Source organism: Canis lupus, chromosome 17, assembly GCF_011100685.1.
Source record: "Canis lupus familiaris isolate Mischka breed German Shepherd chromosome 17, alternate assembly UU_Cfam_GSD_1.0, whole genome shotgun sequence".
In the NCBI taxonomy this organism is placed as follows: domain Eukaryota; kingdom Metazoa; phylum Chordata; class Mammalia; order Carnivora; family Canidae; genus Canis; species Canis lupus.
The window spans coordinates 11,836,690-11,980,322 of NC_049238.1; the positions used below are offsets into that span (position 1 = coordinate 11,836,690).

At 48.5% G+C, this 143,633-nt stretch overlaps 3 long non-coding RNA genes across 3 annotated transcripts; 2 read left to right on the top strand and 1 right to left on the bottom strand.

Moving 5' to 3' along the window:
- Positions 1-21,594: 21,594 nt before the first annotated feature.
- LOC111090504 lies at positions 21,595-36,402 on the bottom strand. The gene is made up of 3 exons (XR_005371816.1): positions 36,310-36,402; positions 35,431-35,567; positions 21,595-21,897 (listed from the first exon to the last, which is right to left on the bottom strand). It is a non-coding gene; the product is annotated as an uncharacterized LOC111090504 (long non-coding RNA).
- A 299-nt stretch (positions 36,403-36,701) lies between these two features.
- Positions 36,702-76,191, top strand: LOC102157214. The gene is made up of 11 exons (XR_005372122.1): positions 36,702-36,910; positions 37,291-37,831; positions 44,288-45,719; positions 46,658-46,796; positions 47,052-51,401; positions 52,609-52,756; positions 54,207-55,764; positions 58,145-58,432; positions 62,480-62,694; positions 67,432-67,734; positions 74,894-76,191. It is a non-coding gene; the product is annotated as an uncharacterized LOC102157214 (long non-coding RNA).
- A 27,399-nt stretch (positions 76,192-103,590) lies between these two features.
- On the top strand, positions 103,591-111,716 carry LOC119869785. The gene is made up of 3 exons (XR_005371817.1): positions 103,591-103,937; positions 104,090-104,256; positions 109,565-111,716. It is a non-coding gene; the product is annotated as an uncharacterized LOC119869785 (long non-coding RNA).
- The last annotated feature ends 31,917 nt before the right edge of the window (positions 111,717-143,633 follow it).

Below are 143,633 nucleotides of genomic sequence, written 5' to 3' on the forward strand. Positions count from 1 at the left end.
TGAGCATCCACCGAGAGGAGAGGGTTCATTTGCAGTCTCCCAGACCACAGGCTTCGGTTTCCGGAAAATGCAGATCAGGACGGCAGATGAAATAAAGCCATCACCGGCCCACGGGACAGTCTCAAGAGGAGTGACGGTCCCAGTCCTCCGCAGTTGTTGCCGGGGAGCAATTTGCCCTTGAATCCAATACACCACCCCGATCCTGACAATTTCATTTCCCTCCGGCCCACCCCCTGCCCCGAAGATCTGCTGAAACCGCGACTTCCATCTCAAGAGGCGGCAGGATAATAGGTGAGTCCCGTCCGTCCATCAGCGATAATAGTCACCGACACTCATGACGCCTTTTGTCTGCTGGCTTCCCTGAGGATGCAGGCTGGGGACCTGGGTATTTACACTGCCTTTGTGTGTGTGTGTGTGTGTGTGTGTGTGTGTGTGTGCGCGTGTGTGCTTTTAACAGCAGCCTTCTTGTTTACTTTCCTGCCTTCACCCAGGCTGTTTACTACCTTTGCAGGGGCCCAGCCACTAAGTCAACACGCATTAAGACCCAACATCAAAATGTCATAATGCGAATGAGCAGAATTCAGAAAGGCCAGGGACATTGGCTGCTCTGTTGGGTCCTGTTTAGTCTGAGGGTAATGAAGAGCTCACAGATGACCTGATTTCATTAAACTAGGTCAGATTCGGCTGAAAAGCGGCTACGACTCTCACCCAGTTATCCAGCAGGCTCTCCCTGCACCCCCCACCATCCCCCCCGCCCCCCCAGGGCTTGAATGCTTTCTGGGAATTAACGCTGAGTTTTATCAATACGGTCGCTAAATCTCCATGGAATAATTGGACCTTTCCCTTTGGCTTCTGTTTGTGCAGTGGGGAGGCCAGGCATGGGAGAGAAGGGGGGGGTAGAAGGATGGAGAAATCTGAAATTGCCTTTTTGGAGGACGTTAGCGCAGGACGTACGATTCAGTGGTAGCTGATTTTTCTGGAGCCAGCCCTTCTGAGTTGCAGCATCTTATCTGAGGGCTGTATTGACGGAAGCCGCTGAGCCACTCAGAGAGAAGTTTCCATGCAAACAAGGCCCGCAGTGTGCGCAGTCTCCCCAGGAACACACGGGCCCTCTGCAGCTTCAAAAATCTGACTGTGGGGAGCAGGGAAGGGCCCAGGCTGAGGGCAGAGGCAGGAAGCAGTGGCGTCTGCTTGAATGTTGGGGGCCTCGGGGTTGTCCTTCTTCTGGGAGCCCCGGAGGCAAGGGCAAGGACAGCGGTGGGCATTCCGGGCAGACAGGACTCAGCTCATCCACATAGAAGAGAGCCTTTCTAACCATTCGAACAGAACCAAGGTCGGATGGGCTGTCAGACGAGATCATTTAAATGTTAGACTTGATCAAGCATCTACTGTGACTCGGCCCTGACGTTGGGCACTTTGCCTACCTTTTCTCTGAGCTGAACACCATCTCAGTGGAAGACGAGAGTTGAAGAAACCGAGGTTTAGACATAGTAAGGGATGTATTTAGGGACCAGTGGGGCTATGGGACCCCAATAATCAAGTTTTGAACCCTTGATTATTGGTTCAAGACCCAATAATCAAGTCTTGAACCCAGATTTTTCAGTGCTCATGCCCTGTCCATGTCCCCCGGCCTCCTGCCTCTTGTTCAAGAGAACAGGAGAGTAGAGCATTGCTGGGCTTTGGCAGAGGGGGTCTCAGGCATTGCTTGGAGGCTGGACCAGATGCTTTCTTCACTAGACTTTCTCAGGGAGACTTGTAGGCCTTGAGGTTTGAAAAGCTCAGATTTCTTGTTCCTAAAGAACCCAAGAAGATCCTTGGGAGAAAACAGCGATTGTGGAGCATGATCTCCCTCACCCTTCTACTTCTCCAAGCCCTCCCAACCTTCCAATGCCATTTCTTTTGGGCAGCCTCTCCAGCCACCTCAGGCCTGAGGAGTCTCTTGTCCAGAGTGCCCACAGGGCCCACTGGTTGGGCTTCTTCTGGGTACTGAGCTTGCTGGGCACTGGGTGCTGGGCACCATATTCTGGGCTGAGGGTCTGGTCTTATAGGGACGGGCCTAGATGCAGGACCTCCCTGAGTCTGATGTAGCAGCAGGAAAAGGCTGTGGACATACGGCTAGTTTCTGAGGACAAAGCGGGTGTCTCCTCCCCACTTCTATAGAGCAGGAGGAAGAAATGTCTCTGAAACAGAGCTTGGTGTTTGGAGACAGAGGACAGTTTCTAGTTCTGATTTAGCATCTGCTTCTGCCTGTGAACCTTGCTCGTGTTGCTGTCTCTGGACCTCTGTTTCTTCTTCCCAGTGATGGGGGTAATGACATACATCTTACAGAGTTCTGGTCAGGATCGTATGAGATCATCCATATAAAGAGGCTCAGTGGGCTGGAAAGTGCTGGGTAGACGTGAAAAATACCCTGAGGCTGCAGAAACCAACCTGAGCAAATGTAAGCAAAACAGGGGGAATTTATTTTTAAAGAAATGGCTTGGTGGTTGCTCTCTGGAGCCTCAGGAAGGACTGGGTTCTAGAATGGCAAGTCCTTCCGAGACCCCGGGGGCCTACTTTCTCTTTCCTTCACCTCTACTTTTCCCCTGTGTGTCTAGTTCTTTCTTTTTCTCTGCTTGTCACTCTATGTGGCGTGCAAGATGGCTCCCCCCAAGTTCCTGAAGTTATTCGTTAGGAGACCCAGTCGGTTCCACATTCCTGAGACGGGACTTGGGTCGGCCCAGTTTGGTGAGGTTGTTGCTCCTCACCTAATCCTCTGTGGCCAGAAGTGTAGGGGGTGTCCTCCCTACACTTATGTGGCTGGGGTGAATGTATATGGAGAGAGTTCTAGAGAAGAGCGTGGGGAAGCCAATAGTTCTTGGGCTGGAGAGGTGTCTCATAAATATCTGTCATACTTACATGGGTTGTCTAATGCTGCATGACAAGGTGCCCAAAATTTCACAGGCTTAAAACAACCATTTATTGTGCTCACTCAACTCTGGGTCAGGAATTCTATTAGGGCACAGAGGGGATGGCTTGTTTTTGCTCTATGGTCTCTATGCTCTATGATGTCTAGGGTCTTAGCTACCAGACTCAAAGGTTGGGGCTGGAATCATCTGAAGGCTTGTTTGATCAAGACTTGAATAAGTAGGGGGCAGTTGATGCTTGCTGTTGTCCAGTGGCAGTCTCAGTTTCCATGTGGGCTTCTTCCTGTGGACTTGACACGTGGGCTATTTGGACTCCCTCATAGCATGGTGGGTGGGTTCCCAGGGTGAGCATCTGGAAAGAGAGGCAGGCTGAAGCCACACCACCTTTTTGACCTGGTCATAAGAGTGACACAGGGCTTCTGCACATTGTACTCCGTAGCATTTGTTAGAGGGGAGTCATTAAACCTGACTCATGTTCAAAAGAGAAGCGAGATTAATCTCAACCTTTTAATGAGAGGAGAGGCAAGGTTCTTAAAAAAATCAGAATGGGACTGGAAATATTCCTGTAGGCTTTTGGGGGGAAAATAGGACCTATCACAATATTTATAATCCTTTCCATTATATTTTTATATTGTTTTATTAGTAAAAAGCTGAATGGCCATCTCTAAGTTTGTACGCTAGATTGTGGGTCTCCTAAACTGTGTTGGCTCCTGGTGGCACTAGACCAAAAGAAATACCTAATAGTTCTGTTCATTAAGTAGTTATATCCAACAACTTAATAATTATTTATCTCTTACTGTATTAGTAGCCATTTAATAATAGTAACAATACCCATAAATTGAAAGAAAAAGAATCATCTTTATTTCATTTATTTTTAAAGATTTTATTTGCCTGAGAAAAAGAGAGAGAGAGAAACACGAGTGAGCACAGGAGGAGGGGCAGAGAGAGGGAGAGAGAATCCTCAAGTAGATTTGCTGCTGAGCGCAGAGTCCAATGTGGAGCTCAATCCCAGGACCCTGAGATCATGAACCAAAGTCTGATGCTTAACTGACTGAACCACCCAAGCACCCCTGTTTCATCCTTAAATAGATATTGCTAACAGGATGTGTGAGCCCTGTGAACCTGTTGGGTGCTACACAGTTTCTTAGATCCTGGCATTTGACTGGACACCACCCTCTTCATTTCCTGTTTCACACTGATTTTCACACTTCATATGCTTGGTATCACTGAACCCCCAAAACCCACTTGGCAAGGAAGGATATGATGTCGTGGAAAGGAATGTAACACAGTCTAATGCTGCAAGAAGGGACAACCACGAGGTCATGGTTTATGTGATGTTTAATGGTTGTCAGGTATTGCTCCAGACTACAAGATATTCTTCAGTGCTCCCACGACTTTGCCGTGGGCCTCAGGGTACCTCAGCACACAGTTTGGGAATCATGGGCTTACCCATAGTAGACTTAGAATTAGGGTTCTACAGCTGAAGATGCAGATTCTTAATAAATACCCAACTTCCTAACAAGGGCATTCCGATTTCAAATTTTTAGGATGCTCTGAACTTGGATAATTTGGAGCCTGTGTAGTTAAGCTGAAATGTTGAAACTGATGAGTTTTAAAGAACCACTCTGCTTTCTTTCATATGTAACAGATGAGAAACAAGGATCTCCTCCCCTCCCTCCTCGGAGACGATGAGCTATGAGTTACCTCTTGTCTTTAAGACGTTGATGGTTGCCCTGGAAGATGTCATAGTTCGAGACTGAGGGGATGACATAGTACGCCGGGAACACATTTACATGGTAAGAGTTGCCCACACCACGCTGGTTAAGAAAGGCAGAGTATAGTTTCATTCCAAGTTTAAGGCAGTCTTCTACTACCCTATATAGTGTTGCTCAATATGAGGTGAAATATTACATGAATCATAAAAACTTAAGATAGGCCCCATCACCAAACCAGAATACTTTTTGGAACCCCTGGAGCTAAATGAACCTGGAATATTGACATAGTCTCCAAAGCAACTCCCTGTTTAGTTTAGGACTTTATATATGGCCCCGACAAGATCGTTTGATAGCTCTTCATTTCTTTAAATAGAGCACCGACCTCGTAAGAAGGCATTATTTTTCTCTAAAGTTACTTAACCAAATTGCAAATGAAAGAGAAAATACACATGCAACTAGAGGGTTTATCACCTTGCTGAACTAAAAAATATGGCCCAATTTCTCTTCCTCCTCTCTCTGTTTCTCATAATTCTCAGCCAAGACAATGGGAGTCATGTGATGTGACCGAGAAATTGGGCCAGTTAAAAATAGAAGGCGCACTCCACCAAGTTCATTAGAAAGTTGAAGTCTTATTGTTGATTGCCATTAATTTATCTCTGCCTGCCACATGTGTGAGGGAGCCGGGCGACAGACAATTGCCGACTCTGAGAGCTGCCAGCCCCTGGCCCCTGAACCCTTCCCCTCCTGCCCTGGCCAAGCAGCATCACCCACGACAGCTCATCTGGGCCCTGATAATACCCTCCACCAGCCCCAGAGGCCTTTTTCCTCTGGGAGCAGGTATAGCTGTGAAACAGTTCTGGTTGGCTTCTCCTCTCTCTTGAAGGGAATGTTCAATATCAGCTTTTCTAAATGGAGAATGCGGGCCCCAGCTTCACTTACCGGGCCTAGCTCTTTTCCCTTTGCACCTGCGAAATCCTAAAGACTTCTCAGCAAGCTATGTCTGTGCAGGTGTGACAGCAGTGTGGCCTCGGCGACACCTACTAGTTTTGTAAGTAGGACCAAGTGCTCCCCTTACACCTCCCTCTCACGAATGTACACGCACCCACTGTGTGTCAGGCGAGGCATCTGTCCCTGGATGCAGAAAGGCCAAGGGTGCACACTTCTGGGCCATGAGGGTTCACGGTGGAGGGAGATAAGCTCTCAGGTAAGACTCCCTCCAATGGTGGCAAATACTCTTCACATTATGATTTGCGGTCATTTCGTTGAAAAGGCTTTTCTTACCCTTGGTTTACAGACGAGCAGATTGAGGCCCTGAGAGATAAAGAGGTGGGGCTGGACCTGGACCCCTCTCTTTCTAGGTTGGATAATTTGTCATTTGGGTCCACGGTGTGAGTCGTAGACCTGTGCTGTCCTGGTGGCCAGTACTGAAGTTGGGGATGAGGTCTGTTAGGGTTGTTTGCCATTCTTCCTGGTGTGGTGAAGATGTAATAGTGGGGTTCAAATGGTGGGGCTCACACCCGTTCCTTTCCCTCTGAGTTGGGCCAACTGAGAAACAACCTCAGGAGTGGGCCTACCGGGGTACAAGTCTTAGCCTTACTATTGCTGAGGTTGGCTTGGGGGGCATGGCTTGGCACTCTGGCTATGGCCTGGCTTTCTAACATCCCTCCCCCACCCCATCGCCCCAAGTTTATACTTCAAAACCTGGGGAAGAGCGAGAAGCTCTGAAGTGTTCCTGTTTGCTGCCTCATCGCATCAAACCTGTTTGTGCTGGGGTTTCAGCTCTGGCCAGACCCCGACCTTGAGCATTCAGTGTCACGGTTCAGGATACCCCACAGAGCCTGGGGGATCACACCAGCCGGCCGGGCTGGCCCAGAGAAGGGCTGAAAGGGAATCCTCTTCATCCTTTCAGGAGGCATGAGGGTAGGGGAAGGAGGGCCCAAGTGTCTTACTACCTCTTCGTTGCCTTTTCAGAGACGGTGCACAAGTTTCCCTAATGGTCACAGGGTGGGGGCTCTATGCTATGAAGCCTCCTTTCACGTGCCTTCCAGCCAGGTTCCCCACCAGCCTGCCGCACACGGGGTGCACCTACAGTGTGGTTCGGTTGACCTGCCGGGCTGAATTGAGCTCTGGAGTCCCCAGTCATGAATGACACACAAAAAGCTGAGTCCTTTTTTTTTTTTTTTTTAAGAATTTAAAAAATAATTTATTTATTCCTGAGAGATCCAGAGAGAGAGGCAGAGACATAGGCAGAGGGAGAAGCAGGCTCCCCATGGGGAGCCCAATGTGGGGCTGGGTCCTGGACCCTGGGATCACGCCCTGTGCGGAAGGCAGATGCTCAACCACTGAGCCCCCCAGGTGCCCCAGCAGCCTCAACTTTTCCCCTGCACCTGCCACTTCCCCAAAGCAGGGTTCTCAGCATCAACTGGGGCTGCAGAAGGCTGAGGTGCCGGCCCCCACCAGGGGAAGGGTTTTGTCAGGGAGCAGCTGGGCGCACCTGCTCTCCAGGTGGGGCGTTAAGCCTCAGCTAACCTCGGGGTGAGTGTCAGTGGGACCGCCCACTCCACCCACCTGGGGTCCTCAGGAAGACTTCTCTCTGCCCAGCGCAGCCCGCAAAAGGAGGACAGCGGGCAGGGGGCTGAGCAGGGAGGCTGGGATGAAGGTGCTGGAACTGATGGCCTGAGGAGTGTTGAGAAATGTCCCATCACTGCCAGCTCCATCAGCTGCCTGGAAATGGGGCTAGCCTAGGTTCTATTAGGAGGTCTGGCAAGGGGGTGGTCTGCACTGAATGGGGTAGAGAACAGAATCCTGGGGGTATCACCAGGAGAGCCTGAGAGCTCATTCCTGTTTTTGCTTTTGCTGCTTTTTGTAGGTTCTTCTCCTATGCCCATTTTTAAACTATGGGGGTTCCAGGGGCACCTGGGGAGTTCAGTGGTTGAGTGTCTGCCTTCGGCTCAGGTTGTGATCCCGGGGTCCTGGGATCGAGTCCCATGTCGGGCTTCCTGCTTGAATCCTGCTTCTCCCTTTGCCTGTGTCTCTGCCTTTCTCTCTCTCTGTGTCTTTCATGAATAAAGAAAATCTTTAAAAAGATATGGGGGTTCTGATGCCACATCCCTCCTCCTCTAACTGCCAACGCCACCCTCCTCCTCCCTCTCTCTCTGCCCTTCTCTTCTCCCTTAGATCTCAGGGGAGCAGGACCCCCATGGTAGGACAGGTCTGAGAGTTCGGTATGGCCTCCAGATTTTATAGGTGGGGAAACGAGGCCCAGAGGAGAAAGGGGACTCCTTGGACATTATACATATATATTGACAGGTCCAGAATGAATTTATAGAAAATGCATCTCTGTGTCACAAGGAAGAAGTGTTTTCCAAGCCACCATCTCCTTGTGTACAAGGTGTGGTCCTCACCAACCTGGGGCACATGTGGCGCGTATCATATGGATGTCGCTGCCCCTGTCAAAGGGGGACATTCTCTTGTCTGTGTTGAAGGATTGTCTCCAGTGATGAGTGAGCTAGTTTATGGAAAAGGACTAACAAGTCCCCAGGAGCCCGTGCATTACCATAAACATCATTCACTCATTTCTATGGAACAGCACGGCTTGGTAGTTAGGGTATGGGTTCTAGGGCCAGATTGTCTGGGTTCTGATCCTAGTTCTTTAATTTACCGTGTGGCCTTGGGCAAGTTATTTTTACCTCTCTGGACCTCAGGTGTCCTGTCTATAAAGTGGATATAACAATCGTACTCCTCCATAGGGTTGGTAAAAGATGGAATGAAGATTAAGTGAAGTAATCGCCAGGAACGGTACGTGGCCCCTCAGTGACCGTTAGCTGCTACGATGAACGTTGCTATTGACAAACCACGACTGTCATTATTGTGTTTGACATTCTATCCCCCAGAATCTTAGGCAGAGTACCTGCAGAAAGATAGGATTAATGAACAATTCTCCCTACTTATCATCACAGGGGGTGTCCAGGGGGAGATACGGGGCAATTATTTTTTTTAGGGGATACTGCAAAAGGGATTCCTGGATGGTCAGAGAAGCTAGTGCTAGTGTCCCTTTCGAAGATTCCAGGCCTCGAGGCAATACTGTGAATTTTTAGGGTTCTTAAATAAATTTGCACAAAGATACTGCAACTTCTTAAAAAAGATACTGATCTCTGCTTACTCCCACTGATTCATTCAGTGCTTGCCGAACACCTTCTGTGTGGCAGACACTGCATGGGCTCTGGGGACCTGGCAATGGATGAGATATGGCTTCTGTCCCCAGGAGAGGCAGACATAATAAGCCCGTGTTTATAGGACAGTGTTGTGTACAATGAGTCTACACGGGGCAGGATATGGCAAAGGGGAGGCTGTGACTACATCTACCAAAGAAGTCTTCAGAGAAGTAAAAACATCGACCCTGGGGCTTGCGAGAGCGATGAGTGGGAGTGCTGTAGACAACTGAGAGGCAAAGGATATTCTCAGAGGAGGGAACACCATCTTCTCTCTTCCTTCCTGATGAGCTCATGAAACAGAGAACATAATGGCATGTAACTGTTTTGTAAAACAGCAAATGAGAAAGCTTCCTGACAGACCAACTGGTAAGCCTCTATATTTATGGAATTTACGACAGGCCTCTGCCCCCTGCTTTGGGGCCAACCGCCAAATCTGAGCTATTCTATCAAGAATACCTACCTTTGGGTTTATGCCAAAGCCCCATCATCCTTCTCGGGCTGAGGAGTTACCAGTCAGGGTGATCCCTCTACTTTTGAAATGCAGATCACATGGAGCAAACCCTAGTTCCATCTATGCCTCATTGTTTATAAATTTCAGAAAAAGACCCAACAATGCCCCCGTCTCACCCACAACTCCCACCCATTCACATCAAAAGAGATCAAAACCTCAACCTTAGAAAGTTCCTGGAATCCAATAGCCTCTGCCTTGCTGGCCTCTTCACATCGATTCCCGCAGTCCAGGCAAGTCAGGTGTGGGTTTCAGTTTACCTGCAACCACGTATTGAAGGCTGAGTGCCCACTGATTACCGCTTTAAGGGCAGGGCCCCAAAGTGAAGAATAGAGACAGACACCATGTCAGGCTCGTGTGATTATGGGAGAAAGGAGGAATTCAGGTGAGAGGATTATGAAGAGTTGGGAGGAAGCAGAGCCTCAGGGGTTGGGGGTCCTGTGGGCTCTATAGGAGGCTGACCGATCACTCACCCTGATCCAGTGGCTCTAGAGCTCGGCCCACATGGCTCAGCATGCACTGAGGGTATCAGCCTGGTGCAGTAGAAAAAGCAGGGATTGGGAGTCACCGAGACCTGGGCTAGAAGCATGGTGGTGGCTCTGGTTAGTTGTGTGACTTTGAACATACGACCTGGTTAAGTCCCAGCTTCCATACTGGTAAACTGAGGCTAATAAAATTTACCTCCAAAGGTAATGTGGATTAAATAATATAATGAAAGTAAGAATCCAGGCCTAGTGTTAGCCACGTAACAAACGAGAGGTGATCAGCGGATGTTAATATGTCAAACAACAGGCATGTATTGAACACCTGCCAACAGTCTTGTTTGAACTGATGGTTCCTGCCCATCATGGTCCAACTTTAAGCTATTTATTTCCTCAACAAATATGTACCTGAGATAAACTATATGTCAAGCCCTGAGATTTGTTCTGTGGATGCAGACAAAGATAAGATGGATACAGGTCCTTAGGGAGTGCACACACTGTATTCTCTCTGCAGCTTTGTCTATAAGGTTGAAATTTTGGAATCACCCCAAAGGCCCAGCAATAAAGGAATGGTTAAGTAGATGGTTTAGGCACACAAGGGAGCATTAATATATGATAACGTTGACAAGTATTATTGATACAATAGTAACTGAAGCAAGAAATGAAATTTTAAGGAGAGTTAATTCTCAATATTCATGGTAACATTCTATAAAGTCACTTCGAACACCAACTTAGTGAACATGAACCATGGCTCCTATGAGAAATACATGGCTAGGTTCCTGTGAGCCTCCGGTTATAGCCTCTTTGTCAACTGGTCAATTTTTAACCATATTTTATGTGTGCTTCTGTTTAAAGACACTTTATTTGATATCTATTGTTGATTCATTAACATGGAACTCATAAGTAACAGTGCTATGGCTCTTGCCTAGTGAAGCTATTCTAACATGCACTTTTTCTATAAGGCACATCACAGCTTTCTTGCTCCTGGAAACACTTGACAAAGCTATGGTGGGTGTCTATTTCCAACACTGAAATCACCAAAAGAAAGCAGAGAAATACGACAAACATTGCACTGAATGGACTGGGAGGAGGACACTTGTTTATAGTACGGAGCTAAAACAAGAAGGCAGAGCTTCTCTGTGTTCCTCCTTGGTTGGGAACCTGGATGTGGGATCACTCAAATTTTTCACTTTGTGAGTGTCTGTGAATGACCATGAAAGTGCTTCAAGCAGAGGTTTTGGTGTTACAGATGCATTTTAGCGAGTAGACAAGTTTGCCAACAAGGAATCCACAAATAATGAATGTGTGCTTGTGAATAAAGACTGGAGATGATACAGAAGAAAATAAACACAGTGGTCATAGGATTACTATGGATGCTTTTCTGTTTTAAAATTTTCATTAATGTTGGTGCACCTGGGTGGCTCAGTCAGTTAAGCATCTGCCTTCAGCTCAGGTTGTGATCCTGGGTTCCTGGGATTGAGCTCTGGGTCAGGGCACCCTGCTCAGCAGGGAGTCTGCTTCTCCTTTTCTCTCTCCCCCTGCTCGTGCTCTTTTTCTCTCTCTTTCAGATAAAAAAAAATAAAATCTTAAAAAAATATAAAACAATAAATAAAATTTTCATTAATGTTGGGGCACCTGGGTGGCTCAGTCGGTTAAGCATCTGACCCTTGATTTCAGCTCAGGTCATGATTTCAGTCTTCTGAGATTGAGGCCCACAGAAGGCTCCATGCTCAGCGTGGTTTGCTTGAGATTCTCTCACTCTCTGTGCATCCTGCTAGTGCGCATGCCCTCTCTTTCTCTCTCTCAAATAAATAAATAAATCTTAAAAATTTTTTTCATTAATGTTATCAATTTTTTTGTTGTTGCTGCTGTTATTGTTTTCTACATTTTACAATAAATACACCTCAGAGAAAATGAACATGAAGCCTGCAGGTGGCCTCCTAAACCCTCCCTCTCTACCTACTTTGTTTCCTCGGCTTGGTCAATGGGCTCAGGATAGTGGGAGTGAGGCCTCAGGGTCAATAGCTCCCAGCCTGGGCCACCACACAGCTACTGGAGTTTCTGGAAAGGCGGTAAGTGCAGCCTAGAATGCTTGCTACTGCTGCCCAGATGTAGCTGGTGTCCTACCCTGATGCAGGTCCCCTCACTGGAGAGCGTAGCACTAGCCAGTTTCTCTGAGGTTGTGATCCTGTCCTATATGCGTGGTAGACCCTGGGACCTCAGCCCTGTCAGAAATTCCGATGTTTTTTTTCTTAAAGATTTTATTTATTCATTCATGAGAGACAGAGAGAGAGAGAGTGAGGAAGAGACACAGGCAGAGGGAGAAGCAGGCTCCATGCAGGAAGCCCGACGTGGGACTCGATCCCGGGACTCCAGGATCATGCCCTGGGCCAAAGGCAGCCACTAAACCGCTGAGCCACCCAGGGATCCAGAAAGTCTGATATTTAATTTCCTGTGTTTTGATGACTAAAGACTGGGAGCACAGATTAAAATAGTGCAGTTTGTTTAATAGAAAGTCTTCCTAGAACTTAGGCTTCTTGGAAGAACGATTGAATATTCGTGTGATTCAATGTGTCTGTGATTGAAATATTAAGAATTATTGCTCTAAATTGGGTAAAAGACACACTTTTCGATTCCTTTTTAAAACTATTTGCCAAGAAGCCCACTTACATGTTAATGGGACCCAGTATGCTCTATTGGATTGTTCTAGGGGTTCACTTGAAGAGGAAGATCTAGAAACTTCTTCTTCATAACTCTCAGAGGCTGGGAGCAGTATTGTCCTAATTCCCGACTATGGGGGCAGGAAATTCCAGGCCACTAAGGTTGCTAACATTTTTACCTGATTTGCCTCCGGATTTAAAGTTATGTGAATGGCTTGTTTGTCTAACTCAGCTCTGCTCAAATCAATCTTTCATGGATCCCCCCAGTAAAGATCACCTTGGGTCAGAGGTCATAGGTCATCATGGTTCTCAAATACCTACCCACTCTGTAAGAGTTCCAAAGTGGACAATTACCGAGAAATTAGTGAGGAACAAAAGCAAGTATTTCAAAAGACTAACTGGGAAAAAATGACCGCAGCATGCACAATGAAGTTTCAGATGTTGTCATTATGGCTATCCCAGTTAATTTCCAGTCTTTCTCCAATCTGACTTGCAACAACATAGAATATGATAGAAGGCACCTGCTGTCGATAATAAAGCTCCCCTGTGTTACATCCACTGCACGACTCTTGACCTATGATAGTCACCCTTCTTGTACCTGTGTGCTCATACACACAATGTTTATTAAACATGTGTGAGCTCAGACAGCCTTACTTTAGATGTCCCTAAAGTAATTAATTCAGGGCTACCACTGAGAAAACAACAAAACAAAACAGCCCAAAAAACCAAAACCTTGGCTGATATTTCAAAAATATCATAGTTTTGTAGCTCATTCCTGGTTTCTTAGGGTGCAAAGCTATTAATTTTGATTTAATAAAAAGTCAAAGCGTTCATAGAAACAAGCAAGAAATAAATAGGGGCATTAAGATTATATGGAGAGAAGAAACGGAGAAGTGAGCTAGGGATTGCCTGAATGCCAGGTCAAGGCAGTGTACACAATGTGAACGGAGCAGGTTGGTTAAATACATGCATTTTAAAAGGTGGGTGGTCACGCACACGACTCGTAGCCTTTGTCTCCTGGAGAACTAGGGAGCTTGCATGAAAAGAAATCATTTTTTTTTTTCATGGGAAACGACAGGGATTTTAGACTATTGCTTCTTTGAAGTGGGACCTCCAAACATTAGCATTAAGATGCCTTATATTTGCCTCCATGCTGTGCTTTATAGTCAATTTTTGGCAAATTTTAATGTTTCTGTTGTAAATTGGGGGGCAAGGATTACAAAGAAATTCATCTGTTAATATTTATTTTTCTCATCTTTTGTCAACCAAAGATTTTCTGGAACGTTCCAATCTAGGATTATGACTTTTATCCATCTTGGTTGGGGGCAGCTTCTCCAATTTGGGCCCGCCTCCTATGCGAAAGGACACTTTAGAAGGGGCAGAGCATGGTGACCCTGCCCCGTGATGCCTTCTCTTCCTTACTTAGAGGAATGAGATTCCAAAAAGGATGGGCTTGGTCCCAAGGTGCCGAATGGATTCACTCCAAATGGTTGTTTCTTCCCTGAAGGTGTGAGAAGTAGCTTTTGAAGCGTCTACTCTGTGCTAGACATTGAACTGGATGCCCCCCGTCAATCTCTTATCATCTTTATAATGATGTTGCAAAGTGGATCGTAAGAATTTTCTCGGTTAAATCAAGGGGCCCAAGAGAGCTTAGGTAACTTACCTGCAATCACCCAGCTACGTGGCTGAGCTGGGATTCAAACCAGATGTGTCCATCTCTGTGGCTTCTATTGGGTCACACTTCTCAGGAGCTCTGCAGCCATCCTCTGGGAGACATGGTGTCCCTGAAAGCCCACCAAGGGGGGTGGGGGATTAAGGCTCGTTTGGCCAGGATGGGGAGGAGGTGGGGTGGAGGGGGCAGCCAGATGCCGCAGCCATCTCGGGTCAAAGAAGCCTGATCCTTTCTCAGCTTGATTTGACCTAGAACTGGGAAACAGATGGGTTCAAGCTGCCTGAGGGTCTGAGGGAGGCTGAGCAGACAAATGGGTCCTGGCTGCAACGGCTCCCGTTCTGAGGGCCTGGGGCTCGGGTCTGCTTTGGGACCGAGCTCTAGCATGCACCTTTTGAGTTAAAATCTTATGTAGGAATTCATCTATGAGGCTTTGAGTCTGGAGAGCCCACCCGTTCGGGGGGCAGCAGACTGGGGAAGACCCCGGGCAAATCCCGGGACAGAAGGCAGATGTCAACAGATGCCTTATAAACAGTGTGGCTGGTTGCCTGGAGAGACAGCCAGGAAGACAAACAGGGCCACGGGAAGGGCCACGGAAAGATGCATAATGGACTTACTGCTCATTCAACAGCAAAGACTCCTCTTTTTTGCAACGCTGGGTAGTGGGATTGTTTGGAAGAGATGTTGGGTTGTTTAGATACGCCCTGCATTTGGATGAGTGGGGGACCCAACTTACAGATTTTTCTACACATGTGTTGAATGAATGAATGAACGAATGGAGACCCGATATTTATTCACTCACTACTCACTCAGCGATAGGAAGACCAACCATCTGGTTTGCCTAGGACTAGGTTGTTTGCTGGGATGTGGGACTTTCAGCCCTAAGATGAGAAGTGTCCTGGCCATGTCAGGGCTGGATGGCTTCCGGTTTACTGAGAACCCACGATGGACCAGGCCTTGGGCCGCTACTGGGTCTATGGGGCTAAATGAGATGCAAAGCCTGCTCCCAAGGAGTCCACATATGATCAGAATAGATAAATATGACACTGTGGCAAATGTAATCATAGGGGCCATGTGCAAGAGCGAGGCGGTAGAGTCAGAAGCCCTGTGATGGCTTTTAAGAGGCGGGGCAAACCCTGGAGGCGAGTCTTGATGGGGGAGGAGCTCTCTAGGTCTCTAGAGCAGCTTGGGAAGGGCCTGGGGGCTAGGGGACAGCTGGGACAAAGGCGTAGGGTCTCGTACAATGGTTTGGTTCAAGAAGCAGTGGGCAGCATATGTGTGTGTGTGTTGGTGTATGTATTGGGGACAAATGGGGCGATGGTGAGGTTGGAGAGGTATTTGAGGAGCCAGGTGACACATTGGGCCACCATGTCAAGAAAAATGAATTTACACTATGGGTAATAGGGAGCTACTGAAGGTTTTTTGAAACAGGGAGAGATGGAATCCGATATTACGAAAGGTTTCATTCCCTCAACACACGTTTACTGAGCACCTACTGTGTGTGAGGCATCGCACTAGAGGAGTGAATGAGGGCATGCGCGCATGGCTATCTGCCAAGGAGTTCCTTTCTCATTTTCCGATTGCAGGGAGGGTCCTTGAAATCCAGGGATGTTTGGGCCTGTGGCCTCTGTCAGAAAAATTGTTCTGCAGTGAGCAAATCTAACGAGAAGACTGCCAGCACCGGCTCCAACCTCCGCCCCCTTATCTGTTTTTCTTTTTTTCCAGAAGACCTTGAGGACTGTAGTCAATTCCACTACAAAACGGTTACACAATTTCCCCCCGGAGAAAGCGAGTTTCCACCTTAGGGGATGAATAAGCCCTTTCTTTTCTGGAGAGCTGGCCAGTGGAGGCCCGGGCTGGGTACTGCAGGAGGGGCAGTGTGGGGAACAGCAGGCCTCGCTCTAATTTGGGGGTGACTGTTTTTTCATTAAACAGAGTCTGCATGGCAGGGGCCCTGGCTGCAGGCGCCCCGGGAGGCCGATAAAGCCGGGGCCGCGGGTCGGGGGTCGGCCTGCGGCGGTGGCCACCGAGCCAGGGGCCTCTGGTTCTGAGCTGCCCAAGCATCCGTTTGTCCGGGGCTGCGGGTCCTATAAATGGTGCCTTTGAGGAGGCTGCCCCGGTGACAGCAGGACCCTCCCTGCAGCACCCACTCGGCCACTGGATTCTGAAAGCTGATTGTCCCTCCTCAAGCCCTGCCCTCCTGCGACATTCCTCACGCTGACCATTGTCTGCAGAAAGAGGCCATTGTCTGGGGCTGACATATCTGCTGACGGAGGCACATGAAACAAGCAGAGCTTTGGGGAGAAAGAAATCCACCCAAAACAACAAAAAACCTGAGCCTAGCCGGAGGGCAGGGTTTAGACTGGGCTTGTTGAATTTCCTGATTTGCTGGTGTTCTTCCCAAGAGGAAATGCCCCCCATTATGGGAGGATCAGAGTTTTATCTCTGGGCTGGAATGACACCATTTGTGCCTTTGTGTCAACAGCACAGAGAGGCATTGTTTAGGGTTATGTGGCCGGCGCTGGGAAGGGCTTGTTTGAAGAGAAAAAAAGAAAAAACCCAGAACAATGTTTACCCAGCAGGCAGCTCCTGCCAACGCAGCCGCCGCCGCCACCCTCTGCACTGGGATGTAGCTGGCTCGCCCGGGGCCCCCTTGGCTGTGCCCCGGCCTTGAGTGCGGCTGGGCGGGCAGCTGGCTGGGACAGGGACGCCGTGCCAGCTCTCAAGACACCAACAAACAGCCTCCCCCCACCCCAACCCCAAATCCAGAACTGAAGGTTAGCTCTCGGGGAGCAGAACCATCTCCCCGGGGTGCAGGCAAGGGCCTGTGTTGAGTTTGCTCTGGGGGCTCAGCCTCAGAGACTGGCTACTCCAAGTGTGGTCCCAGTGCCGGCAGCACCTGCATCACCTCCACTTGCTCGAAGTGCAGGCTCTCGGGCCCCGCCCCAGACCTGTCACCCCCGAAGCTGCATTTTAACAAGATGCCCTGAATGAATTTGCACACTTAAGCTTGAGGAACGTTGGTGTAAAGCGGGGGTTCTCGACCACGACTGGGCATTGAAGTCACCCGGGGAGCTTGTAAAAGTTTTAATGACCAGGGAGCATCTCGTCTCAGGCCAAGGATGTGGGGATCCCTAGGGGAGGACGGAACATTGGTATTTTCTAAGACACCCCGAGGGATTCCAATGTATCTCCAGGTTTGAGGCAGAAGAGCGAGGACAATGCCCTCCCTCCCCTGTCCCAACACTCAGTCTGCGTTGGTTAGGATGCCGCAGTTCCTGAGCATTTTCTAGGTGAGAAGTGCTGAGCTTTCATTAATGAGGATGGTTATGTGTCCATGACAACATTGCCTTTCTGGCCAAAAGAACTCCTATTCGTCCTTCAAAACCCTGTGAAAATGATTCTTCTCCGTATGATGCATCCCTAGATCTCCTGAAGCAGGAGAAAAGCTTCTTCCTTTGAATTCCCACTGCCCGCTGCATCTTTCTACTACTGTACTTGTCACATTAAAGTTTAGTGATCAGGACGCCTGGGTGGCTCAGTGGTTGAGTGTCTGTCTTCGGTTCAGGTCGTGATCCTGGGGTCCTGGGATCAAGCTCTGCATCAGGCTCCCCGCAGGGAGCCTGCTTCTCCCTCTGCCCGTGTCTCTGCCTCTCTCTCTCTGTGTCTTTCATGAATAAGTAAATAAAATCGTTACAAATAAATAAATAAAGTTTGATGATCTGTTTACCTGTCCCTGGGCTGGGAGCCCTGAGTTCAGGGACTGTATCTTACTTATCTTTGTGTCCCTAGGGCCTGGGGCAGGGCCTGTGTACAGAGTAGGTGCTCAATAAATGAAGCAACAACAGGAATATGAGGGGGGGAATATCTGAATAAATGCAAGGAAGAGTGAGGATACCTTCCCTGCCTTTAAAAAAATAGATTCTAGCAGACTAGACCACCTTGCACAGAGTTAATGAGATCTTAGCTACTGATTGGTGTTTTGATTGAGGTTCGACCAGCGTCCTATGGGAATGCAGAGCAGGGGACAGGGATTCCCTTAACCACACTGTTCCAGGCCCGCTGGGCAGAGGGTGGTCCACATTCTGTTCAGTGTTGAATCTCTAGTCCATACCCCAGAGATCCCACTCGAGGGGCTCCCTTGGGCTCCTTTCCTTATCATATTTGGCAACAGGAAGATCCTCCAGTTGATGGAAGGTAAAGATTCTGTTTTCGTTGTTAGATGATGCAAGTGCTATTACCTGTAAGACAGGTGAGTGTCCTTGTATTATTGTCAGGCCCCGGAATGGGAGCCCGAAGAGGCTCCGGAGGAGTCTCAAGGGTCTGTGTGACTGCTGAGCAGATGGTGAGGTCACCTTGGCTGCTGGGTGTCTGAGGCAGTTTGGCCTGGAGGCCAGCTGATCCTTGCAAAGGTCAAGGCCTGACTGGCTGAAGTCTTCCCTGGTCAGAGACAGAACGGGCTGTCCAGTATGCCCAGGCTTCAGGCTGAAGCGGGCTCGGTCCCTCACTGCCGAGGACTTATCAAGAGTCCTAGAGGATGGACAGAGGTCAGCCAATCAGATAAATGGGTACAAAAGAAGCCAGGGTAGGTGGTGCATGAAGAGGCCAGAGGTCAGTGGGCCCAAGGTTTGTGACAAGAGACAAGAGGCAGGAACAGGCCAAGCAGACGAGTCAGGGACAACAGCCAGGAGAGGGAATCTCACTTGAAGCTGAGTTTTAAACCCTCCTGGGGACGTGCTGAGGAAGAAGAGGGCTCAGGGAGAGGAGGAGGAGAAGCCAGCAGGCTGACCCCAGCATTGGTAGGTGGCACTTGGCTTCAATCTTCCCGGGGGCATCCTCTGAAGGTGTCTGTGGGAGCTTGATGGAGACCCGGTTCTAGAGCCGCTTCGTGTTCTACTGTGGCAGATCCTTGGGATCCTGGGACATTTGGGAGGGAGATTTCTCTCCATCTATTCTCATTTTCCTGCACTGGCCAGGGTTCATTTCCTGTGTCGAAGAAGTCACTTGTACTCTTCATCAGAGCGCACCTCATGCGGGCACCTCGTGTGTCAGGAAGTCAAGATTTGCTCAAGTGAAAGTCACCCTTGAAGTCGTCAAGTCCCCACAAGCACAGTCTCCAAAGGTTCCTTTGGGAAAATAGCCTCAAGAACAGAAGGACAGGATGGAGAAGGCAGGCAAGCGAGCCATCAACTTCCCAGAGAGGAAGGAAGCCTGGGGTTCCTTGGGGCACGTGGTTGCCTTCAGTTCTGTCCTTTCTGGTCCCTCCGATGCCAGGCCAGCTCTCACGGCTGAGCAGGGAGGGGCACCAGAAGAGACCAGGAGGGAAGAGCCTGTGAATTCCAGCGGGGTTCCTGTGTGATCCTGAGGGTCAGACGCTGTGTGCCTCGTTCAGGGAGGTCATGGGGCTGGACAGGGACAGAGCTGCTGTGTAGTAGACATTCTATGGGGACGTCTGGGCTGAGCTGGGAGTGGGAGCCAAAGCTGAATCCAAGTCAGGGAGCCTGGAGCGAAGGCTCCTTCTGTAGGCAGAGGAAGCCCAAGGCACCCTTTTATTGGTTACTGGGTAAAAAATGTGGGAAAAATAATAAAATAAAAAATGTGGGAACATGGACTCAGTTCAAGGACTTGGCAGGTGCACTCCCTTCCAGGAAGACGGCCTGATAATCCTAGAAGGAAATGATCACACCTAGGGATTGATCCCTCACCTTGACGTTCCCCCTGGTTACAGAATGTGTCTCCATGTCCTACTATCCACAGACCCAGTACCCTCTCCAGGGTTGGTCAGTCTTGCTCTTTCTCTGGTCTCCTGGATCCTTAGCGTGGGACCTGGCATGGCCTAGTGCACTGTGAATATTTCCTATGTAGAATGCCTTGTCCTCTTGCCATGGGTGCACTGTGTTGGGGTTTGGTAGCAGAGGCAGCAGGAAGAGTCCAGAATGTTGCTCAGAGCACCCACTTTCTTTGATTTCTCACCTGCTCCGTGGGATAAGAATCCCTCTTCCTATCTGCCCCTCCACACGGTGCTAGAAGGAACACATAAGGACCTGAACGTCAAATGTGACAAGTCCACCAGCAACCTTGGGGGAGAGGTGGCGTAGAGTAATGGCCAAGGCCTGAACTCTGTCACCAGGCTCCCAGGGAATAAATCTGGCTCTGGTGCTCAAAAGATGGATCCCCCAGGGTACAGAGGCTAGATTTCCCTCTGCCATAGATTCCTCATCTGTAACATGAGTTGTCCTGAGGATTCCAGGAATGAATTTATGTAAAGCCCCTAGAACAGTGCCTGGAGGTTGGAGATGGATGGAGGCAGGGATGATCTAGCACTCCAAATTCAGGGACCCTCTTCCTGATGACAGGTCTTTAAAACAGCAATATTGCATTCTATGCTCTGTGTGCAGTCTTGGTTCACTGAGGAACAAAGATGCGAACAAGGTAGCACAAACTCCAGAAGGGACTTGGGTTGGCCTGGATCTGGCTCCTTCTAGCTCCAGGTCAATAATTGTTGGAGCAGACCATCTTCTTTGTATGAGGAAGTCAGGACTAAGCACCTGCCCCTTGGGTGAAAGCATCCACTCTCTTGGGCACTCCAAGCCTTTGGCATTTTCCTTGAATCTTATTCCTTGCTCTTCCCGTATACATTCTGGAATTGCTGGGAATCTAGAATTGAGCAGGACGTGACCCTTGCCCGTGTGAAGAAATGAAGTTCAACATTGAACAAATCATCACCAGAGTGTCGTGTAGTACCAGGAAGCGCAGAATGATATGACAGCACAGAGCAGGGCTTCTCGACCTGAGGGTGGGGGACCAGAGAGGCCTCCAGGAAGAGGTATGAGAAGCACAGCCAGGAAAAGCAGGCCTGGAGAGCAGTGCACGTAGAAGAGCGCCAGGTACAAAGGCCCAGTGCTCATGAAGAACCGAGTGGCCCTCACCTGCCCTCTGAGTCTGCTAGTCTGATCTTGAGATGCTCCTGCACTTGTCTGGTGTTTTGGTTTTGTTTTGTCTTAAAGATTTTATTCATTTATTCATGAGAGGCAGAGACATAGACAGAGGGAGAAGCAGGCTCCCCATGGGGAGCCCAATGTGGAACTCGAACCCAGGACCCCGGGATCACGATCTGAGCCAAAGGCAGATGCTCAACCACTGAGCCACCCAGGTGCCCCTCCTGTCTAGTGTTTGATCACCATATATATATATGTCACCATCTGTGGAGTCCTCTGTTCTCTATCCTTGGCCCTGGCCATGAGCTTTTAATCTGGAACGGAGTGGGCAAACTTTTTCTGAAAGGACCACTTGGTAAATACCCTTGCAGGCTGCCCAGTCTCGGTTGCAGTTCCAGAAGCCGCCATTGTCACGTGGAAGCAGCCATGGGCGCTCTGCGAATGAATGAGCGTGGCCTTATGCCAGTAAGACTTTATTTACACAAACAGATGGTGGGTTGGATTTGGCTCATGGGCTGTAGTATGCCAACCTCTGGCCTGGAAGGGAAGACAGGCGTTGACCAATGACTTGTAATGATCAAGTCATTACAACCAGGCTGTGAAATCTCTCTCATCATGATTTTTCACCCATGGTGGTTGCTGTGGGGATTCTCTGGAACTCAGTGCAGAGGCTTGAGTCCCTCATAGTCTTCAACATCCCTCACTGGTCCCTGCCAGGCTCCTCTTCGCGCTGATGCACTCACTCGTCCTCGTTCCATCCCCCTCTCTTCACAGACGACTGTCCCAAGGCATCTGCTGTGTACCCCTGAAATCACATGCATCTCTCTAAAGTATGTTGTGCAGTGTATTTTGAGATCATGTAAATGCCACCAAGCCATCCACTGTTTTGCTTCTTACTTCTTTCCCCCATCCCACATTACATTAAAAAAAAAAAAATCTAATGTTGTGCATACACCTAGTTCTTTGCTTCTAAATGCTGTAAAAAATTTCACATTGTGCCCCATCGATTTCTCCTTATTCATCTCCCTAGTGATGATCATTATGTTTGGTGCTAGCTCTTTATCCCCACAAACACCATCACATCCTCCGCGAGTGGAGGTGCTTATACCTGCCTTTCCTTTTTGACATACTCTGCTGTCATAGCACTTGTCTCTTGGGTGTCTGCCTCCACCCTGGACTGTGAGGTCCTGAGGTCCATGGTCAGATCCGTATCTTTACCCTAGAGCCTAGTGAGATGGCTAGTACTTTGGAGGGTCAACAACGTTTGGTGAATGAATTAGTCTTTGAAGGGATAACTCAGGGATTTTTTGGATGAGCACCTGGTGACTTCTGGTTGTTCTCCAGCAGCGGACTGGTCACAACCCTTACCCCAGTGGCACCTTTGCATGTGGGATCCTCCCTGCCACCCGCACAAAGTGCTTTCCCATGATTGCTTCTGTTTAGTTACATGTTGATTATCTCATGCGCTGATTTCATTTCATGCTGTAAACTTGGGGAGTATAATGGTTACTCTGATGTGTCAACGTGGCTAGGTTATGGTGCCCAGTTGATTGGTTGAACACCAGTCTAAATGTCACTGGGGAAATATTTTTTAGAGGAGATTAGTGTTGAAACCAGAACACCGAATAAAACAGATCACCCTCTGTAATGTGGGTGGGCCTCATCCAGTCTGTTGAAGGCATTAATAAAAAGAATGAGATCCCCCCAAAAGAGGGAAGTCTGTGTTGAGATGGTCTTTGGACTCAAGAAGACAGCATCAACTCTTTACTGGGTCTCCAGCCTCCCGGCTTGCCTTGCAAATTATGGACTTGTCATCACCTATGATCACGTGAGCCAGTTTCTTTCTTTTTTTCTTTTTTTTTTTTTTTTGAGCCAGTTTCTTAAATTCTTTCTTTCTCTCTCTCTCTCTCTCTCTCCACCCTACGTCTGTTTCTCTAGAAAACTCTACTAATATGGGGAGGGTCAGGATAAATCTACTCCAGAGTAAGATATTTTTTTGTGACATTTAGGCCTTCAAGGGACTTTGGGAGACTCTAACTGTGATGGTATATAGGAGTCTCCCTAGCAGAGTGCCACCACACACAAGCACAGGCACCAGATGATGATCCTGAAATTTGGGGGTAAATCAGGGCAATTCAACAAAGACCCACATTAATTCTTTCCTATGTCTGGCTTTAGATTGTGCAAACCATCTAGTTGATTTGGGGACCAATTCTCACCTAAGTCTTACTCATTATTAATCACCCATCAAACTAAACTCAGACATGATACAGGAACCACAATAGTCAGCCTCAGAGGATACTAGTGCACACCCCTCAGAGCAGACAGCACCAGAAGATGGTTAGAGGGGAAGATCTACTCTCTGATCCCTAGTATTTTATAAGTTTATGGAACATCCTTTACTGTGTCCCAGGTACTTGTGATTTTTACAACCCTGAAGGGTGGCTTTATCAGGCCCATTTCACAGATAAAGAAATGGAGCCTGGAGATTCTAAGTCTCTGTCAGGAGCACTAGGGTAGTCAGTGGTGGATATGGATTCAAGCTCAAGTTTGTATTGTGAGACCAAAGTCTATGCTCATCCCATTGCACCCTGACTTTCATTCATTCATTCATTCATTCATTCATTCATCAAAATCCTGAGTGCCAACATATGTTCTAGGTGTGAGGGAATCTAAGGTTGTTTTCTTTTGCTGAACCAGGGCTCACAGGCACAGAGAAATCCTGGGATGGTGAGATAGTCCTATCGCGGAGGTGTGTGCAAAAACTATTCTCCTCTGGAGGTGTTGGGGGTTCAGGGATTTAAATGGAAGAGTATGTTGCAGGGCTTCTAGTGCTGTGTACAGGAAGAAGGCCATGGTGACACTGGAGGAGGAATTGACCAGGGGGAGTGAGGATCCCAGAGGAAATAAGGACTTTGTAGGACAGCAGGTCCAAGGGCCCAGCTGAGAGCTAGTCATCAGAGTGGGTGCAGTAGGGGTGCAGAGCCTGTGCCTATGGCTGAGGCCATAGAAAATGTAAGGAGTGGAGGCCTATGAGGCCAGAATGTAGGGAAGAACCTGGAAGGTGGTGGCAGTGATTGCACTCAGGACCACCCGGGGCTTTTGTTCAGGGCTAGGATCAGGTGAGGGGAGTGAGGAACTCATTTTGGGTGCAAAATTTAAGGAGGGCCAAAAAAGTCAGTCACTGAGATAGAGAACATCATAAATTAGCACAAAGGGCACAAACTTTGTGATCCGAAAGGGCACTTGCACCCCATTGTTTATAGCAGCAATGTCCACAATAACCAAACTATGGAAAGAGCCCAGATGTCCATCAACAGATAAATGGATAAAGAAGATGTGGTGTATATACACTATAGAATCTTACTCAGCCATCAGAAAGGATGAATTCGGGCAGCCTCAGTGGCCCAGCGGTTTAGCTCTGCCTTCAGCCCAGGGCATGGTCCTGGAGACCTGGGATCGAGTCCCACGTCGGGCTCCCTGCATGGAGCCTGATTCTCTCTCTGCCTGTGTCTCTGCCTCTCTCTCTCTCTCTCTGTCTTTCATGAATAAATAAAATCTTTAAAAAAAAAAAAAAGGATGAATTCTTACCATTTACATCAATGTGGTTAGAATGGGAGAGAATTCAAAAAAAAAAAAAAAAGAATGGGAGAGAATTATGCTAAGTGAAATAAATCAGAGAAAGACAATTATTATATGATCTCATTCATATGTGGAATTTAAGAAACAAAACAGAGGATCATGGGGAAGAGAGGAAAAAATAATACAAGATGAAATCAGAGGAGACAAACCATGGGTTGTTGGAGGGGAGAGGAGGGGAGGGGTGGGATGGGGTCACTGGGTGATGGGCATTGAGGAGAGCACGTGATGTGATGAGCACTGGGTGATTTATTTATTTATTTATTTGAGACATAGACTGAGAGAGAGGCAGAGACAAGGCAGAGGGAGAAGCAAGCTCCTCACGGGGAGCCCGATGCGGGACTCGATTCTGGATCTTGGGATCACGACCTGAGCCGAAAGCAGGCGCCCAACCGCTGAGCCACCCAGGTGTCCCGCACTGGGTATTTTATACAACAGATGAATAACTGAACTCTGCATCTGAAGCTAATGGTAGGCTCTATGTTAACTAAGTGAATTTAAGTAAAATACGTTTACCAAACAAACAAATAAAACAAATAAGTGCAAACATACCTATGATGAGCAACAGAGCAAACCTTTAAATAAAGAAAGGATCTAACCCTACACTTGCATGACCCACCTCTTGGCCTACCCTAATTCTATCTCAGCTTTTGTTAAAAATCCCGATCCTTGGTTCCCCTGCCACCAGACCTACTGTCTCAGTCTTTCCAGGAGGTGCCCTATTATTTGCCAGTGCCCTGGGTGGTTTTTATGGTCGTGTTCCTTCTTTTTAAACATGTCCACGGCCAATAACCACCTGTGGGCACTGGGTAAAAATACAGTTTCTTGCCTCACTTCCAGACCCTCTACCTCCAAACAGGCAGCGCAGGGACTTCAGAGGTTGGAGGTCTAGGGAGGGCCTCGGGAGCTTCATACCGCCCAGGCAGGAGGGCAGGTAGCAAGGAGGGCAAGGAGTTCTTTATGCCGATAGGTCCCAGCTTTGGGAAGACCACTGGCAGGCCCAGGGACCAGGCACTGTTTCGGATGAGGTTTTTCACCTTTCAGTTTCCAAATGGGAAAATATTCTCATTGTATTAATGCTGCACACATATCATATCTCTGCAGTAGTTACTCCAGGAGGGTCTGGAAGAAACCCCCAACTCCTGGCCCGACAGCAAAGGCCCTACACACCTGGTGCCTCCCTCCATCCCTAAGTGCTTCACCGTCGGGACTGCCGGACTGTGGCGTCCACTGACCAGCCTGGCCACTGTCCCTGAGCTGACCTCTCCCTCCACCATTCCTGGTTCCCTCTTTCTGTGCTGCTCCGTCCTGAGGCTCCGTGGAGGCCCTTCCTCTCCTAGGAAGCTCCAGCCACAGCCTCTCCATCCTCGGAAGTCCGGTCTCCACCGCTCCCTCTGGCCATCGCTGCTCCATCTTGCTTCTGTTTCCTTGGGTGTTTATCAGAGCCTGGAAGCCTCCTCCTTCTTCTGCATTCCCGGAGTGTTCCTCCTGCAGCATCGAGATGCTCCAGAGAGTTCGTGGGCCGCAGAATCTGCAACCTTGGCTTCAACTCTCCACTTCACCTTTTCCAGGCCTGGGTGACTGAGAAGCTTGCAGCCCTTCAGTGTCCTGGGATGTCATTCAGTTCCCTCGGTGGGGCTGTGGGGGGTCAGAGGAGACTGTGCAAACTGCAAGGTGGGAAAGCATCACGCTGATGAGGTGGTTATTATCCACAAGCAACACAGGGAGGGCCTCTCCCCTGGCTCCCCTCAAACCAGTCCTGGGGGAGCCGCGAGCTGCAGACAGATCCGTGTGTCCCTGTGTCCCCAGCCCGCACCTGCTGTGTCCAATGCAGCCAGCCGTGGCCGCGAAGCTAGCCATCCACAGCTTCCTCCAGGAGGGCAAATCTAGGGTTGGAAGTGCTCCAAAGAAGCCTATTGATCGCTCACTTTATTCTAAAATAAGAACTTTTACGAAGATCGAAGGTGAGGTAGAGAAAATTTCTTCTAAATTGTCTTAAATTTTTCATCTTCAAGGAGTGTCTGGGAAACAGACTTTTACAGAAGGCCCCGGGGGCCAGGTGTTGTAGGTGGCTGTGCAATCTTTCAAGGAGACGAAGCGCCCCCCGCCCCCCACCCAGTCTCTGTCTCTGTCTCTCAGCTCTCTGTGAGGAGGAGCAAAGGCTGTGGGAGCCACACAGCCTGGAGCAGGGATGTGGGAGTGCCAGGAGGCCCAGGCTGGAATGGGGGAGCCGGGCCCCCCGATACACGGCCCCTCGTGTGCGTTCCCGCGCTGGATGTCGGTGTGAGCTGAACAGATTTGGCTCGAGGTTTCATCTGGGTAACGACAGAGTCAGGAGGGGCTTATTTCTTTGTGTTTCTACCCTGCTGATGAGCACGGATGGAAAACTCAATTATCAGTGAGGTTAGGGCCAGGGCGAGAGGTCAGGGCCGAACTGCCCGCTCTTCCTCTGGGTGCTGAGAGAGTTCATCTCCTGTCTGCTGCTCCAGGAGGAGGATGCATTGATCAGAGTCAAAGGTCATGTGGCATCAAAGGCGGGCCAGGAATAAAGGGAGCCCTTCCCAAGCATTCTAGAATGGCCCCCGAAAACCCAAGGCGATTTGCCCCTTTCGTAAGCTCAAATGTGCCTCAGATTCAAAAAGTCTAGACTTCTTGTCGCAAAATTTACAAGAAAACGTTGCTTTATCCTTGCGTAGCTTTCAAAGATTTCGGATTTGAAGGGAGAAGGGTTGGAAGCGTTCTCTTTCTAGCCTCCTTAGCCAAGAATTCAGAACCCTCTGGGGGAGAGACTACACATGTCTTCCTTTTTTGAGGAAAAACAATTCGTTAAAAAGTTCTTTGTATGAGTCTGGACACCTCAAAGATAGGACCCTAGCCACCCTTGTTTCACACTTATCTTTTCCCATGGGAATATTTCCTTTCTAGACGGGGGTGGGGCAGAAGCCACACACACGCACGCAGACACATGCACAGCAGTTTGAAAGTTGGAAGTTAAATTTAAGCAATCATGTGGCCAACGGATTGCGTAGAAAAACCATAAAGACGGAAAAAAAAAAGTCCACCAAAGGACAGACAGATGAAAAGAAATTCAGAGACAAGGAGAAAGAAAGTTCATGCCTGAACCCCGGAAGGCGAAATAAGATTACCATGCAGGCAGATACTGCCCTAGCCAATTATCATCAGGTGATTGAAAATATGACAAACACCCTCAAATTGCAAAATTTTGAACTACAGGGGAGAAATAAGTTTCCCAGCCTATATACCTCCATATTTTCCTTAATAATTTCTTGTTCTTTACAGTGAAGTGTGGAAAATGAACAAAGGGGCCGATTGTGCATCTCACTTTCCAGTTGTCACAGCAAATTGAGCACAGAGGGGATGGAGTTGACGACACACGAGAACAGGTTTGTGTTTCATGAGCAGGTCTGAGTCCCAGCTGAGAACGTGGCTGCGGGGGCAGAGGCATCACGGAAATCAACAGTTGGGACCCCCCCCCCTGCAGAGGTGCTAGCGTACATCCATGTAGATGTGTACATTGATGCTTGCCTATGCAGGTATATACACAAGGGTATCAAGGTGTTCACGGGAATCGAACTTTACGTCGGAAGTCCAGATCAGCTGCCTGAGAAAGTTGGCTGGTCTCCCACACATGAGCCCCAGAACTCATTTCTAGATTATGGAAAAATGAGCACAAGGATAATGTGTGTGAGGCACTGTGTTCCCGGACCTGTCCAAATTTCATTTAGCGGCATGTTAACTCTAACAACCCTGGTGAGAAAGCCCTCCCTACTTGTGCCATCTCAGTGAACTTTCTCTCCATGGCTCCTCTGCCGACAGGCCTCGTGTAGGGCTGCTTGCTGCCAGTCCCTCAGCTAGAGGTCTGGCCCGTTCTTGATAAACTCTTGCTCGTGCCTCATCTCTCCGCCAAGTTTGGAAGCTTCTGGGCAGTTTCAAGTTTGGAAGTGGGCAGGGACCACTGTGCTGACCTGAAGCCCTGCTGGGCTATGTGAAGTCCCGCACGAAACCCTGTTGGCTACTTAGAACAGTGGCCCCACCTGGATAGCAATAACTCTGAATCAAACCCATTTCCTAGGTCCCCGTGTATCTTGTAAGTAGGATAAGAATGTCGTTGGAATCGTTGTGGCCTACTGTCTAGGTTAGCTGGCTTTTTCCCTTGTTTCTCTTCCTTCCTTCCTTTCTTCCTTTCTTTTCTTTCTTTCTTTCTTTCTTTCTTTCTTTCTTTCTTTCTTTCTTTCTTTCTATCTTTCTTTCTTTCTTTTTCTTCTTTCTTTTTCACAGCAAGACTTTCTCAATGAGGAGGGGAGGGTATTGATTTATATTCTAGCACTGAATATAAGCTCCTCATCTTGTGCTCATCTGAAGGCTACACTCGAGGTGCACTGACCAAGAACATCGGCCTTCACCACCTTTGTCTTACAGATGTGGGCATAAAGGCTGAGAAGGAAGAAATAACCTGTCCACAGTTCCACAGCAAGAGATGGAGCTGCAGTTGGTAGCCAGGCCTCCTGACACGGAGGTCTTGGATGACAACAGCACGGTAAAGCCTTTCTCTCACACGATCTCACAGCAGCCCTGGAGTGATGCTGAGAACTGGACATGGCAGGGTTCAGTCTCTGCCCATGAAGAAATGAAAGCTCAGGGAGGACAAAGACGTGGCCTAAGGCATCGAGGAGAATGCTGGCCAAAGAGGGGACACTGGGGCACCGCTGACCCCAGCTCCACACACTTGTCCCAGCGTACCCAGCTTCAGGCGAGGTCCTTCATGCTCCAACAATGCATGGTCCTTCATGCTCCAGCAATGGCCAAGAAGTGTGGGACTAGCCTGAATTTCCAGGCCTTTTAAGATAATCGCGGTAGGAAGGCACAAATGCTATGTTTGGGAAAAGTCTCAGTGGTGGGAATGCTCCCAGTTCCTGGCCACACCTTCTGGAATAGAGCTTGTGTCAGCAAGGCCTCACACCCGTGGGTTGTACGAGCAAGGCTACCAGTTGTCTCAAGCCACCTTTGGAACACAGCGTAGTGAAGATGAATTCGGACATCACCATTTAATCTCAGCACATGCTAGCAGCAAGCACCACGTCTGACACGAGGTACTTCGTGAATTGTGGCCCTCCAGCAAATGGTAGGTATTCTTATTTCCGAGCCAAAAACAACCAGCTGTTTGACATTTTCCAATTAAAAGTACCGGCCTGGGATACTTGCCCATTAAAAATGTAACACCGCCCATAAAATCTCAGTTTTTTCATTTTCATTTTTTAAGAACACAAATTAGGCCAATTAAATCGTTTAAAGACTTTTTTTTCTTTTGAGCCAAGTAAGCCGTACACAGGAACCAATAGGTCCTTCACAAAGATTTGCTTTTTCCCCTGGAGCAGACACCCACTGAAGGGACAGCCACAAATAAAGCCCTTTGCAGTTTTTACAACCAAGGGTTAGCCAAACTTTCACGGCCCCCATGTAAACCTCTCATTGCACGTGGTGAACCTGTGAGTACTTTATTTCTATTCCAACTTCCCGTCGGGATGCTGGTGCCCAGTGGGCAGGGGGTGGGGTCTGTGGCCTCGGGGGTCTTCTCGGTGCGTGCCCATGGCGGCCTGATGAGGCCTTGTTATCCTGAAGTGAGCTGCCCTGGCTGATAGGCTTGAACTTCCTTTCCTCTTTTCCCCAGGAGAATTGAAGATGCCTGTGGAATGAAGTCTGGGCTTTCCAGAAGGACACTACTCTAAGTGTAGAGATGAATTGGGGGAAAATCTCTGTTTTCTAGATTTTTCTTTCTTTAAAAAAAGATTTTATGTATTCACAAGAGACACAGAAAGAGAGACAGAGACACAGGGAGAGGGAGATGCAGACTCCCAGTGGAGAGCCCGATGGGGACCTCAATCCCAGGTCCTCGGGATCACGACCTAAGCCAAAGGCCGATGCTCAACCAATGAGTCACCCAGACATCCCTGTTTTCTAGATTTTTCTGATTTAAGTGTCCAATAAATATGATTGCTTTAAGCGTATGTCTTTGGGGTCCAGTTGGGGCTGTGGCCAATTCTATGGTGGAAAATCCCTATTCTGATTTGAACACTGCTTTGCAAACTCAACTCACAAGTTTTCAAAAAGATTTCAAGGTCCACTGCTTCTGGGATGAAGCTGAAACTCCTGGTTGGCCCTGGGTACAGCTGGAGAGCCAGGGCCATGGAAATGTCTGGAGGGTGGTCCCGACTCAACTGGTTCTTTCCTAGATGAGCTTCATGTCCTCCTTTCTGAGATGGATTAATGATAACATCCAAACCTTTCAGGGTTTTATGAAGACTGATAGAGGTCATGACTATAATGTCTGACCTCCCCAAACTCTGAAGACCTTGCTCTCTCTTCCTTTTTTATTTATTTATTTTTTTTAAATTTTTATTATCTTTCCTCCTGTTTCATTAGATCATACTCAGAGGCAGGCACTGGCAGAGACACAAATTCATGAATTCCACGAGTTCCAGTCTTCAGCGAGCCCACACCTGCTGGGATGCACTGCCAAGGAGATTGAGAATGATGTGGCATCAGGTGTGTTTATAGGCTCAGAGAGGGAAGACCTGGTTTGGGCAGTTTTTACTGTCCATCAGGGTCTAGGTCATACCTTCCCCAGCTTCATGCATACGGCTGTCTTCATATCCATGGCTCTTCTTGCCAGCAGTGCCCTTCAGTGTCTGGGGGAAAGGGTGTGTGCACCATGGAAGAGAGAGACAGTTGGTTCTGTTCCCCCCCCCAGGGGCTCACGGCCTCCAAAGAGAACTCTAAAGGAATATAGGCAGCCGGCGGTCTGCTCCTGGGTGACCACTCGTGAGGGAATCGCTATGAGGAAGAACATGGCTATTGTCCAAAGATGGGGACAAGGGGCTCAGTAGGTGACAGCCTGCAGCTCCAGCTCAGGAAAGATGGGCAGGCAAAAGAGTTATTACCATACGTATGTCACGTCACAGGTTGTCGGAAGGGAAGAGGATTAGATAGAGTTTGTCTAGAGAAAGAACATTCAAATAAGGTAGGGCCATCTGAAGACTCAACTTCTCCTTTGGGTCCTCAAAAGGCCCCAGGAGTTGAGCAGGCAGGGGTCCTCAGTGGTGGGGGCAGTGGCCGAGAATCAATGGCCCTCCGTCCACTCAACTTACAGAGTCTTGGAGGGCAGGAGTGTCAGCCCAGCATACTCTGTCCAGTGGATGCAACTTATCAAGTGCCCCCCGTCCCCCCGTCTCTCCCTTGAGCACAAAAGCCTGTTGTCTGGGGAGCTCAGGGAGTGGGCACAGACCATCCTCTCTTCTCTATGTCATTAACGTAATCTATTTGATCTCGAGGGTGGTTTTGTTTCAGTTTCTCAAGGGAGTGGGGGAGGGAAGCAGACATTTCTTCTGACTTTGAAGACTAGAAACACTTAAACGTGAGAATTAAGCCCAGGAGGAAACCCATCTTGGGTCCTCCTTTCCTGATCCAAAAAGAGCTAGTCCTTAATATCTCTCAAAGGAGAGTCACCTCTTCTTTGGAATCAAAGTGTTTTTGTCATCATTATTGCTAACAATACTATAGTTGTTTACAGTTATTTATGCACATCTTGCCTCTTAAAAAAAAAAAGATTTATTTATTTATGTTTTGAGTGGGGGTAGGCGGAGGGAGAGAGAGACTCTCAAGTGGACTCCCTGCTCAGCACAAGGCCCCATGTGGGATCCCATAACCCTGAGATCACACCCTGTGTTGCAATCAACAATCGGATGCTCAAACAAATGAGCCACCCAGGTTGTCCCCATCTTGCTTCTTTTTCAAAAGGGTTTTGACATATCAGTAAAATAAGTTTACAACAAATAAACAAGGGAATCATGACAGAGAAAATGAAAAGAGAAGAGATAAGATGGTAACAAGGAAACATAAGTAGACAGAAATTCTCCTCCAGAAGCCTGGGTAGAAGCTGGATGTGGGCCAGGGCTCAGTTCTGAGCTCCCTGGTAACCATGGTAATGAGGGAAACAGGAATACAAGGTTCACGGCATCAACAAAAAACAGAACTGCCTCTGTAAAAGCAGATTCTCCATGATGTATTAAGAAATAATATCAATAAAATTCTCTAAAAGATCTAGCTATTAGGAGATATGACCCTTTGGGAATTCTTAAATTCATAAATATCTTTAGGGCAGCATTTTCTGAACTGTGTTCCGTGAAACAGTGATTCTAGAAGATATTGAGAGGTATTCCTCAGAATCAGATGCTGTGGCCAGATAAACATCATTAGTATTCACACTTACTTCCCTCTTGGAGATTTGCAATGCATTCATTCTCCTGAGGACCTGAAGGAGTCTGCTGAAAAGAAACCCAGTAAATTGGGTTCAAATAATTATTTCCCAAAGTTTTTGGGCCACAGAACCAACATTCGGGGGAATCCCTGAATTCATGCGGCCGGTTGGGTTTCCCTGGACCTTTTGTGGGAACTGGACTCTGCAGAAGCATTTTCCACGAAGAAAGGCAGATTCTATCTCTTTAGGAGAGTCACTGCATCCATCGGATTCCATAGACCTTTCTCCCTTTTGCCTCTCATTCAGAGACTGGGCTCCCTCAGCAAGAGCATCTGATCCCAGCTCTGCCCACACCTGGCAGGGGCCGTGCAGGGAGCTGTGGCCCTTGCGGGGTCTTCAGAGTTAAGCGTCTGCAAGATGAATAAAACTTTTGTTGCCAATATGGACCCTTCTTGTTGCATAACGTCTCTCCCAATAAGTTGCAGTCTCCATTTCACCAAAGACTCCCCAGGATACCCAGGGTGTGGTGTGATAAAGAAAGGCAAAAAAAAAAAAAAAAAAAAGAAAGGCAGCGAGTGGCCCCATTGATACAGCAAGATTAGTAGAAGATACATATCTGTGGGATCTCATGAGGGGCAGAAGGCTGGCAGTTTCCGGTAGGCTTCTTGGAGGAAGTGACAATTTAACAAAGATTTAAGAGATTGGCAGGAGTTATATGAAGGAGGTGGTATGGAGTCCCATTTGGGGCCTGGTGGGAACAAATGGTCAGAATTGGCTTTGGGTAGAACAAATGGCAGGAGATGAAGCAGCTGGCCAGGAGCAGGAGACAGTGGGCCTGGCTGACAAGTCTGGGCTTCCTTGTCCAGGGACCAGAGAAACACAGAGAGGGACTCCCAGGAGGGATGGCAGGGCTTTCCCAGTAGAAAGAGCCTCTTAGTGATGATGGACTGTGACACAGAAGGACACATGGGGACTGGGAAGTTGGGGCCAGTGTTCCGAGTGACCCGCCCAGGGTGGTGGCTGCAGGAGAAAGACAGAGCTCTGGCCTTCACCCTTGGTTCCAGTGGATAATGGGGGACAGGACAAGCTCTCCGTACTCCCTGGAGGATTGGCACTCTCCGTGGCTGGACGTCAGAACAAATTAAGGGCACTTGTTTCACAAGCCCCACCTGGCCGGCAGCATGGTCAGGCCAGGCTGGCAGGGGCAATGTGTCCCCAGCAGCATCTTGGACCTTGGCCACTGGCCTTAGAGCAAGAAAGGCTCTCTGTGCCCTGCCTGTTTAGTGAACGGCATACGGGAGTACAAGAGACTACGGCAACCAAGGACCTGTGTCAGTGTCACGGTCCGAGGCTCTTTGTGCTCACCAGTGTGGAAAACAGAGGCCTCTTGCCCCATCAGAATCACGGCTGGTTTACAGAAGCAGCCGGAGGCTGTGGGGACAGCGGCTGGCCACTGCACCTTGCATTTCCACTTTGCAAAATGTACTCACAAAGATGATCTCATTTGATTTCCGTCTCAGCTGGTTCTGGCTGCTATAATAGAAATACCATTTTTAAACAACAAACATTTGTTTTCCACAGGTCTAGACCCTGGGACACCCAAGATCGAGGCACTGGCAAATTCAGCGTCTGGTCAGAGACAGTCCAGGTGCTGTCTTCTTGATGTGTCCTCACAGGGCAGAACAGAAGGGAAGGGACCTCTCTGGGGTCTCTTTTATAAGGACACCAATCTCATTTGGGAGGGTATCATCTTCGTGGCCTACTCACCTCCTAGTACCATCATACTGGGGGTGAGGACTTCTCCTTCCCCTCCTCCTCCTCCTCCTCCTTCTTCTTCTTCTTAAAATATTTTATTTATTTATTTGAGAGAAAGAGATGGGGACAGGGAGGAGCAGAGGGACAAGGAACAAGCAGACTTCCCACTGAGTGCAGAGCCCATCACAGGGTTCGATCTCATGACCTGGAGATCTTGACCTGGGCAGAAATCAAGTGTGGGATGCTTAACCAACTGAGCCATGCAGGAGCCCCTGAGGGTTAGTATGTCAACATCAGGCTTCAGAGAGGAATAAACATGTGGTCTATAGCACGCTGCACCCTACCTTGGGACATGGGGATCCCTTCACTGCCTATCAGAGTATTGGGTTATCTGGGCAGCCTTCCCGAAGCTCCACCTCTGGGCCAGGTGTGCCCTCTCCGTCCACTCACTGCCCCGGGTGCCCCCTCTCATGGCACTCAGGCCACATTCAGATCATTGCTCCATTTGTATTTTTCACTACATGAAGGCAGAAGGCAAGTCCTCCTTCAGCTCACATCCATATCCCCAGCGCCTACCCCCGTCCCTGGCACATAGAGGGCTTAACCAATGTTAGCTGAATGAATGAAAGAAAAGTTTTATTTTCCTATGGTTTAAAAAAAAAAACTCACCAAAAAACCAGATGCTCAGGTCTCAGCTGGGCTGGTGGATCTAACTATGGGTGAATTCAAGCATCAGATCCAATCGTGTCGGCTGAGGACCTCGATGGTTCCTGGAGTCTGTCCACTAGTATAAGCTTGTCAGGATTCTGGGCGGGGGGAGGGGGCAGTTATTTTGGTGAATTATGCAGAGTCCGTTGTTGGAATTCCAGGGAGATATTAGCTAATGCCTGGTGATGCTTTGAGAGGGTGTTAAAAAAAACACTCCCCTTTTGAGGGGAATTAAAAAACAATAATGTCTTATTTTGAGGAAAGTAATGTATTTGCTATAGACATTTTATAAATGAGATAAGCAAAAAGAATAAAAAAATACATGAACAAAACGATAATCATACCATTTCAGGATCTTGAGCATTAACACCAGGGCTACTTGGGCATCTTCTCTGTCTCCTCCCAGTCCCTCCAGCACGGTGGCTTCAGGGTAGCCGGAGTGCTTACATAGCAGCTCGGAGCTCCAAAGGGCCGTGTCCCAAGAGACAGTCAGGCGGAAGCTCTATTATCTCTTGTGACCCAGCCTCAGAAGCCACTCAGCCTCATCTCCATGGGATGGCATTGCTGGAGGGAGTTACAAAGTTCCACTCCAGTTTGAGTAGAGGGTGCACGAAGCCCACCTCTTAGTGGAGGAATTGACCATCCCACAGTAGGGAGAGCATGCGGGAAGGGAGATGGACCAATGTGGCCAGCTTTGAGAAATACAACTTCTCACAATTAAATCTCAGTATTTACCGCTAAAATGTTCAATGAAGCTACAATCATTTCAATTGGGAATGTTTTATTGTTACACTTAAGTGAAAAAGAAATTCTGGGCTAAATGATGCATAACTGCCTTACCCCGCAGTGTTTCTCAGGTCCCAGAAGTGTTAGCAGAAGCCACTTTGTTGCTCACTATTTCTCGGTAGGACTCATCACCCCCATTTTACAGCCATGGAAACTGAATTCTAGAAGGGAGTAAAAAAGAATTTCTGCAATGTCAGCCTCAGACAGGGTTGGAAGCCGATCTAAATATTCTGCTTCAGTCCCAGGTAACGCCACTTGTCGTGATTAAAATCCACCAGGGGTCACATTCCACTCCCAGAAAATTCTAACACTGACCCAGGAGGTAAGACTTCCTTTTTAATGTTTTAACTTTAGCGTGGCCTTCAGCCTTTAACTCTAGGGTGGTGTGTACTGAGTAAATATTCAGCCAGGGCTGGATGACCTGTGTTTCATTAGCTGAAGGAATGCTCAGCAGAAGGGGCTGGGAAAGGGTGACCCAGCATTTGAAAATGGCACCCGATTCTTGGGTGGGCAAATCTCCGCAAGTCCTTACACCCATCTAGGTGGGTGCCTACCTCTGGGGGAAAGCCTCAGGACTGACCAGACGATGATCTGTGACCAGGCACTCTTGAAAGGCCTCTGGAAGCCCTGGCTCTCTCACTCTTGGAGATCTCAGGTGACTTCCTATCCTATGTGCCGTGACTCTGTCATTCCTTATTGTGCATCACGAGGTTTTCCTTACTTTTGCTATAAAAAACATTCAAAAGAACTTCTGCAATTTTGCTTTTGAAATTATTTAATTATGGGTAACTTGATTAATTTACAGTAAGTTCTTTTTTTCCCTTCTCCATCCATTCGGAAATTCGTGCCAAGTGAGAACATATAACCTACACCCTGTTTTCTAACGTAATGACATGTTCACAAGTGATAAATTTAACAATTAACGAAGTGGCATATGACATAACATTTCATTTTTTGGATAATTAGTTAAACATTTATCTACTTTGATTTTGCTGTTTTTGTTTTGTGTTTTAGAACTGATTTTTTTTTTTTCAGCTTTCAGATTTTTTTTTGCGGAACGCTAAAAATCTCATGAGCCGGATCCTGTAGCTATGGAGACTGACAGATCCGATGGCTGAGGCTAGTGCTTTCCCAATGGGAAGAGCTCCCAAAGTCCCTGTGGTTGTGTCTTCAAAGCTGAAGTCATGAAGAGGAATCATCCCTCATTTCGAGCTGTCCTTTGGGTTGGAGTATGCAAACTCACCCTGAGCTAAATGCTGCTGCTGGCAGGAAACCCTGCTGCTCAGCCAATGGAATAAGCAGGTCCAAGAAGATGACCAAATAATTCTGGAGGCTCTGAATTCTCCATCATGAGTTCAGATGGTTCAATTCTGATCATCGGTTCAGGTATTGGCTAAATACCAGTGGGCCAGAGAGTGTGATGGTGGGAAAACTCTTGCAGAGAAGTAAATGGGCCAGAGAAGTGGACTTGCTTGAGTCCAGTTGTGGAAGGGAGTTGGAGTACAGAAGGCCACTCATGTCATAAACAAGCCCGTGGGGTGGCAAAGATGGCAAAGACCCTGACGGATTTCATCTGGTAAGTCCAACATCTTGTCGGGGGAGCACTAACTCCATTTTACAGACCGGAACCCTTGGGCTCAGATAGGCCAATTTATCTACCCGAAGTGACCCAGAGACAGGAACCCAGTCCTGCCTGATTCCTGGGCTCTGCTATGTCCTCTTGCCATTGGGACGGACAGAAGTGCTTGCAATTTTTAGAGGAAATTAGGAGCATGTTTTGAGGTTTGTGCTCGGAATACCAGCAGGCTTAAGGGGATTGCAAGAGCAATGTCTTTTAGGATTTTCCATTTGCAGAAGCCACAATCCTTTAACAAACACTCGGTATGAAAGAACTGGAGACAGGTAAATTAAGGGCTTAGAAAGAGGCAATCGAGCCTTTGTCTAGAGTAGCGGAGCCAAGAACCCAGTTGGTTAACAAATGCTCATGGAGCACCTACTCTGCGCAGGAGACCCTGAGGGATGATAACCTCTTGGTCTTGGGCTCTCTGTGGTAGATAGGCACAGAAACGGAGAGAAAGAACTCTGGCCCACCAATCAGAATTTTCAAACTTCTCTTCCACTCCCTGGCTGTGTGGCCTTAGACAAATGAGTGCTCTTCTCTGAGCCTCACTTAACATTTTGTAAGAGGGAGATGATAATTCTTGCCCAACCCACCTCTCAGACCTGTCATGTTCCCGAGCATCCTGGGTAAACTACTGTGAGGTAAACCACTGTCTTCTTTATGACTCTCTCTGGAGCAGACCCACTCTGTGGGCAAGAGGTGTGTTGTTCTCTGTCCTCAGCACAGGGCCTGGCACACGGTAAGCAGGTCCTTTGTGGGTCTGGGGTGAATAAAGCTGTAAATCTCTTACATCTTAGCCAGAATAGCCTTTTCTAATGCATGTGGACCTTAACTGGAGTCTTCCTTCCCTATTGATTCTTTAAATAATAAAGATGGTTTCTTCTCAGGGCGACTTGGTGGCTTAATGGGTTAAGTGTCTGCCTTTGGCTCAGGTCATGATCTGGGTCCTGGAATGAAGCCCTGGATTGGGGTCCCTGTTCAGTAGGGAGCCTGCTTCTCCCTCTGCCTCTCTCTCCCAGTCCCTATGCCCCCCTACTCCCAGCTCATACTCTCTCTTCTCTCTCAAATAAATAAATTTTTTTTTAAAAGACCCTTTCTTTCCAAGGATGGGAGTCTCTTTATCTATCCACAAGATGCTTCATTAAAGCCAACTTTGTTTGCAAAACAAATTTATGGCTTTTTCTGTAACAGCTACGTGAACCCTGCAGCCCTCAATCTGGGATGGGGTTTCTTCTTTTTTGCAGCTCAATGTTTACAAGTAATACTCTCTTCTGATCCATACCAGCAGTTGAGGAAGGGTCCTTTGTAGCTTCCGGAATCACAGTATCTCGGACTGTCAGCTCCAGAAGGGCCCTTGCGGGTTCTATATTCCTATTCCTACTCCCCAATTGTAGAGGAGGGTCTGCTGCGGAGCAGGAGGGAACTTGTTTGAGCTCATAGAGCAGAGCCAGTCTTGGAGCTGTGTCTCTTTCCCTTAACTCGATGGAAATGGCTACTGTCCAGGACACCTCTGGACAGAGCTAGTGGTTGCCTCTGGAGACCTTGGGTCACCGAGCTGAGCCCTGAGGTGGAGTCATCATTTTTTTTTTTTTTTTTTAAAGATTCTGTTTCTTTATTCATGAGAGACACACAGAGAGAGGTGGAGACATAGGCAGAGCAGAGGGGGAAGCAGGGTCCCTGTGGGGAACCTGATGTGGGACTCAATCCCAGGATTTCAGGATCACGACCTGAACCAAAGGCAGATGGTCAACCACTGAGCCACCCAGGTACTCCAGGGAGTCATCCTCTGATGGGTTCCCAGCTCTGCCAAGACTTTTGCAAGTGCTCTTTGGTATAGCACTCTGCGTAGACCCTCCAGAGAGGGATGCGCGCTGTGGGTGTTTCCTTGGCCCGGCTCGTGGTCACGGCAGGTGGTGGCTGGAGTGGCCCTGCCCTGGTGTGCTGTGCAGAATGTGTGAAGGGACTCTCCTTCTCCCCAGCCATAAACTCACAGGGCCGTGGGAGAGGATTGGGTGTCCTGGAGGTTAAGCCTGAGAACAGTGGTGGATTGATGGCCACAAGAGCAGTCCCAAATGGCCTGGGCCGTACCTGGATCTGGAACATGTAGGGGTTATGGGCTGCAATCAGAGATTAGTCAAATTCCCAGCTGGCGTCTCTGAGTGGGGAGTGGAAAGGCCTGTGACTTCCTTCCTCCTTCGCTAAAACAGGCCTGCAGAATGAGGCCCTTGCGCTGTAATTATATGGAGGCAGGAAACAAATAGCTAAGACCTGTCTCTGAGTGAGGAAGGAAGGAAAACATCCAGGGCTCTGGGGATCCTTTATCTTTGGCTCTTGAGGCGCTGGAATAATAGGAACTGCTATCTACTTGCAAATCTTTGCCAACCCTGGTGAAGGACATATTATTAGCCCTGGTCCACAGATAAAGGGTAGTGAGTTACCCGTGGCTGCAGCGCTAGTAGATGGTGTCATGGAGCTGGGAGTGAGTGACACTTGTGGCTGACAGCAGTCCCTGTCAGGGTCACTCTCCCTCAGCTTTATGTGGCCCGGGTGCTTTCTCTTATTAGCTCAGGGGGGGCCGCTGACCATTGCACAGGATACCCGACCAAGGAGGCCACGGTCCAGTGGATGCTTTCCTTGACACCTTGTGTACCCAGCTCGAGTCTGCACCAACCCAGAGGAAGGGCACTTCCTCCTCTGCAGAAAGCTTCTGTCTGTTCTGAAGCCTGTCCCCGTGGGGCCCACACCAGCCCTGTAGGGGTGCCTTTTCTAGTTCACACAAAGGTTCTGAATTGGCCAGCGATGGCCCCATGTTAGCTGTGGTCTGTATAACTTCTCTAGGCCTCAGTTTTTCCTCTTGAGAAGTGGGAATCTTTCTCCGTCTGCTGTGAGCTCTTGGGGGAAGCAGGACTATCTCTACCAGACCCAGCACAGAGTCAGCGGTGGGCTGCTGCATGAGCTTCTTGGTCTATTTGCAACCTGGCAGGTGGCAAGGCGATGCATCCCTGGAATTCTTCTCTCCAGGGGGCTCATGGTGTTTCCCACTGGTCATTCCAGTTCCTGAGTTGGGTCTCAGTAAATGCAGGCCGTCCCTGCTGGACTGTGGGGCAGGAGGAGATGACCCTGGCCCTCCCCACAGGGCTTCCTGTGACCACCAGAAGAGAGAAGGCTGTGCGTGTGTGTGTGTGTGTGTGTGTGTGTGTGGTGTCTCTGGCTTAGACATGGGCCAGGGGGCAGAGACGGAACAGCCAGCACCTCTTTCCCCTCTGAGTGTGAGTCTGCAAGGAGAGCGAGAGAGCCCAGCCCTGTCCCCCGGCCTCCACCTCAGTCACCTACGCCAACTGAGCCTTTGGTATACACCCTTCCCTTTTGCAGATGCAATTGCTTCCCTGTTCTTCCCGGCTGATTCCTCTTGTCAGGGTGCCCCCTGTCTCCTCTGGCAAGCATCCCTGGTGGGCGGAGCTGCTGCCCATGTCCAAGCCCATAGCATCCACTGAAGGGCTGTGTGCGTAGTAGGTGCTCTCGTTCTGTTTCCTGAAGAAGGGGGTGAGGGTTGACCTTGCGGTGCCCCCTGTGGGCTTCAGGACCTGGCCTGGTTCCCCCTTCCCTGTGGGGAGCTTCTGCTTGCTGGGCCGGGAGGTCTGATGGTCTGGGCTTCTCCGCAGGCCCAGGCCCAGGCCCATTAAGCTGCCATCTTCTCTCACCTCGTTATCACCTTGGCCTGGGGAAGCCTCCGGGGATGCAGGGAGCCCCAGAGAGTTCAGAGGTTCCCCCGGGGCCCTCCCACCCCAAGACAGAAAGCCAGCACCAGAGGGAGGGTCTTCTTTGTGGTTTGAGGAAGGCCTTCCTTCCCCAGCTCAGTAAACACAGGCCCGGGGAGCAGGGGGAGCTGGAGCCAGGCCCGAGGCGCCCTCCCAGAGCCCCGGCCTTTATCTCCCGGGCAGATAAGAGCCCGGGCTTGGCTCTGTGCTGGGCGAAGGGGAGCAGGAGCCATAAAGCAGGGCGGGCCAACGGTTTAGGACGGGGTCCTGGGGAGCCAGGGCTTTGAACTCTGCCCTCCGAGGGGAGGAGGCCTTTATGGCCGGGGGCTCTGGGGCTGCTGGGACAGCAGGGCCATTAGGGCAGGAATGAGGCCCCTCGCTGGCCCCTTGGCACCCTGACTGCAGGGTGAGACAACAGAGCCCCCCCCCCCCCCAGGTGGGACCGGCTGCGGAAACGGGGCTCCATCGCTTTATTGACTTGTAAACGACACCATTAAGAGGAAGCCCTCACCTTGGCTGGAAACAGCTGTGTGAGTGGCTGTAAATCTGGCGGGGGTGGGGCAGGCCTTCCTGGGGCAGGGGGTGCAGGGGCGGTGCCCCCTCCCGGCTGAGGCTGAGCCCTGGGACTGTGGTTGCCAGCCTCCATGGGGTGGGGGCTTTTAGTGGCACCGTGATTGGCTAAAGCAGTATTTCCACCAAAAAGGGAGAAAAGCATTCCCGGAAATCTTGGAGTTAGTAGTAACCCAAAGTTACTCACGTTTGCAAAGTGAGCCCAGAGACAGGGGGGACATTGAGAAGCCCAGGACAACAGAACGTCTGCGTCTGGTGAGGGGAGGGACCGAGGGTCAAGCCCATCTGGGCTTCCACGGACAAGTCCATGAGCAGTTCTCACATAAAAAATAAGCACAATAACACCCTTCAAAGGGTGGCCGCCATAATCCAATGAGATGATAGAAGAACACCTTGCCCATGCATGGAGGAGCTTGAGAAATGAATTCTCTTTCTTCTTTGAGAACAAAATAAAATGGAAATTTGGGCTCTTGGTTGGTTCTTTTTTGGGGGGGAGGGTGAGGGGGGATCTTTGTGCTTCCGTGGAGTTAGGTAACATCGCAAAACCCAAGACAAGACCGCTAGCTGCCTCAGGGCAGGGACAGTCCTGCCTGGTTCAGTTTTGTTTGTGTGGTTGCCTAATAAGGAGCTTGGTGTGGAGTCCTGAGGATGTGTTCAATAAATGTTTGGTTAATAAATAAAAGAGGGAAGGAAGGCAGGAGAGAAGGAATGGAAGGCGGGAGGAGAGAGGGAGGGAAATAAGGTCATTTTCTTTTGGATCAAGTCTAGTAGTTGGAACCAAGAGGAAAGGAGGAAGTAGTATTTGCTGATTCCCACTGAGAGCCAATACATTATAAAACTCAGTTCTCACAGCCACCAGGAAGACCCTGAGGATAATTACCCAAGTCGTGCCATTTACTTATTAACCAATAAGTAAATTTGCATTATGGGCACGTTATTTATTCGGGGTAGGGGGCGGGGTGCGGGATACCTTCTGGGTGCCCCTGTGTTCTCGGCTCTGATGGTGAGATTTAAATGAGATAATATGCCTAAAGCTGTTAACACAGTTATTGGCAAACAGTAAATGCTCAACAAATGTTGGATATTATTATACTTCGGGATGGAGAAACTGGCAGTTAAGTAACTTGGCGAACTCACAGAGCTGAGAAGTGTCATAGCCCGGATTCCCACTTTGCTTCTGAAGCTCACACTCTGGGTTCCGCCAGGTTCTGGAGCTGTTGAAACACTGTCACGGTGGGGGGGGGGGGGTGCACGGAATCCCACAGCTGGATGGTTTCAAAATCAATTATCCAATGGCACTTCAGTGGAGATACTGCTTATATGCTCAGCTCCTGAAGAGTTCACGGGGCCCTGGGGATCCTTATCTCTGCCTGAGGACTACCTTCATGCATTAATGAGCAAACAAACAAGTAAATAAATAAACAAACACGAGCCAAAGGGAGACCTGGATGTTAGGCAAACATTTACAGAGTGCTTGCCAGGGCCTGGCCTGAGCTGGGAGCTGCAGAGAGCCCCACACTCAGATCCCCGTGGCATTGCCTGGAAGAAAGAAAGTCCCCTTCAGAAAGTCCCTGGGGCACCCTGAGACTCCGCACCCCAGAGATGCCTTCTCTCTCTGGGCATCAGTTTCTCATCCGTGTGACAAGGACACAGGATGACATGTGGCATTTCACATCATCTGTAATTCTTTAATGATTCACAGTGAAAGAGATCTCAACCCAGGAATTACCAGGGTGCCTCTGTGTCTGAGATTCCAGTCTGATTTTTTTTTTTTTTTTTTGCAGTGGCTTGGGTACTTTATTTATTTAATTAAAAAAATGTTTTTATTTAAATTCAATTAGCCAACATAGAGTACATCATTAGTTTCAGATGTAGTGTTCAATAATTTATCCCTTGGGTATAACACCAAGGGCTCATGAGTACTTTAAATGATTTGGTGGGGGGGTGGGTGGGGATTGTCAAATGCAGATACAGCTCCTACTATGCACAAGACACCTTTCTAAGTGTTTACAAACATTAACTCATTCAATCCTCATCTCTGTGCCCCGAGAAAGTCAAGTTTATTCTCCTTTCCCTTTTACAGGTGAAGCGAGGCCCAGACTTTGGAGGCTTTGGATCTGGGCAGCCTGGCCCCAGAGTTGGCCACGCTTTGCTGTCTCCTCTCAAAACTAATCCAAGCAGAATGGGTTTCAATTTCCCAAAGGACCCGCGATCGTCCAAGGAGGGTTGGAATAAAGGAGGTAAAGATGGAAGCAGAGAAGAAAGAAGGTTAATGGGTCGCAAACAGAGACCTGTTGGAGAGACCCTTGAGGGTCTCAGGATCTTGGCTCTCTTTTGATTCGTGTAAAAAGGAGGACGTCTGAGCACCTTCGCTGGAATTGGCCCTCCAGGACTCACCCTCGCTCCCCAGTGACTTCCAGACCTTTCAGTGAAGGATTCTGTGCGCCCCTCCTGGATTCCTGGGACTAGGCTGGCAGAGACTGACACCCGGGGCCGTCGAGTCCCGTTCTGGGTCCCAGTTTGGTAGAGGAAACTTGGAGAGGCAGGGCTTCCGATGGCCCTGCAGGAGCCTGGGCCTACCTGCCACATTCCATTCTTCAGGTCTTAAAAGCCTCCTATTCTTTTACAAATCACTGGTTCAGGCCTAAATTATCCAGATAATTGAGCCGCCTGGCCCGTCACTTTGTTGGCATAGACACCATTTATGTGTAATCTGAGAATATTCTATCTGCTGCCGAGTTTCTTCCAAAGGCATTATTTCTAACCTTCTTTAAGAACAAATTTCCGGTTGCCATGGAGATCATTTTTAGGCTAATTTTATCGGGCGCAGGAGCCAGGGCTGGAAGCAGCTCTCGCACGTTTCTCAAGTTGTCTACTCTGGAGAGTCCTGAGGTTGTCTTTGTCCAAGAGGCTCCCCGACCTCAACGTCCTTTGAACCAGACAAGTCCGGTGATAGTCACGTTTTGGTTCAGAATGTTAAAAGCCCTGACATCAATTGTCTAGGTATTTTTGATTCGTTTTAATGGGAAAACACTTCAAGATGTGTGTGTGTTGGGGGGGAGGGGGGAGTCTCAGTTTTATAAATACGTGCTTTCTGAAACCTGCTTGTGAACAAACTGTTAAAATGAGAGCTTTCCGAGCTAGAAAAGACTAGAAAATTCAGAAAGCGTCAAAGGCATTTCATAAGCACCAAACCTGGCCCCCGCTGAGGTGCGCGAGGGGAAGCCGAGGAATAGGACATGAAATCTGCCTCCAGGAAGTTGCAATCTGGTGAGAATTGAATTGCTTTAGAGCTGGGAGGGCCCCTCAAGGATCATGCCTGTTAATAGGCTCATTTTACAAGTTGGGAAATTAATCCAAACGCTCAGGGCTGGTGCTCGGGAGAGTTTAAAAACCAAGGTCTCTTGGCTCCCAGTCACTGGGGTAGAGTTTGTGTAAGCTGGACCACACCTCTCCCGGAGGCTCCCACCTGCCGCTCTGCTCCCTGCTGTCCTCACCTCACCTTGTTCGTTCAGGTACTGCTCTCTGGAACACACTCTTACCCTTTCGGACTTTTTTTTTTTTCTTGCTTTCCTTCAAGGTTTGTCTCAAAAGGTCCCCTTCCCTGGGATTCTCTGGGCCTGCTCTCTTCTGGAACCCCTGGCTCTGCGGCAATCGCGTGTGTGTGTGCGTGCGTGTGTGTGTGTGTGTGTGTGTGTGTGTGGTCTTGCCCAGTGGACATCGGGCCCCTTGAGGTTGGTGTTCCATTCATCCCCTGCATTACGGTGTCTAGGACAGGACCTGGCATGGAGGGGGCACTCGATGAGTGTTTGAATGAATCCATAATCCTAAAAGTCAACATGTAAGAACCTACTGTGCACCAGGCAGTGTATTCATGTGTCAAGTCTGTTTTAGTTTGCTCGGGCTGCTATGACAAAATGCCACCGACTGGTGGCTGATAGCCAGCAGGAATTAATTGCTCACAGTTCTAGAGGCTGGAAGAGTGAGATCGCGCTGCCCCCACGCTCAGGTGAAGGCACTCTTCTGGGCTGCAGAGTGCTGACCTCGGGTTATGTCCTCCCGTGGTGGAAGGTGCCAGGGGACTCTGGAGAGGGTGCTAATCTCACTCAAGACGGCTCCCGTCTTCAAGCACCTCCCAAAGCCCCCACCTCCTCCTACCAACATCTTTGGGAGTTAGGATGTCAACACAGACAACCAGACCATGGCAGACTCACTTGGTACTGTCACTGATCCTAGGAGGCCCTCTTTGGCTGTGGAGGCCCCCGGGGAACTGCAGAACCACCCAGCTGGAGGGTGCTGGAGTCAGGGTCTGATTGGGTCCCTGGTGCTTTCACCCCTAGCAGCTACGTTGGGTGCCTTCCAGATCCATGCGCCATCCAGTGCTATAGGTATAAACCTCATTTTGTAGCTAAGGAACCAGACACCTAATGAATGATAAAATGACTCTCCCAAGGTCACACAAGCATCCGGATGTGGAATTGGGATTCGAAGCTGAGAAGTCTGGCTTTGAAGCTGCTGCTTTTGTGAAGTCTCCAGACCGCGCTTAAATTTAAGCATAAAACAACACGGCGCTGACCATAGGTTATTTAGAGGTAGCTCCTCTCAGGAGATTTTTTTCATTTTCTCTTATAATCCCTACTTTAAATACTTCAATTCACAGCTAGTTCCTACCCCAAGGCTTTTCTGTTCTTTGCGTGTCTGAGACACATAACAAGTGTGGGTGTGGGGTAGGGGTCAGAGGGGAATGTGCCTAGAACTGAGATTCTGAGCACATGGCTCTTGATTCCGTTACTGCTATTGAAATAATACCTTTAGCTTGATCCTTAACCTGAACTTTTCAATCAAAGGCATAAATGTAAAGGACCCGAATTATCTGCACTGGACAGATGAAGATGCTGCCCCCCCCCGTCTGCGTAAGGGCTCCGCATGAAGGCCTGACAATCATGTGCCTGGGCAATGTGTGATGCTCTTTTAAATTGCCTTTCTTCCTCACCGGAGGTTTGGGAAAGTCTTCTAGCTTGGATGTGGAAAGCTGACTGGTGGTACTGGCAGTGCGGGTCTTGCGGCTGATGCCACCCTCTCCTTGGGACTCCGCTCATTGAGGTCTGGCTGGTCACCAATGTGTGGCAACAGTGGCTTCAGAAAGGAACTGGCTGTCAGGCTCCTCCTGTGTTGTTACCCTTCCCATGTGCATGGATAGCTGCAAACTAAGGAAATATTGACATGCTGATGGCCTTGGCCGCAGGAGCTCAGAGCTACACTGTCCAGCGAGTCTCCCTGGTAAGCCCTTGCTTTGTCCCCTGATGGGCCTGCCATTTGCTCCGGCCTTTAGCTCTCTTTGGGCTCCTCGAAACCCATTAGTGTATTCCTTCTAATCATCATGCTCACCATGCACACTGCTGACCAGAGTCCTTTCTGAGCAAATGTCCCTGACCCCACCCTCTTGCATCACACGAACAGGTTTGTAGGAACGGGTGTAGGTCCAGCTGAGCCAGGAGACAGCTAATGGTCACGATGATAGGTTATCAGGGCATTGCTGCAGACCACACAGACAGCTGCCCAGAACTTAACTGCTGTCTGCTTTGCTCCCTAAACAGTCACCGTGACCTCCCCCCAGCTGTTCTGACATTCCATTCTCAAGGCCTAAGGAATGCTCGGTGGCCAAGCTAGATGTTACCTCGTTGGCTGGATTCTTAGTACACGAAATGAAAACGGGATCCGTGGGGCAGAGTCATGTCTGAGGCAGGACCGGCAAAAGCAAGGGGGAGGCAGGGCAGGGGCAGTGTGGGAAGAGAAAGGACATTCTGAAGGGGACTGCATCATGAAGGCCCAGGACAAAGGAAGCAAATGTTTAGAGGCAGCTACTTATAATAGTCAGGGACTCTCTAAATAGGCTTTTTTTTTTTTTTTTTTTTTTTTTTTTACTCTTTCGGGAACCCGAGTTGGTAGGCATTCTCATTCCCAGTTAGCAGGTGAATAAAGTGAGGCGCAGGCGGGCTGCCACCTGGCTAAAAGTGACAGAACTAGCTAAGTCTGGTTCCGGAGCCCAGCTCCTATCCACTGCACCAGCCCATCAGAATCAGCCCTTAAACAAGGTTCACATTCCGAGTTGTTCATTATACAGGGAAAGAGCTTCGGAGGCCTGTTGAGGTTGATTTGCATAATTCATTTTTAGAACATTAATTAGCCGGGATGTGTAATAGTTCTTGTGCCAATTTGTGTTTCAATTTCAAATGCAAATACAAATTAGCAAATGTTATTCCTGTGGCACCTTAAGGATGAAACATTTGCTGCTTGTAGTGAGTATTAATCTTTACATTTCTGAAACTATGACTGATAGAAGCGATAATATCCTTTAATTTGCAGGATTGGGGGAAAAACTAGTCTGGTGGGTAAGAAGCAATTTTTTTTTAGCAAAAGGAAAAAGCATGTTAGGCATCCATCCATCCATCTATCCATCCATTCATCTATACATCCATCCATCTATTCATCCATCTATCCATCCATCCATCCACGCGTCCATCTATGCATCCATCCATCCGTCTATCTATGCATCCATCCATCTATCCGTCTATCTATGCATCCATCCATGCATCCATACATCCATTAAATACCACTGAACATGAACTAAGTGTCAGACTTTGCTGTAGGAGACAGAGGTGGCTCCAGGGAGCTCACACACATAGTGGGATAGAGTCATGTCACGAAACAAGGACACTAAATTGGGATAAGCTTTAGAAGAGAGCTAAACTTTCAGGTGGTGGAACAGAAAGGCCAGAAGTGCCCAGGAACGGTTCCCAAGGAATGGGACACTGAGCAAGCTGACTCTTGAAGCGGTGGGGGGACGAAGCCAGGGAGAAGTGGGTTGTCAGTGGTGGCCATGAGACCACCATGAGAGACAACTTTCATGTGAGATCCGGCATGCTTGGGGGACTCCAAGCCTTTCTGCTCAGCCCGAACATACGCTCACTTGCAGCTATGAGAGCAGGGGGAAGACGATGGGCAGCCTTGTCTGCAGGCTGCATTGTTTGGAATTCAATCTGCAGATCTTTGAGAGCCATTGACCGAAGGAACTGGTGGGATTGACATTTCAGAAAGCTCATTCTGAAGCCCATGTGGAGAATGTGAGAAGGAGACTGTAGACATGGCGTTAAGAGATGATTGGAACAACCCTGCAGAAGAGACGTGCTGACCACGGCAGCTGCAGGGGAAGTGGAGAGGAGGGGACATCATAAAGAGATATTTCAGGAATATCTGAATCTCTGGGGAGGCAATGTGGGCTTAAGAGCATAAGCTTCAAATCCACTTGTTCTCTTTCCATCCTGGCTCTGACCTTGGGGAGCTCCCATAGTGCTCTCTGCTGGCTGTCTCATATTGCCCTGGAAAATATACCAAGTTTAAGAAAATATACCAAATCTAGAAAGGAAGTGAACCTCCAGCATCATGTTGAGGATGGCATGCTGGGGAGGTTGCTGAGAGAATATTGTGTTTTGATCTCAATACCAGCCACTCAGTCATTGAAACATCACCACAGGTGAGGCCACCTTTCCCCGTGGACTCTGAAGTCGAGTGAGGGGATTCTCCACAGACGGTGATTGTCTGCCTTCTAAGGGCGTATATCCGAATCTGTAACCTGTGAATAAGTCTCTAGAAAGCCAGACTGGAATACCTGTTGATCAAATGTAGCAGTGAGTAGTGGCATTTGACGAGCCGATGTCACATTCCTGTGGGATTCTCGGTAGGGACGACCCTCAAAAAAATGAGTGGACCCAATAAAAATGACTTCAACTTGAACCTACAAGTATTCACTTCCCATTTAATTTTCGTAAAGTGATGGGAAGGGCTGAGGGTTCTGATCTCTGGGACTCCGTTTACCCGGCTGACTAAGGAGGTTAGGTGAGATGACTTTTTTAAGGCCCAGTTCCACTCTTTATACAATTTCTTTGAGTCATTTCCTGTGAATATCCTAAATCTCTCAGCCCCTAATGACTGATGTATTATATTACGGAGGTCATTTTGCATTCCAGGGTTTCCTCCAGAGAGAAGGACAGGGTGCTTCTACAGAGAAAAATTTCCCAGGGGATTTGATAAATCCAGATTCTGACATTTATCTAAGGTCATCTCAACTGACCTGTTCTAACTTTGAGAATTCCACTCTTTCCCCCTCAATGTCCTAAGAACATCCCGGCAAGGCTGTGAATTCGATTTACATTGTAATTCTGCGACTTGTAGACATAAACTTTGGGCCTGACTCAACCTGGAGGATATGAGAAATTGGCAATTCTTTTAGGGCTGACACGGAGGTTTTCCAGTTTTCAGATTCTACCTTAAGCTAAATATTCAAACTTGGGTCTTGACCTTCTCTTCAGGTAAACTCTCCTGTGGAGTCAGAGATAGCACCTCCCCATCACACCAGTTCTCGTAATCATTCTGTCCAACACTACCAGTGACTTCATCTCTGGAAACGTTGCTTTCAATGCCCAAGTCGTCACAGACAATTGCAGATAATAACTTAAGTAACTTGTCCTTGTGCTAGTTGCCATCTACTAGTACATTCTTCTTCTTTTTATTTTTTTTTTAAAGATTTTATTTATTTATTCATGAGAGACACAGAGAAAGAGGCAGAGACACAGGCAGAGGGAGAAGCAGGTTTCCTTCGGGGAGCCCAATGCAGGACTCGATCCCAGGACCCTGGGATCATGACCTAAGCCAAAGGCAGATGCTCAACCACTGAGCCACCCAGGGGCCCCTACTAGTACTTTCTAGAACGTTGTCTACTCGCACATGATTTTGACCAAATACCCAGATAACTCATTTCAGGTTGCCAGTTTGGAGAGTTGGTTGCGCAGAGTCTATGCCTGTGTAGCTAACCTGCTGGTGTGGCTGCTGGTACTATGGCAAAAGCCCTGCTTGTAGGGAGTTGGGAGAGGGGAGCCTACTGTCAATGACAGCATGGGATCTTGAGAGGCCACCCTAATGCCTGCTGCTGTACTGTTCCTCTAGAGTCAGAGCACTCAGGCTCCATGCCACCCGATGGCTGACGTGCTGCTGCCACTCCTGGTGCCAGAGCCCATGGGCATCGTGCTGCCCGCACATCCCTTACCAACCTGTCATTCCCGACGGAGCTGTGTTACCTGAGCAGAAACCCTGGAGCCCACGTCTGTCTGCCGCTTCTCTTGCTGTTGCTAGAAGCAAAAGTAGGAAAAACAAAGTGGCTTCTCTTTTCCTCCTGCCTTTCAATCTCCTGGCAGTGCCTCTCATTGGCAGAACCAAATCCGAAGCCATCTGGCAAGGGAATCTGGGCTTGCATATAGTTTCCAGGCTTGCAGCCTCCTGCAATTCAGAACGGGGGGGAGGGGGGGGGGGACAAAGTGGGAATGAAGCTGTTAGCAATCAGTAAAATGGTTGGTGCATATATTATCACCAGACAAGTGATTAGGCACAAAATCGAATTGAAACAAATCGAACCTCCATGGCAACAATGGCCCTAACTATTTCCTTCCTGTATCCATGCAATGCAACCGTCCAGCTTCTTTCCTTAAGAAGTGGGGGTCTAGTTCCCCACCTTTGGAATCTAAGCTTGCTTTGTGATTTGCATCAGCCAATAAAATATAGCAGAAGTGATCATATGCCTGTTCCGAGCCTAAGCCTCAGAAGGCCTGTATGCTTCCACTTACTATCTTTGAATCCCGTCTCCAGGATTAAGTCCAGGTTAGTTGGTAGGAGGTTAAGAGGCTACATGAGCAGAGATCAGTTGTGTCAATGGAGGCCTCTCTAGACCAGTTAGCCCTAGTCAATTTGGCAGCTAACCATGGGCACAGGAGTGGAGTCAGCTAAAAATAACCAGTTGCAGCCCCTCAGACAATTCTAGACTTGTGACTTTGAGTCACTAAGTTTTGGATGGTTTGTTATGCAATAAGAATTAACCAATACATCTGCTCCCAAGAGTGCAAAATCTAGCAAGGCAGTGACGCACACGCATGGAATGGAAGCAAATGCTAGAGCATCAGTGACTGTACAGTATGCCATGTCCAAAACTTTCAAGGGGAGGGCCGATCCTGTGGACTGATTTTTCATGGAGTCATCCAGTAAGAGATGAGACTTGAACTGGGCATTGAAAAATAAGCAATGTTTCGGTTGTCCCCAAGGCAGCCGAATATTTAAAACAATGGTCATGCCAACTGAACACAACTGAATATAAAGATGTCTGGCGTAGAGAGTGATGATTTTGAAGTCACCACTACCTTCTCTTTCACTACGTGAATATTCTTTGGCCTGTAACAGAGTCCTGGCCTTAAAATTAGCCATATTAGCACACATGTGTATATTTTTATACAAGGTAAACTGCTGTCAATATTTTTCTTTCTTTTTTTTTTTTTTTTTGGTTAATATTTTTCTAACTAGGACACTCACATACAGGTATTGAAGAAAAGTTGGAATTTCTCGAGAAGAAAATTTTCTCTCCTAAGCTGTAATCCTACGAGCAGATACAGTCACTGTTCCTGCTTTCCAGTCTTTTAAAATATATTATCTGCAGGGCTGATATGCAGTGGTAGGTATGATTTTGTGCGGCTCTTCTCAGCGTTTCTTTTAAAGTAAATATTTTCTCATTTATCACATTGTCTTAAAAATGTAATTCGAAGTGACTTTGTACATTTCATCTGAAAGTACTGTTATTTATTTAATTTCCCCCATGTTGCTGGGCATTTTATATAGCTTACTATTTTGCGCAATCCTAAGTAGCTCCGTGAGAGCCACCGTTCTATGTGAAACACATTCTGATTATTTCCTTAAGATCGCTTGCTAGAGGTGGACCAAAGTTTATACATTCTTTTTTTAATTATTTTTTTAAGTTTATACATTCTTTTAATTAATTAATTAATTTAAAAAAAGTTTATACATTCTTAAAGCGACTTGGTTTGTATTGCCAGATGTCTTCTTTTCCCAGAAAGGGTGTCCTAACTTTTTCTCTTTTATAAATGAAGGATGACTGCTCTTTCCTGCGTCAAGGATCATCTTACGTATACCTTTTTGCTATTTTAATAAATGCAAATTGATAACCCATTGTTGCTTTAATTAACATTTCCTTGAGTTTGAGAGAGATTAGACATTTTTCATGCAGTTATTGCCTCTTTGTTCCCCTTTTCCCGTGAACTGACTGTTCATGGTCTAGAGAATTGATATTGACATCAAAGTCCTTTTGTGGTTGTCCAGCTGCTCCTCGCCTCCCATGAGATATGGGCTGTGCAGTAGGAAAGCTGTCACCTCCTATAAAAATGTCTATAGGATGGGCTGCCACACACGGCCATTGCTGCAGCTGTCACCGGGGTGGCATTGCCAGGGATCTGCTATACACAGTCCTTCCTACAGAATGACATGGAATCTCAGATCTGAGGCTCCACTGCATGCAGTTGCCTCCGGGGTCCTGCACTTTATGGTGCTTCTGCCCCCCGGGGGTTGTGTGCTCCAAATGGTAGAAGCATGTCGAGAGTTTTCAATGTCCCAGTGATACAAGGACCTGCTGTGGCCAAGAGGGAAGTGGGCGCCATAAGGCTGTGCTGCTTGGGTGGTTTTCAGGGCGACTGTAGGCTGCTTGGCCTGAACCGTCCCCTTTCATCTCTGGCTCCATGGTGTGAGATGCTGAAGGCTCTGGGAGAGAGCTTTCGAGCCTCATTACCCACCCAGAGTACCATGCAATTCCTCAGTAAGCCACCTGTTATTGTCAAAAGAAGACCCAGATTTGTGCGTACTTACTGGAGGCGATACATCTATTGTGGGTCAGACAGAGAGAGAGCTTGGTCACTTGAGTGATGAAGGTAGCGCGGAGATTTGCTTTCTGCTGTCCTGTACCCCATGACATTTGGAACTCCCTTTTATTACAGCATTTATCACCCTATGGTGTAATTATCCATTTACTCAAATGCTTCTGTCTCTAGACCTCGACTTCTGCACGGGAATGGACAGCATCTTGTTAATTTCTGTATTTCCGATGCTCCCCATAGGTGCTGGCACATAGTAGATGCTCAGTAAATATTTGCGGAATCAAAGGAATGTTATCATTTGGACTGTGTGCGAAAGAAAACCTTATAAAACCTTCTATAAGTAGCTTATTTGTTAACAAAGCCCCCCAAAGCAAGTAGTGACAGATAATCCTGGTGCCCTGATGGCTGCAGACTCTCTGCCTGGTGCTCTTTCTCTTACACAGACTGAACTCCTCAGCCAAAGGCCACTGCTACCAATGGGCCATGACAGTGTCTGGCAGTTGGAAAAGGAGACCAGGATTCACTGATCCTTGCCCAACCCTTATAACCAAGAATTTTTAAAATCTGGTATAGTGTTATGGGTTCAATGATGCTGCTCAGAAGGATATGTTGAAGCCCTTAGCGCCAGCACATCAGAGCGTGGCCTTATTTGGAAACGGAGTCACTGCAGATGTCATTGGGTAAATCGAGGCCTCTATTCCATACATGATGAGTATCTTTATGAGAAGAGGAAAGTGTGGGGGCCGCCCACGCAAGATGGAGGTAGAGATTGGAGTCACATTGCCAAAGCCAAGGAAGACCTGGGACTGGCAGAAGCCGGAAGGGGCAAGGAAGGATCCCCCCCTTCTAGAGGCTTCAGAGGGAGCATGGCCAGCTAACATCTTGGATTTGGACTTCTGGCCTCAGAACTGAGTCAGTGATCTCTGTACCCGCTCTGTGGGCCTTGGCTGGGCAGTCCCAGGGGGCTAACATGTGTGTGTGGTCCAGCCCGCCCTCCTAAGGCAGTGAGGGCCGTGTGAGCCACTGTACAACAGAAGCACACGCACCGACACTTTTCTCCAGCACTGACCTAGTTTCTGAGAAATGATCAATAAACCCCGGGCAAGTCTACAGCCTGCAACGCGTCTGCATCTGCCCTGGCTTTGCACTTCACTTCCCTCGTGTGGGCCAGCCCGAGAGCTGGCTTGTCAGCCGGAGCTTGCTTTCTCTCATCCAACCAAGTGTGTGGGGGTCTGGCGTTGTCCTCGCTGCCCTGGTTTTGTGTGGGTCACTGCGGGGACCTTCTTGGGCTCCTGGAAGGCGGAGGTCCCAGCCTTGCCTCTTGGGGCAGAAACACAACCAGCTGTCCGTCCAAACCGGATGTTTTAGACAGTGGACTGGAGGTGGTGCCTGAGGTCTGACACAGAGGCAGTGTCCCCAAAAGGAAGGGGGCTCGAATCAGAAGTCCCGGCCTCCTGGATCCTGTTGTGTTCCTCACCAAGGGACTTTGGACAGGTCACTCCTCTCTGGGCCTCAGGCTCTCCATGGATGGAGCTGGTCACAATCTGTGCCCGGTCAGTGTTCTAGAGGCGGGGTCCTGGTGGGGGACAGTCTATCCGGTGTGTCGGGGCAGCGTGGGAATACCTGGAGCCAGGTCCAGAGGCCTGAGAGAGGGAGAAGCAGAGCATCTGGTGTCGCCCAGAAATAAGTGAAGAAGAGAGAAACCCGGCACTTGATTTCTTAGTGAACTTTCTTCTAAAGGACACGCTGCAGATCAGAAGACCCTAATTGGAACAGCAGCAGGCGGTGCAGTCTTGGGGTAACTCCCTCAACCCCTCTGGGTCTTGTTTGCCCAGTGAGCGCCCCCCCCCGGGGGGGCCGGGCAGGTTATTCCTCCAAGTCTTCTTGTCTTCTGGGTCCCCTTTCCCCGTCAGCAGAGCCTCTAATGGCTTTGGCATCTCTGCGGCCCATTTCCTGGAGGGCGTGAATTATTTAGTGGATGCACACAGCTGCCCGCGGGCCCAGGCGGCCGCCTCCGTGCAGGCCGGGGTCGCAGGCTGCCGGGGGCCTGCCTGGGCCGCTCCCTGCTCTGCGGAGCCACCTCGGCCACCTCCAGCCCATGGCGCCCTCCCGCTGGGGCTGTCCCCAGGCCTCCTTTGCCCCCCCGGCCGGCTGCCCTCTGAGCCCTGGGTCCCTCCCTTAGAAGGAAGTTTGGCCTCTTAATGGCCATGAATAATCGATGAGCTCTCAGGGAAGGGGTTCTGATGAGAGACACTCCTCCCCATTAGTGACCCTGGCCTGACCCCTCCGCTGCCCCCTCGGCACCCCGCCCCTGGCCCTGCGCACAGGCCCCACTCTGGGTGCGGATGGGAGGCCCCGAGGGCAGGTGGGCTGCTCCCCCCACCCGAGGACAGTGCAGGGCGGTTGCCCCCAGGGACATGTGTGCAAATAGCCCCCCCCCCCCCCCCGCCCCCGCAGTTGTTCTTGACCTTGGGGGGGGGCGGGCAGAGAAAGAGTACCAGGCATAGGTCCTTTGGAGGGTTTGGGGAAGCTGTGGAGGCTGGCCCCGGGGAACTGCTCACATGCACACACACTTGGCTAGCCATCTGGGTTGGTCCCCAGGGGGTCCCTGTCTTCCCTGCTAGTGGCCGATCCTAACTGGGGTGAAACCCACGTTCTGAATTCAGCTGCCTGCCTGTCTGCTGGAAACTGTTCCTCCTCTAGAGGCCTCACCTCTGCCTCTGCCTCCGCCCTTCCAGTGTCTTCTCGGGGGTGCCCCCAGGGTGAGCTGAGGCCCAGGCCCCCTGGCCTTCCCTTCTCTGGCATTACAGTGTCATCGTTGTCTCGTTGGTCTTCTCCATGAGCACAGCGACCACTCTGTCCTCTGCGACCTCTCAGGTGTTCGGCACCATGCTTGGCACACAGTGGGGACTCAGTGTCTGTTCAATGGCATTCCTGGTACTGTAAGTAGGTTATAAACAGGATTTCCATTATCCCATAAATGTCCATGTATCCTGTAAATCCTCAAGTCACTGGGTGATTCTTGCTTTTTTTTTAAGAGGGAGAGAGGGCACACATGAGTAGGGGAGGGAGGGGCGGAGGGGCACAGGGAGAGAGAACCTTAAGCAGGCTTCATGCCCACTGCAGAGCCCGATGTGTGTCTCGTTCTCATGACCCTAAGATCAAGACCTGAGCTGAATGCAAGGGTCAGCTGCTGAACCCACTGAATCGGTGCCCCAATTCTGGCTTTTTTACAGGAGCAGGAGAACAGATACTAGACCTAGTGTTTTCACCAATCAAGGCAGGATTAAATCATGGTTAAAGGAGATGGAAGATGTTTGTCAGGTGGATTTATGATTTACCAAAGATTTGGGCCAACAGTTTAAGGATTTAAACCTGCCTGGGGGCAGAGTAGGGGACAGGAATGAGAAAGGGGGTCACTCCTTGTTAAACACCTACCATGAACCAGGAATGGTGCTGGGCACTTTATTTATCAGGTTATTCATTTCTCGTATGGCTCCCGGCATTAAGTACTTTTAATATTTGTTTGTGGAAGATGAACCTGAGGCTCAGAGTGGTCACACAGCCTGCCTGGGTTCACAATGGTCACAGGGAAAGTTGGGGCAGGGGCTCTATTTTAGCAGGTGATGGGTGCTGAGGACTTTGAAGTCCTAGCCACAGGCTCACATGGTGGTGAGGAGGGTGATGCTCACGGAGGTGAAGTGACTTAGTCAAGGTCACATGTCCGGGGAACGCCTGGATGGCTCAGAGGCAGCAGGGTGGCAGGGCGGATGGTTCAATGGAACTGCAATCCAGCTCTCCCGTGACTTGTGAGGGCCTGAGGGCAGCTTAGCTGGGGGGAAGGTGGGGAGGAGGAAAGAGTTGGGAGGTGTCCTTGCCAAAAGGCTATGTCCCGGGGAGCACACTGTCATCAAGGTAAGAACAATATTTTTGAATCTCAAAGCACCTTAGTATCCACTATCTCCTTTGCTCCCCCCAAAAGCCCCACAGCATAGGCCTTATCATGCCCATTTTGCAGATGAAGCATCTGAGTCTCCACAATTTTGTGACTTGCTTGGGGTCACACTGCTAGTGGGTTGTGGAGCTGGGTTCCCCATCTACCCAGCTTCTGGATGTTTGCACTCAAGGTCAACCCTTGACCATCCAGGCCTGCGACTTGGTTGTTCTTTGATTTCCAGCAGGCACCATGAACATTTTTTCCAGATGGAGGGGCTGCCCCTTCTCTCTGTAAACTCAGCCGACCAAGGAGAATTCTCCTCTGGCAAGCTCAGAGGCCCTGCTGGGAGTCCTGCAAAGGAGACACTGATTTCCTCGCTGGTCACAAGGAGCCCGTGGGACCTGAGCTGGTTGCTCTGGGTCTGGATGACGGTATCTGGAAATGTCTCGCCAGCTCCCTGCATCACACCGAGGCCTGGCATCAGCCAGTCAGAGAGGAAAACGTGTTCAAGTCACTCGTCCCTCACACAGTATGTCACCCACCTTGCAACCCAGTTGAACAACTGCACAGACAGTATTTGTCTCTGGCCTGTCTTTTCTCACTTCCTCTCTGCTGCTTGATCTAACCGGAGTTAAGTTCAGAGGATAAGTGACTAATAGATTCTTCTATCTTTTGATTCACTCTTTTCACCAGTTGCCAACGAGACTCTGCTTTTGGTGTTACTAAAAGGTGAGTCACAGAGGCTTGGAAGCCTACAAAGGTAGGAGGCTGACCGATGAGACCACCGTACACACAGAGCTGGGCATCTAATGAGAATCTGAGGCTCAGACCTCTGCCCAAAGTCCCATGAGGAGCCATGGAGGGGAGAGGGAGGAAGGGTTAGGGCTCACACCATGTTCTCATGAGGGCACCACACCCTCGCTGCTTGATGCTGTGCTCGGGCAAGGCCCGCATCTACTTCCTTGCCTCTCTGACTCCTCTTCCCTGCCTTGGGTCAGGACTTCATTGGCTCTTGCTGGTCGCCTTTCTCCCCAGCCCACCCACCATCTGGCCTCCAGAAGTGTGACCCTACCAGCCTCCTGCTGAAGCCCCCCATAAGGCCTCTAATTGACCAGGAATACACTTGTGGGTGGGGCATTCGAAGCTTCTCACGAGGCCCCTGCTGGCCTTTCCAGCCTTAAAATAGCAACTAACATTTGCAAGATTAATGCACTTTATGAAAGAAGATTTCACATATGTTAACCCCAGCAGCTTATCACACTTCTTGTTTTCTAGCCAGTCGGTCTAGGCACCGCTCTCTGAAAATCTTTCATGTGTTCCAGACTTTCGGCATTTCTTCCTGAGCCTTCTTCTCCCTGGAATATATTTTCCCTCTGTTCTGTTTTTCCCCTCCTTCAATGCCCTTCCTAAAAACCACCTCCCCCAGGAAGTACTCCAGGATCTCTCTGCCAGACCAGAATCCACCCTCGAATTTCCACAGTATCACAGAATGCCAAGTTTTTGGAGGTGAGGATAGATGTTGAAGACATTCCTTTCCCCTGCAAGATCCAGAAAGGTTTATTTAAAAACACCCACTAAATGACATTGAATTAATTACTATCAATCAGCCGATACCATTGCCTTCTGAATGAATACCAGTTGGGCTGGATTATTATTATTAGCCTGAGACTATAAAACATAATGGAAAGAAAGAGAACGCTTTCTGGCCAAAAGAAGATGGAAGAGACGTGCCCATTGGATGTGCCCCGGTAGGGGAGAGGGTGCGCACACTCTATTTGAACCAAGAAGGGCAGTACCCAGGCTCCACACTCTGCAGGGCCAACCCTGTCTCTCCCCCAAGAATCTCCTAGAATATCCATTACCCCACATCTTCCCCCCCCCCCCATTAAAAGGCACACTAGTGCCCAGTGTACCTAGAAGCAGCAGGGGGTCACTGGGACAATAATAAGGAGGCTGGAAGGAACAGTCGCCAAAGGGTAGCCCTCAGTTATGGATGCTCTGTTTTGCTCCTCTGCCATCTGTGTTCTTTTTCCCTTTCTTGCTAATCACAGAGATGGTCCTTGACATACGTTTGGCATCCTATGTGCCAGAAATGACAGTGTTTAAAAGGTAGAGAAAGCAGTGAGAGAAGAGGAAAGATGAAGAGTGTGGGGCGTGTTTGCACACATGCGCTCGGGAGTGCATGCACACACATGTGCACGAGCCTGCTTGCACACACACGCTCCAGAACCAGTGCTCTGCGGTCACATGCAGGCTGTCTCAGCAGATCACAGTGCCGGGCAGGAGCAAGCAGGGAAGATGAAGCACTGCAGTGAGGCGTGAACGCAAGGCTAGGCCGCCGGGGCTTTGTGCACAGCACAGTGCGCTCCTCGGGGTGTAGACTGTAAGGGTAGATGTGGGCAAGCCACTCACTGGACGCACACCCCTTCAAGGAGCCAGGGTCCTGGCAGGTCTCCGCATCTTGGACCATCAAGCTCGGTGTGTCTGTCTATTGGCCCAACCTGCTTCTGCCCAGTTTGGGGTGTGCAGCAATGCCCTACTGGTCTCCAGAACACTGGACTGGGCAGACTGTGTCCTGGCTTCCTGCGCCATGAGGACCCCCGTGAGGAGACTCTGGGCACCTGCATGCAGAAACATGAAAGGCAAAGCCCCCAGAAAGGCATTCTGTCCTTGTCATGCCCACAGGTCCCATGTGAGCCTCTGCTCTGAACTGTGCATGGGCTGCAATTGGTGTGTAGGGGCCACTGGCGTTAGTGGGGTTGTGGTGTGGGGACTCCTCTCTCTCTGTCTTCACGCATTTCCTTCATTCAGGTCCCTGCTGAGCTGTCACTTCCTCAGAGATCCTCCCTGTCTCTCCAACCAGTAGCCCCTCTCACCTTACTTTATCTTAAAATCGTTAAAAATTCTATCTCCAGAACTGACATCTTCAACATCAGAATCAAGGTGTCCCGATGTCAGCTCCTGGGTGGGCCCCCAGAATCGAGAGCAGTACCTGACACTCGGTGGATCCAGGATGACAAATCATTATTCCATATTGTCACTTACACTTTCTGCATCTAATTCCCAAGGCAAAGTAGGATATAGGCGGCACTACCCCCTTCCTACAGAGGAGAGGAATTTGAGGCTCAGCCAAGTTAAGTAACTTGCTCAAAGCCATGTAGCTGATACCTAGTTGATTGGATTGAACACCCAAATTCCAGAAGATGACTTTCTCTTGAAACGTGCCCTCTGGTTTATGGGGTATGGGGAGATGGAGTGATGGGAAAGAAGTTCTGGATCAGAGGAGCCTGGGAACGAGGGGAGAGAGCCAGCTTCACTCACTGGGATGAGCTGGGGCCCGGAGACAAAGGAACTGGTTAGAGACTCATCCTTCTCCCAACATGCGGTGTCACCTAGGTCAGGCCTTTGGCCTCCCAGGGCTTCCAGCTTCTCATCTATGCAGAAGCCAGGATTAGATCTGTGGTTCTCAGGGTGTTTTCTGCAACTCTAGATGTTCTTGAGGTCTCCTGAGGAAGTGGGGGTCCTCAGCACCCCTGCCTGTGAGGACCACCGCCTGAGCTGAAAAGGGCATGTTGGCACAAAGAGAGTGGCCTCGGGTGGGGAGGTCCTGGTTCATGGGGCCAGGGCACCAGAGCCCCAGTCCGGTGAGGCTTCTCACTAACAGTGAGGCCGGGAGTCCTCACCTGGCCCGGCGAAATGGAGCTGACCATCACGGTGAATGTGCCAGGAAGGGGGAGGGCTGGCACTCACAGCAGGTGTCTTAGCAGGGGTGGGGCAGGGCCACTGCGAGGGAGCCACCGGACAGGCCTGGCCTGGGCTGGAGGAGAGGGCTCAGGGGACCAAGGGCCCCTGCTGGCCTGTGGGAGACCCTGTGGGTCTGTCTTCCTGCCTATAAAATGGGAATTATTATTCCTGCTGTGCCTTCCTCATGGGCCCGTGAGGATCTGAAGAGACAACTTCCAGGAGATGGTGCATTGGCTTCACGGGGGCTGGAGGTGCGATACCAGCCAGACCTCCCTCTCAGCCTGGCTCCACCGCTCCCCGGCTGGGTGACGCACAGCCCCACGGCCTCAGACGTAAGAGGGGGGATGATGGATATAACAGTCACCCCTTAGGAGGTTGTGGCCCCCACTCATTCCACCATACTCTGTATGCAGGAGCTGCATGTATGTGTGTGTATTCACATCACCCTCCCAGCACCACTATGGATTCGGAGTGATTAACATTTCCATTTGGCACATGGGGAAACTGAGTCACGGAGAGGTTAAGTAACTTGATGCACAGCTAGGAAGGAGGGGTGGGCTGGGAGTCAGACTGGGCAGTCCAGCTAAGCGTGGCACTGTCTCACCGGGGGCTTGGGGTAAGTGCAAGGAGAGAAGGCGTGTAGGCCCCCAAGCACTGTCGAGGTTCATACATCTGGTTGCCTTTCTGCTCCTGCTGCTGACTTTGCTGGGGAGATAGGGCTCATTTTAGAAAAGCGTGGACCTCTAAAGGCATGGCTGGTGACCCGATTGCCCAAATTCCGTGCTGGCTTCTCTCAAACCATTTTTTTTCACACTGATATCTTTCTTTTCAGCTTTGGGAAAATCGTAACTCTTTCAAAACAGATGGATCAAGAAATTGAGTGTCTCCTTCCACCCGGCCTCTTCCACGTGGCACTTGAAGACCCCAGAGGAAGGAAGAACACGTGAGCAAGCACAGCAGCGACCACGTTGCCTGGCTTGCTGTGTGCACATGGCGGTCCCTTATGAGCTCCATGGGTCTGCAGACGTGACTTTCTTACGCAGTAGGGTGGGTGTTCTATTCCTCCCTCATTGTTTCCCCTGCTCACCCTTGGAGTGGGGTCCTTAGCATGGTAACTCACCCATACGATTCAATGAAAGGGGTTCCATATTAGTAAAAATATGAATTCTAGATGCTTCTCTCTGGAAGGTTTGGAAGATTAGAGCCCATTCCCAAGACTGGGACAAGGCAGGTGAGGCAGCTGGGGCACATCTAGGATGTACTACCTCTACTGAGAAGGATGTCACCTTGGATTTGTACCCTATGTGCCTTTCTGGTCTTCCCCTGGTTCCTGGTTGTGGGTTCTGGTGCATGCTGGTCATGAGGAGCTGTAGTCATCTCTCAGGATGGAGGCAACACTGAAGATCTCTGTGGCCCTGACTTCAGAGAGATCTAGGAGGTGGTGCCTGGCCAGGAATGACTGAGGGTCAAGACACAAAAGGCTGTCTGTGTGTAGGCCATTGGGTGACTAGGGGACAGGGCACTGCATGTATATGGGACCCTGGCTCTGTGGGTTTGGGATCGGCCCATAAATCTTCCTGGCGATGTTTAATGTCTGCATCACTTTCAGACTTTTCAGGACATCATGGAAGGGTCACGAAGATGAAATGACACAAAGTTAAATCAAGGGACATGAAATAAAATAAAACAAAATTAAAGAAAAATCCAAGCCACTTTTGGCCCCAACAGACCCTCTGCAATGATAGCCTTGGCTCCATGCGGGCCAGGTGGTTCTGTAGGGTTGGGGTCTTCACACCCGGCTCCACAGAGCATCATTTAGGGACTTCGTGAGAGCTCCTCAGTGGCGGAGGGGATGAGAGAGAGGAAGAGAAGGTAAAACTCCTGATCAAACCAGAAATCCTTTGTTTTATTAAGTTTTGTCCAATTAGAATCAGAACATTTGATTTAATTTTTCATAGGCTAAAATACAGTTTGAAAATCACTGTCTTAAGAGCTATTTTATTCATTTCTTTTGAGGACACTTCTTGGTCTACAAATCATCTATCTCCCCTTTATCCCTCTGTTCTATTGAGGACAAATGACTGTTTTCCCACGACATGAGATCGTGGAGGCCAGGCTGTCACAGTCAAATGCTTGACTGTCTCTGGGACAACAAGAGGGAAATAAATAAGAAATCTCGTATTGGGGTAGTGAGGTACATCAGAGCCAGCTCACTCCCTACTACTAGAAGGTTGCCTCCCACTCCAGCTCCCTGCCCCCTGGGTACTGTCTCGGTGCCTCCCCAGGAGTTCTTCTGGACTCAAAATAAGGCCCTGAGAAGATGAGACCTGGAAAATTTTGAACTAAGTGGAAAGCAGTGCCCTCTGCTTTGCACACAAGACATGGATTCTGCATCAGAGTGTGTGAGGCCCACCTCTTCCTTGGGGGGATGCCATGGGGATCTCCACTTCCTTCGGGACAGACCCTTCCTGTCCATAGGCCAATGGCCTTAGAGACCTCTACGGGGTGTTCCTTGGAATACAACCCAACCACGTCCACTTTCAAGTAGGGTGTTTCTTTTACTAGTTAATCATCACCGGGGTGACCATAAATTCTGATTTGCCTGGGACAGTCCTATTTTATGCCTGTTGCCCTGGTGTAATTATTAATAGCTCTCTTTTCACTCCCAAAGTGTCCTATTTTGGGTGATAAATTATATGGTCACCCTAATTATCATTTTTACGATCAGAGTGCTTCCTGACCCTCAATGCTCAGCTGCCACTTACCCCCCTCCAGGAAGCCCTCCTGCCATGCTAACTCAAGCTGATCTTCCCTTCCAGGCAAAGTGCTTTGGGGCTCCTCCATCTCACCCTACCATGTAGGTTACTAGTCTTTCCTCTACCTCACTCATCCAGTAAGTCCTGCATGCCCACCGACAATGAGACAGAGCATTCCAGACCATGGCAACACAGGAGGAGCCCCACACAGAGAAATAATAAGTGTATATATATATATATATATATATATATATATATATATATATATATAATGTTCCCTGATAGACTAAGACTATGGAAAAAAGTAGGGCTGGGTTGGGGTGCAGGCGGAAAGTGATGGGAATTTGTTTGTCTTGGTTTATATGGGATGGGCAAAGCCTTCTCTGATAAGGTGATATTTGAACAGAAGCCTGAAGGAGGTGGGGAGTGACCCCAGTGGGGAGAAAGCATTTCAGACTAAAGGAGCCACGTGTATTAAAAAAAATCCTAAAAAGGGTGGAATAGCAAGGATGCCTATGTGTTGATGTCAGTGCCAGGAGGGTGGTAAGCGTGCACATAGATTAGGAGTCCCCGAGGGCCCTTTTTTCCCTCTGTTCTCCCCACGCTCTGGCTTGATAGTAAAGCTCACTCACGTCTTGATAACCTTGGTGGATGAGGAGTGGCGGCATCACACATCGACTGGCTCTTTTGGTCATTGTGGCTCTGAGTCAAAGCTTCATGGACAGCCCAGCCCCAGCCTTGCCAGTGTGATGAGACCGCTGACATTTTGTTATGGGTTTATTGAGGTTTCCCAATCATCTGAGCCCCAAGCCACGCTCCCTCCGACTGTCACCGACCGCCCCAGACTCCAGAGGGGCTGCGTGGTACCTCTCTGTCATCCAGTCTGCTCTGGAGACCTGGACTGGGGCAGATCTCAGGGGAATGTCCTCTTCACTTGATACCATTCTGTATAATTTCATAAAGGCATTTGCCAGACCGAGCATCCAGAAGGTGAGGAGCGTGACCTGCTCCTTGAGAGAGGCTTCCTATTACGTGCTTGCTCCAGGCTATTCCATTTGTTCATACTGCATTCTTATTTTGAAGTGTATTTAAGTAGATACGCTCTGGACGATACAGATTTTGCAGCCAGACAGAGCTCGTCGGCACCGGGGATCATCAGCAACAACTGGACAGGAGTGACCGGTGTGAACTTCTGTGACCGCGCTCACCCTGGGCTTTGACCCACCATTCCTCCTTTCGCTTTCCTCCTAGATTAATTTTTCACATTAGTAAACCAGTTTGAATCTTTCAGAAGTGTTCTGGGTCTTAAATTAATCCTTAAGCAAATAACTTTTCCAGACATCTTCATATATAAATAAGTTTTGAGCAGCTGTTGTGTGAAAAGGGGCGTGTTGGGATGGGGGGAGATGGGGAAGTGGCCACCAAGTGTTGCAGAGTCCCTGCCCTTCCCTGCCTTTCTGCTGCTGCAGCCCGCACTCGATCTGCCCGGTGGTTTCTCATGGGTCAAATCTCAGCGAACGCGGACATTCTATCAAACGAAGAAAGTGACCCCCAAATTCCATCCTCCTAAAGGATTAATTATTTGCATAATTTACTTTGTTCATAACAGTGCTGGGCCTCGTACCTACCGAGAGGAAATAGGTTTTTAAAAAAGAAGATGGTTGGGTTGTCATTACTTCACCACGTCTGTGTTGGTGTCTTTGTCTTGAATGTAATTAAGAGCCTTGGTGTGAGTTTTTAAATGTCTGATCAACCATCCCCCACACTTTCACCCAACGTGGCCACAAAGGAAGGTTGAGACTCATTCAAACCAGAATTTAGCAGCCTCATACAGTCCTATGCATGAGGGGGGAGGGAAGGGGCTTGGGGAGAGAATATATTGAGATCTGCCCTTTGATCGTGTTCAATGCGACTTTGCATTTACCTGAGGGATTAAAAGTTCTCATTGACCAAGGCTCCCGGCTTCCTACTCAGTCTTTGACGGGACAAGTGTTAATTGGACAATATAATGGGGACAATGTTAATTCCCCTCTTAGAGTTCCTTTTCTTGTTCAGTCAAATAGAAAGGCCCTTTTAAATGGCAGAGAGAGGAAGAAAGGAGCTGGTTTATAAGGGTAATAGACTGCACATCTTCCCCCTTGTCTCAGAACAAGTGCAATGGAGTCAGCATAAAGCAGGCCCTAAACAGCAAGAGAAAGGGAACGATGTGGTGGTTTGCCTGGAATGTCACCCTGGATTAGGGATCGGAGAAATAGGGCCAGTAGGCTCTGTCTGTTTTTGTAACAGTAGGGGTGGTGGGTGTGGGAGGGGGCGGGAGCTGGGAAGGGCAGATGCCCAGGAGACTCAGGGTAAGGAGAGGACAGGTTGGTGAGGGTGGGACATGCGGGTGATAGGGGATGACAAGGGCAATAGGATATGGATGGACAGTCAGAAATCTGGTGCGATCCACTGAGCAGTTGGCGAACACCAATTTCCCAAACCCAAAGAGGTCAGGGGTGTGCAGGGGTGATGGGCAAGAGGCAGGGATTCCAGAAGCAATAGCCCACTTTCAAGGGTTTCCGTAATTAGAATGTTCCTCCTGCCTAATCTTAAAATAGGCTGACGTACCATTGTCTGTAGATTCTGGGAGCCACTTGGGGAAACTAATATCACCCCTTTCCCCACTGGTTCCATCTCAACAGCCTCATCTGTTTCTCTGCTCGCAAAATCTTTCTCCTGTTGAGCTTCGACTAATACTTCCATCCCTGGTTTTTATGAATGATGACAATGGCCCATTCAGTCTTTCCACTGGTAATTTATTCAACAGGAGTTTTCAGGCATCTGCTATACGGCAGGTACTCTGCTGTGTACCCTTGAGCAAGTCACTTAGCCTTGCTGTGCCTGGAACATTCAGTCGTGGGAATAACGGCCCCTGCTTTCTGTCTACAGGGCTCTTTTTGGGATCAATGGAGATTATGGGTGTAAAAACATGTTATAAACTGTAAAACATGTGAAATGAATTATTCTCTTTATGACTTTGATTCACTAGGAAGATAAAAAGAAAGTGTGAGAAATGATGAGAAACAAAGACAAGACAATCTCTATCGAAAGACAAGCCCACCAGGTGCAGGCAGGACACAAGGCAGAACACGAAGGCCTGAGTGATGGAACCGAGCTGCAGTTGTCCAGGGAGGTCACCTGAGGGAGGTCCCAGGCCTGGCTGGCAAGAGTCAGCATCTTTTTCAGCAGCCGTGACTCTGGCTGAGAAGATGCCTCTCGAGTAGATCCAGAACCACCCACCTACCATCTCCAGGAACTCAGCCCAGGAACAGGCTTCCAAGCACTGGCTCAGGTAGGTGCTGGTAGCATTTGATCTCTGTTACCCCCCGTTTTCCTTAGTTCTACCAATACCAGTCCTTATTTGATCTTCCAGTCCTTCTACCTTCTTTGTAACCAATTGCCGGTATGAAACTCCCTCCATTTGAAATATTAGAGCCAATGATTTCTTTTTTTTTTTTTTTTAAGATTTTATTTATTTATTCATGAGAGACACAGAGAGAGAGAGGCAGAGAGAGAAGCAGGCTCCATGCAGGGAGCCTGATGTGGGATTCGATCCCAGGACTCCAGGATCACTTCCTGGACCAAAGGCAGGTGCTAAACCGCTGCACCACCCAGTGATCCCGAGCCAGTGATTTCTTAATGATACAAAAACTGCACAAGAATTCCTTGTTGGGTCTTTCTGGGGCAGAAAAAAAATGAATTCCTGCTCAAAAGTGAAAAACTTAGTCAACAGCCCTCCTCGCTGATCGTGAAACCCAGGGTGGTTTCTTCCACTTCTCTACGCCTCAGTGTTACCATCTCTAAAACGCACATAATAAGTTTGTGTTGGCGAATCATCACTCACACACAGAGCAGCCCAGTGTGGGTGCACACAATCTCAGTTCTGTGGAGCCGGGGCGTCCGGGTCCAGGTGTACCTGATACACTTCCTCATCAACTTGTCTTCATGCACCTGCTTCATCATCTAGTGTCCAGCCTTTGACGGGTCTCTTCTTGTTCTGAGCTGAAAGCTGCATATTTCTGACTCACCAGCCCTTAAATATTTCATAGCAGACTGGCTGGAAATTAATATTTAATCACAGACTCCTTGGCATGTAAATATTTAATCACTGATATGGCTGATGAGGAATGAATCAGCACCCAGGAAAACTTTTGGTCTCTAGTGCCACTTTTAAAGGATCTTTGGTTTTGGTCTCACGGGACAGAAACACCAGTGGTGCTTTTATTTCTATACTAAATTTGATATTTTTAAGGGCTCCAGAAAATGGCCGCAATACCAATCTGAGGTTCTGGATCAGAAAATCTCATCCCCAAAGACCATAAACAAGATGGGAATAGTCCCAGTTTGGAAAGAATTGGATGGATCGCAAAAGTAGTAAACATTTCTATCAACTTACGATCCTAAGGAAAGACACGCACCGTGTGTGAAGAAGGGATATCCTTGGAGGCATAAGAGTGGAGCTCGGGGTAGGAAACTGGATCCCCTTATGTTTCCAGCGGTGGCTGGAAATACGAAGGGAAGAGAAAGTTTTGGGAAAAAGTTAAAAATTCTTTGAATATAACAGTAGGTGCAGAAAGGAGGGTGGAAAATCTGAGTCTGGAGGAACCCATGGAGCTCCATGTTTAAAAAGTAAGAGTAGTAAAAATGTCACAAGTTGGAAGGCAAAGCAACCGCTGGGGTCCGTGTGCTCTGGTAAGAGCAGCTTCATCACCAGAGTGACTTCTGTGATTTTTAAAAATGTACGTTTCTATTACTCTGGGGCCACTTGGATGCTACCAGCGCTAGCTTCGTGCAGCAGTGGTGTGGCTCAAGATCGTGCACATAAAATCACCAAGAGCGTGTGCTATAGCCCTGGGCTACTTTCAAAGACACCGAACTCCATATTAACCCCATTTTCTTTTCCCTGAAAATGTTTCTCCTCCCCCTCTGCCTTGCTCCCCAGCTTCCCACCTTTTGGGGGCTTCTCGCTGTTGGAGGCTCAGCGTCTGTCTCTTGCACCTAGGGTGGCCTGGCCAGCAGGCAGTCATGTTAGAGGGGCTCGCAGGTCCCCAGAGATGCCTGCAGATGCTGACCCGATGAGGGGAACTGGGCTGAACTCAGGTGGGAGCCACAACTCTCACTTCCGGTCACTTCTGGCTGGCAGCCTAGACCACCCCACGTTGCTTTTCCCAATCACGAGTGGCTGAGAGGGCTCTGGGTCTTGTCACTCTGTTCTGCAAAGTGTCCACGGTCCAGAGCTTCAGGAAAGAGAAGGAAAAGCTAAGGTCTGCTGCTAGAGGCCTGGGTTATAGGTTCCCTGCTCTGTCCACTCACCTCAGAGGCCCCGCTCACCTCTCCTAGCTGACCTGTGCTGCCAGCAGCCTTCAGACACGCCCTCCTCCTCCCCTCCCCAGACCACCTCACTCCTACTCTGCACCCCTCTTGTGGCATCAGCTTTCCTTTCCTTTCCTCCTGAATGCTGTATTGAAGGCAGGCCTTTTTTTTTTTTTTTAAGTTAATTTTCCAGGGATCCCTGAGTGGCTCAGAGGTTTAGTGCCTGCCTTTGGCCCAGGACCTGATCCTGGAGACCTGGGATTGAGTCCTATGTCGGGATCCTTGCATGGAGCCTCCTTCCTCTGCCTGTGTCTCTGCCTTTCTCTCTCTCTCTCTCTCTCTCTCTCTCTGTCTCTCATGAATAAATAAATAAAATCTTAAGAAAAAAAATAAAAAATAAAGTTAATTTTCCATTTATTTTTAGTTTACAGGGATTCTCAAAAAATAGAAATGAGGGAAGAAATGAGGGGCCAAAGGAAACTATCATGATTCCTAGTGCAGAGTGGTGATTCTCCTGTCTCAGGCCCCGCTACTCCACGTCTGTGTGGGTGTGAGGGGGTCTGGGGCTGAGCGGTGGCCCTCCAGCTGCTTCCTTAGTGTGGGAGTCCTAGCCAGCCCAGGTGCCCAGAATCTCCCTGTGGCCCATCTGGAGGATCAGAATGTTTTCTAGAATTCAGTGTTTTTTCTAGATTTCAGCCTTAAAGGACTTCATTTGTCTGCTGTGATGGGCACTCGCCTTGTTACCCAGTGCCCATTGCTTCCCATTCTTCTTTATTGTTAGAAAATCTCCACAATGGGGGAGGGAGGAGTTTACCCTCTCGTGTGCTTAGAGGAAGGGGAATCATTCTATCCCCAAGGGTGAATGTTGATTAGTCTAAACTGACCATGGAAATTCTATTTCCTTCTTGTTATCACTTTAGTCATGGGTACAGAAAGAAATCCTAATCAATGTGGAATGAAGGGAAGTCAGGGACATCTGGTTAGGGGGCTTCTGAAAAAGGTATTCCTCACTGATAGAAAGAGACAGAGGAGGAGGAACAGCCTGCCTGCCTTTGGATGCAGTTGTGTGAATTTGTGGGGCAGCCACCTTGCCGCCACGAGGCAGGCAAAGATCGAAGCTGAAGATGGGAAAGCAGAGAAATGAAGCCCCTGGTCCTAATGCCACTAAGTTGACCAAATCAAGAAGCACTGTATCTTCAGGTTTCTTATATTTAAGCTGCTTTTAGTTGACTGTGTAGTTATTTGTGTTCAAGAGCACTCTCACTAATATACCACATGAATAGGGGAGGTAGAGTCAACAGCTATCAAGATAAAGATTAGAGACAAATGACAGATAAATGAGAAGTAAAACAATAATGAGAAACATTTTCATGCCTATTAGATTGGCTGATAATCAAGCCCGATACCTGCTGACCTTTCGTGAGGACGTGGAACCACGGCACCTCTCCCACACTGCTGACGGAAGTGTTAAATTGCTCCATCATTTCAGGAAACGAGCTGGCAATATTTATATATCAGAAGATGCTCATAATCAGTGATCTAGTAGTTCTCTGGGGCAAGTAACTGGAGATATCCTTGTACACATACGGAGAGAAGCACGTATAATGATGCTCCTGACAGCATTTTTGTAATGGAGGAATCTGGAAGCAAACTGTAATGATCATCAACTTGAAAACAAATTGGTCACTTCCTCAGACTTTGGGCCAATGAATAAATTACAGCTACATGTATCGGCATGATTGAATATCATAAATACAATTCTGAGTGAAAAAAAGTAAGTTTCAGAGGGATATGTTAGGCTCTGAAATGAAATCATACAATATTTAAAAACATCAAACAGGGATCCCTGGGTGGCGCAGCGGTTTGGCGCCTGCCTTTGGCCCAGGGCGCGATCCTGGAGACCCGGGATCGAATCCCACGTAGGGCTCCCGGAGCATGGAGCCTGCTTCTCCCTCTGCCTGTGTCTCTGCCTCTCTCTCTCTCTCTGTGTGACTATCATAAATAAATAAAAATTTAAAAAAAAATTTAAAAAAACATCAAACAATATGATAAAATAAATAAAGAAATGGGTTGGGGTGATAACCATCACATTCAAAATGGTAGCTTTTCTGAAGAAAGGGGAAGGGCACACAGGGAGTTCCATCAGATCTAAAATATTTTCTTTCTTAAGCCGGCTTGTGAGTAGGTGGGTGGATATTATATTCTCTCTCAAGCTCTTTTTTATATGTCTGAAATATTTCATGAAAAATAATTCTTGAAGCTGACATTATGGGCTAGAATCAATGAAGTGAAATTTGACACAGACGAGCATATGGTCCTTAGCCAGGTGCCTACAATGAGTTTTTTAAGGTTAAGGGGCAGGTGGTGCCTGGATTAACAACAGTTTATGAGAAAATGAGCCAGAGGGGTTGGTTTTATTTTTACCGCAAGATTATTGTGAACCAACAGGATGATGTACTTTTTAAATCAGTTGGTGTCAACTTAGGTTATAATAATAAAATTATGGTGATAACTTTAAAGGAAGTAAGTCCAGCTTTATTTTGCACCGGCCAGACCTTGCCTAGAGGATGACGTGCAGGTCTTGATTTGTCACATTACAGGGAATATTGTCGGAATAGAATAGAATGAAAGTGAATAATGTGATGAAAGCACTTGAGACAATGTCATATAGGAGTGGTTGGTGAGGAGAGGATGTAGGGCAGTATGATCACTCTGGTCACATCTTTGATGGCCCGCCATGGAGCAGAGGGACAAGGTATGTCACATGGGGCCAGAGTGCAGAGACACACTTAATATTGGAAGATATTGGATGCATGTGTTAGGTGGGGGGATATTTTTAGCTCAGTATGAGCTGGAGCTGTTTAATGTTAGAGGTGTCCTGTAATGGATACAGTGGCCTTGGGAGATAGTAGGCAGCCTGTCACTTGGAAAGTCTAAGATGTTGTGGTGGGGTGGGGGTTCCAGCACTGAGTGGGTGGCTGGACTAGCCTGAGGTTCCAGTCCTAAGGTGTGCAATCATGGGACAAAGCACACGATATAGATATTATTGGGAGATCCCAGGAGTTATGTGACTAGAAATGGGACATCCTAGAGGTAATTCCAGGACTATTTTGGCCATTAACTTTGTGATCAGGAGCATTCATTATCCTTTGGTCTTTCTATTTGCTGAAAGGTAGAGGAGAAAGCCCAGGACGTAGGTTAGTGGTTGTTTTTCTAAAGTGAAGATGGACGATGTAGAGATGGTGGGGGGAGGCAGCCCAGCCCCTGTTACCATAAAGAGGCAGCCCTCAAGGGCATGTTAAGAAGGTATGAGATTTAAGGATGGCTGATATTTATATGCTACAGCCTGTGAATGCAAGTCCTGCCTTACAGTCTGGTTGTTCCCAGTGTTGAAGAATGAGGGAAGCAGTGGGCACTTAGAAATAGGTTCATAATAAGGCTGGAGATGTGACTCAGAGAGTTTCTGCTCAGCCATAATTTTGGGGAATTGAGATTTCCATGTAGGTACTCTAAAGTCTTGGGTTCTGGTAGCTACAAGGAGGCAGATGGGAAGATAAGAAGGAAACACTTCTCATGGTGTGAAGATAAATGGGTCTCTCTTTATCAATCAAATTTTCTCAATGGGTGATGTTCTGTATTTCGTGTGTGTATTTCTTTCCTGAAGGCTTTAGTAAAGTTTCGTTTTACTGTTCTAATCAGGTCTCAGCTGTGGTTGGTAGAGTGTTAAAAGCAGAATGCCAGATGACAAAAGGTATTAAGGATCAGTGCAAGATAACCCCTTTGCACATCCATTGGGCCTGTGAAATCTCTGCAGTGGAAGGAACCCCCATGGTCCAGGATGACCTTCCTGTGTCAAATGTGGAGCCTGCGGATCCTAGATTCTTTCTTTTCTCTTCCTTCCTTCCTTCCTTCCTTCCTTCCTTCCTTCCTTCCTTCCTTCCTTCCTTTCTTCCTTCCTTCCTTTCCTTTTTTCTTTCTTCTTCCTCCCTCCCTTCATCTCTTTTTTCTTTTTTTTTAAGATTTTATTTATTTATTCATGAAAGACCAGACAGACAGACAGAGACAGAGACAGAGACACAGGCAGAGACACAGGCAGAGGGAGAAGCAGGCTCCATGCAGGGAGCCCAATGTGGGACTCGATCCCAGGACCCCGGGACCACTGAGCCACCCGGAGCTGCCCTCTTTTCTTTCTTTTTGATTTTTGGGGAGGGCTTTCTTAGGTATTGGTGTTATGTATGGAGGGATGTTCTGTTATATATATGTCTCGATCCAATTCGTCTCTTCCTCCTTCCTCCCTTCCTTCCTTCCTTCCTTCCTTCCTTCCTTCCTTCCTTCCTTCCTTCCTTCCTTCCTTCCTTCCTTTTTTCTTTCTTTCTTTCTTCTTTCTTTCTTTCTTTCTTTCTTTCTTTCTTTCTTTCTTTCTTCTTCTTTTTCTTTCTTTTATTGGGTTTGATGTGCTTTATTGATGGAAAATCCTGGGGTATCTGGGATGGAAACTAGGTCAAGGTGGGGAGATTCTCAGTGTGCTGGGGGATGTGCCGGGGCAAGGATTCCCCAGAAGCTGAGGACTTCTCCCTTGTTCTTGTGCTCTCACTGGGGCTGGTAGCCTAGGAGGCTCTTCCTCCTTGAATGCCATGTGGACCATAAAATCTACCACCCGGTTGCTGTAGCCAAATTCATTGTTGTACCAGGAAATGAGCTTGACAAAGTGTTTGAGGACAATGCCCACCCCGTGGATGCCATTTTTTCAAAGGAAAGAGAGAAATCCTCTTAAAGACGTGTTTGCAAATAACTCAGCATCTTGGCCCACTTCACTTTACCTGCTCCTGGGTGGGTGGTGGGGGAAGTCATCTCTTTCCTCTAGCCAAAGATCTGGAGGCCATTCAGTGGGAATGTGTTAATTATCTATTACTGTGCAGCAAATTATCCCCAAAACTCAGCAGTTAGAAACAACAACCATTTATTATCTCTTACAGTTTCCGAGTGTCAGGGACTGCTTGTGGTTTTGCTGGGTTCCGGCTCCAGGTCCCACATGAGGCTGCAGTCACTGAAGGCTGAGTCTAAGAACCCACTTCCAAGCTAAATTACACAGCTGTCGGCAGGAGATGTCGGTCCTCACCATGTGGGTCTCTCCTTAGGGCTCCTCATGACACGGCTTCCCCCAGAGCAAGTGGTCCCACAGCAAGAGAATGACAGAGCAGCAAAAGTGGAAACTGCAACCCATGGTAACCTCATCCCAGAAGTGATGATACATCCACGAGTCTCAAGACCAACCCCGGTTCCAAGTGTGAGATGTGACTACCCGGAGGCGACACTGGCGCTTGTAACTCTGGCTGCAAAAGTGAAAATTTAACTTAGCTCCAGAAAAATCCATATCTGGGCAAAAGGAGTGCTAATATTTGTTCATTCATTCAACAGGCTCTTATTAAGCCGTTCCTTTGTGCTAGTCACTGTTCTAGGTGCTGAAAATATCACGGGGACCAGACATTCGGTTTCTGCTTTCAGAAAACAATTAAGTAGTTCTAAGTACTATGAAAAAATAAAATGAGGGATGTGGTAGTGAAGGGGGGGGGGGACACATGTGTTCGGCATGTTTACTTCCAACTCACCTTTCTTCACAACAACCCTCTGGGGGTGTTATCAGCACCCCCATCTGCCATTTGAGGATGCCAAGTCTTAGAGAGGTGAGGCGACTTCCCCAGGATCCCAGTTACTGAGAGGCGGGGCTGGTGTTTACACCATAGTCCTCTGCCTCTTTCCCAACCTGCTAGATCACCTCTGGGTGGTTCCATCTACCACAACAAGAGGCCCTGCAAGCTAGGTTTATACTTTCGAAATCCTTTGGAGGTCTACTATGGAAAGGTTCTAATCCCCGAAAGATTGCAGGCCCCTTGAGGGCAGGCCTGTTGCTTTCTTAGACCCTCTACCCCCTGGACATCCAGGTATTATAAGATGGACTAGTCCTCAGGCTCTCGCATTGTCCTTCCTGGGCTCTGCTGTGCCTATGCCCACCACCATCTGCCATTTGTTTCTGTGAGGGAGGCATTCTCTGGAAGCTTTGCTGGCCATCTCCACTGGCCATCGCCTACTAGAGCCAGTGCTGAGGGGCTGTGGTCACATCTAACGGTCTCATTTTCAAAAAGAGCACTTTGCAAGGGAAAAGCATCTGCCAGTTGTCAGCAAAAATGGGTACTCAACTAAAGTGCTTTCACATTTGTTAGTTCGGTGCCTCTCGAAGCAGACTTGTGAAGTAGACAGAATGGGGCTCATGGATCAATGTTGCAGATGCAGACACCAAGACTCCACTTTTCCTAGAGTCTCTTAGCTGTGACTGGAAAGGTGAGGGTTTCCTGATCCTACTACAATGATGTTTCTTGCCCACTCTGTAACTGTCCAGTGATTATGTTCCGCAAAATAAAACTCCACGTGGCCCAGCTAGAGTAGTGCTTCTCAAACTTCCACAGACAAATTAATTACCTGGGGATCTCACTAAATTGTAAATCCTGACTACCTAGGTCTGGGGTGATGCCTGAAATTCTGCATTTCTAACACACTTCCAGAGGGTGCCCAGGCTGTTGCTCCATGGACCGCACTTAGAGTAGTAAAGTTTACTCTCTGCTCCATGTTCATGTGTCAGAATTCCAGGCATCCTTTAAAATATAGGCTGATGATCCCTGCACCTATGAAACCTCCCTAGCGTCTTCAGCTGGAAGTTCACCTTCTTCTCTCAATGCCGCCCCATGGGAGAGTTGTTCCTCTATGAGGGCCCAGGTCTTCTCCTATTTGTACTGAAGTGACCTGTGGTCTCAGATACTCCTCGCTGGGCATGGCTCACACTGGGTTGGATCCACAGTGGCTCCAAATTTCTTTCTTGTTTGATTATTGACCTTTTGCACCATGTAGGCAGTGTCAGTGGTGAGAAAATGGGCACTGGGTCGCTCAGCCGAGCTGATGTCTTAACGCCCCACTTCTTTTCTATTGGAACATTTTACTAAGTGATAAAATCTTACAGTAATATTGACAAGGCCATGCTTTCAGGCTGTTGGGATGCTCTAAGTTTAAACTGATAAGACAGTTGATAAACAGTCACTGGGCTCTAAGACTTCATCTAATCTTCAAAACTGGCAAATTTTGAGTCCATTGCAGCTGACCTTTACATAGGGTAAAATCTCTTCTCGTAAAGTGGAAGGCCTAAACATATGTTGAGCTTCTTTGCTGTACCAGGCTCTGGTCTGTAGCAGATACAAGCTTCTCCGGACAGGGACCAGCTGATATTCATATCTAAATCCCCGTTATCTAGAACGTGGAGACGTACTCCGTGAGTTCTCAAGTACTGACTGTGCTGGGTCATGGACATAAGTTATGACTTAAAAAAAAAAAAAGGGGAAGGTATTATAGAACATCCTTAGGGAATCTCAGTTTTCGAATTTCTCTTTTCAAAGTTTAGGATTAGGTAATCTTCTAGACGATGAAGTTGGTTATTCCCTTTCGCTGGACAGATGGGCACACAGATGCTCTGGGGAGTTCATTAACCCCACCCTGACATTTTTGCGGTCCTGGCTTTGTCTTACAGTGGATCTTGGAAGATGTCCAAAATATACTTAGACATACTTCTCTGGGAGAAAAGCTTTTACACTTCAGAAACACACACACATGCACACACACACACACACACACATACTTAATTTGAGGTTGAATTTTTCTGCCCTAATTAGCTGCGTCTTTGAGCTTCAAGAGCTAGTTTTACTGTGGTTATTAACGAGGCCAATCTCTGATCGCTGGTCTTTTTCAAAAGCATTCCAGCCTGCTAAACAGTGGCCTTTCATGATTTACAAGTTTGGAATCTTTGAGAGTTTTCAACAATTAAGGTGCTAACTTTTCGCACTCGCCCCGTCTCCAAACTTCTCAATCACAAAACCTTGGAAATGGTCTGTGGTAAGGGGAGCTTGGTGCTCCTGTAGGTCGCCTATTAGACGTGGGAGGGTCCAGTGAGCTCATCTAGTCCAGCAGGCATCGCTTCTAGAGAGGGTGTTGGCAAGAAGTCACTGGCATCCCTCACGAGCATGAAGCCTGTGCTAACTTAGTGCTTGCCCTTAGCACTTGCCAAGGGCAAGTGCTGTCAGAGTGACTCCAAAGGCACGGGAGTAAACAACCCTCCCTTTAACTTAGCATGCCACAGTTTTCGAAGTGCTTGCAGACTTGAAACCTCACTTCAACTTTACAACAAGGATGTGCGATGCGCTGACAAATGCTATTATTACTGAATGGGCAAAATGAAGGTCAGAGAGAGAGACTGACTTCCCCCAAGGAAGTACAGTCAGTGGCAGAACCAGATCTAAGGGCTTTCTGGTTCCTAGACCAAAGCTCATCCCCAAAGACATGTCAACTCCTTCAGTCTAGAAATGCATCCATTCCTTGTGAAGTAATTTAAAATTGCTGGTTTAAAGCTTCTCAGGCATGATCAACAAACCACATTCTGTGCTCACAAGACATTTATGGATTCTTTGGACCTCCTGTGGTCCCTCTTGACCTAATGAATCCTGGTGAACAACACCAGTAGAAAGTCAAGAGATCAATCACTTAATGTTTAAAGGCATTTTTTTTCCTTCGCAGAAAAAACCTTAATTCTGGCATTGAAAAACAAGCACATAGATGACGTGTTGTGGAAATGTAGAAAACACAAATTGGTGTCTGTATATCAGGAGCAGGACCCAGAGTCTATATTATGAATGTGTGCTGGGGTATATTTTCTCAAGACAGAAAAATACCTAGAATTCCATTGCTATGTAGGTTTTTAATCACCTAAAACAAAGCATGTGAAGATGGCTTGTAAAAGTACATAGAAGTGCTGTGTACATTTTAGCTGTTTCCTTATCCTGATCATAGTTTACTGGCTATTAAGTTCTTGATACACTTGGATTAGTCTTCCTAACGACTAAAGAGTGTTGTTTCTATAAAAGTTAATATCTCGACACTTAACTGGAATTTTTCACTTCTCCTCAAATCCACCTTCGAAATATCTTCATATCTACCTGCTTCTCCCCACACCTAGCTGGTCTAAGTCTCCTCTGTTTCTTGCACAGGCAAATGAGCAAGACACCCCCCACCCTCCACCCCGAGGAGTCCACCAGCTTCCCCCTTTGCTCAGCCCATCCGTTCTCCACACAGCAGCCAGAGTGGTCTTTCAAACCACACTCTTGCTTAGAACATGACAGTGGCTTCCCATCATATTTAGAAGAAAACCCAACCCCAGCCAGGGCTAACGGTGTCCTGCAGGATCTAGCCTTTTCCCATCTGGCCATCCTCGCCTCCCACCTTTTGACCCCCAGTGAACTGGCCTCAGCACTGTTCCTGCAGCATGCCCTTCACATCTGGCCCCAGGCCTGCACTGGCCTCCTGGGACCTGGCCCTAGATCCCCACAGGGCTGGGGCCTCCTTATCCTCCAGAGCAGCCTTCCCTGAGCGCGCTGTCTGAAGTAGCTCCTTGTCTTGTCTCTTATCAGATTATCTTGTCCTTTCCTTCCATCCACTTAACCTCACTTGAAAAAATACTTTATTCCTTCTCTTTTCCCTCCGACTAGATGTAGGCTCTGAGAAAGCAAGCAAACGATTTGTTTTACTGTTTTACTCACTCTGCTATTCCCTGTGCCTGAAACAGATGTTCGATAAATATTGTGACTCAGCGAAACATGGACAATTATAGGAGCAAAGACAGGGCACATTTGTTGAGCATCTACTATGCGCACAGTCTCTGTCACCTTCCTTATCGTTTATCCCCCAACAATTAGCATATTAGCTCACTGGGCGCGGAGGAGCAAAGCAAGTCTCAGAGAAGATTACTAACACGTGTAATGATTTGCAATTATTAACAGACACATAGGGTCAAACATGAAGGTAAGTGACACTCTGAAACATGTGGCTCTTCCACTGCACTGTGTGGCATCATTTAGAATGTAAAAGGGAGCCAGGTGGCTGGTGCTGCTACCCCTGTAGGTAGCAGCTAGCACTAATAGAATATGTGCAAAGGGGAAACTTTATGTGTAATGTGTAGAAGGGGACCAAGGACTCATAATTCAAACAAATCGTAAGAATAAAAAATTTTAAAATGACGTGCAGCAGCTCCCCTGGCTGGCTCAGTGGGTGTATGCCACTCCGTCTTGGTGATTTTCAGGGATTTGGATGATAATCACAATTATGAATTGGGAGGAAGGAAAGCACATCCCCCTTCTGCTATTGTAGCTTTTCTAGTACTTTCTGCTCAGCAGATGTCCAGCTCTCGCTATACCCATCCGGGTTCCCTTACCGGACAAGGAGCCCGCAGGGTAGGGAGCTACGTCACATGTTAAATCTGTTCCCAGGGCTTGACAGAGGGGAAGCACATGCTATGTGTGTGTGGAACGAGTTGATAACATCTCATCTCATCTTATCTCATCTCATCATCTCATCTCATCTCATCTCATCTCATCTCATCTCATCATCTCATCTCAGCTCCAGCATCTCAGGAAATCAAGATAGAGCTTGTAGCTCCTGTCATTCCTTTAAAAATAGGTTGGAATTGAGTTGGGAGAGACCCCCAGCATGGATGATGTGACCCTGTAAGGATAAACCTTAAATACACCTCTTCAGTCAATGCTGCCTTTTCTGTCCAGCCTGAGCCTAAATCAGTCTTCCTGTTGCCACATGGTGAGTGATATGTCAAAGGTGGCTGCAGATGAAGGTGCAGATGGTTATGTGTCTTTCCGGTTCATGCTTATGCCATTAGCTTGCAGATCCTACAGATTCAGAGCTGGTGTTATGGGTTGAATTGTTTCCCCTTAAAAAGAGAGCTTAAAGACTTAGTCCTCAGTCCCTCATATACTCCGTTATTTGGAAATTAGGTCATGGCAGGTATCATTAGTTAAGTTAAATGAGGTCATACTGGGGTAGGCTGGGTCTGCTGTCCAATATGACTGGCATCCTTGTAAGAAGAAGGAAATTTGAACACAGAGACACATAAGGAAGGAAGTGGGGATTTGGGTGATGTAGTTACAAGCCAAGGACAACCTGGGGTTACCAGAAGCCAAAAGAGGCAAGGAAGGATCTATCCTTGGAGGTTTTGGAGGGCGCATGTCCAGCCAGCATCTCAATTTTGAACTTCCAACCTCTAATACTATGAGACAATGCATTTCTGTGGTTTTCAACCACTGGGTTTGTGATACTTTGTTAGGGAAGCTGTAGGAAACTAGTAAAAATCTAGGAATAAGTATCACCAGTGGCTGGTTTGATTCTTCTGGGCAACCCAAACAATCCACATGAAATAAATGAATATGTGAGAGAAAAGAAGACAATGAAAGAAGTCCATTTATCTGTGGATTCCAACAAGAATCATTTCTACGCAATATCCTCAGATTTGGAGAATCATGAAGAATGTAACCCAGCTTTCCAGAGCAGCTGAGCTCACTGGGTTTGTACCCAGAAGGGCTTCTCTGTCTTCCTCGGGCATGGCCAAATCGCAAGCCGCTGTGCATATTTGTTCATGTTTGATGTTAGTGTCTCTTCCTTGTCTAGTTGCTCCAGTCTGGATCCTGCCTCCATCATGCCTCCAAGTCACCCAACTCATTAACCTTCAGTCATCTTAGGTGACACTTAGCAACTTTCAACACTGTTAACCACATGCTGTTCCAGAGTCTTCTCTTCTCCTGTCTCTCTGAACCCTCTTCTGTGGTCTCCTCAAACCACTCCTCAGAGTGTTTTCCTCAATCTGGCATTCCTTGGGGTTTCCTTCCTCAATGAATGTCCTTGTCATCTAACTTTTAAAAAAAGATTTTATTTATTTATTCATAGGGGACACACAGAGAGAAGCAGAGACACAGGCGGAGAGAGAAGCAGACTCCATGGAGGGAGGCCAATGTGGGACACATTCCCAGGACTCCAGGATCAGGTCCTGAGCCGAAGGCAGATACTCAACCGCTGAGCCACCCAGGCATCCCACCTTGTCATCTAATTTTGAAAGCCTTAAACATCAGGCTCATTTTCCTTTCCTTCCTTCTCTCTACCTTTCCCATCCAATAATCACCAAGTCCTAGTATTTTGATCTTATCTCTGGAATTTGTCCATTTATCTCTGACTTCCCTGCATCACTCTTACCCAGTTTACGTTCACCAATCTCCTGCCTTCCCACCTCCAAATCCATTTTGTGTATAATCGGCCAAAGCAGTCTTCTAAGAGCACAAATCTCTTTGAGGTGCTTCTCTGCCCAATCTCCTTCAGTGACAATTCATTGTGTTTAGAGTAAAGACCAAATTCCTTACATATCCTATGAGACCCAGCCCTTGAAACTCATCCAGTTTCCTTCCATGTCTTTGTTCTTCATCTCAGTGTTGGCTTCCCTTGTGATGCCAAAATGGCTGCAGAAGTCTTTTAGATTTTATATCCATGATCTCCTCTATCTGAAAGGAGAGTAATAGTTGGCTTGTTATAACTCCCTTAAAGGAATGCTGGTTCTTGCCCCCTCCTCCCTTGCTCAAGAGACCATGGCAGATCTCCCTTTAGGTCTTTTTGGAATACAGTGCTGGTTCTTGAACTGATTCCTTGGTTGGGGGAGTGTTACGTAGGGATTAGATTGGGTCTAAATTATGGAAATGGATAGCTGGTGCAAGGAGGATGAGGATAACCTGATTGGGTTGAAATAACTAGGATCTACTCTTAGACCCCAGGGATAAAGGAAATCTCTTTCCTCCCACCTTACCACCACACACAAAACCAGCCACCTGGGTTCAGAAGCCTTGGTGTGGGCCAGGGGAGTAGAAGGGATGCCTAAGAAGCTACAGTATTAAATACCACTGTATTCACCTCTTTCTCTTTTTTTCTGGTTGAATCCTACTCATTGTTTGGAGCTGAGCACAAACATCACTTATAGAAACCTCTGAACCCTTCTCAACACCCCTCCACAAACACCCTGGATCTATTACACCCTGACACAGCTCCCTGCACCCCCTTCACATCGCCTGTGGCCATTGCTGTGAGTAATTGATTCTGTAGTAATGAACACATTGCTCTGATGTCTGTGCCTCCGTGCCCACCCTCAAAGAATGCCAGCTCCAGAGGGCACACCCATGTCTGCTTTTGTCTTGGCGATGTCTCTAACTACTAGCATATGTATTACATATCATAGATGCTTATTAAAAATGTGTTAAAAAAACAATCAAAATAATAAATAAAATCTGTACATTTTAGAAAGTATGAAGAAGTAGCAAATCCTTCAATCATCATCACATCCTTGTCTGAAGATCATCAATGCCAACAATTTTTCAAATTTTCTTCCAATTCTTTTTTCCATGTATATATATATGTATATATGTATGTGTATATATATATATATATATGCATGATTGAGTTTATACAGCATATATATTTTTGTGCGGGTTTTTTAAAAAAGGTTTTATTTATTTATTTTGAGGGGTATATGCAGGGAGAGGGGCAGTGGGAGAGAAAGGACCTTGATATCATGACCTGAGTCAAAACCAAGAGTCAGAGGCTTAACCAATTGTGACACCCAGATGCCCCTGTGTTTTGGGTTTTTAAACTGACATCATAACACTGACATATTTATAGAACCATTTCCCTATTAATGGACCTATCCAATTTCCACTAATTTTTTACTTATAAGTGGCATTGGGATGAATGTCCTTTTGCATAAACCCATTGTCTCTATTTCAGTTTGAACATATTCTTGAAAGTGGATAAAAGGAAAAAAGGACATGGTGGCTTTTAAATTTTTTTCTGCAAATGTTAGCCATGCTCCTGGTGTAAGAACCATAAGGCTCAAAGCCATATTTTAGGTCAACGCATAGACCCAACATCTATCCACTAAGCAAAGTGTAACTGGCCTTTAGGAATATATATATTATATATATTATATATTATAATAATATATATAATATATATTTTTTGTTTTGTTTGTTTTGTTTTTTTATAAATTTATTTTTTATTGGTCTTCAATTTGCCAACATATAGAATAACACCCAGTGCTCATCCCATCAAGTGCCCCCCTCAGTGCCCACCATCCAGTCACCCCCATCCCCGGCCCACCTCCCCTTCCACCACCCCTAGTTCGTTTCCCAGAGTTAGGAGTCTCTCATGTTCTGTCTCCCTTTCTGATATTTCCCACTTATTTTTCTCCTTTCCCCTTTATTCCCTTTCACTAATTTTTATAATCCCCAAATGAATGAGACCATATAATGTTTGTCCTTCTCCGATTGACTTACTTCACTCAGCATAATACCCTCCAGTTCCATCCACGTCGAAGCAAATGGTGGGTATTTGTCATTTCTAATGGCTGAGGAATATTCTATTGTAGACATAGACCACATCTTATATTAACCTCTGACCAGCAGTAATAGTGATATTCTAGAAACATCCCTTGTATCTGGGAAGGATCAAATTTTTTATCAGATTATCCAAATGTGGCATTTTTTATTTCGAGATGCAATGGGAATATTGAAAGAAGTGAGTATTCTTTATAACAATATAAAAATATAGCTTCTGTGTTTCTGTTCTTTTTCTGTTTGTTTGTTTGTTTGTTTGTTTAAATTTCCCTCAACATGCTCACCACTTCCAAACCCCTGTATTCCTTCACCCTGCCTTTTTAACTTTCCTTTTTGTCTCTTCTACATCTTCCATCTGCTTTGATAAAGTACAGAGTGCTGGGAGCACAGGCATTTGGTTGTTTTCCGAGCGACACAAAGTTTGGGCTAATGTCTTAAAAAAAAGTAAGAAGGAAAAAGAATAAAGATAAATGCAGATATTTCTTATAAAACAGATTGGAACTTGGTGGGGCTATGAATGAGAATCTGAGACTGGATGAGAGCTGTTCTTTTTCTTTGCTTTATCTTTGCGTCCCCAGCAGGTGAGCTCACCGTGTCATCTTTCTCCTCTGGCTCTGATCTCTTCCAGGTGGAGCTGCACAACTACGTGGGTGTGCACTGAATCACTCCTTTTCTCAGAAATACCCCTGTGCACAAAAGCCATGCATCCATTCATTCTTGCAAGAATGTTTGGTGTGTAGGCGGACTGAAGGGTTCCCCTTTGTACCCCTGCAGGGCACTGAGGTACAAATATGAAAGCTCAGTCTCACCCTCAGGGAGCCTGCAATCTAGAGGGAGGGAGCAGATGAGCGCATAATTGAGTCTCCACAAATGGGATGAGAAGCTGGCACAGGGCTGCCCAGGGCAGAGGAAATCAGGATGAGAACCCAGAGGAGGCGGCATCTGAGGGAGGCCTTGGAGGTTGTGGGGTTCTTAGACTCAGAAAAGCATTTATGTTCCCTGACATCCGGTCACCTGTGTCTCTGGGCCACATGGTTTCAGACACAGATTCTTACCACATCACTCCGAAGGCCATCCCAGGGTCTTCTGATCAAAACCGTGGATATTTGGGAGCAGACCTGAGGGAACACGGGAGATCGAGAGCCCTGGGTTTGAAGTTCAGCACTGCCAATCTCCTTGCTGTGTGGCTTCCAACAATTCCCCTGAACTCACAGAGCCTCAGTTTCCTGCCCTGTAAAATGGGACTCGCAGCGTGAGGCATGAGTAGGAGGGTGGCATGCAGAGTCCTCTACGCAGCATGCAGCACAGTGCATCGTGCCACACCCCCCCCCCCCCAAGCTGCAGGGGCATGAAGCATGCAGCACAGTGCATCGTGCCACCCACCCCCAAGCTGCAGGGGCGTGAAGCATGCAGCACAGTGCATCGTGCCCCCCCCTCCACCCCCCAACCCCGATCCCCACCGGCTGCTCTTCCAAGCTGCCTGGCTGTGCACACCGCTGAAGGGGTGGGTGGCAACGCGTAATCCCGCCCTCTGTGAACTGGTGACCTCCCTGGCCACGGAAGCAGACAGGTCATTTAAAAAATGTAATTTTCGCATTGACATTCTTCGTGCTGAGCCCGGGGGCAGGCATGTCCATTCTGCTTGGGGAGAGCTCCGGGGCAGTAACCCAGAAAGAAGAGGCAGCCCGCACTTTGCCATTCTGCGCCGGGGCTCCTGACAAAAGAATTGTGCAAATGAACCTTTAAATCCGTAAATAGTGCCCCCACGATGCCGGGAAGAATGCAGCGGCGACAAAGGGCAATATTCACAGTTTATCTCAGGGTGATGGATCTGAATGGACGCATGAACATGGGTTTGTTAGAGAAAGAGCAGGCCACAGCCCCCCGCCGGGAGCCCAGTGGCCGCAGTCGGCAGTGCAAACAGTCAGTCCAAATCCCGAACAATTAGGGGAAACCAAGCTGCCATTATCTGAACTTCAACTTGTTCTCATGATTGATATGGGAAATGAAAAGTTGTACCCGCTCGGGGAAGGCCCGGGAAGGCGCGCTCGCCCTCACCGCGCGCAGGGCCCCCGAGAAGGTGCACGATGTGTGTTTGATCCACGCGGCGCCCGCCGGGTCAGCCCGGGGCCGGGGCAGCCCTGCCCGCAGATCGTCCCCATGGGGTGCCCGTCCATGACAGTCACCTATCCCCGCTCAGTCTGGGTTCTCTGAAAAATCCCCCCCCACCGCCACCCGATCACCCCAGTGAACGACCAAGTTCTTAAAAGTTGTTTTTGGGGACGGGGCGGGACATTTCTTCATAGGTGAAGGATGCCCTCGAGGACAGCTGCAGGACCCCGGTCCAGCCAGCGAATGTCCAGGCCTCAGTTTTGTCGCCTGTAAAATGGGGGTAAGACCTAGTCCACAGGAAAGTCTAGGGCTTGGCAAGTAGGGAAGTTCTCAGTGACTCCGCAGTGCCCATGTCCGTTCCTCCAACAGCCTAGAGCCTGAGCGTCTGTGGGCCCCAGTCACTCTGCTGGGTGCTGAGGGCAGCCCGAATGTGAGCGAGACCACCCCGGCCTTCCCGGGGTGTGCATTGGGCCTTGGAAGCGAGTTTGCACCTGACAGGCTGCGTCAAGCTTTTCGAGGGCAGGGGCTGTGCTGCTTCTCCTTTGGGTCTCCAGTTTCTCAGCCCAGAGTAGGAGCTCCGTGGTGTCCGTGGACCTGAGAGGAGGGCCGTGGTATGAGGAGGACAAAGCACTGGCTTAGCGCTGGGCCCCGGAGGGTGACGAGGTCGGAGAAGCTGCTATGCACGGGGGAAGGATGTCATTCCAGGGGTTAAAAGTCCTGGCAAAGGCTGGGAAGTAGGACTGCAGAGGGCCTGGCAGCCCTTGGGGGTGGGGTTCCTGGAAGGTGAAGCTGGAGAAACAGGCCCACCATCCAGAGTCCGAAAGTGAAGAGGAAATTTGCCTTTTATCCCACAAGCAATAGGGAGCCACAACATGTTCTGGAGCAAGGGAGTGACACCTGATAGGAAGCCCTGGGAAAAGTCCTCCGAGGAGGCTGGGCCTGCAACGGGACAGGAATGGCCCACAGAACCCGCGGCCCCCAGGGCCTGGCAATGCATTGGATGCAGGGAGAGAGGGTTCAAAGGTGACAGAGGTTGTGAGCTTTTGGCTCCTTCTCTTCCAATTCATTAATTAATGCAGCTCTTCTTATTCCCCTCCATCAGAGACGAATGGCAGCATTCCACACCAGTTGCCAGGAACTTATATAATCAATCAATCAATTAACGCACACACACACACACACACACACTCACACACTTCCAGGGCAGGAAGCAGAAACACGCTTTCCTGTAATCAGTTCTCGCATCACGCTCGTGTGGGAAGTCCCCTCGCCTCGATTTTGCAGGTAAGGGAAACTGAGGCCCCGAAGATTAAATGAATGACTGGCTCCAGTCTGAGCTGGGATTTGAACCAGGGTCTTTCTGATGAGAAAGCCACCCCTTCCCTTTATGCGGAGCCGCCTCTGGGGAGGCTGCCCGGAGGCATGCATGCAATTGCACAAAAAAACCCCCTGCGCTCGGGCCACCAGGACAGCGGCTGAAACAGAGACTTCCAAGAACCCTCTTCAAAGCGGCCAGAGGCATTCAGCAAGGCCCGGCATTCAGGCTGGAAGGATTTCTCCATTGTCTCCACCATCAGAGGTAAGTGACATCTTGAACGCCTCAAGAAGATTAAATAGCCCGGCTCGGTCGGAAAGCTTACAAAAAAAGGGTGAGAGAGAGAGAGAAGAAAGGACGCAAGTTGGCTATTATAGAGCTGGTCCTTTTTTGTCGGAGAAAGAGCTTTCAAGGAGCACTATTGGAAGAAGCGGGCCCAGAGAAGAAGACAATGCCAGGGAGCCAGAGAGAACTCCTCCAGGAACCCGGGGCTGGGCGCCGTGAATGCGGATTACTGCGGCTCCGAGCCGCCAAAGAAAAGGGGAACCCTGGTCAGGATGAAAATGAGGAATTACTTTTTTTTTCCCTTTCCCTCTGAGCCTCCAGTTCAGTGCGCAGCGACAATGCGTGATGGGGGGCACTTGACATGCCCCTCTTCCAGGCCATGTTGGCGCCCCATGTGGGGCCCCCGGGGAACAAGGGCGGCGCAAACCCAAACAAAGCCGATTTTAACCCGATAAACTCACCCCACATTCTCGAATAGAGACGACGGGCGTTTGGGCTGCTGAATGTCTGCGCACGGCCCAGACACACGGGACAAATAAGGGGCTTGGATTTGCGGATGTTTGAACATATGTAAAGTTCTTCATCTTTTTTAAGGGAATTTCTTGCTTTCTTCTTCTTCTTCTTCTTTTTTTTTTTTTTTTTTTTTTAGTTTTCAATGGGAGGAAGACCAGGGATGCTGAGGGCACTGTTTGCAACCTCAAAAGAGCTTGTTTCTAGTAGGTGATGAAGCTGTGGACTGTGAGGCAGAAAGGGATCTAATTTGCTCAGATCCTGGGAACATGATTTGCTTTTTAAACATGCTCTGTCCTGATCCACCTCGAAGGGGCCGCCCTGGACCTTCAGGGCTCCTTTCAAAAATGCGTTCAGAGAGATGTGATGCGGAAAAGCTGCAGACGGCCCAGGCAGGAGATCTGGGTTCGAGTTTGTCGCCCTTGCTGATGGTTTTGTAAGGATCCCTTCGATTTGCGGGGCTTCGGTTCTTGCTCACAAGGCTTTGAGCACCCGGCCCCTTGGACGAGGCAGCCAGTGGTGCACGCAAGGTGCCCTCTGCTCCTCCGGCGCCGGGCGCGGGCCTCGTGCCTCTCCCTCTCCCTAAACGCCTGGGGATGGTCAGTGCTCCGTCCTGCCTCCTTCTGCGAGGAAAACCACGTGAGGTGATCCTTGCAAAATGGTTTGGACCTACAAGTGCATTTATACACCTGAGAGCTCATGTTTATTATATTTCTTTTATTTATTTATTTATTTATTTATTTATTTATTTATTTATTTGGTGAGAGTCCATCATTCAAGAACACTTAGTGGTGAGGGTCAGTTACAGAGTCCAGGGCCCTGCATGCCAGTCAGTCCAATGGAAATTCAAAATTATTCTCGTTCACATAAAGTCACTAATGTCTTTAAAGTCTTGTGTTATCTTGGAGCACCTGGGTGGCACAGTCGGATGAGTGTCTGACTCTTGGTTTCAGCTCAGGTCATGATCTCAGGGTCCTGGGATCCAGCCCCACGTGGGGCTCCGTGCTTGGCATGGAAACGTCTGCTAAAGTTTCTCTCTCCCTCTTTCTGCCTCTCTCTCTCTCTCTGTGTCAAATTAACAAATACACCTTTACCAAAAAAAATCTCATACTATCTTAAAGAGAAGTGCACAGCAGGTATTGAATGCAGAAATGTAGCAGAAACCTGAATGATGAGTTTGGTCCGCCTTCTTTCCTTCTACACTTCTAAGGCAGCACCAGCCCCTGGTGCCTCATGCGTACGGAACAGTATTTGTCTTTTTTATATATAGTCCTGACTTATTTTTCAAATTTGGTTTTCACCTTCTTGTGTGTGTGTGTGTGCGCGCGCGTGCGCGTGTATTTTAGTGATTAGACTTGGCATGCCTATCAGAATTTAGGACCACAGTGGAAATGAGATTTGGCATCTCAGGTGGAGAAAAAAAAATGCTCATATGATTGGAGAGTTCCTCCTTTTTGGATTGTGAACCCACATGCTTGAAAGTAGCATCTCACTCTGAGGATCTCCCAGCTGAGAGTGTCTGACCTTCACCAAATGGAAGAGAGGCTCCTCTTCTCGCAGCTGCTTTGTTTGGCCTTAGATGTGCCCTCATATGAACTTAAAATATCTACCTTAGGGGTGCCTGGGTGGCTCAGTCGGTTAGACATCTCCCTTCGGCTCAGGTCATGATCCCGGGGTCCCAGAATGGGGCCCTGCATCGGGCTCCCTGCTCAGCGGGGAACGTGCTTCTCCCTCTCCCTCTGCCTGCAGCTCCTCCTGCTTGTGCTCTTTCTCTCTGTCAAATAAATAAATAAATAAATAAATAAATAAATAAATAAATAAAATATTAAAAAAATATATATCTACCTTAGGGATGCCTGGGTGGCTCAGTGGTTGAGCATCTAACTTCAGCTCAGGTCGTGATCTGGGGGTCCTGGGATCGAGTCTTGCATCGGGCTCCCTGCATGGAGCCTGCTTCTCCCTCTGCCTCTCTCTGTGTGTCTCTCATGAATAAATAAATAAAATCTTTTTTTTTTTTAAAATATCTTAGACAGGAAGCTGTGTGACTAAGGGGAAGGCCTAAGGCACACCTGGAACAGACCCCCCACTACACCCTCTCTCACCATGGACCCTTGAGTGAGCCTTGAAATGCTCTGGGGCTTGGTTTCCTAGGATAATGCCAATGCCTCAGGGCATCGTTGTGACGATGAAATGAGCCGGTGTCCCTAGGAGCTCTGCGAGTGGCTCCTTGTAAGAGGAAGGTGTGGAGGAGACAGGGCTGCTAACAGTGGTCAAGGGTGTGGTGGGCGGTGCAGTGGTCCAGCTCCCTCACTTAGCAGGTGCGGAGTCTCCTGTGCCTTGGATGATTCATCTGTAAAATGGGCCTCCTAGTGGAAGCTTCTTCACGGACTGCTCTAAGGATTTAGAGGTAACGTAAGGAAAGATCTTAAAGCAGTGCCTGGCATGCGGTGAGGGCTCAAATGAGTGTTGGCTATTTTTAAAGGCTCTTGGCTAAGGAGCTGGGAAGGAAGTGGGAGAAAGAGTGATATCCAGGAGGAAGATTAGCTGGAAAAGTCTGACTACTCTCGGTTCCAAACACATCTCCTGAAGAAGACGTACTCCAGGAAACCAGGATTTAAGTGACGGTCCATGATGAGGGTGAGGGGGAACCTGAGTGTCTGACCTCCTTCCTCCGCTCACCCCTGCCCACCCCACATCCTTCCTCTGGGATTACAGGTGGAATCACTCAACGCAGAAAGACTGTGGGCCCATTCCTGACTTAGATTCCGTGGGACTGGGTTGTGGGAGGTGTGGGAGGGGACGGGATTATTACCCTTAAAATTTAAAAATGCTGTTTCAGCCTGTTAGTCGTGAAAATTTCTATTATTTTTATTATTTAGTGTGCTGTATAACAATTGTTAGCTTTCCTTACGTAATGGGCTGGAGACCCCTGCTGCCCCTCCCCAAATCCCAGTGGCTCGTGCCAGCCGAGACGAACTGCTCCCTTAAGCTGCCTGCTGGCAGCGGGTTTATAGAGCTCTGCTTTGCTTCATGCGTCTTTTTTTTTTTTTTTTCAGAAAGCTTTTTTGATTAACCAACATTTATAATGGGAAATAATATTAGTCTTGTAACCAGAGGGTATTGAGCCCTCGTTACATAGAAATAAACCTCGAGTTTCAAATATTTCCACTGGCGAAACTTCTTGCGTAAAACTTTTATTACAGTTGATGTTATGGGGGAGACATTTTAAATAGTAAAAACCAATACACTGTGTTTCTGGATTATTTTAGTTAACAACACCGAAAATAGTCTGAATACACCACCTACAAATTGAATAAAATGGGAGCAGTTTACTTATATTATATACTCTACAATTATAACACATTAAACTAACAATTGGAGCCCTCTGTGTTTCCACTGAGCCATGTAATGTACGATCCCTTAATCAAATAATTCTAAAAGAGACAGATTACAAATATTTTTGGAGAAAGAGAGAGAGAGAGAGAAAGAGAGTGAGAGAGAAAATTTTTGCTGTTACTCTGGATTTTCCAGTAGACTCAGCGGCAGGTGGATCAACCAGGAAGGCGACCCACTTCTCTCTCTAAATCGTGGGAAGCACAGGTGTCTCATCTCAGGAGCTTCCTCCTGGGACACTTTTTCACCTGCTGACCTCTGGCAGCAGGGAAAGGGAAGGACCAGTGCCTGAGCTGGCTGTTCCTCTGGTATTGGGGTGATTAAGTCAAAGGAAGATATTGAGCTTTTACCTGCAGAGAAGAACTGAGAGGGTCTTCTTCTCGCGGAGGATCTTCTGACTCAGGGTGGCGTTGGCCAGACTGGAGGCCCTCCTCACAGGGTTCTGAGTCCCCCATTATCACAGCCTGATGCTTTTCCTTCCTCTGGGATCCAGTTGTCTAGAGGGTCCCTGGTTGACCTCTCAAGCCTCTGTCAGATTTCCCATTTGGAGCATCAAGGACAGAAGATACTTTGTAGAACCTTTACATTTCCTTCAATCAGTTTTTCTGTGCTGTGTCCATTTTTTCTATGTTATTCAGGTTTTTTTGTTGTTGTTGTTTATTTGTTTTTTTAGCTGACAGAGTTCTCATCTTAATGTTGTAAACTCCTCAGGAAGCCTGGATGGCTCAGTTGGATAAAGAGTCCTACTCTTGCTTGTGGCTCAGGTCATGAGCTCAGGGTCCCACTCTCGGCGGGCAGTCTGCTTGAGATTCTTTCTCTCTCTCTCCTTCTGCCCTTTGTTCGTGTAAAAAAAAAACCCAACACCTCAAAACAAAACCCAAATATTGTGAGCTCCTCTTCCTTGGGAAATAAGGTGGCCTTGACATCATTCAGTGATCCTTCTGAATTTTTCTGAGATAGTTTTGGCTTGAATTTTACAGGTGTGCAACCCTTCATGTGCATTGCTAATGTCCTCATCTGCATTAGAAAGAGTCTCCTGTATATATATGGGGTAAATTCTCTGTAAATTAGTTATGGGGTAAACATTTCTTTTTGTTGATGCAGTCTAGGAGGATTCGATGTTTCTGCTGGAGTTTTGGCACCTCCACCCCCTTTCCAGCAGGGTTGTTTTCTGGCTGCTCCAGGAAGCTTTTGGTTTGGAGAGTTTCCATATGAGTTAAGTGCACTGATGACTCTAGCTTCTTCAGTTAATGCTGCCTTCATTCCATTTCTTCTCGGTTAGAGAGTTTTTCAATACATATTTAACTGTGCCACATAAATCAGTTTCTTCACAACTCCTCTGGATCATTTGGTAAAGGCTCTCCCTCCATGAGGTGTCTTCCCTACACTCAATTCCACGTTCTTGTGCTTCCTGTTGACTCACTCCTGCCAGCAGGCCAGTGGCTCATCTTGAGCAGGTGTCCATGTAGACTCTTGACTTGATTCTCTTCATGGTTCAGAACTTGCTCCATGGGCTCCTTAGGATTTTCTGAGATCTTGTTTCCCTTTAATAAGTTCACCTGTTCTCCTTTTCCATTTTTGAGATTCTCATGAATGAAGTTTTATGCTTCTATGAAGACTGGAGTTTCCCTCCAAACCCTGTATTGGTGCTCCTTCCACTATGCCGCATACTTCAGATGGGTTTAAAAGGACATTTTGGTTGCAGCACTGGCAGTTAGATTTGCTTAGTTGAGTCTTCTGGACTGAGACTCACCTGTAATGTCAGCTATCAGCCCAACTGGCTGTAAACATTTGGATTTCTCTTCTCTTCATGCTTTTCCGTAAGAATCTATTTTAAGACCAAATAGAGGATTGTCACTTTCCAGCTCATTGTTTGTGGTTTTTACATTTGCTCTTTCTGAGAGCTTGTTCTTGAGTCTGACTTCTAGAATAGCTGATTTAAGAACTCTAAACTCTCAATGTGGCTAAAGCTTTCAAAAATTTGATGCTATTCCTCCAGAAAGAGAAACTCCAGTGGCCAATTCTTTGTCTCCCTCACATAGCAGTGGAAGTTTTAACCATGAAAAGCTCCCACTAGGACTGTGGAAACGGGCCTCTTCCCACAATCCTTGTGGGGATGGGCCTGGGCTAAGCAACCCTGGCAGTGCTACCACCACTTGGCAGAGGGTCTCCAGCATCAGTATCACACACAGAATCAAGGCCATCAGAAGACCCTCTGTGATTCCTGAGGCCACGGCTGTATTGCCTAGGTTGCCAGGACCCTGCTGGACAGCAGCAGATATCAGAGCCCAGTAGTGAGCATTCTTCCCCAGATCCCCCTCCATGCTGGCAACCAAGGCTGATCCCAGTGGACGAGGGGAGGGGACATGAAAAACAATGTCTTCCAACTGTCCCACATCTTGGCCCATCAGGAAAATGATCAGATCCCATGACCTTGGGGAATGGCCAAGGGCTCTGGCCACTTCAGGTCCTTCCTGGGTGCCCCCAAAACTAAGGGTATCAGTATGTTTCCAAATCTGTAACCCTCCTGGATTACTAATTGGGAGGTTCCAAGTTGGATGACTTATAGACTTCTAATTTTGATCACTCTTCCTTTTTTTTCTTTCTCTCTCTTCTTAAAAATTAAGGTGACATTCATATGATGTAATTTTTTACTATTTTTTAAGATTTTATTTATTTATTCATTAGAGACACAGAGAGAGAGGCAGAGACATAGGCAGAGGGAGAAGCTGGTTCCCGGTGGGGAGCCTGCTGTGGGGCTTGATCCCAGGACCCCGGAATCATGACCTGAGCCAAAGACAGACGCTCAACCACTGAGCCACCCAGGTGCTCCTAATTATTTTTTTTAAACATTTATGTATTTATTTGAGATGGAGGAAGGAGAGAGAATCTTAAGCAGACTGCACTGAACATGGAACCCAATGCGTGGCTTGATCTCATGACCCTGAGATCATGACCTGAGCCAAAACCAAGAGTCAGATGTGTAACCAACTGCACCCCCTAGGCACCTCTTAACTTTTTAAAGCAAACAATTTAGTGGAACTTAGTACATTCGTAATGTTGTGCAACCGCCACCTCTGTCTTGTTCCAAAACATCTTCATGACTCCTTTTGGAAACCCTGTAACCACTAAACTCCATTTTCCCTTCTCCTTGCTATACCCCCAATCCCCTGCAACCAGTGATTTGGGATCTTTCTCTATGAATCAACCTATTCTGAATATTTCATATAAGTGTAATCATATAATATGTGACCTTTTGTGTTGGCTTCTTTCACTTAGTGCAGTGTTTTTGAAATTCGTTCATGTCGTAACACCTAGCAGCACTTCATTCCTTCTTCTGTCCTAATATTATTCCATTGCATGGATAGACCACAATTTATTAATCTACTCATTCAATGAAGGAAAGTTTGTATAGTTTCTACCTTTGACTGTTGTGACGAGTACTGGTATGAACATGCACTTTGATGCACAAAAATTTATAAGTTTAATATAGTCTAATTGCATCTTGTTGTTTTTCATGTTTTGGGTGCCAAAACTACGAAATCATTGTCAAATCCCAGGTCATGAAGAATTACCCCTCTATTTTCTTCTAAGAGCTTTGTGGTTTTAGCTCTTGTGTCTAGGTCAGTGCCTCACTTTGAGTTAATTTTTATGTATGATGTGAAGTCGTATCTTCTGCATTCCAGGATTGAGGCGAAAAGTGTATCTTCTATTTCTGGGACACAACATTCTTGTAGTAGAGGGAAGAGAACAAAATACAAACCATCCAATGGCTTTTAGAAACTCAGCCCCAACATGGTGTGTGGTGTGTCTGCCCTCGTTGCTTTTACAGAGCCTGATATTAATGGAGTGGTAAGTATTCTTTCCTGGGAATCACTGAAGACCCACATGACGATAGCAAGAATGCAAAATCTCTTACATTCTTACACATAACCTCTTAGGTTACAGGGGAGAGAGAAGTTGATAATGGGGAACAATGATACAATCTGCAATACCTGCCCTAGGATTTATAGTACGTGAATCAGAAAGATAGAAGTCAGCCTACAAATATTTAACAGGAAACTTCTTTTTTTTAAAGGGTTTATTTATTTATTTATTTATTTATTTATTTATTTATGAGAGACACACGGCGGGGGGGAGGGCAGAGACACAAGCAGAGACACAGGCAGAGGGAGAAGCAGGCTCTATGCCGGGAGCCTGACATGGGACTCGATCCTGGGTCTTCAGGATCATGCCCTAGGCTGAAGGCTGCGCTAAACCGCTGAGCCCCTCCAGGCTGCTTGGAAACTTCTGATCATTGAAGGTACAGCTCCATAATCCCTTACCTGAAATCACTGGGGCACGATGTCTTGAGAATTCAGGGTGTATTGGATTTTTGAAAAGAAATATAGTACATACACCATAGGTATAATATACAATACTCCTTGCAGGACCCCTGGCTGTCCTTGTAATGAGCACATTAGTATTTTTGCAAAACAGATGACTCTCCACAAAGTAAAAGCTTCACTTTAGTTTTGGATCAAATTTTGCTGGCAAACAAGTTTAGGTCAACTCAGGTCTTGCTGCCAAATCAGCTTAAAAAAACAAAAACCACTTTTCAAAAGAGCTTTTTGTATGTTCGAATTGCAGACAAGTGATTGTTGACTTGTATTTTGGAGAGTCACACACATGTCTTAAGCTAATTTAGGAGGAAGCAATCAACAATCACATACGTCCTTTCCAGATTTTTCTAGGTGGTAATCAGACAAGAGTTTTCCTAGACCACTGGGTTAATTAAAAACACTCTTTTTTGCCAGGTGTTATTTGCCAGCGGTCGGAGATTCTTTAGTGGCTGTATCTTGGCAATCTGTTGAGTGATATTTCTATTCTGCACAAAGATCTCTGAGAGGGTCTTGGGGGAGACCAGGAAGTATGTGGCCTGGTCCTTGTCCTCATGACACTTACGCTCTGGTTGGGGAGAACAGATAGTATGTTTTATGGGATGTGGCTATGCAGTAGGAACTATGGGAAGAGCTCAGTGGGGAGAGGTCCGTGAGGGTGAATCAGCAGGGTCAGTTTGGTCCCATGAGCAGAGCGCCTCTGAGCATTCCAGGTGGGGAGAATCCTGGAGCAAAGGTAGGAGGCAGGAGAGCCAAAGCAAGGCCTTGCAGGGGAGGTTGAGCCCTAGGGGTGGAGAACCCCCATGCCACAAGACTGATTCTGAAGTCTGTTTACCTATTTCCAGTGTTTGTGGATAGAAGGGCCTCTTTATAGCAATTCCTTTTTAGTGGAGTTATTACAGAGCAAAAGACATGTTTGCTGGAAAGTTTAATTAAAATGTACTTCCTCGGATTTATGTTCAGGGAGCAAATGAGTTTAAGCAGGTTACTTGGCACATACCAGTTGGGAGGTGCTGATCTCATTCCTGACTCCAGAGAGAGGGGGAGGCGGACAGGAGAGGAAGTGAGGTGGGGGCGTGGGAGGCAGTGAAGGGAAGGGTTCCTGTAGGAACTTGTCTGGGGTAGGCTTTGCAGGCTATGGAGAAACAATTATTCCTACAGTCTGGGAGCCAGCCTTCTGTCAGGGCTTAAAATGCAGCAGACACCTGTTTCTGCGATCTCCAAGGGAATTTTCTGGACAAATGCTCCCTGTCTGGCCGGTTATGAGTCAGGTTCTCCTTCTTAGTTATCTATGGCACCTTCCTCAGATCCATAGGGGCCTCTGAAATGTGAAAATTGGCTTATGGAACCAAAGCCATAGAAGGGTAAACTCTGGGGAGGTGGGGGGAGACGAGCTAAGAAAGACCGATAGGTACATCAGCTGGGCATCACTGAACACCCATGAAGTACTTGGTGCTCAAGAACACACAAGATATGAGCAATACTCGTGGCCTTTCTTTGCTCTCTTGTTGGGGAAGGAAGATGTTCTTTGAATGTTTATTGAGTCTTGCCATGGTCTGCACTCTCTCCAATATGGGCTACCAGACCCACTGGGGTACAAGGCCAAAAATAATTGCCAAATGATTGGTGTAGCATCTATAGTACATTTTTGGAGAATTCTAAAAAGGGTGGGATTAAAGAAGTCTTCATGAAGGAAGAGGTCGTTGGACTAGTATTAACTGGTGGGATAAAGAAATTGGCTCACATTGTGGGACAGAGGCTTCAGCTGAGTGGGAACCAGTGCTCTGATCCTCCACTAGGATTTCTAAAGAAGGGAAACTGAGGCAAGAAAAATTATGCTTCCTTACTTGGGTATTTTGTCTTTCCGAATGGTTTCTTCTGTTGAAGCTTCCTGCAAACACTTGTAGGCATCGTAGGAGACTTACCCTGGGCTCCACAGAGCTGGCCGCACACTAGCCTAACTTTCCCCCCATTTATTGTCACCCCCACTAGACTGTGAGCTTCATTTGCAGTCTCCGCATAAAGGACAGAACACTGACGCTCTCTTGCTCAAAATCTGTCAATGGCTACCTGTTGTCTGCCGAATATGGTGGGATCTCAAAGTGGGACACCAAATCTAGCCATGGGAGGTTTTTCAGAGGGTGAGACACGCAAGCTTGAGTCTCAAGTAAATATTTATAAGGCAGTCAGCAAGGGCAGTGGGGGTGGGGGTGAAGCATTCTCAGGAAGCATCCTCTGCAAACCATCATGTGCAAAAGCATGGAGACATCAAACAGTAAAGCATGGTAAGGTGGCACCAAGAATTGTGGGGTGGCTGAAACCCGAGGGTCTGGAGGTGATGGGGGCTGGATCCCAAAGGGTCTTGGATGATAACCTAAATTCAGATGTCACTGGGATGCCGGAAGGCCATCTTTTTCCTGTTAAGAATCACATATCAAGTATAAATTTTAAGAAGAAAATCAGGATGCCTGGGTGACTCAATGGTTGAGAGTCTGCCTTCAGCTCGGGTAGTGATCCCAGGGTCCTGGAATCGAGTCCCATTCTCCCTCTGCCTGTGTCTCTGCCTCTCTCTGTCTTTCATGAATAAATAAATAAATGATCTTTTAAAAAAATAAATAAAAGAAAAAAGAAAACCAAAATTAGAGTCTTGCTGTGTTTGGTCTTCTAGCCCTCTTTCCCATTCAATTAGCACATTGTGAGCATTTTTGTGCATCCCCAACAAATCTTTTGTGAACATTTTTGTGACTGCATGATGGTCAATCAAATAGATATATTGAAGTGCGTTTATCATTTTTCAACTTTTGGATATTTAGGTTATTTTCATTTTTGAAAACTAAAAATAAAGTGATAATAAACACCGTATGGTTATGTCTTTGATTTGCATCTCTAATTATTTCTTTAAAACTGTATAAGAATAAAGCAATGAATGTTGCACCCATTTTATATTCTCTATCTTCAAGACACAGAGTGTCTGTTTCACTGTACCCTCCTGGACAATGAGAGTGATCACTGGAAAAAAAAATTGACATTTTTGGAAAAAAGAAAGTTAAATTGGATTTTCCTTGATATTTGAACTAAACAACTTTTCAGATATTCATTTACTTTATGTATTTCTTCTGAAAAGTGTTGCTTTCCTTTGCCCAATTTCTATGGGATTAGTTTTCTTATTGACATGGAAAAAGACTTGATATACCAAGCAAACTCTTTATAGGTCTTTCAAAAACTTTTTCCTGTTTTATATTTTTCTTTATAGTTTCATGAACGTTATAATTTAAATATCTAGATGATAGCCTTTATAGAATGTAAAGCCTCCTGGTTGGTGGGATAATAGAGCCAGGGCAAGGACAGGACCCCAAGATGACTTATGGCTTCTGGCTTGGAACCTCCAGAGATGGGGGGTGATTCAGGCAGTTCAGGAGGAAGTCATGAGGCACGAGCCACACTGATGTGCAGGTGAGATGCCTGAGAAGAGCTGGAAACAACAACTGAACCTCACTCATAGCACGTGACCAAGGAGCGTTTGTAGAAAGAACGAATGGGTTTCTGGATCTAGAGCTTGTAGAGAATTCTGGGAAGAGGAAGCCAGACTGGATCAGAATGAGAGCCCCAATCTCTTGACTTCTCCTCCCAAACTCATTCCTGAGGATCACGCAGGTTGTGTGGTGGGCAAGGGGATTGAGATGGTCCAATCTGCGCTCTATCTGATTTTTCAACTCCCCGCCCCCACCCTTTTTTTTAATGAAAATCTGATCTTCATGCTCCTTTCTAACCTGTAATAGGCTTTTCTTTTCCCACGGGGTGGTGGGCTATGTTTTGGATACCTCAAGCCAAATTAATCTTGGAGGCTGACGGGAACTTATCAAATGTTGATCGTGCTGATACTGTTCTCCATCTGCATTCCTTACTTTCGTTTTCTCTACAAGTGGCATTAATGTAGCATAATTGACTTTTCCATTACACGGATTAATTAATAGAAATCGATATGGTAGGATCAAGGTACAGAGCAGTTGGACCTCCTACAATTAGTTCCCATTCTCTTGGATTTCTGTCACCGAGGGAGAAAAACCAGCACTGCCACCACCAACATGCCCAAAATGTTTTGTGTGAACAGAGGTTTTTCTCCTCCTCCTTCTCCTTCTTCTTGGTAGCTCGGCAAAATTGGATAAAACCATGGTCTTTTATTTTACAGCATGCCTATAATAATTTGGCATCACGGACATCAAAATGTTCCTCTACCAGATAAATCATGTGATAATGGCTTTTCCTTGGGGCTGGATCATTTTTAAAGGTATTATAATGGAGGATTCGCAGTAATGTGTGGGGGAGCTGGGAATGTATCTGTGCAGGTTGCCAAACGAATGTCAATCTTTTTGTCATCCTGCTGTCCCGCTGCCTCCCCCTTTGCCAGAGGCCACGGCTGGCGCTGGAGAGCAGAGGCCAGGACATTTATATGGCGTTGGCCTTACATCTGGTCTAGTCGGTGGGTGTGCTGCACTTGATGCCCTGCTGCATTACGCAGAGAAGCCCGCCTTCCTGCAGAGGGGAGCAGAACCTGCTTAGTTGTGTGCCTGTCATCTTGTCTGAAAAAAATCCCATAGCTGATTCTCCTCTGTCTTCCACCCCATCGGTGGTGAGCCTCATGGCAGTGATGGGGGACTGGGGGCTGTCCCTGGGCAATTAGGGGGAGATCCTTGGGAAGAACCCAAACCGCCTCTAGCTCAAAATCCATAGGGCTTTGGAAATAAATGCTCAGAGGGTCCGTTCACAGAAATGCCTACATAATCCTAATTTTTGGTAGAAAGGTCATTTCCAGAAAGCCACGCTGAGCCTGGGCTCACAAACAACATGATGATGATGATGATGATGATGATGATGATGATGAAGATGATGCAATGTGTGTTGCATTTCTGATGTGTCTATTTCCTCTGAATTTTCTCAGCTCTTCCACATTCCAGAATGCCATTTCGAGGCTCCAAGGCACACAGAGGTGGAGCGGGAAGGCCTGAAGAACCACCCCATGTGGCCGTGGGCCCACGCATCCAGGCCTGGGCGGCCTTGGCTGAGCCTGCGGGGTGAGGCCTGGCCAGCTGGCTGCTTGGGGACCGCCAGCCCCGCTGGGGCCTCCGGGCGTTGCCTGGAAACCAGGCAACAATGCCTCCTGAGCAGCCCCGCGATGATCTTTTCTGAAGTGGCAGCCCCTTCAATTATTTTATTTCCATTATATTATGTTAATTAAATCAGCAAAAAGAACAGAGCACATGCATGTCCCAAGTGGAGTGGCTGTGAAGGGTTAATCGGAATGGCCCTGGCTGCCGCTGGGTGAGCAGAAGCAGCAGGCACCGTGTGTTAAGATGGACCAGTTTCCAACTGGTCCAGTCCCCGGGAGATCCAGCGGAGGCAGCGGGGTTTTCGCAGCTGCCTGCATCTTGCTGTCTATGTCCACAGCTCTCCCAAACCGCTGGCTGCTCCGGGTGGGCGTAAATGCAGCCGGGCCCCTGGCCGGGGACCCTACAAAAGGGATCTTGTGAGCCTTTGAAGAACAACTGAGCAACTGCAGCCAGACTTTGGAGAAGCACCTGTGCCTCAGTTAACTGGTGGTGACAAGACATCCTGCAAATACCTCGGGTAGAGGTTCTCTTAAAACATCAGAGCGCTTTGCTGCAATAAAATCCTACATCGAATCCCCAAAATACGACCCAAGTAATAGTGAGGCTGCTTTGACGGGAGCCAGAGCTGGGAAAGAGGGGTGACATTCCCCCAGCCCCATTGAAGATGCAAAACGCAGTTTGAAAACCAGCGTGTTGGGGGCATCCCAAGGGCTACGTGAACCGTGGGTTTTGTCGGGGCTGCCCGCTGTTGGACATCTGACGGCCATGGGGCTCCCCCGTCCTGATGCCCTCATGCCCTTAGCAGTGGGATTTCGGAGGTTGAACACGGAAGGTACGCCCCTGCCTCGATTTATGTGTCTATATAATGGACATAAAAATTCGATGTGAACGTCCAGGCTCATACACATTTTAAGCACTGACACGCAATGACGACCTCCAAACACTCCTGGGAAGGTGACCTGCCTCACATTCAGAACGCTTCTTGAGGGGTGTCTTTGTGTTTTAGGAAATGCTCAGGGCATCACCTCTGCCCCCCACCTCTTCTTCTTTTACAGCGGGGTCGTGGGCTTGCTGTGTTAGGCTATTATTTGACCCTTGTGCTTCTACGTGTTCTGCAGAGACCTGTCTGGCGAGCCTGGGGACCTGCGACCTGCTTCTGGCCTTGCCTCTGACTGGCTCCCCTCTCGGGCCTGTGGCCTCCTCACTCAAGTGAAGGCCCTCCTGGCAGTGATCCCTTAGCTTCCCACAGCTGTGGCGCTGTCTCATTTGAATACCATCAACAGAAATAGCAGTGCAACGCCTTCTGTTTCGGAGACGACAGAGCAATTACTCTAAAGTTTATTTCCTCTCCCTTGCATTTCCAATATTGCAAATCTCCTCCGTTTTAAAATTAAGTTGTAAATGAGATTTGAGTCCCACCTCACTTACTTTGTTCTCTCTCCAACAGAAAGAGTTGCGTAACCAGTTCAAAGAAAACGTACACATAGCTGAAATTCAAAGGGGGCTGGAGGGATTTTCTTTCTCCTAATCTAGGTTCCTGGGCTCACCGTCTGATTAACCTTCCCCGAGTACCCCTGTGGTGGTGGGATCCCGTGATCCAGCTCTCTCAGTGACGCCTCTCCTGTTTGCAGGATGAAGTCCCAAACCAGCGCCACCGGCACCACCATCACGGAAATAGATAGAAAAGAATTATGAAGCGCTCACTGCGGGCCAGGCATTTCACATACATTAACTTTTTTAAAAAAAATTCTCTAGATCACACTTTGAAGTACCTGTTCCTCTACCCACTTTACTGATCAAGAAACTGAGGCACAGAGAGGTCAAGGGACCCACTCCAGGTTGAACAGCTGGTAAGTGACGGGCCATGATGCCAACCCAAATGGTTTGCTTCCAGAGATCTTTGCTTTTAATGACTGAATTTGACTCACATATAAGCTCTGTGCAGGAAAGGAGGGGTTGAAAGACCTTCTGGTCAAACTTGCTTTGTGGCCTTCAAACCTTCTGCAAGGCTGCGCTTGTCCAGCCTGCGCCGAGATAGTCCTGGTGACGGAGAATTCTCGCCCATTGAGGGCAATCACTCATCTATCCCACAAGCAGGCACATGCCCTGTACCGAGTGCTCAGCGCTGGGCCATAAAGATGAACACGTCACACTTCCTTCTGCCGAGGGACCTGAATTCCAGAGCCAACCCGTTAGGTCCGGGAACGGCCCTGATTTCTAGAACACTCTGCCTTTGCTGAACTGGAGAACATCTCCCTATCACTAAAGGGATTGTATAATTGCTGTCCTAACCAGGACACGCTTGAGAGTGAACAGAGGCTCTTATAATAATTATGTCACGGTGACAGGCATAAACTGGGTCTGTCCCTGGCAAACAGGGGTGCACATTCCCAGTCCATGACCTGTACCCTGGGTGCTTGTCTGACCTTCAAGTCCTCTCAGAGTAAACCCCCTGTTCTCTTCATGCATCAGCCCTTCTGGCATTGGAAGACCAGTGTCTGGCCAGCTCTGAGCCTGTTCTCTGGCACCTGCCAGTTCTTCACAGGAGTCCTCGTCGCCTTAGCGTGGAGTCCGGCCTCCACACTCCTGCCCTGCTCTGAAGGTGCCTGAGGTTCTCAGGTTGGCTCTCTGCTCCTGCCCCGATCTGGCCCCAGTTCGGCTGGGAGGAGAGCGAGTCAGTGTCTGCAGTGCAGTGGGAGAGGAATCAGGAGGGCTGGCTGCTTGCCAGACACATCTCGAAAGCCTGGGAGTCAAACAAAACGAAGACGATGGAGGTGAGAACAGTGTCATCGCGGCTCTGTGGCGGACTGGGAGGCAGGGTTTCGATGTTTAAGAGAAAAAAGTTTGGAGAGACAGTCTAGAAAAATAGATTTCCCCTGATATTTCCGAGGCTTAGAAAATGATGGATGAGCATATTTGTGTTTAGGTGAGACTGTTTTACTGAATCTGCCTGGAGAGCACACGTCTCTGTGCATCGCTCGGGAAGTCAACGAACGTGTGTGACCGGCAGTTATCTACTGGGCGTACGGATGACACAGGCCTCGGTCTTATGGAGCTCAGGGTCTAGATGGGGGCGGACCGCAGAATGTTCAGGTAACGCGTGCCGGAGGGGGAGCCGAGAGGAGGGGGCAGGGAACTCACCCCCTCCGGGGGTGTCAGACAGCTCACAGAGGAGCTAATTACTGAACTGGTTCACAGAGGATGCCCAGAAATGTTCCTGGCAGAGAAGGGAAAGTGAGTGACATTCCAGGCAGCAGGAACAGCATGTTCAGGAGACAAGAGGCAACAGGCGTGTGCTGGCGTTGTGTGTTCAGGTGGCCTGCGAGGCTGGAGGGGGGTGGCAGTGACAAGAGGCCGGACCCAGAGGTGGCCTTGGACGCTGTGGGGAGCATTTGGGTCCTCGCTGGGGAGACCCAGGCGTTCAGGACCCACCACTTTGCTAGACTGAACACTGGTGGGTGGATTCAGATGTCCCTGTAATTAATTAAAATGAGTGCCAGCATGAAGCCCAAATGAGAAAACGCCTTGAAATGAGAGACATGTTTTCCGAATGTAGCGGAGCTGCCAGCTGACTATGTGCTCTGGCAGGAGCGGCAAGTGATGCTCGGCTTCCTTCGAACCCATTGGTTCGAAGAAGCTGCCCATTTCTTTCTGCCTCAAATTCTGCTTCAAATATGCCACAGCTCCTCACCTTGGTAACGAAATCAGTGACTTATGAGCCTGTTGGGAGCTGACAAGCCTCCAGTCAGGTGGTCAGCTAGCGTAGGCCGGGTTGGACCCATTGACCTTCCATGGCACGTCAGAAAAAGACAGTGCTTTCCTCTCCTCACACATGTACACAGGCACACACGGGCACACACGCACATGCATGAACACACAGCTGCTCATCCTTGGCGCATGTCTTCAGGCCCTCCTTGGGACCATGTGGGGGTCCTGGGAGAGCCCAGGGACCCTGTGCCAAAGGACAGCATCCCCCATATCTTCTGTTGGGTGAGCCTGAACATCTCCTTGGAACAGCTCTTCCATTTTATTTTATTTTATTTTATTTATTTTATTTTATTTATTTATTTTTAAAAATATTTTATTTACTTATTCATGAGAGACACAGAGAGAGAGGTGGAGACACAGGCAGAGGGAGAAGCAGGCTCCCTGAGAGAAACCTGATGCGGGACTTGATCCCTGGACTCCAGGATCACACCCTGAGTCGAAGGCAGATGCTCAACCACTGAGCCGCCCAGGTGTCCCCAAAACAGCTCTTCTGAGTCTGATGACACTAGCAGTCCCCATTTACTATGCACCTGGTACTATGTCAAATACTTCATTTGCATCATACCCAAGTTCATAATATTATGCAAGGCAAGAATGTGTTTTCTTCCCCTTTAGTGAGGAGAAACTGAGGTACAGAGCGGCTAAGTGGCAGGTGCCAGTCTACACTGGGAATTTGAACCAGTGGCAGTGGCGACTTTCCCTCTACCCTGGGACCTATCGGGCAGGTGCCACAAGTTCACCTCCTCTTGTCCAGACTTGGGGTTGGGATCAGGAAGCGAATCACTGCCATTGCTTTGTGGAGGAGGCTTTTGGAATCGGGACCAGTAGAATTCATTAATTCACTTGTCAATCAGCTTTCTTTTCTGAGGGCCGGTTGGACTGGTGTGTTCCCTGGTGGGGGTGCAGAGAGGAATGGCAGGCCGTGGCTCTTAGAATGTTAGTCTGCAGAGAGGGAATTATAGGGATGACCCATGTGATACCGTGAGCTCAGTATGGGCTCTGGCAAGCGGGCCGGGGCCGTGGGGCTGGGGGTCTGGCCTTGCTCAGGTCAGAAGGGCTTCCCAGAAGAGGTGACCTGGAGCAGAGGCTAAAGCCACGCACAGACAGACAGCTCGTTCAGAGCAGAAACGCTGGGGAGGGTGGCCCTGTCGTTTATTGTTTAATTAGGACTTTTTCTTCCAAATTTTTATTTTGAAAATTTTCCTACTACATCAAAGTTGAAAGAAGAGTGCAACAAACACTTTGTATATCCTTTAACCAAATTTGGCAATTATTGACATCTTGTATTTGTTTCTCTCAATCCCTGTCTGTATACGTATGATTGATATATGACGTATATATGTGATGTGTGCGTATCTTTTTGTATGTGTGCACTGGTTTTTACTGAACTGTTTGAAGGTGAGCTGCGAACCTCACATTTTGCTCCTAAAACTTCTCATTTATCTGTAAAACGGCGGTAGCTCTATTCCAGTGTGAAAATGATTAATGGAGCGTAGCGCATGCAAAAAGCCTGGCCCGATGCCCTAAATAGAGCAGCTACTCAAGAAAAGTTAGCTCCTTCACTCCTGCCTTGAGGGTAGCAGGTCTCCTTTAGATGGGACAGAAGGTGCTCCTGGGGTTGCTGGCAAGTGGGACATCAGGGTCTCGCAGGAAGTGAGAGAAGAAAGGATCCACGATGAGAGCACTGGGGGTCACCTGAGGTGGGATCCCAGGTGTCTGAGCTGTATTCTCCTCGGCTCTGCATCCAACAGACCTCCACGTCCTGACACGTCCTCCTTGAACCGCCTTCTGAACCCAGGCTCTCCTGGGTCAGGCTCCTCGGGTCTTGCCTGCCATTTGCAGTAGCTGCAAATTTCTGGTTCATCTCTGTCCCCCTCCACCTAGCTCCTCTGCTAACAGGTGGGCATCAAAGCGTTTCACCGAGGATGAAAGACAGGAAGGGTAGCCTCCCTCCTGATGTCCCTGCCTCCACCTCCCCACCATCAAGGCAGCCAGGATCAGCCATCCTGGGAAGGAGGCCACTCCCAGGGGTGGAGCCAGAGTGAAGCTGGGAGGGCGGTAGAAAGGGAGGCCCAGGAGTCCTGAGGAAGCCCTGCTCCCTCTCAGCAAGGTCTCCTGCTGCTGGGTCAGGGCTGGGTGGCTCTGGGGGCCCGACATCTATCTTTGTGTCCCCCCCCAAACAGACCCAAGCAAAGAGCCACTCTAGAGAACCTGGCGTAGGGCGGCACGCACAAGCAGAGTCGGTCAAGTTCCTCCCTTCCTTCTGGGTTGGCGCAGGGACTGCACCCCCCCCCCATCCAAGTATTTCTGAAGCCTGACCCCCCAAAGTGGACTGAACTTGAAAGAGACTCTGCCCCTCATCACTCATGTGAGTTGGGTGAGAAGCTCACTTTTCTTTGCTTTGCTTTGCTTTGCTTTGCTTTACTTTGCTTTTTTTCTTTTCTTTTTTTTTCTTTTCTTTTCCTTTTTTCTTTTTTTTTCAGAGTAAGAGAGCGAGTGAGCAGGTGTGAGATTGGGGGGATGGGGACCGGGGAAACAGGAAGAGGGAGGGGGAGAGAGAGAATCTCAAGCAGGTTCCCCACCCAGCGGAGCCCCATGTGGGGCTGGATCTCAAGACCCTAGATCATGACCTGGAGAAGCTCACTTTTCTCAACCTCGGGTTTCTATCCTGTGAAATGGGGTTTCCTTCACGATCTCATAGGGCTCTGAGGCTCCCATGAGACGGACACCAGAAGTGCTTGGTGAGGAGCCCAGCTCGTTAGACCTCCTGACCAACAGCAGCCATCTGACTCCATTTGTTCTGATTTTGAGGTGGCGTTCTCCTGAAGCACTGAGGACACCTCCCAGTGTAAGCTTCCCAAATCTGTGAAGATACTGGCCCTGGGAGCAGAAAGACACGGTTAAGCATTAGCTTCTTCCGAGGGTAGGGAACATTCCACTCTGGTGTGAGCATGCCCCCAGTTAATCTTTCAGGTTCCGAGGGAGGTTGCAGGGGAGGTTGGGGAATCCAGTTGGATGACTCTGTGCCAAGCCCTCAGAACTCTCAGTGGCCCTTGATCCCTAGCTCTGTGGGCTGCGGGCACCCCTGTGGAGGCAGGACGGGTGGATGGCAGTGTGCGTGTGAGTGTGCGTGTGTATGTGTGCACGCACCCATGTGCTGTACAGAGCCCTCCCCTCATGTCTCATCCTAACCCCGTGCAGCAGGCTTTCGATCTTCTGATCTGCAAAGCTGAAACAAGAAATATAGGTACTTCTCACTTCTTTTTAAACCTTCCTTGGTGCTGGTTGTGCTGGAGAGACGAGGGATTCCTCTTTGACATGCACAGGGCCCAAAGGTCCCTTGTAAAATCCTGTTTCACTGACACTCCATTTGTAGGGTGGGCATCACTGCCATCACACAGGGGAAAGAACCGAGGTTTGGAGACAGTGGCTGACCGCTGGTCCTACAGCTGTTGAGTAACGAAGCTATGTTTCAGCCCAGGTCTTTCCAACCTGACAACTCTGGGTAGACGAGAATTCTCACTCTGTGCTTGGGATACACTTTCCACGAATGGGAAATGGGCAAAAGCTGACTTAGGCTTGATGTGAGGTTTACATTTCATTTTGCAGTTGCTCTTTAGATGGTAATCACTGGGGAGGATTGCAAATAGCACAGGGAAAAGAAACATACATTTGTTCCAGGAGCTTCTCGAGAATCCTTTATGGGAAACCCTGTCAATGAAAACTGCTTATAAACCCGTATCACATTCATGACTGTATCTGAGCAGCCGGGAACACAGAGCAGGAAGGGCTGCTTGAAGCCCTTCCTGCGGGACTAGCCGGGCTCGTCTCTCAGTGGCCCTCTGAACCCGCCCTGTCCCTTCCTGTCCCTGAGCCTCAGTTTCCCATTCTGTAACCCGGAGACTATAGACCCTACCTTGTCTATTGGGAAGGGTATTGATGCAATCCAAGCAAGTGATGAGGGACAAAACAGTATGTAAACTGTGAAGCGCTGCGCGTCTGGCAGGGATTATTCGCAGACTCCGAGGGCTGTGTGTATGGAACTCCTTTAGCAGGAATGCAGATGCAATGGGATCTGGAATAATGTCACTAATTTTCGAGATGCTCCTGCTTTTTTTCCTTTTTGGAGGTAGGGGGAGCATGATTTTTGGCTGAGACTCCAACGGCACGTAGGGATGGTGACCTCTTAAATGGGCCTCTTGAGATGTAAGCTCCAGGAGGATAGACACTGTGCCTTGTTCATTGATCGAGCCCCAGCACTTAAAACGATGTCAGGCACAGAGTAGACACTTGGCAAATATTTAATGGATTTAGCAAATTATTAGCCATAACTCTTAGACAACAGGAAGGCGTGAGAGAGGAGAGGGAGCCTTTTCCGGGCCTGTATCTGCAGCCCTGAGCCTCCTGACTGATTGAACGATTAGATGGGTCCCTCTTATATGCCAAATTCACATGCATCTAAAACTTCACTGTGGGTTCATAATTCATTCGCACACCAATCACATCCCCTCTAAGTGATGTGACTCAAACCTGCATCAGTCAGCTTTTGTTAGATTATGTTGTAGTAACAAACACCACCCACATTTCAATGGATGATAATAAATATTATTATTATTATTATTATTATTTTCAGGTCCTCATGTCTCTAAGGCTCTGATCCAGGACTTCCTCATCCTGGGACAAAGAATAGCTCCTCATCTTGATCTTGCAGGGAAGGGCAAAAAGGCAAAGGACTCAGGCAATGGATCTTGTGACCTCTGTGGGAAGTGGAAAATCGCTTTTGCTCCTATCTCACTGGCTAAGGCAAGTCACGTGACCAAGTCCTGTGGTGGTGGAGGTGGAGTGTGTATTATTTGTGCGGGGGCTCCTGCAGGACCCCTGTGGTAGGTGGGGTCGACCATCCTCATACAGGCGGGAGGGGTATGGTCCACCACACTGGCCATAAAAATACTTTGACCCGTTTGGAATGCCTTTTCTCTTTCAATCCCAGAATCCCAGGCTAGAAAACCTATAGGATGAAGGCCCCATTATTATCAGGTAGGAACCTGAAATCTGGAAAGTAGAAAGAACTTGATTATGGATTCCTCATATCTCATTTCCACCAGACTTCATCATATTTAAGCAAGAACTACAAAGGTAAATCTTGTCTTACAAGCTGCATGGACCAGAGTGAAAGCTCCCTCCTCACCAGGGCTGCCTGGCCCATCCTTTCTTTTTTCTAAGATTAATTTTTTTTTTATTTGGGGTTGGGAGAGAGAGCTTGAACAGGAGCAGGGAGAGGGGCAGAGAGAGGGGGAGAGAATCAGACTCTGCCCTGAGAGTGGACCCCCATTCAGGGCTCGATTCCAGGAACCTGAGATCATGACTTGAGCCAAAATCAAGAATCAGATGCTTAAATGACTGAGCCTCTCAGACACCCCTGTACCTCTCTCACTTCTTGAACAACTTTCTCTGAAGCACACAAGGAGCACACACTCAGGGACCAGGAGACATGTGGGGACACCTACAATGACAGCACAATGGGACACACACGGAGTCTGGAAGCATGAAGGGGCTGTCCTGACCTGGACGTGAGGAAGGATTTTCTGAAGAAGGCAGTCGTCCTGGAGCAGCTGAGGTCCACATGTGCAACGAAGGTGGAACATCTGAGGAGTGGTGGGCAGTTCCAAATCCTGTGAAGGGAGAAGGGTCAGCTCATGGGGCTGGAGAAGTGGGAGGTGGGCTGGCACCAGACCCTGCAGTGTTGGGGTGGGCCAATAGGGCACCAGTGATGACTGAGTTTTCTTTCAGAATCATTCAGGGACCCTTTCTGGAGAGGACGTGTGGAGGGGTGGGCTGGGGGCTGCAGCCTGGCCTGGTACAGGCTCTGCCGTGAGATCACCACCCCCCTCCACGCTACAATCCTTGTACACTCAGATTCTGATGGATTGTCACCATCCCCTCCATGCGGGCTGTGGTCCTGCCTTACACATGAGGAAACCAAGACTCAAAGACACAAAGTGATGTGCCCAAGGGCGCATGTGGTAGGGGGATGATCACGGGAAGTCTACTTGACTTCACATCCCTTCTTTCCAGGGCACTTGCTCCCTCTGTGGCCATAACAAAATACCATGGACAAGGTGGCTAGAACTACAGGCACTCGTTTCTCCCAGTTCTGGAGGCTGGAAGGTCAAGACCAAGGTGTTGGCAGGTTTGGTTTTTTTTTAAGCTTCTTTCCTTGGCTCATAGATGGCCACCTTCTCCCTGTGTCCTCAGGTGGCCTCGTCTCCATGTGCACACTCTTGATGTCTCTTCCTCTGATAAGGGGATCACTCCCCTGGAATCAGGGCTCCACCTCACGACCTTATTTAGCTTTAATTACCTCCCTAAAGGCTCTGTCTCCAAATATAGTCATATTGGGGGTTGGAGCTTTAACACGAATTTTAGGGGGATGCATTCCAGTGCATAACAGACAGGTAGGTGATGGAGACTGTAGTTTACCCCTCCACCCCCGGGGGTTGGTTGTCCTCAATTAATACACTATCCTCACATCCAGTTTTTGATCTGCCATTAGAAAGGGGTCATTTCACCTACCAAGGACCCTGGCACCCAGTGAGTGCTCAAAATCTATTTATTGAGTGAAGGAATGCTTCTGGCTGCACAGAGCCACCTGCCCGAGGCCCCTTTTATGGTTCTAGTGTATTTAGCAAGGTCACGGTGAGGCTTTGATTTTAAAGGGTGCAGTTGTTATTTGTTTATTTTTGTTTAAGATTTATTTATTTATTTATTTATTTATTAGAGAGAGAGAGAGAGAGCATGAGGATGAGTGGGAAAGGCAGAGGGAGAGAGAGAATCTCAAGCAGACTCCCTGCGGAATGCAGAGCCCGATGTGAGGCTTGATCCCAGGATCTTGAGATCATGACCTGAGCCAAAACCAAGAGTCTGAGGCTTAACCCACTGAGCCATGCAGGTGCCCCATTATTTGTTTATTTTTTAAATGAAACTTTTAAATTTGGGGATAATTGTTGATCCAGATTATTTTGTCATAGCTTCAAATCCTCGTTTTACTGCCTACCAGTAGGGAGGTCCTGGGTGAGCTGTCTGAACCGGCGTGCTTCCATTCTATCACCTAAGAAGGGCACATCAATGGTGTCTGTGCCACCTGGTTGTCCCTAGCGGAGTTTCCATTATGTCAGTGGCACTATTACTCTCTAGGAGTACTCTAAGCATTGTATCGGCCTTGTCCCTTTGGGCCCCACCTCCTTATAACGCGAGCCTCCGTAGGAGACCCCAGAGCGGGTTGCAGGGCATGTGCAGTGTGAATCTGAACAAAACAGAATGTGAGCCCGATGCCACCCTTTATCATCTGTGGGACCTTGGCCCGTTTGAACTTCCATCAAACAAGCTTCACAGCACCTTCTTTAAAGGGTTGCTGCGAAGACAGAAGAGTTACTGTGTGTTTCGCAACACAAAGTCGTAGGAGTTGTCCAAGCGAGGGAAGCCCATTCACCTCTGTCTCCTCTCTGGAGCTGACTCGCCCGCTGCCCCCTCTCCTCTTCAGCCCTGATTCTTACTGGTTAATTCCATAATTAGTTGAGTAGAGGTGCTAAAAGATCGGCCATGGCTGTCACACTTTGATAAGGGGCATCGTGTCTTACTCCAAAGGGAAAGGTAAGCTGCCATGTTTGACGCTAGAGTCAACGAAAGGAGAGGTATGTTCAGGCATGGGTGAGGGCACCTTACCGTGTGGGTGAGCTACCTACTTTACTCACACCAGGGCCTCTGCTAGTTCATATCGCAAGTGTATGCAAATTAGAAGCCACAGCAAGGCTTGCCACCTACCCAGTCTGTGGGGGTTCTTGTTCAGTGCACAACCTGTTCAAACGTCCAAGGGACACCTGCAGCCTGCACCGGGCTCTAAGGTATCTCTCATCAACGTGCTCACCATCACGCTTCCACCCTCCGACGGAGGACTCCTGCTGTCACTGGAGATTGACTGTGGCTGCTGCCAGAATGGCTGCTTCTTTCCAGGGAGACCAACAGACTCTTACTCCCAATCTCTCAGTTCAAGTGACTTTTTTTCCCCCCTGCAGCCTCAGGACTTTCTGGAGCCCAGTTGTCTCATGAGAAAGGGGCAGAATTTGTCCATTTCCAGGCTATTTCTCACCAAGCACTGAGCCCATCTTCCTGGCAGCTGCCATTGTGGTTGTGGTGTGAATGGGAATGAGGATGAAGACTGGGAGCACAGGGGTGGCAGTCACGTCCAACAGATCCTCCCCACGACTTCTGTGCCTTTCCTAGACTCCCTGATAGAATGAGCTTTCCCTGTTCTGTCTGCTTTTCTCATAGAGCTGCATGTTTTCTACATGCTAGGCCTCTGGTAGGCTTAGAGGAAGATAAGAAATAGTGAGAGGTCCTGCCCATGAGGAGTTTGGCTGTGGAACCAAACTGTCTAGTAAGGAACCCAGGATGGATCTGGAAATGGCCATAATAGAATTAAAAACCACTTTGGGAGCAGTGGCCGGGATAAAGGGGGAAGTGTAGATGGTTGATTTTTTTTTTTAAGATTTTATTTATTTATTCATGAGAGACACACAGAGAGAGGCAGAAGCGTAGGCAGAGGGAGAAGCAGGCTCCTCACAGGGAACCTGATGTGGGACTCGATCCCCAGACCAGGATCACGCCCTGGACCGAAGGCAGATGCTCAACTGCTGAGCCACCCAGGCGTCCCTGTGGTTGATTATTTTTAACTGGAAGGTTTGGAAATGGCTTCTGAGGGGAAGAGGCCTGGAGATGGGTCTAGGATGATGCTGGGATATTAGTTGGCGGCTGTGGGAGAGGTGAGTGTGAAAGACATCTCAAGAGGAGGAGGGTATCTGCAAGGTGTAGACTGAGGCATGTGTGGTGAGCTGTAGGACTTCAGAAGGGCTGGTGGGCAGAGCCCTTGGAGACTGGACAGGGCTTTGAAAATGGAAACACACATTGGGCCCAGGCTCTGGAGGGGCACATAGGTGTGGGATTAACACACTCCCTCCTACCTCCCTCGTGTGCCAAGTTTTGTCCATGTGTTAGGGATTCTAAAGAGAAGATTATCCACAGTCCAGTCCTTGAAGAAGGGAAACTGCTTACAGTTTCTTTTATTTTTTAAAGCTTTTATTTATTTATTCATGAGAGACACACAGAGAAAGGCACAGACACAGGCAGAGGGAGAAACAGGCTCCTCACAGGGAACCTGATGTGGGACTTGATCCTAGGACCCTTGGATCACTACCTGAATGGAAGGCAGATGCTCTAAGCCACCAGGTGCCCCGAGTTTACAGATTTGTTTCAGAAGATAGAAACTAAAGAACTATAAGAATGAAATAGGATGCTTTCTATGATAGAAATGCGATCAGAGGGAGTCGTCACTTTTCTGATCTGGGGAGGGAAGGCTTTACAGAAAAAAAAGACCACCTTCGCACTGAGTCTTAGAGAAGGGTAGGAAGTCATATTAATTTTGCCTGAAATTCAGCTAATCTAGTGATTTATATTTGAGGGCAATTTTACTTCCTGGGGGGACATTTGGCAATGCCAGGGGACTTGGCCGTCATGACCGGGAGGTGGGGGTGCCGCTGGCCTCTAGGAGATAGAGGCCCACACATCCCACGGGGCACAGGATGGCCCCCTCAATGATGAATTCTGCTCAAATGTCAGTAATCCTGAGATTCACATGAGGTGCTCCGGCTTGAGGCATAACTCAAATGACAGCATGCAGGGGCCCAGGAGACTGTTGAGTGGCTAACAATTTCCTGTGACTTTGGGCAAGTCCTGGGTGCATCTCGGTGGACCTTATGCTAAGAGCTGCATGCCTGGGCCCCACCAAACCCATATGTTGAACCCCTGATGTGATGATATTTGGGGGTGGGGTCTTTGGGAATTAATCAGGGTTAGATTAACCCTCAAGAAGAGATAAATACTCTTATAAAAGAGAGAGGAGACATGGGATTTCCCTCTCTCTGCCATGTGAGGATATAGTCAGAAGGCCTCCCTTTGCAAAATAGGAATGAGACTCTCACCTGGAACTGGATCTGCTGGCATCTTGGTTTTGGACCTCCTAGGCTTCAGGAGTGTAAGGAATACATTTCTGCTGTTGAAGTCGCTAGGTTTCCGTACTCTGCTCTAATGGCCCAAACCGACAGGAACCTACCTCAGTTTCCCCTGTCTCCTTATGAGTTTGAGGCTGGACCCTCTTCCAGGCCTCTCTCACATCCCTTGTGTCACGGGAGGCTGCTTAACATGTGTTCAGCTCACCCATTTTCCAGCAGGGCATGGTTTTCTTCTGCCTGTAGAGATGTGGTGCCGATGTTTATAGAATTTCGAGCGAGAGTCTCATGAACCTTTTAGCCACAGCAAACCCATTGCTGTGACATCTCTTGAGTCACACTGGCCAGAACTGAGTCTCTCGCCCACCCCAAAACTATCAACTGACAAAGGGAGATGGATTCAGCTCCTGACTCTCTTTCCCTGACCCCCAAAAAGGACCTGGACTGCTGGGAGGACGGTAGTGGGGGTAGTGATGACCAAGTAGGTCCCCAGTCGTGTCTGCCTGAGCCCAGGGCCCTGAAGCTGAGTCACCTTCTCTCTCTGAACCTGGACTTGTGCTACCAGATTTCTGTGGGTCTTGGTCTTGCAGTCCACTGGGACGTGCCAGCACAAGTCTTGCTAGCTGTGACTTGCTGAAATACTTATACCTGCTGATTCCCATCATGCCAGCCGGCCAAGAGCACTCTTGCTTCAGACACTGGGTGCATGAGGTAACCCCAAGTCCTGTTTCCCCGAGAGTGTCTTGTACGAGAAGCTGAACCCGTGTATGTGTCTTTGTCCTTCCAGACCTGGAGAGTCAAGTGCTGCCCCTGGCAGGACACCACCCTACAAATCGCACAGCACAGGCTGCACTTGCCACTCCTTGCTCTGAGATGTTCATTCTGACCGCGAGTTCTGACAGCTTCCCAGAGCTGGCAGGAAATTGGGGGACCAGAGGGCCTTGGATGACTTTACCCTGAGCCTCCTATTTGGGCTTCAGATCGTTCATTCAGAAATATTCTGGGGACGATTGGGACTCTGGCACACTTTCTTCTGTAGGAAAGTGAATGAGAAGCAGTGCACATCTGATAAATCTTGTCTGCGTTCAGCCTCTTTGAGCAGCCAAGGCTTTCTCTGGGCATCTTTTTATATTTTACCTTGGCAGACCTCTGGCGTCCTCCCGTGAATGCCAGAGCAGAGCGCCTGAGGGGAGTTCCTAATCCTAGAACCCCGGGTTCTAATCCTGGCAAGACGTCCACATGGTTGTGTGACCGGATTTTGTGGGGCCTGGAGCTTTTGTAATCTGGGGAGTTTTCTTCTTAAAAACAGACTATAAAGTATACATTCCGAATTAGGTAAGGGGGCTGTGGTGGTAAATTTTATGTGTCAACCTGGCGGGGCCATGGTTCCCAGGTATTTGGTCAAGCATTATCCTGGATGTTTCTGTGAAGGTGTTTTTTGGGGGATGAGATCAATATTTAAATTGGTGGACTTTGAATAGAGCAGATTGCCCTTTTTAAAAAATTTTTATTTATTTATGATAGTCACACACACACACACAGAGAGAGAGAGAGAGAGAGAGAGAGAGAGGCAGAGACATAGGCAGAGGGAGAAGCAGGCTCCATGCACCGGGAGCCTGACGTGGGATTTGATCCCGGGTCTCCAGGATCGCGCCCTGGGCCAAAGGCAGGCACTAAACCGCTGCGCCACCCAGGGATCCCCAGATTGCCCTTTTTAATGTGAGTGGGCCTCATCCCATCAACTGAAGGTCTGAATAGAAAAAAGACTGACCTCCCCGGAGGTAGAAAGAATTTGGCCAGCAGACAGCCTTCCGACTCAAGCCATGACTCTCCTTTGGGTCTCTAGCCTGCTGGTCTACCCTGCAGATTTTGTACTTACACAACTGTATGAGCCAATTCCTTAAAATTTCTATCTTCCTCTGTTTCTGACTCTCTCTCTTTCTCTCCCCTTGCACACACACACACACACACACACACACACACACACTGTTCGTTTTATTTCTCTGGGTAACCCTGACTAATTCAAGGGCCTTGGAAGGGTCCCAGCAAGTGAAGAGCCCCCATGCATAAGGTTCATTAGCTCCACTGTGAAATCCTCTCTGTGAGCCAGACTTTTCCCGCTCTGGCCTTCAGCTTTCCCTCCATAAAATGACGAGGAGTTGGCCCACACGACTCCTGGGCTCTTCTCAGCTCAGACCGTGGTGACAAGGCCTCCGCACACAGACCGGCTGCGTTGCCATGGCTCATGCCTCCAAGTCTTTGAGCACCGTCCTCAGACAGTAGAATGTCGGGGTCTCTCGGCTTGTCTCCAGCCTCCACCTACCCGCTCCGTGGCCCGCGCAGTGTGAGCCGGTGAAGCAACAAGAGGCAGAGCAGAGGGTCACGTTCTCACACAAGGAGCTCTCAACGGGCTGAAGAACCCAGGGCTGCCAGGGATCCAGGCCCAGCCATGGTTTCTGTTTCTTCATCTGAGTTTTTTGTCAGCTTGCTCCTTTGCGAGTGCCATCATCTGTGGTTTGTGGGCCACAAAAAGAAGAATGTGGTGATTCCAAGGTTTTTTGCTACAGTAAAACACGTTGGCCAAAGCTTGATGTTGTCTGTCTGTTACTATGATGAGAAAGCACCTCTGAAGAGGCATTTTGAAGCAGACAGAGCCCTGGAATGGAGCTGGTAGAGCCGAATGAGGCTCTCAGGGTGGGTAGCTAACCTGCCGTGTGACCCTGGCCAGTCACTTCCCCTCAGGCCCTCAGCAGAGTGCTCGGGCTTCCCTGCATCCATCAGGACACCCCTGGACAGACTTGGCAACTTGCTCTGATTCCACCACTTCCCTGGTGACTGGGCCTTTCTGAGAAGACAGTGGGCGTGGGGAAGACTGTGGCCGTTGAATGTGGAACTCTTCTTGTTGGGGGGTGGGTTGGCCAAGAGGTCAAAACCACTGGAAAACAAACAAGTAAGCAAACAAATGAACAAATTCACTGGTTTAAGGTTTTGGTCAAGAAGCACCGTTCCTGTGCTTTGGCATGTGTGTGTATGTGTGTGTGCACGCGAGTGCGGGTGCACAGGAATGGAAGTGGGGAGGAAATGACCTTTTCTTGGCTTGGTTGCATTATGCAGGGAGCCCTCCTCCCCCCACCCCGCCCTTTGGGCAACCTTCCAGCAAACAGCCAACTTGCGGGATGCAGGAGAGGGTCACCAGGCCTTCACCATCAGAGGAAGAATTCCTCCGTCTGGCTGGAGAGGAGACAGTGCATGAAAAATGGTGGCAAGGGGTCAGGAGGCGAAGGCAAGTGAGAAAACACTTTCATCTATTATCCTGGGGTCAATGGGCTCCCATCAGGGAACCTTGAGGCCGCCGTGAATGGCCCATTGCAGGAGGGGTGGCATTGTGTGGCTGCCGCCCCGTGGACCTGACAGGGCAGCTCGCAGGCCGGAGCCCCACATCACAATCCCCAACTCAGGACAATAGCGCCTAAGAAAGTGGTGGGTGGCTCGCCTCCCAGGAGCCTGCTTCTTCTTATCAAAGGGCTTTCACGGGGAACGCCCCGGCCGCTGGGGAAGGAGGGAGAGCTGTTTGTCCGATACCGCCAAGGCATGTCAGCCTCATTCCAAAGTCCCCGTCATGGCGATTAGGTTGGCCTGTATTGAATTTCGTCCAGAATCAGTGTGGGTTTCTCAGCTGTTCCTGCTCCCTAGAAGCCACACATAGTCCTTGAATTGAGTAATTTTTTGTTTGACAAACAACACATTCTTGTTTAACGCAGAGCCCCAAATCCTATGATGAAAAGGAGACATGCATTCCCCCCAGAGGAGATGTCCGGAGGATCCGGGCATGTCCACTTACCAACAGCAGGCCTGTGTCTCAGGGAAGCAGCTCCTGGTTTGGGAGCTTCCTGGCACCTCCTCGTCGATAGCTCATGGCTATGTGTGTTCAAATAACCCTGCAAATTCGGTGCAAGTCTGACATTGTGACTGCTTTGTTGAGTGAGGCCTGATTTGCTTCTGTGTCTATAGAAATATGTCAGCTGAATGGAGAGAACACTACATCCCTGTGGTACCCCCGTTACTCCCTGACACCCGAGCTTTGAGATCAAGCCTGGGAAAGAAGTGAGCAGTGGCCAGAGAGATGTGATTCTGTGGCACTATTATTATACCTGGCATGGAACCTAGGACCTCGCATCCCAAAACAGGCATGCAGGGCACTGAGCAAATCCTCAGCCTTCAGATCCAGGGCTGATACTTCCTCGGAGACCCCTTTGGCTGCAGTGGCTTTCCTGGTGGCCATAAGCGATGTGCATAGTAGGGATAGAGCGTGAAATGATGTGCTGGCCCTTGTAGCCCAAAGGCATGGCAAATGGCTCTCACTTGTCAGTTTCCTTTGCAAGATTGTTGAGGGCCAGGTCCTCAAGGAGCTGGAGATAGAGAAAAAAAGTAAGAGTTTGTTCCTATCCATGTTAGGGGCAAATTAATATACAGATGAAGGCAAACATATGTGATTAGCAACGGGAAGGAAAGAGGTGCACATAAAGTACCTCCTACACTTTAAGCACCTTGGAGGAAGGAGTACATTGGGTTTACTTCCAGAGCACAGCAAAGAGTAGACATGGATACCTCAGATATGATGGGACCCTCAGATGTGATCTTATATGGAAATAGGATCTTTGTAGGGGTAATTCATTAAGATGAGGTCATATTGGATCACAGAGGCCCTACATCCAATGACTAGTGTCTTTATGGGAAGGCCATGTGAAGGCAAAGGCAGAGACTGGACGGTATAGCTAAGGAATGGTTAGGGTTGTTGGCCAACACCAGAAGTTAGAAGAGAGGCATGGAACAGATTCTCCCTCAGAGCTTCTAGAAGCTACCAACCCTGATGACATCTTGATTTCAGACTTCTGGCCTCTCCAGCTTTGAAAGAATACATTTTCATTGCTTCAAGCCATCCAGTTTGTGACCATTGTTACGGCAATTAGGAAACTAATAAACATAGTGTGCTGTCAATGGAATTTCATTGAAGGGATCCAATAAAGGCTCCTATGGTTGCCTGGAGTGGGGGCTGTGTGGAGAGCTAAGCCTGGAGGGAGGTGGGGTGGCACACAGGTAAAAGGGGGATGGCAGGAAGGAGGCATGGAAGACAGTGGAAGCTTTGGCCTAGTGGCTGGTGGCTAACCTATGACAGGAATAGAAAATAGAGGAGGAATGTGGGATTGGAAGATGGAAGGGGAAGGAAGCCAGGTCATAAAGGCCTTGTGAGCCATACTAACGAGTTTGGGATTTATCCTTTTCCTACCTTCTTCACCCCTTCACCATCCAACATGGTCTCTCGTCACAGACATCACGCAGGAGAGCAATAGGTTGATGCACGTGGCCAGGAAATGCAAAAAGAGTGAGCGAGCGATCTGCTTCTCTATTACATAATATTGTACAGATAACAAAACTAACGCAGATGCCAGATCGCAGTGGTGTCATGTATACAGTCACAATTTAAAATTAAATGGTATATGTTAGAGCTGTCTGTTTACTTTTTCCATAAAATACAGAACTAAAAAGGAAACAACTTTCTCTATTGGGAGTAATATCATACCAGAAGATGCTGCAGAAATTTCTCTTCAGGGAATTTTTACTCTAAAATAGAGATGCATCTTCCCTGGATCTTTCCAGTGTGGTTCAAGTTATAAGGATGTGGAAATCATGAGCTCTGAAGTTCCTTGAGCACTGGGAGTTCTGCATTAGTGAATTAGCAAATTAATTAATGAATCTGTGCATCCATCCATCTGTCCATCCATCTATCTACCCATCCAAGCATCCATCCGTCTACCGAACTACCCACCCAGAAGTAATTCCTGGCTTCTGTTCTGGTCAGGCATTGTCCAATCCTTCTAGGAAATGCAGAGAATCGAGTTCTTGCCCTTGCCCTTTTTTTAAAAATTAAAAAAAAATTTTTTATTTTTATTTTTTATTATTTATTTATTTTTGCCCTTGCCCTTGAGAGGCTCACAGTGGAATCCAAGGAGTTAAATCATACACTTGATGCCTTAAATGTGACAAAAGGGATGAGTGGACCCACTGAACAATTTGTCCCTAGTCTTTGAACTTCAAGTTCCTGAGATTTAAATATTTGTTGAAGAGAGATTGCTACAAGATTCTTCAGTGGCTTGTGTCTTCTGGTGAAGAAAGTAGATTCTTTTTTTGCCCTGTCTCTGGTAGAAATGGCAAAAAGGCATGACCCTGAATGCTTTTGTATGCCATACACGTTCTTAGCCCTCTGTCAAGAATGCCTTCCCTTGGCTTGTCTGACAAATGTTTCCTTGCTCTTCAAGATGGATCAGGTGGTCAGGTGACCCTCCTCAGTGACCTGACCCTCAAGTAGAGGCAGATGCTCTGTCTTCCGTGTCCTCAGAGCACCCTATGATTCCCACAGCCCACTCATGATCTTCCTACTATCTCTTTTCCCACTGGTCCACGAAGCCCTCCAGAACAGTGATTGTATCTGATTCAGCAGCGCCTGGACGAACAGGGGAGGCAGTTCACTGTGGAGTACTAGGACTGGCTAGTGTGGCCAGGAAAGACCTTCTCTGGGAGATGGGAGCTAAGGTCTGGTGAGGGTAAGAGTAGGATGGAGCGAAGAGAGGGGGGAAGGGAGTGCTCCAGCCAAGAAAGATGCCATGCGCTAAGACATGAAAACAGGATGTGTAGGGTATATCTTGATAGAGACAAGGGCATGTGGCCAGAGAGGTGAAACTGAGAAAGTCCACTAGGGTCCCTTGGGAAGTGTCTTAAAGTACAGGCAGGAGAGTTTGGGGTTCCTCCTATAAACGAGAAGAGACGTTGATGGTTTCTGAGCAAGGTGACTTGGCTTCACTTAGGTTAAGATTGAAGGACTAGTGGAGGCATTTGAAGCTCCGCTCACTCACACGCCTGGTGTCTGAGCTGGAAAGACTCAACTGTCTGGAACCCAAACAGCCGGACCTATGTCATTTTCTCTGGTCTCCTAGGAGTCAGGTCTGTGATGATTAAGTTGGCCCTCAGTAGAGCTCACAGGATGATTTATCTTGAAGCTAAAGGCACTGAATCTTCAGGGCCCCGCATCTGCAGGGAGCCTTTCCAAGGCACTTCTATTGTGTAAGGTCTAGGACCTACTACAGGCAGCCTCTTTTCTGCAATCTTTTTTTTTTTTTGCACGGGAGGCTGGATTCATGCTCTAGAAATTCATTTGGATGCTTGCTACTCTCTAATTTGCTACAAGTATCAGGGTGCTGCCTACAAGGGTCACAAACTCAAATGCCTTCAGGCTAGGCAGGCACCACAAAGATGTGAAGTGGCCTCCAATAGGGTACCTGTGAAGGGTGGAGTCTTAGATAAGTAAAAATGCCTGAAGGCATCCACATCCACATTCACTTTACTTTTCTTTCTTTTTCTTTTTAAACACTTGACACCAGCCAAGTTGCTTTGGATCAGATTCAGCCTGCAAGAGGTGGTGATTTGGTGAACTTGACCTAGATGGGGAAAAAACCCCACCTTCCCATTTCAAGACTCCCCCTGCAGCCTGCCTTCTCCAACCTTCTGCCCATAACCACCCTGTCAGCACTACGGGAGTTGTCGAAATCTACCAGAAGGGAGTTTTGCTTCCTTCCCCTTTGATCCTGGTTCTGTTTTTTTTTTTTTTTTCTGGATCACTTTCTCACCTGCTGTCCCAGCTCAGTGATCTCAGATCTCAGTGTCTCCTAGAAGCTTCCCTGGACTCCAGGATTGGTGTGGTTAATCAGCATAACCAATTCATCGTGGAACCTCTGTGTGTGTGTGTGTGTGTGTGTGTGTGTGTGTGTGTGTGTGTGTGTTGCTGGGGAGGGACAGAGGGACAGAGAGAAAGAGGGAGAGAGAATCCTAAGCAGGCTTCCTGTCCAGCATGGAGCCCACGTAGGGCCCGATCTCACAACCCTGAGATCATGACTTGAGCTGAAATCAAGAGTTTGACATTTAACCAACTGAGCCACCCAGGCCCCCCTGGGGTGTCTCTTCTGTTGTAGTCTTGAGATGCCAAGGAAATGTTTTGTTTTTTTTTTTCCTACCTCCCCCTTCTCTCCACAACTAGAGTGGGAACTCCCTGAGGTCAGGGGCTTTGATTTTATTGTCTTCATTCTCCAACTCTTCTAAAGCCCTGCCACACACACAAAATAAATAAATAAAAATAAAAAAAGCCCTGCCACAAAGCCTGGCTCATAACAGATGGTCAATAACCCCACAGTTTGATTGATACTATTTGGTTGTGTAATTTTTATGTATAATTTCCAATTTCATTGTGAACACGATCTGAAAACATCAACATAGTTTCGTCAGTTCCTTTTTTGAATCGGGCTTTGGGTTGAAGTTGTTTTGCTTACATCATACCCTTGATATTGCTTTGTTGTCCTGACGCTGCTGGTCTGCAGAGCCCTTTGGCTGAGCCTGTGGCTTCTCTGATCACCTGTCTCCTATTGCTGCTGTTTCCCTCACTGTTTCTTACCCAAGGCAGAGCGAGCGTATTTGTAGGCGCCCAGAGTTTTCTGATTTGTTGATTTATTTATAAGCAGGGAAATTTGGACTCATGCCAAATTCTAATGGAATATTAATTATTTTCCAGAAGAAATTCAGATCATCTGAGGCCTGCCAGTCATTTGAAAACATCTGAGCCTTTGAGGGGGGCTCCTGGGCATCTCCTTCTGGGGCCTCTGTGGAAAATACAGCTCATGGAAAAGTTCTGAGTCTTGCTGGTCCTCTAATGGTGTGGGCTTAAGGGAGTCTCTGGGGTGGGCTTTTGATGTTGAGAACGCTAGAGGTCAGGGCTGGGAGGTCACTGAACTTGTGTACAGCTGGGAAAACCCAGTCCTAGCAAAGAGAAATGATGTTAGACATTCATTTAGTCAGCAGCTGAGAATACAGAAGATAGAGAGGCCTATGGTGTCCACCTCATGGACTTCAATTCTAGAGCTGAGAGACCAGTAGAAAACAGGTTGTGAGTCCTACAAATAACACAGAACGCTGTCCTGTGACAAAGTGTCTGGACTCAGAGGGCAGACACCTGCTGCAAACAACAGCTCACCCATGAAGCCAACTTTGAGAAGGAGACCTCTGAGGCCTGTACAGGGAAGGAAGATGGTCCAATAAGGAGCAGAGGAGAGCATTCCAGGCAGAGGGATGGCACAGGTGAATACTTTGAGCCAGGATGGGGCATGGAGAATTCTAGGAGTGTGGATGGAGCTCAGTGAACAAGGGAGAGAGTGAGGAGGCCAAGTGGGAGCAGCAGAAGGGAATAGATCTTTGGGGCAGGCCTTTGTAGGTCAACAAAATGAGTTTGGATTTGGCTTTTAAATGCAGTGCATAGCTGTTGCAAGGTTTTGAGCATGCAACTGATATTTTAAAAGAATCAGGAGGCTTGTTGCAATTGTCCAGTAATAGATGAGGGAGTGAGGCAGAAAGACAGAAGTAGGGTATCTTGGGGACAGAACTGATAAGACTTGATGTAGATTTGCCTGAAGAATTTGGATGACTGATTTTTTTTTTTCAATTTATTCCATAGAGAAAGAGTGAGCAAGCAAGTGGGGGAGGAGTAGAGGGAGAGGGACAAGCAGACTCCTCTCTGAGCACGGAGCTGGACTCAGAGCTTGATCCCAGGACCTTGAGATCATGATCTGAGGGGAAGTCCGATGCTTAACTGACTGAGCCATCCAGACGCCCTTGCCCCATCATCCATCATGGTTTTAATTCACATTTCTCTGATGGGGGTGGGGGTGGGGATGATGTTGATTATCTTTTCATGTGCTTATCGGCCATTCATCTATCTTTAGTGAGATGTTTGCTCAGGTCTTTGTACCCATTTTTAAAATGGGTCGCTCATTTTCTCATTGTTGACTTTTCAGAGTTGTTTATATGTTCTAGAAACAAGTCAGGTATGTGACTTGAAAATATACTCTTCCAATCTCTCACTTGTCTTTCATTCATGTACTAGTTTTTTTGGCAGAGCAAAAGGGTTTTTTTGTTTTGTTTTGTTTTGTTTTTGACCTTTGATGAAGTCCAGTTTATCAGCTTTTATTTTATGGATCATACTTTTGGCGTTAACACCATTTTTTAAAGCCATTATTTTTCAGGTCTCCATGACTTAAAGAAAATCTAATTTTGATTGGATGTGTCGCCAGCATATAGACAATATTCAAAGACAGGGGATGGAGTGAGACCCCCTTGAGAAGATACAACTCAACAGACCTGGGCCATGGTTGAGCGTTTCTCATCTCCCAAACTGAGGCACTTTCCGCCTGTCACTTACTGTGAGTTTTGAAGCAAGATGTAGAGGGGACATTGCTTGTCCTCTCAGAGAACATCGGCATTAGGAACCCCAAAGAGGTGTTAGCACCTGCACGAGGGGCAACATCCAGGCTTGGTCTTTACTTTCACTTAATCATTTCACAAAGGCTTATTGAGCAACTGCTCTGTGCTTCTAGGGGCCTCTATGTGGTACATGCACATGTAATGCTGACCAAATCAGCGAAATCTCTTACCTCCTAGAGTGAGGGGACAGATAGCAACCAAACAAATAAGTAAGAACATGTCTGACGGTGGTAAGTTTTATTAAGAAAATAACAGTGGCGATGTGATGGCAAGTGTCTGGGCCGGGTGACTCAGAGGTGGCCTCTCGGAGCTGGACTTTTCACTTTAGCATACCATCACCTTGCATAGGCCCTACCCTCATGGTTGGCTTCACAGCTGTCAACCAGTGTGGTCACAGGCCCCACCCTCTGAAGGGCCCCACCCTCGTATATTAGAACATCATGCTGCCATCTTTGAGCTCTTCTTTTTTGGACAAGGCATCCTGTGTTTTTGTTTTGCAGTAGGTCCTACAAAGTACGTAGGCAGCCTTGCCCACATTGTCCAAACAGCAAAACAGGGAAGCCTGGGTGGCTCGGTGGTTAAGTGTCTGCCTTCGGCCCAGGGCATGATCCTGGAGACTGGGGATCAAGTCCCACATCGGGCTCCCTGCATGGAGCCTGCTTCTCCCTCTGCTTATGTCTCTGCCTCTCTCTCTCTCTCTGTGTCTCTCATGAATAAATAAATAAAATCTTAAAAAAAAAAAAAAAAAGACACAGCAAAACAGACAGAAGCAAGGACAGAATTCAACTACCTTTATATACCATCGGCCGTCCTGGTGCCCCAACCTCTTCTTTTGACTGCACAAAAATAAATCCTGAAGATACACTCACCTCCAGCAATTCACAAGATAAATAGTCCATCCAGATTTGTTGGGTGGAAACACTCTTACCATTCTTTACTGGGCCCCTTTTATTTCTCCAAGTCTCTTTTGCTTGGTCAGATTTTCCCCACCAGCATGGTAAGCCCCCAATTCAAAAACACAACAAATGTTTGTCATTGCTGGGGGTGCAGATGCATTCGGTCATTCGAAGCTCATTGTAAGAATGCTGAATCAGATAGAATGGCGGTCATTTTACTTATTTATTGACATTTTATCCTCACTAGAGCTCCATTTAGAGATTGTAGGAACCGCAGCCCAGAGAGGCTAAGTAATTTTTACAAAGTCATACTGCTGGTAAGTGAGGGAAGTCCTATCCTGCTTCCGTACTGGCCGAGGAGGGTGTCTTGCTGATGTTATTTGTTTGAATTCTGATTTTCTCTGTTGGAGAGGAGGCCTGGGTATTTTGGACATCTTGAATCATCTTCTGGATCTGATAGGCCACAATCCCTGAGAAAGCTGTCATTTCCCTTTCATGATACCTCGAACATCTCTGCTCTGTTGCTGAGTGTGACTGTCGCATCAAGAGTTTCGACTCTCTCCTAGTGGAATGTCTGAAGGAGCGACACTATCCCTTCAAGTGATGGGCACCCATATGAAGAAAGCTATTCATGAAGTTGGGAGTCTCCTTTTCGGCTTGGAAAATGAAGCTTTGTATATTTTTCTGTTTGGGCTCATAACCGCTGTCGAAGAGGGAGGAATGGGGCAGGAGTGATGGGGCCTTAGGTATTCCGGGAAACGGAAGCTGGCAGTGCTGGGCCACGTACTGGCCCACCCCGCCCTGCCCTTCACCCAGACTCCTCCCTGCTCCCCGGGCTCTTTTGGAAACTGGCTTCCGGAGCCTGACACATGTTTCTTTGTCTGGCCCCAGCTGTTAGAATCTGTCTTCATTCATTAAGCAGGAAGGGAGTTCTCAGAAGGGCTTCTGCAGTCTGATGTCAGGGAGCAGCCACGCTCAGACCACAGCAATTTCAAATTAGAGATGTCAAAATAAGCCAGGGGACCGTCACGGAGCACCACTGCGCCTCGGGCAGGTGCTAGATGCTTCTCCCTTGGTGTAATCTTCAGTGTCCTTGATAACCCACAGGGTCTGTGTCAATGTCTTCATTTTACAGAAAAGGAAACTGAGGCCTTGAGGTTAGTTGGGAACCTCGGAGCTCAGGCAGGGTCGGAGCCCGGGTCAGCGATGCTCCAAAGTTCTCCGGGCCACTCCGTTTACAGCTAACACCCCAAAGGAAGGCTATAGCTGTCTTCCCTGCTCCTGAAAAAGCAGAGGGCTGGTCTCTAGGAAATAAACACCCATGTTCGGGGAGGAGGCTGGCTCTCCCCCAGGCAGGCCCCCATCCCAGGGCCTGGCTCACCTCTCCGCCGGGAGGAGCCCCCACCCCAGCCCGGTGTGGAGGGGCCGCAAGTGGATTGTCACCGATAATTGTGCAGACCCATTCATCAGCGGGCATCTTATTTCAAACAGCTCGCAGACTCTAATGGCACGAAAAGCGTGAAGGAAGCACAGTTTAATGAATTCTGATCTCACAGACAGAGACTGCCTGAGCAGGGACAAGGGTGCTCACACACGAGGCAGGAGAAAGTGCTGTGGCCCGAGAAGCCGGGATGCATTCAAATGATCCCCTGGTTCCCTCGAGATGGATAATCTGGTTTTTAGCAAATTTGTCGGAGACGTCCGTTCTCACCGTGACTCGCCCTCATCTTTCTGGGAAAGCGTACCTTTTCACCCGGAGAACAATAAAGCCCTGTGATCTCATTCGCACCAGCGGAAGGAAACGGGCCGCCTTACTTTTGGCCTAATAAGGGTACCCCAAATTCTTGTAGATTTTTACAGGAAACCTTAAACATCTTAGAAAACCCATATGCACCGTCTAGCCACCCTGGGGTTCCGAGAAAAAGCAGGGGGTTGTGTGTGTGTGTGTGTGTGTGTGTGTGTGATCATCATGTGAATTCCAAAAAAAAGACGTAGGCAGCCGGAGAACTGGACATGCCTTCTGCCAGAGAAGCCCAGAGGCCTCCACCCTGAGATCATCTGGCCACCTTCTCGGTGCAGGGCCCTACTGGGAAATCCTCAAGGCCCTGCCTCGTAAATCACCTCATTTACACCTGCGCAGGTGAGAAAGTTGCTTTCATTTCAGAGGTGAGGCTACCATGAGACGGCCCAGAGAGGTCAGGCAACTGGCACGGGTCCCACAGCTCTGGAGTGGCGGGGTGAGAGCACGTCCCCACGTCCCAAGTGGACCCCTGACATTTAAGGCAAGCCTCCTCCCCTCCCCGGGCCCAGCTGTCCCATATGTAAAATGAGAAGGCAGGGCTGCCTGAAGCCTAGACGGCTTTTAGCAACAGTGGGTTCTGTGTCCTAACAGCGCCCGACTCCTTCTGGGAGTGGAAAGTGCCTGCTTACTTCCTTGCGGAGGGGCAGGGAAGGGGGCAGCCAGGGAGGCAGGATCAGAGTTCAGTTTTTTTTTTTTTTTTTTTTTTAAGATTTTATTTATTCATGATGGAGAAAAAGAGAGAGAGAGAGAGAGGCAGAAGCAGGCTCATTGTGGGGAGCCCGACGCGGGACTCGATCCCAGGACTCCAGGATCATGCCCTGGGCCAAAGGCAGAGGCCAGACCGCTGGGCCACCCGGGGATCCCCCAGAGTTCAGTTTTCACTTCATCCGTCCGCGTGCTCTGCCCTGTGTTTCCAGCCTCGGGTTGGGCCCCCGAGCTTGGGACTCCGATGTGACACGGCAACTGTCCCAGTTCGTGAGGGGCTCACAGGCCTCTGGGGAAAACGGGCACATTACAAACAAAAGCCCTGGACGTGGTGAGTAGATGCTCCCACACTCGCACGCGGGGGCCCGTGGGAACAGACCCCACAGGCGACTACCTCGGACTGAGTTAAGTCATGTAAGTGATCAGGGCCCGAGTGTCGTCTTTACAGTGGGGAACTCAGTCACAGAGACGCGGGGAGTGAAGAGGCAGGTGCACTCCGCCAGTGCTGGTTGTGTCAGGAATCGGGTGAGTAGATCAGGAATCTGAGGAGGGCTGTGGATCCTTCTAGGCCACACCAGCCTGGATCGATCCCCATCCTTTCCCCAATAGGCCAGCCAGCGGGCAGCCTTCAGGCAGCCCCGTGCACGCTAAGGAGGGATTGTCCTCTGTCATCCACTCTCTGTTCCTCCCTGATGGGCACCCCGCAAGTTTCCCTCTGGCCTTCTCCCCAGGCGGTTACCGGCTAGGACCGGCCAGGACCGGCTAACAGCCGGAGCTCTGGAGTCAGGCACGGGTGCCAACCCGGCTTTGCTGCACAGCTAGACGTTAAACCTGCCGAAAGCCGATGGATTTCCCTGGGCCTCTTTCCTCATCCGTGAGGCAGAGGCAATGAGAACACAGGCTGTGCAGGGGCTGTGGTGAGGGGGACCGAGGACACCCAAACACAGCCCTGAGCTCATGGGGGGGGGCAGCCCTGGGTGCTAAGGGAGGGCCACCTTCCCCTGCTCCCTCTGCCTGCCTCCCCTATCCTGCTGCCCTACCCCCACCCATCTGCCACTCCTCTCTGCCCCTCCTCCTCCTCATTGTTTTAATTTTTTTTCAAGATTTTATTTATTTATTCATGACACACACACACACACACACACACACACACACACACACAGAGGCAGAGACACAGGCAGAGGGAGAAGCAGGCTCCCTGTGGGGAGCCCGATGCGGGACTTGATCCCAGGACCTCGGGATCACTCCCTGAGCCAAAGGTAGACACTCAACCACTGGGCCACCCAGGTGCCTCTCCTCATGTTCTTATTAAAAGCAAGGACAGGGATCCCTGGGTGGCTCAGCGGTTTAGCGCCTGCCTTTGGCCCAGGGCACAATTCTGGAGTCCCGAGATCGAGTCCAACGTTGGGCTCCTGGCGTGGAGCCTGCTTCTCCCTCTGCCTGTGTCTCTGCCTCTGTCTCTCTCTCTCCGTCTATCATGAATAAATAAATAAAATCTTAAAAAATAAATAAAAGCAAGGACAAGTTTGGCAGGATTCTCACTCTGTACTCACCATGTTCAGTTTTGCACGTGCTAAGATGGGGTCCCCAGAACCACGTTCGGGGTTGGGAGCCCACATTTGTTCTGTGTATCCAGAGGCCTGAACACCGAACTGCAGGCATCCTGGAGGCCTGCGAAGGTGGGAGTTTAATTCCCATCAGCTGTGAGATCCTGGGCAAATTCCTTACCCTCTCTGAGCCTGAGCTGCCCCCATGGCAGGATGGGGATGATGACGCCTTACAGGCTTGTTGTGAAGAGCAAATGAGATCATCTAAGAGGAGCTTGACACATAACGGACACTCCCTTCTCTTCCGTGCCTGGAGACTCAATGGCTGCTCTGTGGAACACACATTGGGTTGTAAATGGTCAAAATGGTCCCCAAATGGGCAGCCAATACTGTCATGCCCTGGAAAGGTGCAGGTGCTTCCAGTGAGAGTTCCTCTCCAGGGCAGCATCTCTGTGGTTTCTCCCCTCATCTGTTTCACCCGGGTGGACCCCGGGTCTGAGGAGCCTGGCTTCTCAAGGATCATGTCGCTAAAAATGACACTGGTTTGCTGCAGGATAAGATTGTGTCTTTAGAGAATACGTTCCGGATGATCCCTCTTATCTTGTAGGCATCTCCCCTGTGTTCTAGGAGTTAGGTAATCGATAATTGTCATAGAGATGGCAGTGGTAATAGGATCTAGCAAATACTAAGGCTTGGTCTGAGCATGTCACTGATGGGATGGAGAAGTGGGCTCACACAGGGCTTGCCACGAACTTTCCATTTTTCACGAAGACTTGGGGGCTCTGAGATACGCAGAAGCCCGGCTGCTGACACAGGTAGCGCTGAGGATCTGGCTGGGTCTGGCTTTCTTCCAGCCTTCTGTTCTCCAGTGATGCTACCTGGGCTTTTTTTAGGTAAAGGAGAAAAGATGGACGGAGGACCTGTGCTGGGGATAAGTTGAAAAGTCTTACTCTCTGGTCTCTAGGTCATTTATCTTCCAGAGGGCAGACTTAGGATCCATGTCGGCAAGAATTCAGCACCTGGGGTCACCATGTCTCCCGGGTGCTCATTGTGACCTACACCATCCCCGAGACCCGCGTGCTCCCTGTGATCCTTGTCTTCCTTCTGATCCACATATTTCTGTGATCCATGTCCTTGCTGAGAGCCATATGCTCCTTGTGATCCATGTCTTCCTTGCCATCTACGTCCTCCCTGAGATCCATATCCACCTGTGATTCTTGTCCTTGTGATCCACGTCCTCCTTCTGATCCACACCCTTTCTCTGGTCCCAGTCTTCCCCATGATCCACATCCTCTGCATGATCCATATCCTCCCCATGAACCATGTTCTCCCCATGAACCATGTTCTCCCCATGATCCACATCCTTTACAAAACCCACATCCTCCCCAAAATCTACATACGTCCTCCCTATCATCCATGTTCTCCCAATGACCCACATCCTCCCTATGATCCACATCTGCTGCATGATCCAGATCCTCTGTGTGATCCACATCCTCCCCATGATCTACATACATCCTCCTCGTGATCCATGTCCCAGGATCTGCAGTCCCAGGACAAGCTGTAGCTCTCCACTGAAGTCCATCCTAGTCATAGCAGATGGGGCAGTTGCTCCCTTCTTGGACACAAGCCTTCTGGGCTCTTGAGGCGGGATTACACCCTGATTAAGTGAGACACCAATGAAGCCCGGCCCCAAGCAGTGAGCAGTTTCTCCCATGACTTGAGAGTGTCTCATTTCCTTGCCTTTCCTATGCTATGCCTGTCTGAAACCCTCTTCCCATTTGCTCCATCAGCCAGCTCTTGCTCCATCCTCTGAGTCACTTCACACTCCTCCCTTCCCCAGGAAGCTCACCTCAGCAACCCAAGTCTGCATAGGTGTCATTTCTCTGTGCTCCTACAGCCTCGGGCTTGTGCTAGGACAACCTCTGGGACTGTGTCGTGTCACGTGACGGTCTCCTCCATCAGACTGTGAGCTTTCTGAAGGCAAAGATCTTTGCCATCCATGTATCCAGCCTCTTTTTAGAATCCGTTGTGGCTAATCAGATGGGACCTGACATTCCAGCGACTTCACACAGGTGAATTTCATGTTCACATTCACATTTGGTGCCGGACATCCAATTCTCCCTAGCCATGTTCCTTTAAGTGTCGCCGGGAGGATCCTGGCTCCTTCACTTGGCTGTGCCATCAGGAGCACACAGCTTCCTTCCTTCCCAGTGATCACATGGGATGATATTTGGGACCCGGCCTGGGAGGACCTGGCCTCACTGCTTGTCCCAAACCCAGCCACGTGTCCCTGCCCAGCTGCACGGGAGGCTGGGAAATACCGAGGTGTGCGTGGGACGTCGATGAGCATAAAACATCTTTAACGACGGCCTGGAGAGGTTGGCTTCAGCTCTGTTTCAGGGAGGACTTCTCAACAACCGGAGTTCACGATGAACTGAGCAGTCTTCCTCGGCTCCAGAGTTGGAGGACTGGCTCGCAGATGGGAAGAAAGTTGCTTTCCTTCACCCCAGCCAGAGGCTTGGGTTCAGACAAAAATCAGCTTTCCGAAAACATGGGGCCAGGCCCTGGAAATTCCGTTTAGCTCCGTCAGTGCTGAAGAAGCACCGTGTTCCCAGCTCCGAGCATCCTTTGTCCTCCCAGAGCACCCGAAGCCTGGAGAGGTGACTTCTTTATTCTCGGGAGCTGCTATTTATAACTTCCAAAGAACCCTTACTCCTTTGGTTCTGTACTGAGGCTCAGAAAAGCGAGTGGGCCTCCCCCAGCCGCCCTCCCCCCACCCCAGGCCCCTCTCTCCCCCCAGAGCTATCCCGTAAATAAAGGATGAAAGGCCCCGTAATTATTACCATTCGACAACACAGAGACTGTCAAAACCAGGAGTCCAACAAAAGCCTTTACATAAATCACAGCTGATACAATGGCTCTTGGCTGAAGGGGAGAGAGGCTCGGAGTCTCAGTGCCGCTGTCGAAAGCAGGGCTGTGTTCGGGGGAGGCACCGCCAGAGTCAGCGGCCCCTGGGGAAGAGACAGGGCCTGGCATCTGAACACAGGCCAGCCCGGCAACCTGCTTCCCCGACCCGCCATAGAGGCCACAGAGAGAGAATGAAACTCTGGGGGCAGGTTCCAGATGTGAGAGCTCCGTGGTGCCAAGTGGCCCAGACACTGGGGATGGTGCAGGCACAGCTGTATCAGCAGCAGGTTGCACCCCAGGCTGCGGGATGCACCCCGGGAAGACGTGCGGCCCGGCGGTGGTGCAGGCGGGGCCATCTGTACCAGGAGACAATTCAGGTGGTGGAGACAATTCAGGGCCCTGGGGTCCAGAAGGGGGGCATTGGAGTCCGCTGTTATGCTCAGAGGAAGCTTCCTGAAGGTGGGCGTGCCTTGTAGGAACGGCGATGTCCTGATAGGCAGAGAGGAGATGGGCCCCTCCGGGTCGAGCCATGTGGCTGAGTCAGGCCTTGCGTGCAGCACGGACCACGTTTCTCGAGAATGTGTGCACAGAGCTGGAATACCATAGAGATCTCGGGTGGGAGGCCTGTTCCTGCGGGAGGATGGAGGCTCCTCAGGGCCAGGAGCAACTCCAGAGAAGCAGGGAAATTGGTAAGAGAGTTTATGTCTCTGGGCACAACAATTATTCCTTTTGACCAGGCCGTTCAGCGGCACGTCAGGAATTCAGTTTACCAAATGCCCGTGACCCCTCTTAGGTGCCCTGCTCCTCCTGCTTCTTCCTCGGGAGGTGAACGAGACATTGTCCTTAAGGTGTCTGGTCTAGGGCACGAGGAACTGGAACAAGAGCTGGAAGGCAAGGTGCTCAGCACAGACAGATGTGCAAGGAGGTGGCGGGGGGAGGTGTGGCTCTGAGTCCAGCTTCCTGGCTTTGCCTCCCAGCCCAGCTGTTTGTGGGCTTGGGGCTCTCGGGTGATTTATCTATGCTCTCGGGGCCTCGGCTACATCAGAATATTAATGGGGGTGATGAGGATAAAAAAGAGAATCAGAATGATGTCTGGTGTCTCGTCACGACTCTTATTTTAAATTGCTTAGACAGCAACAGTTTATCAAGCATGTCAACATCTGCCTGTCACGTGCCGGAGGTAATCCAGTCTCCGCATCTGAAGGTGAGCAGCCTGAGCCACCGAGGGGAAAGCTGATGTCCCCAAGTCCCCATGGCCGGAGGGGCAGAGCCAGTGCTTGTCCCACGCTGTGTGTCTTCTCTTCTAAGGTGAGTGCCACGAAGTAGGGGGAGGGGGGTTGCCTCTTTGGTGCTGGGGTGGCGAACTCAGGGTGCTCTGAGCTATTGCACAGTTTTGAGGGGATCCTTCGGTGAGCTGGGAGCCTCATTTGCTGCAGCAAGTTTCCAACACAAGTCAGATCTGACTCTTCCCAGAGTGGGGCTTTTCTGCCCAGGGGCAGCCCTGACCCCATGTAGGAATGCACACCCATGAGCTGAGGCACCTTCTCCAGCGATGGCCCCTTGCTGGGGCCCAGGGACACCCATGTGGCTCAGGGGCTGCTTCCTTTTCCATGTGGATCCCTGTGGCCCTGGGTAGAAGCAAGCTTCTGGGGATGGTACAGTCTCCATTGGTGTCTCCTGGGGCCTGGATAGCCTCATCCTCTCTCACCCAGAGTGGCTGCATTCCCACCAGGCTCTCCACTACATTCCACCTCCATGGAGCCCCTAGGTTAGCCTCTGGGCCATCCTACATGAAGGGTCCCCTTTGGATTTGTAAAGCCCCGTGCCATTACCTGCAAGACACAGTCTGGCCTTCAGAGTGAAAGCAGGACCAATTAGGGTTACATGGTGGCCCCTTCCGCAGAAGACACATCCTGGACAGGTGGCAAGGGGTTTTCCAAACAATGGCTGTGGCTCATTAGTGAGTCCTGATGTCAGCCTGGTAAGCCAAGATTTGCATTTCAAAATGGCAAATAGTGTAGAAAACAGGAAATGGAGTGCATCGCACGTGGTAAGGTCTGAATTATTTCAGTCAACCTCTGTGTGGCTATATCTGTGGGGGGATGTGGTATAACAAATATTTTGCTATTACGTGGCTAAGAAAGGTTCACATCTCCTCCGTGGTGTTTCAGGTTCTGAAAGAGACTCAGCTCCCGAGTTCGGGCGGGTTGGGGTCCAAAGTGCTCCGGGCCCCTGGGCAAGGTGCCTCTGCCTCTGTTGCATGAGGCCAACAACACGTGGCTGCTAGGGCCGCCGTGAGCATCGCAGGAGACAAAGCCGGGCGGTCTGATTGGTGCGTGGAGGAAGCCCAGGAAGTGCTCACTCCCTGGCGCCTTTCCCCTCCAGGCTGCAGCGGGGCAGGAGGGGGCTTCATGGTGAAGCAAGCCTGTTGGTGTTCACTCTCTCCCCTTCCTCCACCAGCGCTGTGGGGCAACCCACCCCCACGGCAGCGTCGCTTGGTGCCAGGCTGAGCTGCCAAGAGCTCTCTCAGAGGCCCCTGTGCCCTGGACCCACTGTGCATAAGTCACCCCCATTTCCACGTGGGGGCTGCAGACACTGTGGGCCTGCCCTCAGGCTAGACTAAAGCCTGGTGCCGAGGCTTGGGGTGGGGTCACAGCTAGAACGGGACATCTGTCCGTCCGTCTGTCTGTGGAGCCGCACAGGGTGATTGGACCACCCTCTGCTCTCCTGTTCTCTCCCCTTCACGCCACCTGACAGCCCTACACAGAAAGCCAGCCTCGCCAGACCTGCCCCCTGAGTTGGTGGCACGGGGGAAGATGAGGGAATTAACTTCTGGCCTGCTGACAGGGGTGCAGCCTGCCAAAGCCGCCCGGGGAATTTGGTTCCTTTCCTTTGCTGACTTTGTGCCAGCCACAAGAGCGGATTAAGCAGGGAAATTCTGCATGGAGAACTCTCCCCCTTGGCGCTCCAATCCCATTGTCTCCTGAGAATGACAGCCGCTGGTGGTGCCAACGCACACCGCTCCACTGGCACGTCCCCAGAACAGATCAGCTTCCCATTCCTGAAAAGAGGGATTTGTTAAAGAACTGGAGTTAAAAGAAAGGAGGAGAGGCAGGAGAGGATGAGGCCACGGAGTCAAAGTTATGCCGGGTCTGTTAATTAAGGGAGCAAGGCTTCTGAGGCTAATGCCCATGCCGGTGCTTTGCAGACCCCTTGGAGGGTGACTTCGGTCCTGCCCACCCTCCCTGAGCACCTGCTGGGTGCCAGGCATTGGGCTCAGTGCTGGTCGGTGGTGTGGACTTGAATAATGAACCTCCTGAAGAGAGATGCATAAAAGAGTCCTTTCCTGCTAGCTCTCAAGAATCCAACACCCTGGTCTTAAAATAGCTAATATTTATTGAGCACTTACTATGTGCCAGGTACTGTTGTCAGCTTTTTATCCCCATCAGTTAATTTAGTCACAGGAACCCAACAAGGTCCATATTGTTATTATTATATCACTACTTTGAGCATGAAAACACTTAGAGCATGGGGGGGGGGTGGGCTGTAAAGGTTAACAACTGATCTCTGGAAGAGTTACAAAAATTAAAACAAGCCCCAGTCACAGTGTTTGCGAATTTCCGTGATGTCCCTTCACCTACCATGCCTGGTTTTAAGCTCCCATTGTGACCTTGTTGGGCATGGAGTCGGGAAGACACAGGCATGTGGTCCATGAACGGGCTCTGGAGCACCAGTGGATACTAAAAGGCCCATGCAAGCTCATGCAGTAAGTGGCACAGCCGAGTACTCCAGTTCCTGAGCCCACTCTCTCCATCACCGGGCAGCCCCAGCTGTGGTGTCCCAGGGAAGGGGCCACATGGAGAGGTCGTTGTTCTGGAGACTAAACGAGCTGGGGTGTGATGCATCTCAAGAACTCTGAGTTCCCACCTTGCCAGGGGTCCTTCCTTGTCCCTGCTCTTGCTTCGTTGTTCTCCCCTCCGAGCAGCTGGACCCCAGAACTCCTGCTTTCTATGGACTTGGGTACACCACAAGGTTTCTGTTGCAGAACAAAAAATGTTGAGACACCTTTGGTCCCAGCTAAAAAAAACTGCAACCACTGATGAGGTCTTTAAATCTTCTCTTTGTACATCCTTTTCATTTCATTATCACAGCATGCTTGAGACAAATAGAGTTACAATTTGTCAGTACAAGAGTGAAAAGATAGTCTCCTGCTGCCAGTTCCCCCTTTTGTGTATCCTGCATGCTGGCTGACTTGCCTTCTGGAATCCAGTTATCCCCACTGTCTCCTGCCAGAAATCTTCAGTAGCCCCCATTACCTCCAGAACGAGTCCGAGCTGTTTAGTTTGACATTCAAGACCTGCCAAGATCTTAAGCATCCACACATCCATCTTCCATCCATCTGTCCATCCATCCATCCGTCCATCCATCCATCCATCTACCCACCTATGCATCCATCCATGCACGCATCCATCCATCAATTAGACACGCACTCAATAAATACTGAGTGCCTACTATGTGACAGGCAGGCAGTCTACTGGGTGAAATATAATGTCCCAACTTTATCTTCTATTACCTTCCATTCACTTACTCATACCATCCATCGATCATCATCGAGCATTTATCATATGTTAGGTTCTAGGGACACAAAGATAAGACACTGACTCTGCCTTTTTTTAAAAAAAAAGATTTTATTTATTTATTCATGAGACACACACACACACACACACACACACACACACACACACAGAGGCAGGGACACAGGCAGAGGGAGAAGCAGGCTCCATGCAGGGAGCCTGATGCAGGACTCGATCCCGGGACTCCAGGATCACTCCCTGAGCAGAAGGTGGGGCGCTAAACCGCTGAGCCACCCAGGGATTCCCACTGACTCTGTTTTTGAGTCCTATCTCGGATGTTTGATTGTTTGCTCTTGCCAAAATATTTTCCTGCTTCTGTGCTTTTGTGCACACCATTTTGTCCACCTGGGAGGCCTTCTTTACCTTTCTGAACATCCAAATTTTCTTCATAGTTCAAGGCCGCAATGATCCTTCCTTCATGAAGCTTCTCCTAGTCTCCTAAACTTCCTAGTCAAGCTGGACCCCATCACGCCTTTCCTGGACTCCCACTAGGGTCTCTCCGCCCCCCCCCCCCCCCCGCCTTAAGACTCTCTTCTTCCTGTTTTGTCCTAAACCCATTTGTATCTGTGTTCTTCGTCTGTTGCTAGAAACTGACCTCCTGGAGCTCTGAGATTCAGTGGACTCACACTCACATCTCCTCAGGGAGCAGGTGAGCAGGAAGTGCCATTGGGATGAATGATGGAGGAAACCTAACGGTGAGAAAACGCTGGCTTCTCTTTGTTGCCAAGTCCCTACTCTTGGCACAAGGGTACAATGAACACAAGGGTTCTCTTTGCAAATAGAAAACCACCCTAGGGCCATTTGTGTTCCTTACAAATTGCATGATGTATCTTTTATTCCTCTCTTACATTTTTAATAGTAGTTTTATTAAAATGACAATTGCTCCGGGGAGCAAATTAAAACATTCAAACATAAGGTATTAGAACCAGAAGAAACCTGAAAGATCTTTTGGTTTTAGCCCCTGATTTGAGATCCGAAACAATCTGGCCCAGAGTGGCAAAATAACTTACTCAGATTACCCTGTGAGTGATCACAGTTAATTGTATAATACACCATAGTGACCATTCATAGAGGGTCATTCATTCCACTACTCTGCAAGGCGACTATGTGCCAGGCCAGAGATGATTCTAAATCATCAAGAGAAAGGTAAGATGTATTGGTGTGTAGTCTGATTCTGTAGAAGTGTGTTCATTAAGACTAACAAAAATGGAAGCAAATGACAGCTCATGGCAGGTACATTTCAGTTATCTGGAAAAATAACTCTGCGAAGTGCTCCGTTTTATGTGCTAAGACAGCAGTAAGATGTGGTCATATAAGCCAGTGACCTTGTGTCCTGATGTCCAAGGGACAATCCAGGTACTCCTCTTAACACGGCACCATTATTAATAGTCCCTGCATCCATTCTCAAAGGTGTGCTGGTTTGGACCACAAATTATATGGTCATCCTATATATAAAGCTGTGTAGTTTGTGTTCGATTTGTACCTCTATGATTACAAAAACAGGTTTCCATTAATGGTGTGCTCTAAGCAATGTGCTGCTGACTTTTCTGTTACTGTGGAACCAAGGACATTTCCAGGCTGACCACCTATGGGGAGCCCTGGGGAAAGCATCAGAGGTGTCAGATGATGCCCTCTTTCCTCTCAGTGTCTCTTTACTGTGAAGATTTTCTATTCACAAGTTCTATGGCACATCCTTTCAAATCTCAGGAAAGGAAAAGGAACCCATAAAAGCAGGTCGATCAGTTTTGCCAAAAATAGAAGGTACGAGGATTCTTGCGGGTGGGGCGATGCAGGGTGTTGCTGGAGTTTCATGGGCCAAATGCAAGTCATCCCAGGTACTTTTAAATAAATAAATAAATAAATAAATAAATAAATAAATAAATTCCCTCCCCATCTTCCTACATGAACTTGTCATTAGGTAAATTGCTTCAAAGTATTAAGTGAATCATAAAATTGTCCAAAAATATGCTTTGCCAATTGTAGATACTCAAAAGGTTGAATTATCTCACTGTGCAACTCTCATTCTTTGGGGTTGGTGGGAATAAAGATGACCTGAAGGAGGCAGAGGGGATAACTCATCTCAGGGCTCTTGAGAACACTGATCAGGGCCTCTAACTGACATCATAGCACCCATCCTCAAGTGCATCTTTGTAGAAAGAGCTGGTGTTGTGGACAAAGTGTCTTGGATTGTGGGGAAAATATTAAGGCCTAATTCCGTTCTATGTCTTGCTTCATGGCAATTGTTTCTTAGCTGGGTTTCAGCCTCTAGTCTGTACCCTCAAACCTTATTTTTTCTCCTGCAGCCTGAGAGACTTTTCTGGAAAGACACACAGTCAGGGAAGAACCTGGCTTTCAACAGCCTGGGGTCCCACTGCCTGCTGAAAGACTGAGTATCCCTAAGCCCTCAACCACCGGCCCCTGTGTTTCTCACTTGCTTCATTTTTCAGTATAAAATGTCTCCAATTGTGCACTCTGAAGTCACAGTAGAAGCAAAGGCATGCATCAGAATCAAATGGTAACCCTTGCCACCACCTGGCAAGGCATCTACCGGCACTTTTCAAGTCTCAGTTGGGCTTCAGAACAAATGTGTTTAAGAAAAGACTCTTGAAACCAACTTCCCTGTGAGCAGAGGAACTTCTTTTTTCTCCACTTTCCCATCTGAGCACACATATCCAACCATTCATCCATCCACCTGCACATTCTTTCATTGCTTGCTTGCTCTGTGCCAGACACTTGAGCTCTGTAGTGAGAATAGTGACCACAGTCCTTGGCCTCAGGACACTTAGAATCTAGTAGGAAATGGCTATTATGAACATGTTGTCCATTGCCTGGGATCATGCAGTGTCCTCCACTCAGAATGACATTATTCATATTCTCTAACTAGAAAAGCCTTCATTGTTCCTGAGACCTACCTGAGGCACTTCTTTCTGAAGTCATTTGCATCTCCCCTGAGCAAGAATGTGGAGTCCTACAGCCCCTGAAAAAATCTTGTAGAGTCAGAGAGATCCACAAGCATATTTTTACCCCTTCAATGCCCATGGGACCTTGAACAAATCACTTAATCTCTGTAGGTCTCAGTTTCCAAAGCTATAAAATGGGAATGATAGAAATTGGGCATCTCATCTCCGTATGGGGTTCAAATAAATGTCTATGACCACTGATGTTCTGCTGATTCATCCATTCCCTTAACATTTCCTGGGAACCTGCTCTGTGGAGCAGACCCTGCATTCAGATTTAACTCGACTGTTCCCACAGGGAGCACAGAGTGGGGAACATTCATAGAACAATCTTCATGCAGTGTGAAAAGTACGATGGGAGAAACCAAGGCAGGGCACCATGGCAACATGGGAAGGGTGTCCTCCAACACAAAAATCACATGATTTAAAGGAACTGGAGCAAACACACCAAATTCTGTGCTTTGCACTGTTCTAAGAACCTTAAATGCATTAACCCATTTAAATCTCACATTTATTACCCCACTTCGAAGTAGATACTTTTCTTAGCCCATTATATAGATGGAAAAAAACTTAGCCAAAGATGATGTGGACAAAATTGTTAGAGGTAGGATGTAAATATCTTGTGCCCTTTATAAACCAGGGCCACTGGTAGGAGTGAGTGGGCATCACACCTGACTGGGACAGAGCAAGACTGTTGACCTGACGAGAGCAGGGGAAGGTGAGCAGAGGGGACAAATCCCTGAGGTCTAGTCCCTGAGGGCATACATGCAGCCTTTTGAAGAAGTCTATATTTCCCAAGGCTTCTCTTACTCTCTCCCTCTTTTTAAAAATATTTTATTTATTTATTCATAAGAGACACAGAAAGAGAGAGAGAGAGAGAGAGGCAGAGACACAGGTAGAGGGAGAAGTAGGCTCCATGCAGGAAGCCCGACGAGGGACTCGAGCCCGGGTCTCCAGGTTCATGCCCTGGGCTGAAGGCGGCACTAAACCGCTGAGCCACCTGGGCTGCCCCCAAGGCTTCTCAAAGCAGGGATGATCTGGGGTAAGGCCAGGCCTTCTAGGAACGTGGATCTTGCTTCCTTTCTTATCCCCACTCCCCCCAGTCTCTCCTTCTATTTCTGGGAACACAGCCACACTCTGGGACAGTGGCCTTGAACAAGGTGGGCTTCAAACAATGGTCAGAGGCTAGATTATGTTTTGGTTTGGCCAGTCATAACATTCCCTGGCTATGCTAGCGTGTTCTGAATCTAACACACTGAAGAGGATGTGGGAAGAAAGCAACCATTCTTCTAGGCATTTCCTTACCTATTGAACTCTTGGATATATTATAAAAAGTTGCCAAGTGGCTAAGTGACATATTCTCTTTTTCTTTTTGTCTTTATGACCCTAAAAATTTGGGTATTTGGCATCATTCAGTCAACAATCGATGCAATTTGCCCTGAGCTGCTCTTTGCTAAGATTCTAAGCTGGGTTAAATCAATGATCTCTATTCTTGTCTCTCAGATTAGATTGCTTTGGGGAATTTTTCTTTGAAAAGCTTTTATTGATTTTTCCCCAAAGAAGAAGTGACACATTGGATTCTAAATGCAATTCCCTTTCAGAGTTGCTGTGAGAGCCACATAGTGAGTCTAGAGCAACCAAAGTCTTGAAGTTGAAAGAGTGCACAGAAGCCATCCACCCAGCAGCTCTCATCTCTGCTCAGTCACCAGAGTCACACAGGAGCTCCAGAGACAGAATCACGGCAGCAGCAGAATGAGTAAATCAGATTCTTCGGGGGGAGGGCCTAGGCATCTGCATCTGAAGGATGTCCCCAGATGTTTCTGTAGCACGTTATGTGAGGACCTCTGGAGCTGCTGGTCTACCCAATAAGAGAGCCACCAATAACTCTAACATTGGCAATGCACACATCTAAGGAAGCAGGTGGAGGTCGAAATCCAGCCCAGGCTCTAGAGGAGGGACACCTTTTTCTTTGTGACTTTGTCAGCCGTTGAGAAGTGCCAGTAGGGGTGCATCCATGCAAAGGGGGACATTTTCCTGATTTGTATAAAAGTTCCCTGTAGACTCCTAGGGGCATTGCTAAGTTCTTGAATACTGTGATTATGTTAAGGACCCTCTTGACTAATGGTCATATTGGACTGCTCCAGAGGCAGCACATTCCACTGTGGGAACCATATGATTGTTAATTCTGTCTCTTCCTGTGACTGTTTATTACCTGCAACCATGAATCCTGCTTTGAACCCCTGGAACCCCATGGAACACACACAGTCCCTCTTCCCCAAGGGTACCCTCAAGGACATGAGACTAGTCAACATGCTCCCTTTGGTCTTGGTTTCTTCTTCCACATACTTCAACCATTTCCAGAATAACCAGCTTTTGGGTTCTTTTCCCCAGTTGTAGAAGCTTCCTATTACTTGTATCATTCGTTGGATGGACACTTCATTCATTCATTCATAAGGGCATGCATATGCCAAATATCTAACAGTCACTCAACAGCTGTTTCTTAAGCGCCTACTACATTTTCACCTCTTCTCCAGCCTTTGGGGATATCGTGGCAAGCAACATAGAACATGTCTCTTATCTCACGGATCTTAAAGTCTAGCAGTAGGGAAGACAGATAATAGACTAACAAACCAATGAATAAAAAAGAGAGTGCTCAGCCTCAAGCTCTGAGCGAGGTATTAAGGGGTTAGGAGATGAAAAAGATAACATTCTGCAACTTGTTTACAGTCTAGTGGGGAGATTCATGCAGCCCTCGAGCTCCCATCTGGCATGGTGAATGCTGAATCGGAGGCTTGTAGGAGGTCTGTGGGACCATGGGGTGGCAAAAACCTAGGT